Source organism: Gavia stellata, chromosome 1 (assembly GCF_030936135.1).
Source record: "Gavia stellata isolate bGavSte3 chromosome 1, bGavSte3.hap2, whole genome shotgun sequence".
NCBI classification, from domain to species: Eukaryota; Metazoa; Chordata; class Aves; order Gaviiformes; family Gaviidae; genus Gavia; species Gavia stellata.
The window spans coordinates 129,630,205-129,752,100 of NC_082594.1; the positions used below are offsets into that span (position 1 = coordinate 129,630,205).

At 46.7% G+C, this 121,896-nt stretch overlaps 4 protein-coding genes across 9 annotated transcripts; 1 reads left to right on the forward strand and 3 right to left on the reverse strand.

Moving 5' to 3' along the window:
• Positions 1-32,650: 32,650 nt before the first annotated feature.
• CD58 (CD58 molecule) lies at positions 32,651-67,094 on the reverse strand. Of its 3 annotated transcripts, XM_059819896.1 has the most exons (7): positions 66,976-67,094; positions 53,254-53,553; positions 52,340-52,594; positions 50,020-50,115; positions 41,611-41,682; positions 38,341-38,409; positions 32,651-33,036 (listed from the first exon to the last, which is right to left on the reverse strand). In XM_059819896.1, the coding sequence occupies exons 1-7, from the start codon at positions 67,067-67,069 to the stop codon at positions 33,023-33,025; spliced, it is 900 nt and encodes a 299-aa protein (XP_059675879.1). In that variant the 5' UTR covers positions 67,070-67,094; the 3' UTR covers positions 32,651-33,022. The 3 variants fall into 3 exon arrangements, with proteins under 3 accessions (XP_059675879.1, XP_059675885.1, XP_059675881.1); XM_059819902.1 differs by lacking the exon at positions 50,020-50,115; XM_059819898.1 differs by lacking the exon at positions 41,611-41,682.
• Positions 67,095-72,876: 5,782 nt separating this feature from the next.
• PLA1A (phospholipase A1 member A) lies at positions 72,877-90,227 on the forward strand. The gene is made up of 11 exons (XM_009812252.2): positions 72,877-72,949; positions 74,759-74,960; positions 76,239-76,416; positions 77,952-78,060; positions 81,337-81,438; positions 82,321-82,410; positions 83,299-83,466; positions 84,467-84,556; positions 85,018-85,126; positions 88,637-88,801; positions 90,143-90,227. Exons 1-11 carry the CDS (start codon positions 72,877-72,879, stop codon positions 90,225-90,227), a joined length of 1,371 nt encoding a protein of 456 aa, XP_009810554.2.
• A 2,590-nt stretch (positions 90,228-92,817) lies between these two features.
• POPDC2 (popeye domain containing 2) lies at positions 92,818-104,343 on the reverse strand. 4 transcript variants are annotated; one of them, XM_059820651.1, is made up of 4 exons: positions 103,447-104,343; positions 100,907-101,015; positions 97,239-97,599; positions 92,818-93,272 (listed from the first exon to the last, which is right to left on the reverse strand). In XM_059820651.1, the coding sequence occupies exons 1-4, from the start codon at positions 103,989-103,991 to the stop codon at positions 93,187-93,189; spliced, it is 1,101 nt and encodes a 366-aa protein (XP_059676634.1). In that variant the 5' UTR covers positions 103,992-104,343; the 3' UTR covers positions 92,818-93,186. The 4 variants fall into 4 exon arrangements, with proteins under 4 accessions (XP_059676634.1, XP_059676623.1, XP_059676630.1 ...); XM_059820640.1 differs by having other exon boundaries at positions 92,818-93,274; positions 97,166-97,599; XM_059820647.1 differs by having other exon boundaries at positions 93,232-93,272; positions 97,101-97,599.
• Positions 104,344-109,469: 5,126 nt separating this feature from the next.
• LOC104257480 (cytochrome c oxidase copper chaperone) lies at positions 109,470-112,038 on the reverse strand. Its single transcript, XM_059823075.1, has 3 exons — positions 111,870-112,038; positions 110,087-110,197; positions 109,470-109,678 (listed from the first exon to the last, which is right to left on the reverse strand). The coding sequence occupies exons 1-2, from the start codon at positions 111,986-111,988 to the stop codon at positions 110,113-110,115; spliced, it is 204 nt and encodes a 67-aa protein (XP_059679058.1). The 5' UTR covers positions 111,989-112,038; the 3' UTR covers positions 109,470-109,678; positions 110,087-110,112.
• Positions 112,039-121,896: the final 9,858 nt, after the last annotated feature.

Genomic DNA, 121,896 nt, shown 5'->3' on the forward strand with positions numbered 1-121,896 from the left:
ATGTAAAGTGCCTTGAGCAGTACCTGCAGTCATCCTTCTTCCATTTCAGTGGGAATCTGGCTTCCTCATTTGTCTCAACATGAAGGGAATCACTGGATTATTCTCTCTTCCCATCAGGCTCCTTTTCAGTTCCAGATCCCCTTTGTAACAGGGTCATGATTTGTCTTAAAGCATCCCCACTGACACACACCTGTCTTTCCTGGTGCTCCTGGGGGTCTTCCCTTCCCCTTGCCCTTTGCAGCTCCTCCTGCAGCCTCCCCTCCTTTGCAGGTTCCTGGACTCGTGCTTCCCTGGCCTGTGAGCTTGAGCTATCCCCATCTCCTCTTTTCATTCTCTGCTGGGTTTAGTTTTTCCTTTCTCCTTGTTGCTCTTCCTCCCCATTCCCAGTCCGCAAGCTTTTTCTTGAACTTCAAATGGTGCATTAGCAGGGAAGAACTTGCTAAGATGCCTGATAAGCTCTGCTCTGATGTTTGCTCAGAAGGTATGGTAGGGATGACCTGAGTGCATCCCTCTCTATACCGAAAACATGAACTCTCAAAAAAGGCTGTGAGATTTCATCAGCATAGAAGCTGTAATCCTAATTTAGCCTTACCCAGATCCCAGCTCTGAAGTGACATGCTGACTTAAAGCAGCAAGGACAGGCTGCAGCAGTACAAGGCCAGAACATGCAACTGCTTTTACCTAGAGACAGCAATTCCCGTCACAAGTTTGAGTTGGGAATCCCACTTCCCCAGGAGGTAGGCAGCTACTATTACATGCATCGTACATCACGGTGACAGAAAGCGCTGCCAGTGGGGTGGGGGACTCGGATTATATGTCTCTGTTGTAGGTGTCTCCACCTGACCAACATGTTGCCTAGATTCCCTGGTCCTAGACAATTAACTCAGGTGGAGGCAGAAACAATGGACACATCTTCAGCACCCTAGTCCAAGTGTCATACCTCCCGCTCCCCTCTGCTAACACCTGAACCACAGCCCTTCCCACAGCTCCCCTGCCTCTTTGGCCTGGGTACCGCACTGCTCAGCAGAGTGCCGCTGGGTAGCATCGCTCAGGTGGAGCAGTGTGCTTCCTCTGTTAACTTTCCATCCCAGACAGGGCTGCATTGTCCCCGGCGAGTGATGTGATACTCCCACTTGTTGGGCAGAGAAGCAAGCTGCCACAGCACAGCAAAGAACAGCAGACGCATCACGGGACCATCTCCCCTCGCTTCCCGCCGGCCTTGCTCAAGGTCACGCCACGTGGCAGCGACAGGAATAGAGCTCGTGAATGCCACCTCCTTATCCCACTTGTCCCAGGGCCAGGCTCTGCTGGGAAAAAGCAATACCCATCCAAGCGCGGGAGCAACGCCTGGGTGTTGTTGTGATGCTCAAGAACAGGTTAACACTCGTGCTGAAACCCCAGCCGCGCACACAATAGGCAGCGCAGGGTGCCAGCTCTGGAGGCTGGAGGCCCAGGGACACGTTGTGCTGGAAATGCTGGGGCCCCATCCAGCTGCGCCAGCACTCCCTCGCCCGTGGGACTTCGAGTTCCTCCCCAGGAAAGCAGTAACGCCTAGCTGACTGCGTTCCAGCCCCGGCAGGAAAACACCAATTTGCAGACAATGCCCAGACGGGGTGATTAAGCAGCCCATTCAGCAATGCACAGGCCAACACGTGAGACGTGTGTGCACCGCGGTGCACACCTGAGCTCCGCGCTGTATTTTGTGCTTCTTTTTTGCAAAGGTCTGCGCGTTAGGGATGCTTTCCCCCAGAGAGACAAGGGAGTAGCAGGGCATTTTCCCCTTCACCTGCTAGATAGCTTCAGCTCTGCCCCAGAGACATCCTGGGGGGTTATTTACCCTCACTGAGACAGCTATCATCAAAACTCTTAGCATGGGCCCTCGAGAGCTTGAGGGATTTGAGCACCCAACCGCTACAGAGTAAAATGTGCTTCTTTGACTTCAGCGGGAGAGGTCATGCATCACAGGCTACTGCCAGCTAATGAGAAATGAGTTTGTACAATTAATCAATACACAATCATCTCCTCCGCTAATCATATTGATGGAAGATGAGCTCCATCCCCCAGGAAGGGCAAAGGCCTTTGAGCTAAACCATTTAGTGGCATTTATTTATATCCTTGGTGGTTCAATACTTTGAGTCTTGCCTGATAGCATCAGGCCCCCGAGGGCTAGGCAATATTGTCTAGCTGGAAAAAAAACCCGCAACATGTATTACTTAAGAGAAAAATAGCCTTTTAATGGAAATGAACACTTTAAAAGGCAAATGCATACCTTTTCTCTAAATTTTCAACCACATGCATATGCGCACAAAGAATTTCTGAACTGTTACATGCAAATGGTCAAAAAAAAGTCATTTTCTACAGGGAATACTCAAAAAAATATTGGCAAGGTCTCGGGGCATATATTCCTCTCAGTTGCACCAGAACACCCTGCTCTAGATGTCTATAATGAAGCATTAAAAGAGAATTTGTCCCTCACTCATTCATCCTAAAATCATGCCTTTCCTCCAGCAGGCACAAACTGCTTTGTAAGAAACCTGGCCCTGTAGGTAAGGTGAGTTCACGCTTGTGTAATTAAAGCCTATGTTGAAACACATACGCACCAAGGGACAAAGATGATGTCACGGCACAGCTGTTTCTGCGACACAGCTGGTTTCCTGGCTCCCTGATACAAGTCCTGCTCTCGCTGAGCTGCAGCAAAGCAGGTGGTAAAACTGTCAGTTGGTAGTTGCAGGTTGTCCCTGCCTGCTGTGTCTGTGTGTGTGGCACTTAGGCTGTCCCTGCAAAAGCTAGCAGAGCCCTTCCGTTGCACCCTCCGCCACACTAAGTAAGTAACCTGCGGAGAAAGGCACTGGTGCTCGCAAAGAAGCTGTTTACTTACACAGCTGCCTGCTGGGACTTATTTACAGAGCACTACTGAGAGCCATCAAAATCTGCTTGTATAGCTCTGGAGATGGTTCAAATCCTCCGTTCCCAGACCAGTGATTAATGCTGTATGGAGAGAATTTAGGACTGAGGAAAAAACCGAGCTTTCAAAACAAGGGCCTCTGATCTCAAATGGAACAAACATTTCCCCTTGCCTGTGTCAGCTAGTTTGATTTCCAATAAAAGGGCAGATTGCTTTGGAAACCACAGCCACGCCGGTGAATTACCTTCCTACTAGCCAGAGAGAGCTGCCTCAAGCACCCTGTCCTGCTCTCTCAATCGGGTCACACGCAGAGCTCCTTCTGTGAGCAGCTAGCACAAAGTAGGCTCGGAGGTAAGTCTCCCAGCTCAGACCTTGGCAGGAACAAGGCTACACTCTTTAAAGCCCCACCTCCTCATTAACCCTTACTTATAAACAGCTATAGGGCCCACGCGTGCTCAGAAGATGCACCTGATCCTGCCGGCAGCAGATTCGAACACAAAGGCATCAACGCAACAGCTAAACCCGCCCTTTGAAAAGACTACAGTAGCCAGAACAGGATTTTCTCACAGTTTGAAAGCATCTCTGGACAGGAAAGACTTAATTGCCCTGGAAAAGATGTGCTCCATTAAAAACAGGGTCTGTAGCAGCAACACACAGAGCGCTGTGATAGCAACAGCCCGAGGCACGGTGTCCGGAGAGTATGGTCCTCCATAAGACAGACCCCACTGCCCTGTCCCCCGTACACAGAATATATGAAACATGGTGGATGATTACTAACAGCTCTTAAAGCCTGTGGCTTTTAGTCTATGCATGCAGAAAATGCATGCAAGTATAGACATATATATGTGCATGCACACACCACACTGTGGAAAGCCCATCCAACCCGCAGTTGTTGCCTCGGGTACTGCCAAGAACTGATGAGATCTTGCTGAAAAGTGCTCTAAGCCTGCCTGCGCTCAGGTTTAACTTTGTGCTAGCCTTTCCCAGCTGAGTCCACAGAGAACGCCGCTATTGTGAGGGCCAGAGCCTTTCTGCCATGCCAGCACACGCAAAGGCTGACGTTTCATAAGCTGCCTGCCATCAGGAGGACAAAGTCCCGTTGAGTGGGCATTGGCTCTGCCTTTCCTCGCAGATAGCGAAGGATCAGCTGAACGCAAGTTTGGCAGCCTCCCAGGGCATGGCACAAGGCTAGCCAAGCATGTGAGGCAGAGTCATTATCAGTGCCCTGTTCCTAACGAAGTGAAGACATTCACTTTCATCTCAAACTAATATTTGTCCCTGCTCTTTCCAAGCAGAGGAAGAAAGACGCACACTGTGCCAGATCCCCTGCTGTGATATATCTCCTACATATCCTAGTCTGTAGCTTGTACGGTTACAGGAGGCTGCAGGCATGGGAAAACACTTTAACATCCAAGTTCAGGAATAACATCCAGTCAAGGTGTAAAGTAGAAAAAATAATTAAAGGCTCTTTGGGAAGGAGGGAAGACAAAATGACTTAATTCTCTGTGTTCTCCCATCACAACGGCTAAGGAAGCTAACGTTTGCAAGGGGCAAGCAAAGAAGGTTTGTCCATTCCCCTTTAGGAGAAAGAAGGTGTTGGCTGCCCAGAGCCAGTATCCAGAGTCCTGGTATCTCCTCGGTCACCTTTAACACCAGAGGCGGGAAAGATGAAGCCCTAGGACCTCAGCATTTTAGTCTTGGTTTAGGGCACAGACCAGTCAACCTCATGAGTTAGCCAAGATCCTGGGCACCTGAAAGCACTTCTTTCTGCTAAGAGTAATCCTAATTCTGCATGACATTAGTGTATTTTCTTTGTAACTTGACTCTGTCTGTGAACCAGATTCACTTGCATTTCTAAGTAAACAAAATCCATCTGTAAACAGTGATTTATAGCTAAGCTAAGCCTAAGTAATCGACATGTACTGAGCACACCCTGCTCCTGCTGGGACACTGAATATTTTACGCAGAGCTGTCCTGGGAAACCGCCTGCATGCCTGTTGGCCATGAAGTAGTGGAGATGCTGAGAGTCCACAAAGCACTGAGCTGCAAGGTCCTGGTCCTAGGCAGGCAAGACAGGCTGTCCGGTTACAGAGGGGTGTCTGTTCCTCTGCAAGAGTTAGACTGAGATTCTGACAAGCAGGCAGGCAGGAGGAGAGGGGAGAGGCATAGCTCAGGGGGTCACAGAATCACAGAATCACTAAGGTTGGAAAAGACCTGTAAGATCATCAAGTCCAACCATCAACTAACACCACCATGCCCATTAAACCACGTCCCACAATGCCTCGTCCACACGTTCCTTGAACCAGTCCAGAATTACCTGAGAGAGACCACCCTGTCCCTCCATCCTCAGTCAGCCGAACTTTCAAGAGACCCCGGTGGGGAGGGCACCAGAGAGGACTTTGCCATGTGTACTTACAGCTTTCTGGGTCAGCCGATTTTGGAAATAGAGGACCAACATTCATTTAACACTTTTTGCAGTTAACTCCTGTCCAGAGCCTCTGTGATCACACACAGCCTCTGAGCTGCTCAGAGAGAGACAGAGAGAAAAAAGAGAGGAAAGCTCCCTTATGGCTCATGCCAGCAGTAAACATATGGAAGTGGAGAGCATGCAGACTACAGGTACCAAGAGGCAGGGTACATTAACTCAGCCACGGGTCTCGTGCATCTGTGTCTCCCCTGAACTGGAGCTATTTCGCATCCAGCCAGCTCAGAGCACCGGCAAGAAGATGGGCTTTGTCCCCTCCTCCCCATGGAGACGTGCCCTTGCTTGCTTCAGTGAGGAACAAAACAGTGCAGTGACCCTGAAGCAGGTCAGCTTTTCAGCCATGCCTTTTATTCACGTCCAGGCTTTCCCCAGTCTTTGTAGATATGGGCCCCTCTGTACCATCTCCCTGTGATGCTGTCTGGAGAAGGGAATAAGGGAGCAGAGTGAAGGAGAGTCAGTGATAAACTGGACAACACAGCCCTGGACTTCCAGGTGTCAAGCCCTTTTCTCACCAGCCTTCCTTTCCTTTAGCAGCCTGCTGAATATCCTCTGCAAGTTACTACAGACGTGCAGGTTACTACACAGCATCTGCGTCCCTGAAGCAGAGGCGCTGTATGGCTCGGTGGCTCTGGCAGCGTGAGCAGTCGGTGAAGCTGGTGCCTCATCAAAGGAGCTGCACTGGGCATGCAGCGATGCCCAGCACCGCACAGGGTGTGATGCCCGATGTCACAGCCAAGAGGCAGCCATGTGCAGCCCATGGGGTCACAGGCAAGGCAGGTGGCCACAGCACAGCGCTGCTAAGGTGCATAATAACGTGCAGGGAGTGGGACAGGACCTCACTGCGTGCCTCACCTTCAGCCATGGCTGGGCATTAGCAGGCCTGCAAGCACAGCTAGCCAGCCTGTAGCCAGTCCTGGACTGTGCACATTTCTTGACTCCTTGGTCTGCTTCAGACACTCCTTCTACATCCAGGGGACAACCAGGGTCACTGCAGTCCTTTCACAGGGTGCCGGGGAAGCAATAGGGAAATAGCCAAGGTAAGCTCTTGAAGAAAAGCAAAAGCCATCACAAACACACCTGACTGAGCCCAGCAGGAGCAAGCGTGTGCTCGGTGTTGTCCCTTATTCAGGGAAGCATTATAAGCCAGCGGCTGGCTCCCAGGAGCCAGGAGTCCTGGTTCCAATGGCCAGCCTTGCCAGGTACCTTGGGTTTTGGCTTTGCCTAGGCCACAGGACCTCTGTGTTTCTGTTTCCCTGCTATTACAGCATGTGGCAAAGGAAGAGGGCTCTATCCACAAGACGTCTGCCCTCTTGGAGAAGAGCAGCAAAGGACCAACTCGGCTTGGCACCGGCCAGTGAAGAAAGGGAGAGCAGAACACCTGTGTCACGTACAGAGGCTGCCTGCAGAAGTGCTTGGAGCACAGATCCTCAGGAATCCAATCCCCAGGGAAATAGCCAGTGTTGCCCATCCATTGCCTCCCAGCCACCCTGCAGTGCTCTGCCTCCAAAGGGCCGCTCTGCCAGGTGGTGAAAGGCAGAGGCTCAGGCATCTGTCTCCGCACAGTAGTTTAAACACCTGAAACGCCTCATTATGGATGCAAGCCAAACATCTAAACAACACCTGAGTCCCTTGACCTGACCCACCTCACTGCCAGCATCTCAGCTGCCTACCCCTGAGCCAGGGCCCTCCTGCAGCCTGGGGGCATGCCGGAGCTCTGCAGGGGTCTCAGCCCATGCACCCTTCCTGCCCCAGCACATGCCCTTCCCGGACCACCCACCCCTGCCAGGTTTAGCAGCCACAGAGGAGAGAACCTTCCCCCTCTGTGTGAGAGAAGGGACTTCAGAGAGGCTTCACAGCAGAGAAACCTCTGCTATCCCCTCCCAGAGCTAAGGTGACCAGCTATTTTGGCAAAGGGGACCCTTTCCTGGGTGGCTGGCATCTGTGGAGCTTGCCTGTAAGCCTTTGGTTTTTCCTGTGTGTCTGTCAGGTGAAACTAGTCACAGATGGATTTTAAAGTACTGGATGCTATCTCACCATCTCTGTCCCAGAGTCTGTCTCCTCATTTGTACTGCTGCTCAACAGCTGGCTGCGGCCTCTGCACCTCGTCCAGGAGTTAATATTTTATCTAGAGGTCCAGGGAAGCTGAGTGGAAATTGTGCTAGCCTTGAAATGCCAAAGGTAACTAAAATATTTCCTTCCAGACTCTGAAATGTTGCTAGTAGAAATGTATTCTCTGATAAGGAAATGGCTCTGGACCCAGGCTAACAGCTGGGGAGATTATTCATGGAAATCAGTGCTGCGAGTCTCTGTATCACTTTCATCTGTCTTTCCCAAACCCCTCCTTTATGGAGACCAAGTGCATCATTCTTCTAGCTCCAGGGAGGTGAAGTGGGACCCGCTCTCCAGCAGAGGAAAGTCTGCTCATCCTGAAACGGTTTCTTTGTTCTCATTGCACAGGATCGTTTTTCTACCATGCAACAGATTTATGTGAGGAACGGTGGTGGCACAGGGAATAGTGACTCCATTTTGTTTAATAATTAACTCACACGGTCGCCTGGTGCCACACGTTCCAGCAGACGCTGCAAGGCAGCAGGGCTGTGCCAGCTGGAGAGCTAAGTACAAGGTGGGCAGTAAGGAAAAGCTGATTTCTCCTTCTTCTTCTCACTCATGTTGTGCCCTGACCTGCCGGTGCTTGGGTCTTCCTACCTGCAGTGCACTGTCCCGACAGCTCTTTGAACTCCACGGGCTCTGCACACTCTGAGTATTTTACAAAAACAACCGACACTGCGGTGTATTATTTCGACGGGGGGCATATAACAACTATTTCAAAGAGCAAAGCCAAACTATGTCACAAGAATAAGAAAGGAAGCCAAGAGAAATTAATCTCATTGAGTTCACCAGCTGCCATCAAGAAGCTCTGTCTTGCAACTCGTCACTGCTTGGTTTGCAAATGGCCAGGAACAGCTTTACAGCTCAAAGATACAGGTTTCAGGAGAATTTGCTGGGAAGCTTTCACTAAACTTTTCTCAAATTTTAATGCTGGTTCCTCACAACGAAATAATTTCCAGGAAAGAGCTGCTTTCAAAGAACTTCTCAGCTTGAAATATTGTTGAAGGGATCCCTTTTCTAAGTGTCATAACATTTAGATTTTTTTAAAGAATAAAAAAGTTCACCACAGATTTACAACACTTGGTTGTTAAAAACCAGAAGAAAACATTTTAAGGTTACTGAAATAAAAAATCAAAAAGAGCTTTTTTTCCCCTAGCAAAATATAAATTCTTTGAAAAGTTAGAGTTTTTAACTTTTTTTCTCCCAATTCAAGATACATATTTTTCCTCAATACCCTGAACCTTTGGGAGAGGGGGAAATCTATTTCCCACTCAGCTTGGCTTTTAGAGAAGCAGAAAACAATAAAACAGAAAGGAATTTGGCTGGAAAAAAAAAATCTCAACCAGAATCCTTTACTTGAGTGAAGATGACCCTAGGGCTACCAGTGACACTTGCGGCCGAGGCTGAGGCAGCTGTAGTTTGAGCAGCACTACCCTTCCTGAACAAACGCCTGAGATGCCAGCAAGTCCACACTGCCTGGGACCTGAACTCTGTTCCTGTATCTCGGTCTATTTTAAGGCATATCCCATACACGGTCCTTTCAGCTCCTTGACGGTCAGGAATGTGGCCCCTCCTGGAAACCATCTGCTCAGGGAGACAGCTGGGCTTTTACTGAGGGCTGAAGCTGCACCCTGAAATGCAGCCCCTCCCGGGTGGGTTAGGATGCCCTGTCAGTCCGCACAGCAGGTTTCCAGGGTTTCACAAACTCAGCACTCAGGACAGACCAGTGAATGTTGGAGGGACTTTGGTTTACACAATTCCCACTAATTCCCAGTCCTCAGGCATCAAACTACGCTTTGGATACACCCTGACACTTGCATCCTCCCTACCTGCCCCACACGAGTTCCCTTTCCAGGCCTCCTCTACCCTCTGCACTCATCAGACCACGAGTCCTGCTGATAGCTTGTGCCAGGCGACTGCTGTTCCACGTCCCGTGGAGGCTGCCAGCCAAACTTTGCTGCCCTGCTAGTCCAACAGTCTGAAATGACCTTCAAGAGATTGGCTGCAAGGTGAAAGTACACAAGCAGATTGAAGCTGGTTATTCAGCATGCAGGGATTAGAGCAAACCAGAGAAAACAAAGCTGGTTTGATCGTCTTCTGCAAGACATCATTGTCTAAAAGTCAAGTCTGCAAGCCCCAAAGCAGAAGCTAAGAAGAGCCAAGGGCCAAGGTAACCCAAACGCAGGGGACTGGAGGACTTCTGGCTGGGCTCCCAGGGGAGATGATGAGAGCCAGTAAGAAGTGGGAGCATATTATTCCTGACCGCATCTAACTGGGTACCGAAGCGTGGATCCCAATCAGTGCCCTACCTTCTCTGCTTTGCCTATGGTCAGTCCCCGGGAAATTCTGTATGATGGCACCATCTTTGATTCAAAGTGGGAGAGGCAACAGTCCAAACCAGAAACAAACTGTGGTAATGGGCAACTTTCAGAAGAGATCCTTGAAAATCCTCCCCCAACCGAATGTCCTAGTAATGTCCTAGTGATTCCTGAGAGCCCTAACGCAGATTTTATCTGCACTGTGACCACTGAATCATATTATGTTCCTTTACTTACCCCCAGGCGCTTCCAGAGCAGACTGGCTGGGGGGACGCGCAACAGCACAACTGCATCCCAAAATCATCAGGTGGTTGCTTAAGTCCTTCAGAGGAGGGGTGAGTGATCTGGGAAGGGGAAGGTGGGGGCAATCTCAACATATCTCAACACCCAGCACCACCACAGGCCTTCTGCAATGCCTAATCTATAAAGGCGGTGCCCAAGCTCAGGGGGGTAATGAGGATTTATGGCTAAAATTTTCCCTCTTCAGTCCTTGAACAAGCAAAAGAGTGGCTCCAGATTTCCTCCCAGGCCCATCAAGCTCAATGATGTGTGACTAACTCTCTCATTGACCAAAGCCCAACCGCTTCCCTCACGTGACCTTACATAACTGTTCATCTATTTCATTAATGAATGGAGCTTGAGAAAATTTCCATTGCCCAAGGCCCTTGGGGGAAAAATGCGTGAGCGCGTCTCCAGTGAGCGCGTCTCCACATTTTGCGTCTCCACCTTTTGCGTAAAGATGTGGGATTTTCCTATGGATTAGCTGAGTACAGTGGAATGATTTTTTGGTTGCTGCTATTGGTGCCTGAAATGGTAAGCTAACAGCCGGGTGCCATGGAGGTGGGGAAAAAAAAAAAAGAAAATAAAAAAAGGATTCCCTGCCTGAGCCAGAGGAAACAGGAGACTCCCTCTGCCAGGAGGAGTGGCAGGGACATCACCGCTGTGGCTAGGAACTGCACCTATTCCCAGGCAAAAGCTGCTGTGTTTGCTCAGCCCTGCGCGGAGTCAAAACACCTCCCAGTCTCTCCTCTTTCCCCGTCACAGACCCAGTAGCTGCTGGTGTGCTGGGGGCCAGGCTGGCTTCCGAGCGGCTCTCTCTGCCCTGCCACAGTGAGGATGGAGCAGCCAGGAGTACGGTCCCCATGGAGAGGGCTGTTGGGGGTGCTCCATAAGCTCAGTTACTTCCTCCATGAGCTCTTCAGCTTTTTCTCTGCTCACAGGGAAGGAGTCAGTGCCCCAAAGCAGCTGTGGGAGCCCGGTCCGTTCTTCCTCTGAATGCAGTGTAAATCCCTGACTCCCAGTCTGATGCTGGGCAGCAGTGTTGGGGGGGTGATAGGTACCTGTCGGCTATACTGGCATGTCAAAGGCAGACACACCAGCATTTACAGCAGCTGGAGGGAAGATGGGGATACCCCACTATTTCTAAAGCCCCATACTGATGCTTCAGATTTTCCCATTTTTAACCACCTCACTGTAGTGCCACCTAAGTTAGAAATTACTTTTACCATAAAAGTCCTTCTGCTGGTGGAAGGCTGGGGAGGGGGGAGCTCTACCTCTCCCAAAGCAATGATGTCATGCAAAGGCGTTTGTAAGTGCTAGAGAGGCGTGATTTTTCAGAAACGTGCTTCATGGTGTTCTCTGAGAATGTACTTTGGAACTGAGGTATTTCTTGGGTGTGCAATGTAGGCTCCCCGTGGCTTGAGCTACAAATCTCATGGCCATAGGGTTTAGGGATGCTGCTGAAGTTAACAGGATAGCTAGGTTGAATTGGGCATGACTGGACTACTATGAAGGATGGAAGAGGCAGCACTGAAATACTGGAGGATGCTCCTTTCTCCTTCAATTCATGGGGAGAAAAAGCAAATGCAGCCCTAGCCTCTGTAACGCCTGGTCCATGTGCAATGACAAGTAAATATTTAACAGCAGGAAGAACATTCCCTTCCAGTGATCGAAGCAGCCGAGTTAATCAGTTCCAGGCTACATCCAAGTCATGAGTGTCAAGAGGACAATACAAGTTCAAAACCCTGAGGATGTTCAAAGTCTTCTACTACACCTGGGCAGTTGCCATGTCTCCCCTGGGATGCTAAAAAGGAGGATCTTTTCACCTGCTGAGAAAGCAGGATTATTAACTCACTCAAGGACATGTCTCACAGAGAGGGGGAAGGGCTGGAGATGTGGCAAACAGGGAGTTTGAAGATCCTCCTGTTGCATCTGGATGGTGCTTCAGAAGCTTGGGAGCAGAGGCTGCTCTAACAGTTGGGCTGGGAAAGTCCTCAGGCAGGTCTGGAGATGTTTCCTGGTCTAGCAGCACACTTGGATGTTCACCTGCAGGGCTGATGACAGAAGTTGTCACTGGTAGTAGTTCTCAGGCTTTGGAAGGTGCTCAGTTTCTTCCAGACCCTCCTCTTATGCAACAACGTATTTCCAATTATTCTTTTACCCGAGTATAGCTGATTTTCCCTTATCTGTCTCTCCCTTAAAAAGCCAGTCTGTTCCCTTCAGAGATTATGCAGTGGGGAGAAGGTTGCTGGTACTCATCTCTACAATAAAACAAGCTCCTCCAGACACGATGTAGTTCATATTTTCTTATAATGCCTGTAGGGCTTGCACTACTCTCCTGGAGCCTTGGAAAGGGTCGTAACTATCAGCATACTTTCTCCCACCCGCATCACTGGCTGACCAGCTGATGAGCTGGGGTCTTGGCGGCTCTTGGCTGCTTCTTCATCTCTGACTTTTGCTGGTGCTTCAGAATAGAGATGTCTCTCTGTGGAGAAAAAAACACTCCAAGAATATGTAAATCTTTAGGCTCATCTCTCCTCTGGTGTCTCCCCTACAAAACCCCGTGAGGTTCAAGGTAAATGTTTCCAGTCCCCTGCACCAAACACTACTCTCTTCTCTAGAGCCCATTTTGCTTGAAAGGACATCATCTAAAGTTGGGAGGAGAAAGGAGGGAAGTGATTCAGTGTCCAAGTCCATTTATATGACTGAGCAGCTCTTAAGTGCTTCAGCCAAAGCACTCAACATTTACTATTTGGGGCATTTTTTTGTTAACAGTCAAAAGAGTCAAATATTTTACCATGCAATTGAAACCTTTGTGTATTATTCAAAGCTCAGCTCCTCCGAGAGGAATGACAAATCAGAAGCTGTTAACGGTAAACTGAATTCTGGCTACAAAATAAAAAAGCGAAAGTCTGTGTTGCTATTTTTCACTTTGGGTTTAAGTCCTCTGGACTGAACAGCCCTCACCAGGCACTGCGTAAAGTTTTTTCCTAAAATAAGATGACAGGGGTCATGGGCCCAAGCTAAGCTGATTAGCACAGCTAAAGCCGTATCACATTGCCACAGTGGGGTCATATGATTGAACACTGGGGTAAATATTTAGGAATCTTCCCAGGGAAGGGGAGTAGATGGGACGGACCAGAGAAGCCAGGGAAAATGGGCATCTGGAGTATAGCTAAGGGAGGGTCTGACACCACTCGCCTGTCGTAATGCAAATCAAAGAAGCAGGGGTAGCTTTGCTTTGAGTTACATCTCCCACCAGCTTCCCCTCTGAACATGTGTTCTGCACCGCTGACCCAGGACTCCAGATCACCTTCACCGCAAGGCAGCATTTTCAGCAGGCGAGACCGGGAGGCGTCAAGGCAGTCCGTGTCACTCTGCAACTACATGACACCGTCCCGCCAGGCCTTGCTGGCACTGGTCAGCCCTGCTCCCCTCTCCCGGCAGCTCGGAAGAGCGCAGCGCCCGCTGCAGAAGGGCAATACTCTCATCAGAGGGTCAAATGGGCTCTCCATGGGCTGTGACTTTCCCGTAAGCAGCATGGGACCCTCCATGAAGGGCAGGCGGGCCAGGAAGTTTTGCAGGGGCTCCGAGCAGCCCCCAAACCCTGCCAGCATGGGGGTGGCGTCGGGGGGAGTGGTACCAGCCACGCTCCCTGACCCTTCCCTCTGCCGCCGCACCTTCTCCTCCTTCTGGGGAAGTAAAGGTGGAGAGCAAACAAGCTGTGCTAAAGTAAACGCTCATTTGCATCTACAGTGGGCACCTCCTGATGTAACCCCGGGGAGGGGGTGTTCTTCCTCTCCTACCTCCAGTGTAGGTGCTCGAGGAGCTAAACCCCACTGTCAGAGCGGTACCCAGCTCGCCTCAGCCCCCCGTCCGCCCCTAGGGCCAGGCTGTGCTCTGCTGGGGTCTGTTAGGGGGGTGCTGACTGGCCTCAGGGGCTTTGCCCCATCCACAGCCACAGCAGTGGTCCCCACAGGGCCTTCCCCAATGGTGGGGTCTGCAAGATGGCTGTCCTTCTTCACGGGCAGACCACAAAGCTCATGGAGACCCCCTTCCCCTCTGGTGATCCCACTGAGGCACCATCTCAGGACCAAGGGGAGCACCCCAAGATGGTGCCTGCCCTGAGATGGCACCCGTTGGCAGGCCTAGGAGGGGGAAGAAGCGACCAATCCTCCTCTGCTGCCCCACGGTTCAGCGGCGACCAGAGAGGCCTCTGAGCCCCCCTTTTTCCCACAAATGAGGGTCAACATCCCAGGCTTGAACCCGGCCCCTCGTAAGCACCCCCAGGGCCTGGCTCAGCCACCTACCCGCTTGCCGTGAGGCACACAGAGCCATGACGTGAAGAGTTTCCTGAGCTCCCTTCGTAATTAACGGCAGCCAAAACGGTAGCTTGGAGGGCTGAGGGGCAGGTGGGAGGGAGGCACTGCCCCACTGACCACCTCGGAGCCCCGCTGCAGCACCGGGGGGGCCTCATTCATTCCGGCGGGTCCTGGGCGCCCGAAAGGCAGGGGAGCGAAGGCACGGCCCGAGGATTTAAAAGGATAAACGTGAAGGCAAGGAGGCTGTGAGTGATGGAAAGCGAATGTGCGGCCATCCTGAAGAACCTGTATTACTAAACAAGTGCGAGTGCCAGCTGCCCTGGGAGGGGGCGGCTTTCCACACACGCAGTGCTTTTACAAACCTTTCCCCCTGTCAAACTCGGGGGTTAAAAAAGAAGCCATCAGAAGTTAACTTTCTCCTTTAAGCGCAGTTTTACCAGCTCTCGTTTCTTCGCTGTTTGTCTTTCCTGCCCTATTGCAGACCGAGGTCATTTGCCAGAAAATAAGACAAAGGCTCACTGCTGACAGAATCCGCCCTCCAACAACAAGGAATAGCAGTAAGTGGGCAAGTAGGAACACACAGAGCCGCACAGAGAGCGGAAGAGAATAGCTCCTATTATTTTGGTAAGTCGCTGTTGACTTTGAGGCAGGACTCTCAGGGAAAGGTAACAGCTGGTGTTAGACAAATGATACAGCTAGAAAAAACAGAGGACCTTTTAGACACGCAAATCCTCCTTCCAAGCTGAAGCAAAAGGCTGTAAACGTCAGTCTAAGCGCAGGCTGGAAAAGCTTCCTCTGAGCCTCTCTCTTCTTTCTTCGGGGAAAAACGAGGCTCCATGGGGAAAGAACCTGCCCTTCGGCACGCAACAAAACAGAGGCACAGCTGGATCCCTGATCCCAGCTCTTCTGTGACAAGATGGTGCTTCCCCACCTGTAGAAGCCATTGCTGTTGCTGGGTCCATCAGGCAAAACCTGTTACGGTACTGCAATAACACCCTTAGTACTTGTGAAGCACCGGCAGATGCTTTGCCACGCTGCATCGCTGCACACAAGCGGTTTGCAAGCGCAGCTCAGACCCAGCCTTGTAATGTTGAGCTGTGATTTACAGTGACTCCAGAGATTTCACCTCATGTAACGGCTCCAACGCAGTCTTCACTGCAAACATTCATGGCATTTTACAAAAAAAGGAGCAGTTTGCAGGCCTTGGGAGAGGTACCAGGGTTGAGCAGAGCTCAGGAACCGCATCAGCACTAGAAGAAGCAGGTGAGTTAGAGGAGGCACAGCACGAAGACACTGTTGAGCTGCGACTTGATGATGGCCAGTGAAGCAAATTATGCTCTGCCAGGTTACAGGGTCAAGCAGTGGTACATTGATTAATGATGTCGAAGTCGCCAGAGAACCTGTCTCAGATGCAGCAGGCAGTTCACATTGCGTTCTGGGATCCATATGTCTGCTTTAGGCCAGCACTCTCGATTTGAACTGCAGCAACATTTATCCTTAGGCAGACGCCTTGCCTTCGATATTGCACAACGGGATATGTACAGGAGACTGCGTTCGAGTATAACCGCATTGAGTGTCACAGGAGAAACCCAGCCTGTAGGCGGCAAACTCTGTCCCTGCGACTGGTGCTCAGCTATGCAATTTCCTATTGCACGGTGGTTTTCCGACTTGCTGTTTCAGGCCTGCCTCACCCTCTGCTTTCCCTCTGTTATGAAACTCTAGACATGCTTCCCCAGCAACAACGCTATTTTGTTCGGGAGAGAAAAACCTAGGACTGATCAACCCTGCTGTCAACAAGCAGGTGTCTCAGATAGCAACAAAAGAACCAGCATCAATAATGGAGAGGGTAGAGAGAGACAGAGATGCAATGAAGTGGAGAGAGGGAAGCCAATCAACTTAATGAAATAAGGCGCAAGGTTAGCGAAGGGCTATTTATAGACTCCAACTGGTTCAGCCCTGTGCACTTAGAGGCTGGTTCAAACTGGCTCCTTAACAGCAGTAATAATCATTACAGAAAAGAAAGAGAAAAAAAGTGAAAGCTTGGAAAATTCACTGCCGGAGGTAAAGCTTTAGAGCCGGGGCTGGCTGGAGTCAGAAGTAACTGCATTACTGAGAGATTGAAAGGTTAATAGGAAACCAGCTGACACTGAAAGGGAACAATTAGAGAGGTTAAGGGGCTTAATATTAGATTAATGGTTGCCTGGAGGAGCAAAAGCAAAGATTTCAGGAAAACGGGAGAATGGTGCGCAGAAGGCTGTTTTTTTCATGGACGGAGAGCCCCAGGTCTGCTCCTGCCGCTCCCTGGATAAACTGGAAGAAGGTGGCTCTGCCATTCCTTGCCAGTCTTGCTCAGTCTCCTGTTTCCATCTCTCTTCCTCCCCTCCCATCTGTTTGTCTCTTGAACTCCCTTTGGGCTTGCTCTCCCCTCTTAAGCACTGTCTGTGTGGTCTTGTCTTAGTGTCTTCCTTGTATGCCTCCTCCATCCTCCCACTGTCTCCTTAAAGGTCACAATCATAAAATGATGCGTAGCATTCCCATGGCCCTTTCATTCCTCTCCTGTGTGCTGCTCCCCAGAAGCAGGGGTGGTGGGGATGGACACTTTTATCCGCATTACCCATAACCAGGAGTCAAAGCTTCAAAGAGAAAAAAAAAGAGTTGACAAAGATCAGATGACAGGTCTGTTCCCCAGCAAATTCTCCCCAACTAGATGGACAATACTGACACCAGTGAGGTCCCTGACTACCAGCAGTCGTTTTAAAAAGGCTTTTTAGCAGGAAGATGTTGGACATACTGCAGAGAGTACTAATTTAGCAAGAGAGGAACTTATGTCATGGATCTATGGCATCTCCAAACCCAAAAGGGGGGGTTGAAGATACTGAGGAGGGGACATTCAGCACAAGGAACACAGTCCTACCAGATGAAGGGCCATACACATGCAGCTGCTGCTGCGTGGTGGGCTGAGCACTGAACAGACAGAAGGTTAAAACATGCATTTTACAGGAAGACAACAAAGAAAGGAGGATATTCTGTAGCTCAGAGATGACATGCTCCTGAAATCTTGTGCTGCAGGGGGAAGGAGATAAGCTGTTTTCCCTTCCCCCACAGTATGGGATGAGTAGCAAAGGACTTGGGATGGACTCAAAGCATCTGTACAGTGCAGACTCCCCAGCCATAACCTGACCTGGCCCGTTTCCCCATGGTCGCTGCAGTTGCTGATATACTCAGTCCCCTGAGAGTCCCTGTACCTCGGCGCCAGGAGAGCCTTGTCACAGAGCACCACCAGCTGCTGCTTAGGACGATGCTGGGAGCATCGGACTGCTCCCTGCACCACCCTGAGGGACTCCCGAGACCCAGGGAGAAATTCTCCCCTCCTGCACCACCCACAGCTGCTGCGCTCAAGGATCTTTCCAAACGCACGTGCTCCTCCCACGGGACAGGGAGAACTTTCCCCGAGTGCCCGGCCCTTGGCGGCTGCTTGTGGATTCAAACAAGCGCAAGCTGGCTGGATCCATCCGTATCTTACACTGCTTCCCACAGCACAGCCTCCCCTCTGAAAGTCTCCCCGGCAAGATTAGAAAGCAATTCACTCAGCACTTCCTTCTAGGGCCGTAAAAGCCAGGCTGGGGCTCCGACACTGTGCAGGCACCTGACAGAAGTTTCCTCACTTGTGATAATGACAGTGAATGTCCCAGCCTAGACGAGTTGTGGTCGTTTGCCGCGTACTAGCTCCAAACCACTTGAAATGCAGTGCTCTGGCTTAATGCACCCTATGGAGGTCACCCATGGGTTCCCGAGGGGAAAAGACCGAGGAGGCTCTGGCTGGCATCAGAAGGCAATTCAAGCTGTTTTCTTCTTATATCCATGGCAGCTGAGCACTGACTTCTTCTTACCGGCTCAGACAGTGCTGATTGATAGAAAGATGGATAGAGAAGCATTCACTGGATGTTTTATTCCTCAGGTCTCTCTTCCATGCAGCCACATCTGTTTAAAAGCGACGAGCCTGAAGGGACAGCCTCTCCCTCCCACCTTCCCATCCTACACAGAAGCATTTCCCAGGTCTAACATAAACCCCGCCTTGTGTCTGGCCATCCCTGGAGCTGCACCTCTGCTTCAAAAGATCTGATATCCTCCTGGTGCTGACCTCTGCCAGAGCCGTGGGGTACCCACCACCTCCAGTCCCCAGTGCCCCGGAGTTAAAAGTACATTTCAGCTAAGGATCTCCAAGTGCTGTACAAAAAGCCATTAATCCTCAAGCCACCCCTAGTCTGTAATTATTTGGCTTGCCATTTATCTCTGGAACGCTCTGTGCCATTCCCCCAGCCTGGGGATGAAGGAAGGTAAAAAAATACCTACCGTTTCGTAACAAATTGCAAATTAAATCGACTGCAGCTCAGCCATTAAGGGAAATGTTACTTTTTCCATAATCACCCCCTGCAGGCAAGAGCCTGAGAAAAATGTAGCAACAGCTATTCTTTAACAGTTAGGTAAACTTTGACACAAAATTTAAGTGACAAGCTCTGAGTGAGCCAGCCAACAAGTGGCAGAAGATTTCCGAGAGCGGAATCCTACCTCTTGGTTTCTTGTTTTATCAAATGAATTGTCTTTCCTCCACACCCCCCCCCACCCCTTAAAGATGCCCGTTAAAGGAAAAGAAATGCTGCTTATGCCCTTTATGTGCCTTTGTAATAGATTAAGGAGCCTGTAGGATTTCATTCCAAGGGAAAAAGATTGAGTGTTTTTCCACTTGTTTTCTTACATCAGAAATGCGGGTCTGTGGGAGCCTAAAAGTCTCCACTTTGTCTAGCCTACATCATGACAAAACCAGGAACAAATGAAAGACAAGAGAACAAGAACGGGGCAAAGGAGAGGAGAAGGGAGGGGAAATCGAGCCAAACTCACAAGGTGCTGTTTGCAAGCAAGAACTGCATAAACACAATAACACAGTGACGCACAAAATATCAGTAAGAAGTGATGGGCTGTTTAAGAGTTGACTCTCCTGCAGCTCCAGCCAGGGTGTGAGAACCCACAGAGGTCAAACTCTGACTACCCCAGGAGATCTGCACAGGAAGAAGAAAGGGAAAAAAGAAAAGGATCCTCATACCTTTCTGTTCTTCTCAAACAGAAGCTGTAAGTGGCATGAGATCTCAAATAAGACAGACCCAACCTACAGGAATGGGAAGGACTGGGCAACAAAAGCAGAGCAATGGCTGTCCCTTTTATGCCTCCTGTGTTGGCCAGGTTCATGCAGAGGAATCCCTGGAGAGGAGATGCTGAAAGGAAGGAGAATGGGGATGGGTGGGGTAAACCAACAATGCAAAAGGCAATTACAAAGTGAAGCGGAGGTGAAGAAAGCGGCAGAAGGACAGGGCTGGAGCAAATGTCAGCACAGAGAGGAAATCGTCCCACTTCAGTCCAGAGAGCAGAAAGGTCACTCAATCGGTTTCTAGCTGACAAAACTGTCCCTTTTACAGTCTTTCTCTGCCCTCTTCCTACAGCCCCTTCCCCTACCTGTTCCAGGGAGACAGCAGGACCCCCACGCTGGTCTAAGCCCAGAAGGCAGTAAAGAAAAATTTCAGTCAGTTCTGACTGTACCTGTTTAAACTACTTCTGCGGCTGGGAAATTTAATTACAGCTAGTCTGCAATATGCGGGCTTTTGCACTGCTTTGATAGTCTGGGATCGAAACCTGTATGACCAGAGGGTGGAGGGAAGGGCGGAGGGTTGCAGCTGTACTGAAAGAAGCGCACTAGAACAGGTCGTCTCCGGATGTGGCTGAGGGGTACACAAACCGTGTTTGCACAAGGGCGCCTGGTTGCAAGTCACTGGGCACGCCGAGGGCTAAAATCCGATTCAGTAAGCAAAAGCGTCTCCTTAGGAAGTCTATTTTCCCAGTTCTTTGAAAATCCACTCTAGTAGCTCCACTGGAAACCTCCAAGCAGAAAGCATTAAACAACAATCTGTTAAAATTACCTCCCTCCTCACCAACTACCTGCCAGTAACACTTCATCGCTATATCTAGGTGTACTGAAAGCCGGGAGAAGCCCAAGAACTGCCTGCAGTAACCAATCTTGCGGCAACCCCTTCCCTGCGTCAGAAAGCAGGTAAATACACTTCACTGCCCAGCTCACAGCCCCCTCGGGCCATGCCTGAGCTTTTCAGGGCAAACCGGTGCCTTGAGCCACCAGTTGCCACAGCATTCCCTTGTGAAAGAGAGCTGGAAGGGACTGGGAGGAGCGCTTCCCAAACCGATGTCACAGCAGCCAAGGGATCGCTGATGCCAGAGCGGTGCCTGCTGGTCGGTCATATCAGAAGCACTTGGCAATGTTTCCACAGAGGATGAACTTGCAGGCAAGTTGAGCAAAACATTTCCAGGGAAGAGCTGCGTGTCCAGCCCTGCCGTGTTCCTGCCGCAGAGCTGGCATCCAAGTTCCTACCCGCTGCAAACAAAATGTCCCAGTTTTGTGAATCAGTCTGGTATTTATTTCTATCGGACCTCCAGCCCCACGCTGTTTCTCGTCTTTCTTTACTCTTTAAGATTTTATGATTTTTAAGCCAAGCCCAAGGTAATAGATGACTTTAGTACTTTGGTATAACTGATGCAGTTTAGATAATGCAACTCCCTGTGAAAGTTCAGATTCTGGACAGTGTCATCCCAGCAAGCTCCTTAACCTGTCTAATGTTGGATGCTAAGAACATAAGGCACCTCAAATCACTGAGAGCTTTCGAAAAGTCTGATAATTTTCATACCTTTTACATATAGAAACATGTTCAAAATGCCAATAATGCCACTGTTACACAAACTTGGTGGAATGGGTGCCAAAACCGCTGTCCTTTTACTGTCCTTATGATTGTGCTGGGAGAGAGAAATGATGCTACAGGTGAAACAGCTCTCATCACAGAGGCAGTGTCTTGGATGCTCATAAAACAATGAATACAAAAAAGATGAAATCCCAAAGAAATAATCTTCAGAGATACAATGTAGCACTCTTATGCCACCTCCACAGATGTATAACAACGTATTATACCAGACTTTATCCTCAGCCCGAAAATCTGGAGACAATTTAGATATGGACAAAAGAAAATAGGTAGTGTATCATGTAATTTCTGAATTTACAGTATGAAAGAAAATAGAGCTCTATCAGAAGATTGGGATTATATTGCCCTGAGCCTACAGCTCTTCTAGGTAACAACACACACCTATCCATACACAAACACACAGACACTCCTAAGGCAGGAGTTTAAAATGGGTAAGACTGGTAATGGCACAGGGATACAATCATCTTCACGGGTCTTCCAGGGGCTGAAACAGTACAGCAAACTCTCTCTTGGACCCATGTTTTCTCACTGATGGCAGGTGATGCCATGTTAGGCAGCCTCAGCTAGAGACTTCCCATTATTCACATTTGTTTGCTATTTTGCCACACTTAACTGTCAGGCTGACGTTTTATATCCTCAGCATAAACAGGGCAGATGTAGGTGGGAGGTGGGCAGGCAGACAGGCTGTTAAATGCCTTTCTGAAGAACTGAATGTTATCTGTACTGCTGTTTGAGCTCCCCCATGCTGTACATAAACCAAAACATTCAGGTGAATACATATTTAATGTAGACACGGCCAAATATCTGTGTTGGACCAGTAGCCGCACAGATTTTAACCATCCTACTGTTTCAGCAGATGAAAGCACCTCTTTCCCCACATCGGCTCCAGCACAAGTCAGTGGAGACTACTACATTGAGGGAAAACGGACCCCAAACAGCTCACAGCCCAGCACAAGCACTGATCTACTGGCAAACACCATAGTAACTTAAATCTTTTCTACTCTAAAAGCTCCAGCGCACTAAGAGGCTAGTAATCTACCTCTTCAGCGTACTTCCCTCCCCTGTACAGGCAGTACACAATACACAGATGCAGGTATATAGAACATACATAAACATTTGCACACACATGAAGCACAAGATTTCCAGACATCATTGGTCAAGTCAAAGCACCAGCTTGTACAGCTCATTTATAAACCACTTTTCTCCTGAATGCACTGTTTCTCTTTCTATCAGAAAGGAGAGGACCAGAGCACAGGGAACCCCATCTTCTCTGCTGCCTAAACATACGGAGTTTCACCCAAACAGAATTCATATATGGATAACCATGCTGCAGCTGTTTGTGCATTCCTTGTTTCCCCTGTGCGTGCCACAGAAGATCTTGCTAGTAGCTTGTAGCTGCAACTGAAGGCGAATGGAGCTCTACCTTAACCATATGAAGGCCCCAAGACTATGCAAGCATGCAGGGAAGCCAAGACTTAGTCGTGTCTGCTCCCTGATCAGTGAACACATCTGACAGGCTTGGTCACCATTTCACTGTGTGTCAGTTTGCCCATCTGAAAAAAGGGGACCATACCACCATCTGTCTTAGAGGGTAGCAAATTTCTTTGTGAAATGGTCAGATGCTATAGTGTGAACATTAGAACGCAAAAAAACATATGCAAGAAAGTTAATTACTCCAAAGTGTATCTTGGATTATGCCTAAAAGAGAAAGCCAGGGGGCTACACAAAGTTAACGCAGAAAAATCAAACAAAATGTTGAAGCAGGATCCATTTACTACCAGCCACAAGAATCTGCTGAAAATACCAGTCTATTTTCAGAATGCTTTAAGTACAGGGGAAATAAGGGAAGATTGTGCAGAAAATCTTGAATTCAGCATTTTCTAATCTTTCAGTGTTTGATTTTGCCACTACAATGAATTTCTGTCATAATTTATTTGGCTCCAGAAATAGAGAATTGAAAAACAACCAGATAATAAATAATTATTAATATGCAGCACATTACTTATGATTACAATGTTTCAGTTCACCATACACTTGTTACCATTGTGATACCATAGTGATTAGAAAAAGCATATTAAATGAGTTCTGGTTGATACAGTGCAGAGTTGAACCAGAGGACTTCCATATTTAACCAGTGCTGCTGAGAAAAACTCATGATACAGAGCCATGACAGAGCCAAAGAACAGTAAATAGTCTGGCTGCATTCCATGCACTGACATATTTGGGGATCATATAATAGCGGTCCCAAATTAGGTGTTATTTCCAGTGACCTTTTTCGCTGCTAGATTGGCCACAGGAACCAACCAGATCCTGGAAGCCAGCGAAACTTTTCTCAGGACGCTGGCATGCTTCAGAGCGGATGGCATTTAGCAACTGTACAAAGACATTGAGCAATAAACTCTGCATGGAACCTGCTCCACTCCTCAGTGGTGAAATTCTGCTGCCCTGGTAAAATTTTTCTCCTCCTGTTGTTGAGGGGTGAAAGAAAAGCAGTGGAGATGGGAAATAGAAGGGTCCCCAGAGCTCAGCACACAAGCACAGGACACCAGCAGTCTACGTGCAATGAGCAATGTGATCCGCAGCATCCCCTTTGAAAACATCTGCAACAAACCATGCCACAGGGTAAGCCACCCCCACCCTCAGCAAATGCCCTTTGCCTGAGTAAGTGGGCAGCAACCTGCCTCCTACAGCTCTTAATACAAAACAGAATCACAGAATCGCTAAAGTTGGAAAAGACCTGTAAGATCTTCAAGTCCAACCATCAACCCAACACCACCATGCCCACTAAACCATGTCCCGCAGTGCCACATCCACACGTTCCTTGAACACCTCCGGCGATGGTGACTCCACCACCTCCCTGGGCAGCCTCCTGCACCTCTCTGCAACCCCCTTTCTGGTAGATGTAGAGAGTGTTAGGGTCTCCCCTCAGCCTCCTCTTCTCCAGACTGAACAACCCCAGTTCCCTCAGCCACTCCTCATCAGACTTGTGCTCCAGACCCCTCACCAGCTTCGTCACCCTTCTCTGGACACGCTCCAGCACCTCAATGTCCTTCTTGGAGTGAGGGGCCCAAAACTGAACACAGGATTCGAGGTGCGGCCTCACCAGCGCCGAGTACAGGGGCATGATCACTTCCCTGCTCCTGCTGGCCACACCATTTCTGATACAAGCCAGGATGCCATTGGCCTCCTTGGCCACCTGGGCACACTGCTGGCTCATATTCAGCCGGCTGTTGACCAACACCCCCAGGTCCTTTTCTGCGGGGGAGCTTTCCAGCCACTCATCCCCAAGCCTGTAGCGTTGCACGGGGTTGCTGTGACCCAAGTGCAGGACCCGGCATTTGGCCTTGTTGAACGTCATACAATTGGCCTCAGCCCATCGATCCAGCCTGTCCAGATCCCTCTGCAGAGCCTTCCGACCCTTGAGCAGATCCACACTCCCACCCAATTTGGTGTTGCCTGCAAACTTGCTGAGGGAGCACTCAATCCCCTCATCCAGATCATCGATAAATATATTAAACAAGACCAGCCCCAAAACTGAGCCCTGGGGGACTCCGCCTGTGACCGGCCACCAACTGGATTTCACTCCATTCACCACAACTCTCTGGGCTCGGCCATCCAGCCAGTTTTTTACCCAGCGAAGAGTGCACCTGTCTAAGCCACGAGTCGCCAGCTTCTCCACGAGAATACTGTGAGAGACAGTGTTGAAGGCTTTACTAAAGTCCAGGTAGACAACATCGACAGCCTTTCCCTCATCCATAGGTGATTCAGGAGCCCTTTTCTCTCTCCCCAGATCAATGGCCTTCCCTAGAAACCCTCCCTCTCCACACAGCACAGGGAACCTGGGAAACCACCCCACACAATGCCAGGTCCTGCCCCAGGGCAAGTCCTGCCTCAGCAAAGCAACACCTCCGGGACATACAGAGCTTCAGGCTGCCACTCCGGCACCTAAAGCTTCTCGCCTCTTTTTCAAATGTTGTCTCCCTGGGACGGTCCTCTGGCTTGAGTGACAGATGCTATTGCCACCAAGGACTTTCCTTGATTAGTTTAGTTAAATTAGTAATTTAGGTTAGCTTAACATTCACGTAAAACTGAGAACTTGCAACTGGAAGTGAAACCTCTGAATATGTAATTCTCAACCAGAACTAGCAGGGAAATGCTGATACCAATGGAAAGGCATGGCTCTTCTGTTGCCAGGACTGCAAGACACAGCCTATTGCAGCATAAGACAAGCATTTAAAGAGATGATTCTGGGATGAATTTACCCTTGGAACCCCAAAAAACCCACTCTGTTTTGCAGTACGTTACACAGAATTTCTGGACCTTATTTGCACTTACCTCCACCTACCAGTCATCACTCAGTTCCTTTCTGTTCCATCTTCCTGGTCCAACTCTCCACTCTCTTTTCCCCCCTCTCCCCCAGGAACCAAACAAGGATCAAAAATGCATACTCGAAGAGCACTGAATCCCCCAATGAAGAGGAATGGCGAACAAGCACAACCGGATATGATAGAAGAGGAAAACACAGTCTAAATGGGAAAGAAACTTGAGATTTGTAAGGCTAGGAATGAATTTTTCTAAGTACAGAGACAGTTTGTCTCTCCAACTGCCTCTCCAACTGCTAGAAAAAATTGACAAGGTTTGGGACTCACAGGCCCATCCTCAGATATCCAACAGGGATGAAGCAGAAGATGCATTATACCCAAGTTTTATATTTGATCATATGAAACTTGATAAAGATACGTCCTTGGGCATAGGATACACTGATTTCTCCTATGACTGCACTAGTTAAGCCACAGTGGCCCACATGGTGCCCCATGGTCAACTCTACTCACCATCTTTTAAGGAGGAAAGTCCCCTTGAAGTCAACCCTAAGGCAAAGCTCCTCCGAATTTTGTTCGCATGCTCATTAGCGTCCATAGAAATAGTTCATGTTCTTGTACCTACGCCACAGTTCAAACTGCACCCAGAGACAGCAGGAGAACACACGCTCACCTGTCCCTTGCCGCTTTGGGTGTTAGTAAATTAACCTGCAACTGCTTGAAGAGCATTGCAAACTTATACTCCAGCAGCAGCGTGCCACACAGGGTGTGCACCTCCTCCTTGCAGTCTGCCAGGTGTTATCAGCCCCTGGTTTTAAGGCATAGATACAAGTCTGCTCAAAAGACAACCGTGCCGCCTGTTGGTGTTCCTGCTGTCCCTAGCTTTTGCTGCAGTCCTGCTCCTGGAAGCCAGTCCTCACATCTCTGCCTGTGGAGCTCCATATGAAGCTGGCTCTTGGGCACTGAGGAAGGCTCTTTCAACTCACAGGACTGCTTTCACACTGTAATCCATTACAGAGTGTTCCCAAGTTGCACAGCCAATGATAAAGTGAGGACGGTGTAACTTTTCAACCAGCACGGCTAGATCCAGGACAGGGTGTTTGCAAACAACTGAAGCTAGCCTGTGCACATCAGCACAACACAAAGCTGCCTTGACAACTGTGGTTTGAGTTTGATGCCCAAAATCCATAAAATCAGTTCTACACCAGCACTCGAGCTCTGATCGCATTTATTCCGGGATAAATGAGGAGCAACATCTCCTGCAGGCACTGCTTCCATAGGTTAAAGCTAGTATAAAGAAAAGGAGAGTCAGGACCAAGGAATCAATTGGGATGTGTCTTGTGAGCGCAAGTACTTAGCAACAACTTCTACTCACTGTGAGTTTCTGTTATTAGCCACAATCAGGTCTCAATATCAGCTTGAGCTGGGACTCCGGGGTGGCAGAGGGCAGGCTTGCTTCCTGGAATACAGTCAGCGTTTCCCGGAGTCAAGTCACACGTGAGCCAGAAGTAACTGCGTCTCGAGTGAGCTTCTGCTCTTTGCTATTGAGAACTGCCTAGTTTCGTATTCACTGCAAGATAAGATTGGACACGAGTTCTTCACAGAAAAAAAAAGTTTATTCTTCTTTAGTTATTGCGCAGGAGACATTTGGAGAGAGGGACATGGGAACTGCAAATGCTGTCACCGAAACTGGAAGGAAGTCGGGTCAATTTATTCTCCCCAATGTCTGGCTTCACATCCCTATGGAAAAAAAATACCTACCCGTCATAAAAACCAAAGAAACAACAATACCAATAAAAAAAGCCCTGACCTTCACTCTTGCTCTAAAAACTGCAAAGTCTATACTTCTACCAGTGGGTAGAAGTTTCTCATGCACAGCAGACACTGTGCAGAGTGGGGAAGGCAGGCAGTGAGACACTGTAGGGCCTGGAGTTCTTGGTCTTACGTCAACCTGCCATATTTGTGGGGTTTTCTACTTCTGATAAAGCGCCAAAATTCCATGAATTATGCTGAAGTCTTCTGGCAACTGTGGTTAATCAGCGACAACTGCTTACTATTTTTGAAGGCTGTTGCTTTTTGCTTTGGAAACAAAGTCAATGACACCAGGTGTCAAGGAATTTTCAAAGCCACACCCTATGTGAGACTTTGGCATGCTGTTCAGTATTAAATTGCACAGGATGAATGCAGGGGATTAGATGAACTGGTATAGTTCTTGGGAGAAATTTCAGCCAGCTCCTCCAAACAACCATTTTTTGGCCCATTATTTCTCGTATTAATAACAGAAAGCAAGCCTTTGTCCAAGCAGAGAAACAAGCTACAGGTTTACCCTTACCACAATAAAAACCAAAAGGACATCTTTTTGTGGAAACTTGTTAAAAAGTTACTAAGAAGTAGACAGCATCATCCTGATAAACCTGTTGAAGGTGCGATGGAGACGGACACTTGGCTCAGGAGCTGTGACTTAAATACATCACTTTGGGTTACAGATTATTTTGGGGATCAGTTATTGACTTTTAAGGTTAAATAAAAAGTGTAGGTATATATTACAAAAAGATATAGCAAAGTTTTTTACATCTTAACAAGTTTTCTTTAATAAATTATGAGCAAGTATTTACAGACAGCAGTAGAGGTAAGATGGTCTAGCTCTAACAAAAGATCCTGTTGAACACTCCTGCAGCGCAGCTGCAAAGAGCAGAAGGAATTGTGCGAGTGGAAGTAAACATATAAATGGTATGTGTAGCAATAAGGAAAGATCTCAAATTTTCTGTAGGGTCTGTACTTGCTACAACAGGACAGGGCATGGGCGTAAGTTACCTGTGATCCTTCTCATAGTGTTAGCAACTGTTAGTTAGGTTTCGCTCCCAGAAAAAGCACACAGGAGTAGCTTAAATGTCCTACGGAGCTACCTAATGTAAAATCTTCGTCAACAGGCTGGCCAACCTCATGAGGAAAGCTCTCAAGTAGCAATGATGGGAAGGGAGATCACCACACACAGTTAAGTAGTAGTGGATAGGGATCCAAAGTAAAAGGTACAGGGTGACAAGAACAAAACAGACCTCAAAAGCAGAAAAAAAAATGGCAGAAGGAGGCATGAAGGTACATGCATAAATGCACACAGCATGAAAAGCAAGCAGGAAGAATTATAATTCTCCATGAGTTCACAGAAGTACAACATTATTGGAATAACCAAGACGTGGTGAGCCAGCTTGCATGACTGGAGTACTGCAGTGGATGCATAGAGCTCTACAGGAAAGTCACGGAGGGAGGAGAAGAGAGGCTGCCCTCTCTGTGAAAGAGTGGCTTGAATGTGTGGAGCTCTCATACAGAACACGTGACAGGCTGGCTGAGAGCCTGTGGATCAGGATCCCAGGAAAGGCCAGTAGGGATGACAAGATGGTTGGAGCATGCTACAGACCACCAGATCAGGGTAAGGAAGGAGGTAAAGGCTTCTCTAAACAGCTCCAGGAAGTTTCTGACTCACAGGCTCCAGCACATATGGGTGAACTTCTGACATCTGCTGGGAAGGCAACACAGCAATTCAAGCAGTCAGGAAGATGCCTGGGCAGCGTCAGGGACAACTTCTTCACACAGGCTACCTGATACACCAGCAAGGACTGATGTGCAGCTGTATCTGCTGCTCCCTAACAGGGAAGGACTGGATGGGGATGTGGTCACAAACGGCTGCCTTGGCTGTAGTGACCAAGAAACAGCTCCAGATCCTGACAGGAGTGAGGAGGGTAAGCATCAGGCCCGGTGCTTTCAGAGAGCAAATTGCCGCTTCTTCAGGAAGGTGGTAGGCAGGATCTCACAGGAGACAGTCCCGAAGAGCAAAGGAGCCCAAGAGAGCCATCAGGCCTTTAAGGAGGACTTTCTCCAAGCACGAGCACAGGCCATGCCCATAGTCAGGAAAACAGGCAGGCAAATTGGAAGATCAGCTTGACTAAGCAAGGAGCTCCTGACAGGGCTCCAGTGCAAGAATTACTTATACTGGATGTGGAGGCAGGGATACGCTCCAAAGGAGGAATTTAGGAACACTGCCCGGGCAGGTAAGGATGGTGTCAGGAAAGCCAAGGCTTAGCTATATTTAGACTTGCAAAGGATATCAAGGGCAACAAGAGCTGCATCTGCTGCTACATTAACTATAAAGGAATAAAGGATGAAAATACAGGCCCATTCCTGAATTGGGAGCATGATTTAAGGATATCAGACAGAGAAGGCTTAGTGACTTGATGTGTTCCTTACTTCAGTCTTCATTAACAAGGTCTCATGTGCTCTGTGCTTAGTCAAAGGGCTCAAGAAAAACTACCAGAAGTCAGGGATTACTTGAGAAAACTTGATCCACACCAGTCCATGGGACTTGATCAGATGTATTCGAAGGTGCTTAAGACAGTTGGCTGATGTCACCGTGAGGGATATCACCTTTAAAAGATCATGGAGATTGGGGAAGTCCTTGACAACTAGAAAAACAAAAACGGTGCACTCATTTTTAAAAAGCGCCAAGAGGTCAACCTGGGGATCTACAGGCTGGTCAGTCTCACGTTCATCCCTGGGAGAATCATGGAGCTGGTCCTCTTAGGACACATTTCTGGGCTTATGAAGGAGAAAGTGGTTGGGAACAGTCAGCATACATTTAATTAAGGGTAAATCATGCCTAACCAACTGCTTTAGAGTGGTTTCGAGGATTCCCAAGAAAGGTAAACATATATACGCAGACTACAAGGAAAAATTAAAAAAACCCAAGCGTTTTATTAACTACAAACATGCATTACACTAAGGGTATCTTGCAAAGCAATTATCTTACCGACCTGAGGACCATGAGGAAGATGGACTGTCCGTACATTCTTGTGTCGTCTTGCGCAGTGTGCTCAGCCCAGCAGTCGGTAGGTGCCAGCTTTACATGGGCGTCCCCAGGGGGGCAACAGTGACCTCGCTGTACACCGGCCCACTGCTCTTCGGGAAATCCCACTATTTATACATTTGCAGAGGAATGGGTTTCGACACACGTGACCAGCGGGTGCTGAAACACACCTCGGTTGCCGACTCTCAACATAGGGAGCCTATGGCACATGTGCCCGCTGGTCAGGCGCGCTGCACGTGCCATAGCCATCCCGTCTATGGGTTTGTAGGCTTTGTACACGCAGCATATTACCATAATCCAGCAATCATGTATCAACCATGCTCAAGCCGATAGTAGGATGTTATACGGCAAGCAAAATTACGAACGATGCTTTGTATTCCTCCACCACTGCACGTCCTCCCTGTTCTCCCCCTGTATTGCTCAGCCTCTTTATCTCTATGGTCAGCATTTCAAACACTAGACAATAAACCATGTGTTTTCTTGTGCTGACTGCGATTTTCTCAGCTATCTACTTCTCACCCAATGTTGCGGTTTTCTCTACTATCTACTTCTCACCCAGTGTCCATGCACGGACCAAAATTCCATCTTTTAACCCTTCTGTACACACCAACCCAACTGCCTTCTATAATGATGAAATAACTACATTTATGGATGAGGGGAAAGTAGTATTTTTATACCTTGTCTTTAGCAAGGCTTTTCACACCATCTCCCACAATATTTCTTTATCCAAGTTAGAAGATTATGGCTTGAATGGGTGAACTAGATGGACTGTTGGCTGGATAAGGCATTGGCTGGATGGCCATGTCCAAAGAATTACAGTCAATGGCTCAATGTCCAAGGGGAAACCAGTAATCAGCGCTGTCCCTCAAGGGTCTGCACTGGGACCAAATAGTATTTAATATCTTCATCAATGACATAGATAGTGGGATCGAGTACACCCGCATCAAGTTTGCCAAGACACCAAACTGGGGAGAATCAATGTGCTAAAGGGCTGGGCTGTCAGAGAGACCTAGACAGGTTAAAATTAAAAAAGGACAAATGTAAAGCTGTGGGAAGGAGGAACCACTTGTAACGATACAAGCTAGGGTCTGGCTGGTAGGGAAGCAGTTATGCTGAAAGGAAGCAGGGGGATCTGCGTAAGCAGCAAGCCAAACATGAGCCAGGAGTGTCCCCTGGCTGCAAATGCAGCCAACAGCATCCTGGGCTGTACTAGCAGGAGCTTAGCCAGTAGATGGAGGGTAGCGATTATCCCCCTCTATCAGCATGCATTCGACTGCATTCAGAATACTGCATCTAGTTTTGGACCCCTTCAAGAAGACAGACATGAATAAAATTGGAGCAAGTTCAGTGGAGGGCTACCAAGATGGTCAGAGCACCTGTGCTGTGAGGAGAAGCTGAAGGCACTGTGCTTGCTCAAGCCTGGAGAAGAGGAGGCTTTGGAAGGGTACGTAACAGCAGCCTTCCCATACCTACAAGGTGATCATCGAGAAGGTGGAGACATATTCTTCATAGTAGTGCATGGTGGGAGAACACGAGATAATGGGCATAAGTTGAAACAAGAGGGAAGATGAAGGGGGAGTTTCTGATCTCTGGTTATCCTTGTCAAACTTTCATGATTCTTTACACATACAAAGTTCAAAATCAACTGAAATGGCTTTCAGCTTTCATTAACAACCAGCATGCAAAAGTCATGAAACCCGCTCCATTGCTTGATGTTTTGAAAACATTAATACATGGTATTCTTTTCTCATGGATTCTTCTTGAGCTTCAGTGTATATATGGCCTCAGTTTTCAAGTTTTCTCTCTAGTCACAAGCAACCTAAAAACATACAATTATTCTTTAGAAATAGTAGGTTGACATTCTCAGAATAATGTGAAGCAGAAGCTAAGACATAAAAAAGAACCCTAAAAGTGCAAAAAAATATCAGAAGTTCAAGGAAAAAAAACCCAAATCACTGCTAACAGCAGCAGCTTTGTTCCAATGCAACAACAAACTGAATTGTAGCTTTATCACAAAGTCAACCACCATCAGGAGATGATCAGTTTGCCAGTCTTCTGCCAACTCCAGGAGATAGCGGTCTTGGAGAATATTTGTCTGGAGCACTGAGTTCCTGTTGGAGAACTGAGACTAGCAAATGCAAACTTTCATCCATCATCTGGAACTGCTGAAGGATGAACCGTCTTTCTTCTGACTGTAAAAAGGTACTGATCCAAGATTGCATAGAAAGCTGATTAGTTTTTGATTTATCCACATTCATGCAAATGGATATGACTTTGTTAATCTCTAAATACCAATTATAAAAAAGGCCTTAGCTCTTACATTTTGTGTTAGTAGAGCACTGTTTATTAAAACCAGATACAAAACAATACAAAATATTTTGTTCATGATCCGGCCTATTTCTCTTCATGCAGTGACACTAGAAAAGGAGGCTGTCCCTTCTGAGAAAAGCAAAATAGGCACTGGCAACAGCTCAGCTAGTCTTCAAAGCCTTCTTTATTGATGGCTTCAAGTGCTGATGGAAAACCTCCAAGAGAAAAGATAGCAGCTCCTTCACCGTTGAATTCTACTGCTTCTCTTCCATTCTTCTTTGGTTGGCAAAGCAATTATTTGCTTATGATTTAAGATCTGAAGCAATAGAAAAAGAAAAGCACACAGGTAAATTATTGTGTCTTCTCTTCTAGAAATTGAACTAGTTCTACTTTAAACACTAATGAACTAGTTAGGCTTTAAACACTAATGAAGTGTGAAGATGAATTACGACATTGTCACATGATCCAAAACAATCCAATTACAGCAGCTAGACGACACGTGGTATCTGATAGCCACTAGCAGTTTTACCCAAATTATCTGTTTATGGTTAGACACGTTCTTCTGCAACTGGAGCAGGTTAAGAACATTTATCACTTACTGTCAGCTACCTGCTAAGCAGCTGGTAACCTGTGAGGCTGTTCTGACTCCATGACTTTGGATCACATAACTAGGCACTTAAGACACCAATTTTATGCAAAGGTTCAGGTCTATAATCTTAGCATCAGCTGTGCACCACACATGCATGTGATGCTGCTGCTATTTCTTCCACACAGTAAGGCCAGGCGCTTTTGGAGCTTTCTTTTTTGAGGATTGCAAATAGAGCTCTGATTTGACAGGCAAGGAAACTGAAGGCAAAGGGAAGTTACAGTGCAGGAAGTTAGAATCCAGTAAATTCAAGACTACACGCCCAACCTAACTCACTGCATGCAACATGCATCAACCTCTAACCAGGCTGATTTCCAATAAAGCATACACAAGGCCCACTTACATCGGTGTTTCCATCTTGGTGCACACAAAGCAACAGTATAAGGGGAACCAACTGTACGTGCCAAGGCACTGTCATTCAGTCTTTGCTCCTATTTTGATAGCACTACCCTTCCCTTCCGCTAGTCTCTAGCTCACCATCACTCCAAGTCTCTAGCTCAGCATCACTCCAAGTCTCTAGCTCAGCATCACTCCAACCTGGGATAAGATGCCAAGAGACAGTCTAGGAGAGCAGCATATGGTGACACATGGCACTCACCTCTGTAGACAATGACAAAAAGAAAGATGTCCCTAGTCTGGTTCTCACAAGGTTCCTGAAGAGGCCTGAAGTATTTTTATTATTTGTATCCTTATAATCCAAGCAGGTTTACTGCTTTACCTACAGCTGACTTATGCCAGCTTGGTGACAAGACTAAAAGGACATGATCGAGAAGCCAGCCTGGGGTGGGGGGGGGGGGGGGGTGGGGGGCAGGGGCTGCTATTTGCCTGTGTCTATGCAGTGAGAGGGCCTGAACATGAAATCAGTGTTCTCCCCTCATTTTATAGCTGTGGTGATAAGCATCAGGTTTCACACTCCCCACAGAACATGAAAAATGTTCGGTCCCCACACAGCTCGCAAACAGCACCAAAGAAAATAACAGCTATATCTGATCTCTTGACATGATGTAAAAACGTAACTATTTCAGATGCTAAACCTTTAAGCATGACATAGGAGCACAGTTTAACCAAGTAAGTAGCCCTTGCAAAGCAGCACATCACATAGGCCATGCATAATACGCTGACTTACTTCATTTGGTCTTCAGTATTACTGCTTGGCAACTAACAGGATCTGACTCAGTTATTACAAGATACCACAGCTTCCTCTCCAGCTATACAGCCCTGTTTCAAGTCTGTTTCCTTGTTTCATGACCATTTCATCAGCAGTTTCTCCTGCATCACAGAGTCAGGTTTCTTATACTCAGTCCTCTCTCCCACCCTTTCACTCATCCATGTTTTCTCACATTCAAAGATTTTTTTCCTCTTTCCAACATTGTCTTCAGCAAATATCTGAACGTGATTGCTTGGCTGGTAATTCAACAGAAGAATCAAACCCAGCAGAACAGAAAACTCTGCAGCAGTAAGGTGCCACTAGCTTCCACATTCCTGTGCATTTCGAGAATTTTTAAATGGATTATCTGCATCAGTGGTCTCCAAAGCGGGGTGTGCGCAAAGCAATTCATTGCGGTGCAGGAAGAAATTATTTTCGCATCATTAATAAAATTTGAAAATTAAAATACTATTTACTTCATCCTTATCTAATCCTTTTTTAATTTGTATTTTTGTGCATGTTTTATAATGTACATAATACTTGAGTATGGTAGCACATGTATATAATTTATAAATAAATATACATAAATTGGGTGTGTATGTTCAAAAAATTTTACTGATGGGGTGCCCAATCAAAAAAGTTTGGAGACCACTGATCTACAACACAAAAAGCAGAAACCAGTATGAAATGCCCATAGTTACACCACTTAACTAAGGGCTATATGACAGACAAAACAACATTTTTCCTTTTCTTTTGAGGAAAGGAAAATTGTTTTCAGTCAATCTGCAAAATTCATTCCTTACCAAACAAAAATACTTTGATACACACTGGCTTATAGTACACATTTTCTAAAAGCCTTCTTGAAGTCAGATAAAAAAATTTCAAAACAACAAGTTTCTGGTGACTCAGTTAATGAATTTGGAAACAAAACCTTTCATAGACTCATAGAATATCTCAAGTTGGAAGGAACCCATAAGGATCACCAAGCCCTACTCCCTGCTCCTTGCAGGACTACCTAACACTAAACCATACAACTAAGAGCGTCATCCAGATGCTCCAGAGGCACCAGCCTCTGACAGGCTTGGTGCCAGGACCACTTCCCTGGGGACCGTGTTCCAGTGACTGACCACCCTCTCAGTGAAGAACCTTTTCCTCATGTCCTATCTGATCTTCCCCTGACACAGCTTCATTCCATTTCCACGTGTTCTGTCGCTGGTCACCAGAAAGAGATCAGTGCCTCCCCGTCCGCTGCCCTCCTTGAGGCAGTTGTAGACTGCGATGAGGTCACCCCTTTCATTTCACAAATAGCAAAACAATTTTTTTCCATCCATTCCTTTCTTCCTGCACTCAGTTTGTTTGCTATAGCTGACTTAATTTCACATCCCTCCAAAACTTTATTTCTTCACAGATGCTTTACTTGTCAAATACTCTTTAACTATCTATGTTCTATGTAGAACAGCCAGCACTGTCAAAGGCTTCTGCTCTGGGAATCCACCTCATGCCCTCTACCACCAGGCTCATTTTCAGTTGAACTACGGCTGTTCTATAGCATGCTCAAAGTGCAGCAAAGCTTTATGGTGTGAGAAAGTAACAGCTTCACGCAACACTTATTTCACACGTGCATCTCAGCCTGTCCTGATATCACTGCAACAGCATCCCCCCCTGCCCTTCCCCTGTCTCCCGCCCTTCCTTCTCCCTTTTAATCCACTGCTGACCAGCATCCCATCCCCTCCAGTATGCCAGCCCAGTGCTTTTCAAGGCCCTTTATGATCAGATTTAACCTATTAGTCCATCAGAAGACCACCCAGATTTTTCTGCTGAGTCAGTTTCCTGCTACATGAGGTAGCGAAACTGGCTCACAGACGGGCGTGATGGACATCAGAGGTGGTCCAAAAGAGCAGGACCTCCACTTTTAGTGACAGTAAGTGGCCAGATTGGCTCAAGTCATCCTACAAATTATAGTCTACATGGAACAATTTTCACCCATCCCATAGGGAAGAGCTCCCTAGAGTCAGAGTGAAGGATGCTTGAACCACAGTAAGTTACAGCAAGTCTCACAAACCCAGATAAGTTGATTGCCCTCATTAGATGGAGGCAAAGTTCAGCAACAGTCCTCAGTATCACCTTAATCTGCGTAAGCTTTGCAGACACACCAGCAATGAGAAAGTTTTATTACATATTTACCTACAGTTTTACTTCTGAAAATCTTACACAACTCCAGTGAAATTCTTTCTAAGCAGGTCACACACTTCAACCCTTGGGAATTGAGAAATTCAGTTATTGATGGCAGCTGATTTCACTTCTCCATGCTGCCATTGAATCTGCTAGGTTGGCGAAATTACTTCTACCTCCACCACCTGGCTGTCACAAAGACCAAAGGCTTTGAGATATAGCACTATGCTACAGCTTCAACTATTCTGCCTGGAACCTTCCTGTTTCACAGATAGGAACTTTGGATTTTCTACACATAAGTGTTCAGCCGGGTTTTCTGCAATACTACCAGGTGCTTTGGAAGCCAAACTTAGAGTGTAGTAATTGCTCTCTTGGCAAGGGCTTAAACTTTTTGTGTTCTTTACCAGATTTAGATGTCTCAGTAAGACTTTTCACTATAAACTAAAGGTCAATGATCTCAGCTCCAAACCTATGATCTTTAATATTCTTGGGAATCACAGTGTGAAACTAATTAGTAACAAGAGTGAAACCAGTTAGCATTCCATAGGCTTTCTCTACTCTAGAAAAATTCTACAGAAACAGTATTCTGGTCTGGATGATGGCAGACCAATGTAAGCCCTTGCCTGTGCACTTTATTAAAGGATAGCCCGTATATCCTTCTGTTATCAGATTTGGGACAGGACTAATCTGAGTTTTGATATTCTCCATGTTGATGTACTCCAAGAAGCAGCTGCACCACCTCACAGATGCTCTGGTCTGCACACATACCATAGAAAACAGACTGAGAGGGCAAAACATCTTTGGAGATACCTAAGTGGAGGCCTGTTATGCCCCCATAGTAAATACAGCATACAGAACTGATGACTAAGTAAAGGTTCTAACTAATTCATGGAATATGAAACAATTGTTGAGAAACATTGTGTCTTTGCAGCCTCAATTTCACTAATATCCATAAGATGCAGTGTTGATCAACTATTCTCCCATACAGAGTAATAATCAGTTTTCTCATTCCATGTGTCAGTCCTCAGGCCCACTGGACTGTTCGTTTAGAAGAGCTTTCCCACCGTGTCCATGTAGGTTTATAAAACAACAACAAACCACAAGAAAAACACAAATTTAGTAAACTCTTCATTCTTTGTAACCAAAGAAAACACAGCTGCACATCTAAGCCATAAAAAAAAACCCTTCAGTGTTACACAATATATCTCTACTTTGACATGATGTTCAACAGCATTCATAATTAACAAGGTAGAATTGCAGTTCAGAAATCTACTGACAGAAAAACATGCTGCCTTACTCATACCTCAGCCACTATAAGCCTTTATCACTTGTTAAGGCATGGAATAAAGTAAAAGTGCAAGCATGAGGAAGAGGTGTGTTACTAATGAATGTTAGTAACATTTAATCCTACAGTTTTAAACTGGCTAAATTGGCCGGTCTTCTAAATACTTCCATCACAAACATATGATTCCATAGCATACATCACACACGCATGTGCCCACCATAGACGCATCCCCTCCCTCCTAATAATCCTCACTCTGTTTTATACTTGAGCAAAAAGGGGTCACACACAGCCTGGCTCAGCACTGCCACTGCCAGCCTCTGTGACAGTCTGCACACTCTCCTAAGACACGGGGAGCTTCACCCTCACATACCTTCTTTACTGCAGCTGGGAGAGTTGCTCAGGCGCTCCCCGTTTCCACCTTCTGCATCCTCGGTCGCTTCTGCAAGGACAAAAGGCAATACTCAGACAATCCTGGAGCTCAGAACACTGCCCCTCCCCAGTCCAGATGGATCAAGAGTAATCTGACTGAGAGCTGGGCCATTTGTTCGGCATCAATAACAGCCCTGACCAACATCCCCTGCCCCCATGGAGCCATCATACAACACCTCCCCTCTCTCCTCTTGCTCCCTTCCAGACCCTGCAAAGGCCAAGAATAGAAGGCATTCGGCCACCCATAACTTCACATCAAGAAGCATTAGGCAAAAGCCACAATGAACAAAGACCGTGCCTGCTTCATTTACGCCATGGTCATCTGCATGCTTGGCCAGCAAGCTGCTGCTCCACTTCTTAAAGATGTCTGAAGAGAGAGCAGAAGACAACTGCAGTCCCCTACCTTGTTCAGCTTCAAGGTACTGGCCATTGCATAAGAGTGAGTTACTAGCTACAACTCAACATGTTGCCATCAGCTAACACCAGAAAGCTAACACCTTTCCCACAAGACAGCTCCCCACCACAGAATAGGCACTCACATCCCTCAGTTACACCATGGTCAGCTGCACACTTGGATGTAAGGGTGCTGTTCTGCTTGGTAGAGAGCTCTGAAAAGAGATCACAGGACAGCTACATCCCACCCCCTAACTTCACATTGGTATTGGTCATTACTTAGAGATGAGTTACCAGCTATAATTCGTAAGAATTGTAATAATCATTCAGGTTTGCTCCAGGGTAGGGAATCCAGCGGGTCTCTAACCCAAACCCCTTCTCAATGAAAGGTCAACATTCATTTCCAGAGACGTTGCTCAGGAATTTCTCCAGTCAGATCTTAAAAATCTCCAAGGGCAGAGACTCCATAATGACTTTGTGTAACCTGTCATAGTGATTAGTCATGCTTAGAAGGCAGAAATCTTTTTCTTATATCCCTGCTTCAGTTTAGAGCCATCACCTTGATATCCTGCTATACACCTCAGTAAACAGCCTGGCTTGGTCTTCTTATCTATGAATATAGATAGGTATTGGCAGCTCCTGTTGTGTACCCCAAAAGCCTGCTCTTCTCTGGGCTTGAACAAGCCCAGTTTCTTCAGCGTCTCCACAGATGAATTGTGCTCCAGCCCTTGACCGTGTTGGTGGCTCTCTGCTGAACTTGCTCAAATTTATCAGCACTTTTCTGGCACTGGGTGGGCCACAAACTAGATGTAATACTCTACAAGTCATCTAACAAGTGCCAAGGAATGGAAAATAACCATTTCCTTCAATGTACTGGTTTAAGCAGTCCTTAAAGCAGCCTAGGATGCTATCAGCTGCCTTTGCTGTCAGGGAGCACTGTTGACTCATAGTGTACTGTCCATAAGGACTCCCAGGTACCTTTCAGCAGAGCTGCAGCCCTGCCAGTAAGTCCCCATTCTACATCAGTGCAAGCTGTTGGTCCACCCAGATGCAGGACCCTGCATTGCCCCTGCAGAATTTCATGGGGTTGATGCAGGCCTCTTCCCTTCCAGCTCCCTCTGAACAACAATCCTGCCCTCATACTGATTGACTGCACTCCACATTTTGCTGTCATCTATAAACTCAATGACACTGTTTTCCCTCCCTTGTCCAAGTCACCAAATAGACCTCTGCAGTACTCCACTTGCCACCAGCATCCATGTGGAGTACAACCCATTAACCACTACCTGCAGGAATGACAATCTAGCAAGTTTTCTACCCATGTAGATAGACATTCATCCAGACTAGGACATCCCAACTTAGGACTCCAACGATGCTGTGAGCTGTTGCATAAAAAACCTTGCTAAAGTGAAGGTATATGACACCCATTGTCCTCCCCTCATCCACCGATCTAGCCATTTAATCCAAAAAAGGTTGTCAAGTTGGTCAACTGTGATTTACGCTTGGTAAAACCATCCTGCTTACTCCCAGTCACCATCTTTCTCCTGTGACCAGAAATATGTTCAGTTTTCAGTCCACCTCACTGTCTGCTCATCTAGCCTATACTTCATCAGCATCATATATCACTAAATCAACCCCTGTTCAGCAATAGAGCCACATTTTCCTCATTTATTCTTTTACAGATAACCTAGCAGCAGAAGCTTCTCTCATTGTCCTGGTCATCCCATAGCAGTTTCAAGCCTCCCTGAGCCTTGGCTTTCCTGACACCATCCTTACCTGCCGGGGCAGTGTTCCTAAATTCCTCCTTTGGAGCGTATTCCTGCCTCCACATCTAGTATAAGCAATTCTTGCACTGGAGCCCTGTCAGGAGCTCCTTGCTTAGCCAAGCTGATCTTCCGATTTGCCTGCCTGTTTTCCTGACTGTGGGCATGGCCTGTGCTCGTGCTTGGAGAAAGTCCTCCTTAAAGGCCTGATGGCTCTCTTGGGCTCCTTTGCTCTTCGGGACTGTCTCCTGTGAGATCCTGCCTACCACCTTCCTGAAGAAGCGGCAATTTGCTCTCTGAAAGCACCGGGCCTGATGCTTACCCTCCTCACTCCTGTCAGGATCTGGAGCTGTTTCTTGGTCACTACAGCCAAGGCAGCCGTTTGTGACCACATCCCCATCCAGTCCTTCCCTGTTAGGGAGCAGCAGATACAGCTGCACATCAGTCCTTGCTGGTGTATCAGGTAGCCTGTGTGAAGAAGTTGTCCCTGACGCTGCCCAGGCATCTTCCTGACTGCTTGAATTGCTGTGTTGCCTTCCCAGCAGATGTCAGGGAGGTTAAAGACAGACACACACAGAGTACTGTCTTCCACCAGAGACAATGACGGACAGCCTGACTCCATTTCACAGAGTAGTAATCTCTCCAAACCCAGTGAGAAGGTAGCAAAGCTTCCTCTTGGTCACATCAACTCTTGCTCCTCACTTAAGTACTTCACATGCACACACTGGGGGACTGGAGGCCCCCTTGCAGAGATCTCCCAATAGGCAGCATTAACCAGAAGCCAGCACTTCAGCAGACTGCCACTTGACCAGTATTCTCATCTCAGTCTAACTGTTTGGTTGGTTTCTTTTTCATTAAACCCCACTGATCTACAGAGCACACCTCCTTCAGGCCCATATGCTCTGCTGGGGTTATTTCCACTGGTGGTAAAAATGCAAGACTTGCTCTGCTCTAGCAGAACATAAAACAGCTGCTCTTGACTACAGCCTGAAAGCTGGTTAACTCTGCTCCTGAAACTCCTGCACAGAGGACTGCTCCATAAAACAGGCACTTACCTTCCTGATTTACACCATTGTTAACTGTCTGCTTGTCTTTCAGGGCACTGTCCTCCTTGTTCAATTCTTTGTCTGAAAAGAGATCAGAGAAGAGCTACAGTCCCTGAGGAGCACACTCCATTGCTTCTCCCCGACACCAGCATAGGTCATTGCTCTGTGCTGTCCAGAGCTCAGCAGCACACCTTCTCCTCTGCAACTGTTAAGTACTGCTGTGCTACCAGCAGAAGCCCTATTTAGAATTGCTTTGTACACACATTTCAGAGAACATTGTAGCCTTGCCTGCTGTTTATCATCTGTACAGCAGCGATTGCATGCTACCTAGGTGCTGCAGGGTGTACTGCACAAAGGTGCACTGACTACCCTTCCTGATGTTCCCACTCTATACTGCAACAAAATATATTATTTTGTTCCTCTAGCATCCAGACAGACAACCTTTATATATGAATGTGAATCTCTTTTGCCTGAACTGTACGTTTCCCTCCTTTCTTCCATAAGACAGGCATAAACTAAGCCTCCTTATCCTATATCCATGTCTATGTATGTGGAAATAGTTACAAAAGTGGTAAGACAATCCCACAGTGCACCACACTTCTGCCATCAGCTACAAACCCCCTGTTTCTTCAGATGAGGAAAGCTGTTCTATGCCCATTACAATTCATGCAGAAAGAATAAGCGGCAAAACCCAGGGGCTTCTGGGTTTCCTTTTCCTTATTGTCATCATTAGTGATTTTTCCCTTAATCAGGAAAAACTTCTGCCTTCTCCAACCCCCTTATTATCAGCTACTTGTGGAAAACGGTGAAAGAGTTAGTGAGTAAATGAATCATCAGTGCAACAACCTGTAGAAAAAAAACAATTTTTTTGCTGACTTAAACTGTAATGTTCATATTTCACTATCCCTCTGGAGTAAAAAGAACTTCTAGAAAAAAAAATACAGGTCCCAGAAAATTTCCCTGAAATTTACACTGGCTGTAGTAAGAAAACAAAACTGGGGCTTTGCTTAGCTGCCTGATGAATGCAGTCAAAAGACTTCCTAGAGCATAAAACAAGTGGAAGATACCACATCCAGAAATGGTGCTTCTCTAAAGAAAGAAGCCTGCTGTATCTCCCAAATTAGCATTTTGCTAGCTTGTAAGCATCCTATCTCTAAATCGGTGTGTTGAGGCTCAGATCTATTTGCCATCAATACAAAGAAAGATTTGAAGTCCCAGCGTTTTATTGTCTTAGGTCCTGCTTGAGGGTTTCTTCCCAACAGAAAGCAAAGATCACCTACCCATGACAACATACTATAAAAATATCCTTGCACTCTTTTGCATGCAAATAAAAGGTAACATTAAACAAAAGGGTAATTTGCTTATTTACTATAAAAAGAGGTGCCCTCATACATGCTTAGTTCTTCTTTCCACAGATGGTGAAGTGATTTGCAAACACAGTATGCAGCAACATTCTCATCATATCAAGAGGGAAGCTGAAGCCCAAGAAGGTATTTGCCCAGTGCTGTTTAACAGACACAAAGATCCAGGTCTTTTTGACTTCTCATCTAGTGATCTACCCATCAACGTTTACTGTTCCTAAGGCAACAGGTCTTTCTAGGCCAACAGGGGAATGGTAATCTCTACACTGAGAACATGCTAAAAACACTTTCAGCAGATACTCCAGAGAACTAGTATGTTATGCCACTTTATTAAAGGACTCGCAATTAATTTCAACTTCAACTTCCCTCCAGCAACCACTTAAGGTCCCATACCATAACAAACATTATCTATATTTACGCCTACAGCTTTACAAAATCTTTCTGAAGTGGGTTTACTTAAGGTGATAATGCTCCACAGATTTGCCATAAAAAGCTAGAGACAGCTGAGAAGAGAATCCACATCTTCTTTTTTCTCTTCATCTATGTGCTGCACTAACACTGTGACTTTAAACCCTTTCACTTTGCAGACCTTAAGGAATCTCTAATAGAAGCATAAGCCATTCTAAAGTAAAATTAAGTGCAGTACCAAAATGAGGTTTTTTTGGTTGGCTTTTTTTTCCTTCCCATTCTTCTCCTTTTTTCACCTTCAAATCCATCTGTAGTCTCTAGACTTCAGTGATCTCTGAACCATGGGCTAGAATGACAGCTTTAACAAATGTATGAAAATATCAGAAGAAAAATGAAGTTCTTTATCCAAAATCCTGACAGAAAGCTCATAAGACTTTGATATGCTGGGGCAGGGCGGGTAGAAAGGGAGGAAAAAACCCCAAACGAACCCAACAACAAAAACACTCAAACCCCTGCTTTCATAGCACTGCCTCACTACCTGTGACATCTTTTCCAGGCCCATCACCAAGGACCTTATCATGTTTTTTTTAACCTCCAAACCCATAAAAACATTAAGAAACTTCTGAAATTAAACAACTTAAGAAATTAAATTAAACACAACGGAAAATCTCTGCAAAGGTGACAGAGTAGTTTGCAATCCAAGAAACATCCTGCTCCAGCCTTGTGCTAACTCCAGCAGCTCGTGTAAGATACCAGACCAAGTATCCCACATGAAGCCACTGTTAGTTCAACACCAGAACACTCCTGTCGTAATAAATGAAATAAAATAAAATAATGTTGGGGTCAGCTGTCCCAGCTGTGTCCCCTCCTAACTTCTTGTGCACGCCCAGCCTACTCATTGGTGGGGTGGGGTGAGAAGCAGAAAAGGCCTTGACTCTGCATAAGCACTGCTCAGCAGTAACTAAAACATCCCTGTATTATCAACACGGTTTCCAGCACAAATCCAAAACACAGCCCCATACTTGCTACTATGAGGAAAATTAACTCTATCCCAGCCAAAACCAGCACAACTCCAACAGGGCACTGAGCTCATATCTGATGGCAAGAGCTTTGGCCATTCCCCATTGAAACAGGATTTGGTCTGGTGACCTCCACAACAAAGTATTTTGTAAGAGTCTTTCCCTGCTCTCCCTAATCTGCTTGACTGCCTGATTTAGTTGGGTTCATAACAACAGACCACAGTGGTCCCGGCAACAAGACGCATGCACGTTAAAGCTGGAACACGTTAGCCTCATTCACCCTTGTGAAAGGAGTACAGATTAAAGGAGCTGTCCCTTCCCTAGCTGCTCACCATATAGAGTGATTCCCACACCCCAACACACAGACCCACAAGCCAGAGAGCTGAGCAATCTTGCTGCAAATTGAAGAAGTAAAAAAAAAAAGCAGGATTAGAATGGACAAGAGAAGCACAAGTGGAGATCTGGACAGGAACGCAGACAACAGGAGACTGGTAACTAATGGAAAGAGGTGAGAAGTTACTCCACTGTCTCCTTCCCTCATCTTGACTGTTACAAGGAGAAGACAGGCCTGCAAAATGGAGTAAGAGTGAATCAAAAGGTGCTGCTAACAGATTTTTTCCTGAAACAACTGAAAGGGGTTATAGAAAGAAAAGGAGACAGTTGCAACTTGACCCACAGGATGTACGCAAGCACCAGAGTCACGCACCAAAAGCAAGGACCAGAGTTCTGCACACCAAACTAGCAACGTGCCTGTCTTCACCAGTCTTGGATGGATTTTCAAGATACGACCAAGGTAAACTAAGAGCAGACTGCTGCCAGTCTGATGTGATAATACCTTCAACAGTCGTCATTAAATCTACTGCTACACGCACAGCATCAACCCCCACCCACTGGAACCACCAGCTCTCCATGTCAAATGCAATGCACAGAGAAAAAGCCTAGCTGCCCGATTTCCAAGATAGGCGAGTATGAAATTGCCTTGGGGGACATTGGGAATGAGCGATGTGTTACATCCATGCCCAGCCCTAAGCTCTTGATATGAATACTGCGTTTAGAAAAATAATCAACCAAATTTCTGAAAGAAGTTTATATAAATGGGACAGGCAGGTAAGATTAAAAGAGATGGAAGAAATATTAACTTCATTTCAGCATGTAAACCAGCCAAACAGGTAAAGAGTAAGTTCTCCAACAGACCTATAGTGTGCGCTTTTCCATCCCTCATCCTGAGGCCAGCCCCCATTCTCCATTGTCAGAAGTGGAATTCACCTCCAAAGAGAGCTGCTGACCAGCCAAATCTCAGGCCATTCACTGTCAGTAATTCTGCCAGCCCCACTAACACATCCACTAAGTGCAGGTCCCTATGATTATCCAATATTGGACCTCAAGTGAAACTTTGAGGATGTGTGTGCACACACTGAAAATCAACTCAAAAGCTTACACACTGCAAAAAAGTAAAGAACAGCTCCAACCAACAGCAGATGTTTAAAAACATCTATACCCCAATACAGGTTTCTTAACTCTGTCTGACTTAGGCTGTTCTTGGCTGTCCACAGAGCAAAGTAGCTGACGTTCTCCTATAACAAAATCTATTTATTTTAGAAAGTATGTATTAGTGACCTGGAAAAAATAACTAAGCTCTATAGAACAACTAAGGCCTGAAAGAAAACTTACTCCTTTACCCCTCCAATGAAAGACTATACTGCCACAGAGAAAAAAAGTTACAAGCCTAGACCAAATCAAAGCAATAGTCTGATTTCCACACATTTGTGACACTCTAGCTCTCCTACCTGAACCATGCACTGGACTGTTTTTCTAAGCAGCTCTTCCTTTTTGTGGTGGGTTGACCCTAGCTGAATGTCAGGTGCCCACCAAAGCTGCTCTATCACTCCCCTTCCTCAGGTGGACAGGGGAGAGAAAATATAACAAAGGGCTCATGGGTCAAGATAAGGACAGGGAGATCACTCACCCTTTACCATCATGGGCAAAACAGACTCAGCTTGGGGAAAACTCATTTAAGTTATTACCAATCAAAATCAGAGTAGGATAATGAGAAATAAAACCAAATCTTAAAAAAAAAAAAAAAAAATCACCTTCCCCCCACCCCTCCCTTCTTCCCGGGCTCAACTTCACTCCTGATTTTCCTCTACCTCCTCCCCCCGAGTGGTGCAGTGAGACAGGGAATGGGGGTTGCGGTCAGTCCTTCCGCCTCACACTCTTCCCCTGTTCTAGTATGGGGTCTCACCCACGGGCTGCAGTTCTTCACAAACTGCTCCAGCATAGGTCCTTTCCACGGGGTGCAGTCCTTCAGGAACAGACTACTCCAGCGTGGGTCCCCTACAGGGTCACAAGTCCTGCCAGCAAACTTGCTTCAGCATGGACTCCTCTCTCCATGGGTCCACAGGTCCTGCCAGGAGCTTGCTCCAGCGCAGGCCTCCCACAGGGTCACAGCCTCCTTTGGGCATCCACCTGCTCCGGTGTGGGGTCCTCCACAGGCTGCAGGTGGATATCTGCTCCACCGTGGACCTCCATGGGCTGCAGGGGCACAGCCTGCCTCACCGTGGTCTTCATCACGGGCTGCTGGGGAACCTCTGCTCCGGCGCCTGGAGCACCTCCTTCCCCTCCTTCTTCACTGACCTGGGTGTCTGCAGAGTTGTTTCACATATTCTCAGTCCTCTCTCCCCTGGCTGCCCTTGCACAGTTGTTTTTCCCCTTCTTAACTACGTTATCACAGAGGCACTACCACCATCACCAATTGGCTTGGCCTTGGCCAGCGGCAGGTCCATCTTGGAGCCAGCTGGCATTGGCTCTATCAGACACAGGGGCAGCTTCTGGCATCTTCTCACAGAAGCCACCCCTGTAGCCCCGCCCGCCACCAAAACCTTGCCACGTAAACCCAATACACTGTTCCAAGTTGAGTTCTAACTGCACCAAAACAAATAGAATACCTGGAGAAATCACTCAGAAATAAAGTTTTGTGCCTTTGGAAACCAGCTGATAGCCTCAATCCATTCCCCACCCCTCCAACCCAAATACAAAAAAAAAAAAATATCACTGAGGATATGCAAAAGAATACCTGACTTGGGGAAAGAAGAAACAGTGAAATATTGTTTTGGGGCAAAGACAATCAGTGAGAGATCAACAAAATGGGCCTCTGGCAACAACAACAAGTAAGAACACATCTAACCAAATCTAAAGGAAAGTTTCACAGTTCACAACTCTGAGTCTTGTTCTTAAATCAGCAAGTCACATTATCTATTTGATTATACCAATGCAGTGCTTATCCTACTGAGGCATAACAAGTTTATTTTCTAGCATGGTCAAACCTTCACTGTTTCAAGGGAAGTAGTTGAATTGTTTCAAGTCTAACTGATGGCCAGTTATGAGCGACATTCTTCACGTGTTGATACCAAGCATAGTGTTGTTCAACATCACCAACATGGACAAAGGCACAGAAGGCGCCCTCAGAAAGTTTGCAGATGACATCAAACTGGGGAGAGCAGGGGATATGCTGGAGGGCAGGGCTGCCACTCAGAGGGACTTCAACAACCTGAAAGAATGAGCTGGCAGGAAAGACATGATGTTCAAAGGCAAACATAAAATCATGCACCTCTTGAAATCACCCCATGGAGCAGCACAGGCTAAGCTCTGCCTGGCTAGAAAACAGCTCTGCAGAAAAGGACCTGGAAGACCTGGTGGACTGCAAGTTGAACGTTAGTCAAAAATATACCCTTGCAGCAGAAGCCTACGAGATACTGGGCTGTGTTAGCAGAAGTCTAGTCAGCCCATCAACAGAAATAATTCTTCCCCTCTATTCATTGTTTGTGATGCCACATGTGAAGTACCGTGTCTAGTTTTAGACTCACGATTCATGAAAAAACACTGACATGCTGAAGCTAGTCCAGCAAATGTCCACCAAGATGTTTAGGGGGCAGGAGCTGTGCAAGGAGGTGCCAAGAGAATTGGGTTTCTTCAGCCTAAAGAAAAAGAAGGCTAGGGGCATGGCTAATTGCAGTCTACAACTAACTTATATAGAAAACAAAGGAAACTCTCAGAAGTACAGAACAAAAAGACAGGAGACAATGGCTGTTGCAAAAGGGAAATCCCTAACAGAGATAAGGAAAATGTCCTTCCCCACAAGGGTGATTCAGTGCTTGAACACATGCTGAAAAGAGGCTGAGGAATTTCCATGCTTGGAATTATTCAAAATTTGACTGGACAAGGCCCTGAGCAATCTGATCTAGCTTTGAAGTTGGTCCTGGTTTGAGCAGCAAGTTGGATGAAACCTCCAGTGATTCCTTCCCACCTAGTTTATTTTATGATTTCATGCCAACAGAAACTAAACAGAGAATGATCAGGAAAGCATAAGGCCCACATGCAATATACATCTATGTATGCTCTGATCAAAGCCTCCCCCCAGAATATCATCAATTAGTCCTTCCCAGATCGGAGATGCATCCCATGCTCTTCACCCTGCAGCCACCCCCAAGTGCTGACCCAACCTGGAAGCCAACAGGAATTTTCCATGCAGAGCACTCTTAGAATGAAGTAACATATTCTTGTTTGGGACTCTCTCAAACACAAAGAGAAGAGACGGTGTACACCTCTTTTTCAAAACAGAGTTACAATATGACATACTAACCTAAAAAGGTGGCAGCAAGAGATACACAGCGATAGCCTACAATTACCGTTTCTGAATAAGTTGTCAGATTTACAAAAAAGATCATAGAACCATAGAATTGTTTAGGTTGGAAAAGACCTTTAAAGATCATCAAGTCCAACTATTAACCTAACACTGCTAAGTCCACCACTAAACCATGTCCCGAAGCGCCTCATCCACACATCTTTTACACATCTCCAAACGACTTAACCTGGGCAGACCATTCCAAAGCCTGACAACCCTTTCAGTGAAGAAATTTTTCAGAATATCCAACCCAAACCTCCCCTGGTGCAACTTGAAGCCATTTCCTCTTGTCCTGTCACTTGTCACCTGGGAGAAGAGACCAACACCCACCTCTCTACAACCCCCTTTCAGGTCGTTGTAGAGAGTGATAAGGTCTGCCCTGAGCCTTTTCCTCTCCAGGCTACTCCAGGACAGATACTTGAATTCAGCGTAGGGATGGATCACGAAACAAATCTAGAACTCCAAGATGATGGCTATACAGTCTGACAGGAGGCACAGAAGTCCCTATGTATCACTTGAGCACACCAAGTTGTCAGATTAGACTCAGCATAAGGTATTCAACAGGCCCTGGTATGAGCCTGTCCCAACAATAAATCTCATCTTGAGGGCAGCTTTATGATGCTCTCAAAAAAGGCAGTGAAAACACACTCAGGTAGGAATGGGATACTTGGTAAGTAGAAACACCCAGTAAATGAAACACCCAGTCTGAAGGAGAAATATGCAAATACAAACTACAGTGTTGCCCAGTACACAAAGCCCTGCATCTAAGTGCAAGAAAGTTCTCTGTATTATTTCCTTCAAATCTATTAGCCTTTGCCTAAGTTGTACTTGTTTCTACTACTGTATTTACAATACATCCCATGGTCAGAAACTTTCATACATTCTACAGAACCTTAGATCAGCATAATCTTGAAGCATATTAAGTTCGATTAGGAAATGCTATACATACCTCTTCTGTATAGGAATCCTAGTATTCCTACAACTGGAATTAAGAGAACAAAAGCCACAATAAGACCACCTCTGCTTCTTTTGTGATAGCTATCTCCTTTAAAAAAATAAAATAAATAATGTTTGGTTAGTTAAAAAGCAACTATGTGACACACTACTTCAGTAGAAATATAAACCTGAGTATGTTTTATAGCTATTTGGTTTTTAAAAAAAGTAACCCCAAAAACTTAATGCACCAGAGTCAGTTATTAGCAAAACCCTAAGCCTGCTCCAGGAAAGTTACATGGTTAAGTACCTTAGTTCAGTGATGGCACATCACCTCTTGAAAGGCGATAGTTATTCCATTTTTCGGCCTATGAAAGGGCCAAATGAAATTTCAGCAAATATCCTGTATTGGGTTTGCATGGCAAGATTTTGGTAGCGGGAAGGCTGCAGGGGTGGCTTCTGTGAGAAGATGCCAGAAGCTGCCCCCGTGTCAGGGGAGCCAGTTCCAGCCAGCTCCAAGATGGACCCACCGCTGGCCAAAGCTGAGCCCATCGCCAACGGCTGGTAGCACCTCTGTGATAACATATTTAAGAAAGGGTAAAAACTGCACCCCATGGAACCGACCCATGCTGGAGCAGTTTGTGAAGAACTGTAGCCCATGGGAAGGACCCACGTTGGAGAAGTTTGCAGAGGACTGTCTCCTGTGGGTGGGAGCCCACGCTGGTTCAGGGGAACAGTGTGAGGAGGAAGGAGTGGCAGAGACAACGCATAATGAGCTGACCACAACCCCCATTCCCTGTTCCCCTGCGCTGCTCGCAGGGAGGAGATAGAGAAATCAGGAGTGAAGTTGAGCCTGAGAAGAAGGGAGAGGTGGGGGGAAGGTGTTTTAGATTTGGTTTTATTTCTCATTATCCCACCCTGATTTTGATTGGCAATAAATTAAATTAATTTTCCCCAAGTCAAGTCCGTTCTGCCTGTGACAGTAATTGGCGAGTGATCTCCCTGTCCTTATTTCAATCCATGAGGCTTTTGTCATATTTTCTCCCACCTGTCCCATGAGGAGGGGGAGTAAGAGAGCAGCTTGACGGGCATCTGGCAGCCAGCCAAGGTCAACCCACCACATGCCTCATCTCTAACAAGTCTGTAACACATAATTCCAGTGAAGGAGGAAGAATTCTATACTGGTAAACCATGAAAATTACTTTTGCACAGAAGTGGGAAATTTTGTCAGTTAGGGACTGCCTTACACACCCTACAAACCAAATGGTTCCAAACATGTTCTCATCCTATGTTTTTAAAAATAAAGAAAAAAAAAAAAAAGAAAAAAAGCAAGCCTCAGGCTGACCTGAAGCTCAGCTGAAGCTGTCCCAAAGCAATAAGCAACAGCAGGAAAACTCTCTTTTCTCCTTTTTATATCTCTCTGAAGGAGGAAAAGAAGTACGCTCACCAACTCATACACATGCTAGATTACAAATTATTTATCTAACTGCTGCTAGATGACTCACTTGAAATGACTGAATAGTTTCATTCCAGTTCATGGAAAGCAGTACAAAGAGCACAATAGTCATTAGCGTTAATTACACAAGGCCAGAAGGTTTAGAAGAGATCTAAGTGTGTCTCCCTTTTTATTATTACTCATTTCAAGTCACAGCTGAAGGTTTTATTCTGTTGAGATCCCTGCAAAAAGTATCTTTCTGGGGGGATCAAACTGTCAGCCTCATACCTTTCATGAACCTTAAACACACTTTTAGCAGACAAATCACTTCTGATGCTTTTTACTCTTTAAATTCAACTTCCTCAGAAGTCAGTAGAAATTATACAGTTAAAGTCCATGCTGCTTTCGAACATAGCCTCTCAGACTTGCGTATACAACCTGACCCATTCACAGAGTCACAGAATGATAGGGGTTGGAAGGGACCTCTGGAGATCATCTAGTCCAACCCCCTGCCAGAGTAGGGTCACCTGGAGCAGGTTGCACAGAAGTGTGTCCAGGTGAGTTTTGAATATCTCCAGAGAAGGAGATTCCACAATCTCTCTGGGCAGCTTGTTCCAGTGCTCTGCCACCCTCGAAGTAAAGAAGTTCCTCCTGATGTTTAGATGGAACTTCCTATGACCAAGTTTGTGCCCGTTGCCTCTTGTCCTGTCACTGGGCACCACTGAAAAAAGACTGGCCCCATCCTCCTGGCACCCACCCCTGAAGTATTTATAAGCATTAATAAGATCCCCCCTCAGTCTTCTCTTCTCCAGACTAAAAAGACCCAAGTTCCCCAGCCTTTCCTCATAAGAAAGATGTTCTAGTCCCCTAATCATCTTCGAAGCCCTTTGCTTTTCATTACCTTGTTTATCTGGAAAGCACTGAGTCAAAGAGATTTCAGAGCTCTTTTCTGTTTGAGAGAATTTAATGAAACATGCAGCTTTCTCGGAAGCATCAACATTCTCCTTAGGGATGAAAACTTCCTGGGTCTGACGAGCGATTTGTATGCTACTGAACTTCCAAGTGTAATTCAGAGGCTGCTGGAAATCCGCTGTACATTTTAACACAAGGTCATCACCACTGATGTTGCAACTTATTTCAGGTTCTGAAGGGGGAGCTAAAAGGAGAGAAAACATTCTGCATTACTTTGGTTATAAACTGCCTTGAATTTTAGCATGGGACAAGGGCTGGAGCAACAAAAGCAGTGGGAAAGTGCATAGATAGTGTACGTGTAAGGGGTGCGTGTGTGCGCACACACGTGTGTGAGAGAAACGTATTTCTAGAAGTGGCCCTGTTTGTGGTTCTTTAGTGTCTAGTTTAAAACTCCTCATGCTTCATTGTCAATAGGACTAATATACACACTGGTCAAATATATTTCCCGAAGACTACTACTGCAGCTGCGTAGATCTGCACAGGACGATGCCACAGACATTCAAGCACATATAATATGCCTGCAGGAGCATCTTTAATAGATACATAATGCCTGGGATAATTTGGTCAGCTTGCTCAAAGAGTTTGATTATCTACCTGAAAGTACACGGTGTGCCATCTACACACATTCTAGAAGTTGTTCCAAGGTGAGTAATGATGGACAGACAAATTAGATGCCACCTTTGAAAATTTGTTTAAAGTGCCTAAGCAACTTAACAACAGAGTAAAAGAACAGCCCCCCCTCTGTTTCTGTTTGCTTCCCTGACAAATAACCAATCCCCTTTCTAGCCTTCCTAAAGTGAATAAAGTGGTGCAAATTCTTTATGCAGTTCTTCCACTACTTACCTAACACACTAAGTACGAACGTTAAGATATAGTTTATTTTCAGAGAATCAAAGTAGTCTAATACGTATGTGCCAGCATCGTTGTTCTCCAAGTTAAATATAGTCAAGCACCCATTCTCCTTGTTAAGCAAGCCTCTGTTACGGAGAGAAGTAAAATATATCAGATTGTTTTGCTCTTCCCATTCGGCCACTTTATCCTTGTCTTTTGTCCAAATAATTTCCGCTATTTTTTGGTCTATTTTCACTGGAAAAGTGAAGTTTTCTCCCACGATGCCAAACACGTCTTCACAGTGGATGTGTGCTACAGGGGGAAAAAAGAAAAAAAGTTACTTTAACAATTGTTTTATAAACTATTGCTTGACTGATGCTGTATGCACTATCAGATATATTCAAATTTGGGTTAGAAGCACATCACAATATTGCAGAGTAAGGCATCTGTCAGTTAAGAATTACCCAAACCCAGCCTGTCTGTACAATCAGGTGACAGGCACCAGAAGGGGATCCAGTTTCCATATTCTGGTCCCAGGTAGAATCATTGTCCTGATCTTTTTCTTTATCCTAAGCTCCTCTCTCCTCAGTACTTTCCCTCTGTTCACTTGAATTAGGCCTCCTGCCCATGGTCTGGTGAAAAAGATGAAATGAAGATTTTGCTGGTGACAACAATTCTATCTTAGCACCTTGTTGCAGAATGCTCAGACTGAAGCTCCTGCTGAGCAAATAAACTGCAATTTTTCCAGCATAAAAATTCACAGACTTAGTAAAAAGCACACTTCTGACACAAAATTGCTATTCAGTTCAAAGCACCTGCTCTGAAATCATGGGGAAACTAGGGATTTCCTTTGGGAATCTCACTTAAGCAAGTTTATTTCACAGCCAATATATGTGAAATAGCATCCCAACCTCTGAGACCTAGCAGAGCTGCAAGCAAGAAATGGGAGCTGTCCAGAAACCTTAACTGCCATTGGTTTTGAATCAATCATATTCTACTAAAAAAGGCCCAGACATTCAATATAAATAAACAAACAACAACAAAAAAGAAGAGGAATAAGAGATTTTCTCTAGTTTTTATTAAAAACAACTACATGTGTGGAAAAAAAATAATAATCTACTGATCTAACAGATGACACCAAACTCTGCTGTGGGGAAGGGATACTGTAAACCATTAGCATCTGTGCCCCTGCTTCAGTCTTCAGCAATCACCTCCTACTTCTGAATAGCTCTGAATGGCTCTAAAAAAAAAAAATAAAAAAAAAAAAAATCACAAGACTGCTGCCATGGCAGACATGTATGTAGACATAGACAAAAACATGTCAATACTGAGTTCAAGTTACACTTGCATTAAGGACTCAATTCTGCTCCATGGTAGCTGGTAACTTTTTATTACTAAGTTGAAAGAAGGGCATGATTAAGATTTAAATGAGGTCTAATATCAAGGCAAGATTCCCAATATGAGCCATGGAAAACCTCCCTTTAAACAGTAACAGTGCATGATGAAAGAGAAATATTTCAGAAACATACTCCTCAAGCCAGCTGCTCCCAAATGACAGCTACTATTTTGAGTTTGTTTTGGTTTTGATTTTTATTGATTCCTAAATGGCATCAAGTCATGAATCCACCACAATCCCTATATCATTCTGTGCCTCCTTGCTTCTCATGTCATCAATGTATGAAAACTTACTACTGTTCATAAATCAATGTGGATATTACAGCTTCATCACATCAAAACAAGTAATTTCCTGCACTGTATTTGAGTCCAGAAAACAAACTATAGGCTGTGGAGCAAGATGGGCTATCTCTTTTCCATAGCAAAGCACCCAGGAGGTCAGCCAGGCCAGTCATTAAGATTAGGTTCCCCACTGGCAAAGAACAATGATCATCAGCATATTGAGTGTCCTGCTCTTCTGCCTGGTGCCACATCATCAAAACAAAGACTTTCTCAGACAGGAGACTGAAGGCAAGCAATGGGAAACACACTTCTGTGTGCTTGAGTACAGAACTGTACACACACACACAGAAGGTCTTCTCCGTGCCTTACTTCTCATGGACTATCCAATTTGTTTGCAATTTACCCATGAAAGTACTCTTCTCATGCCATTACAGTTTCTACTTCTTGTTGTCTGCACTTATGCTGTGGCCTCTTCCAGGCACAGGAGCTGGAAAAGTAAACAGTGTAGAGAGGGCTCAGCTATCACTCCCACATCTTTTCAACACAACCCACCCGCCTTTGTCTTCTATCCTATTTAGACAGCTTTAAACATCTCACTTGCTCCTGCTGCTCCAGTATGAGCGTCTCTTGCCACCCATCTCAATTAACAAATTCCAGAAAAGATAAGAACCCAGGAGCTCCAACATTTGTGTTTGAAGACCACAAGAAGGCAGGATGCTGGGCAAGATGAAACACCGTTTTGATTTGATGAAGCTTGGAGTCATGTTAGAGACTTTTGTTTCATAAGGACAATTTCTAGGAGTGCATTTTGCTCAAGAAGTCATCTCTCACTGCCTAGGGACCTATAGTATTTCTAGCATGGAGAAAAACTCCCTGCTCTACCCAATGTGAAATTCTACCTCTCAGTAACTTAGGCTCACAGACACAATCAAGCTGTGGTGGCTTAACGTCACCATGCGTAAGGCAAGCCACAGTGGCCATTGACAAGAGCAAGGTAATGCAACTCCCTTCTGGGAGGAAAAAGCAGCCAGTTGCTGGGGTCTGAGAACATGAGCAAGGACAGCCACCACTGCTCAGCCAACCACTCATAACTTCCTAAGCCTGGATGTTCATGCATGTAAACTCTCCATGTCTTTGCTCTCTTTCAGTTAGTCATAAGAGCTAGGTTGGAGTTATGAGGCCAAGCTTGTTTCTTCTTCAAGCCCAGAAATGAGACTGGAGGAAAGCAGAGATGAAAAGAAAATGCATTTTCCCTCCACAGCTTCAGCTAGGCATGGGGAAGCGCCGCCCTCTTCAACGCACTCTCTTCTTGCTGGCTGGTAAAAGAAAGGCTCGGCAGCAAGGAGCTGAAGAGTTCCTGCCCAGGGACACTCAGGGCTGCCATGAGCAAGACAGGGAAAAGGTTATCCTTTCAGGATAACCATCATCTCCTCCTGTCTAAAACCAGGGATCAGACATTTTCACTTCCCTGCTTCACTGCTCTAGTGAAAATGTGAAGAAACCTCCCACTCAATGCTGTCAGCTTCCTTTTTTCAAGGAAATGGTACATCATACAGAAATGTTGCATGAGGTCTCCACCACATATGTTTGAGCTTCTAAAGAAAGCATGTGTCATCACATGTTTTCCAAATTTCCAAGGAACACCTTCCCCCTCTTTTCTACTTCATTTTATACAGAGACAGATTTCTCATTCCACAGCAGTTAACTTCTCTGCTGTGAGTAAAGAGGGAGAAGTAACAGCCAAACACTTTCTCATACACTCTTTTTGGAAGGCTAGAAAGAAGAATGATGTTTCTCCGCTTCCTCCCTCTCTCCTTATTGTAGCCTATTATTCCAAGATAAAGTTCACACAAAGTAGTGCTGTGCTAAGGTCTCCGGTAGCCTCTACAGAAACTGTCAGACTACCTGCTCCTGTATCTCCTTCAACACGCTCCAAATTCCTTCTTGTGCCATGTCTTTTGTGTTCTGTCCTTCCAAACTAATCACATAATGAAAGTGTTACTGATAAAGAGAAGCTAACATTGTGCAAGCAAAGCCTCTTCTGCAAACCCACCACCTCATCTCGTCTCCATGGTCTTCTGTTCCCACTTCTTCAGCAGCCAGATACCTTTGCCTGCGCAGCCTTCTCATCCTACCCAGGACACAGAGCCACAGTCAAGTGTTCTGCCTACCACGCATGAGCTGAACCATGACAACAGCATGGGTACACAGATTTGGCCTGCAGCAAACAGCAAGACATGAATCTTAGCCTGGTTGGCAATACATGAAAACATTTCAGATTTTCCTGTGTTTGACAACAACTCAGCTAATGCACGTAACCTGGAACTCCATGTTAACCGATTCATTTCTCTGAATGCAGAGCTTGGATTGCACCTACGCAAGACAAGGCACAGTCCTTCACTCACAGAATAAACAGGTCACCCATACAACCTAGTGTGCTATACTCAAGTTTTAATATTCACCTGAATAATTCTGACTCTTTAAGCATTTAAGCAGGCTAAAGGTATCCACATGTTCCGTTCAGACTGAGTAAGTGGAATTTAATATTTCATTTATCAGCAGTAAATGCTTCATGACTGTATTTGTCCACCTGATTTGATTTTCTTCACTACTTTTCTTGGAGCTAATGTAAGGCTTAGTTATTCCAGAACTTCTGTAAGCTAATTCCCTTTTTGTTTTTAATGCTATCATTATCATCTTTTTTGGTCTCAAGTACCTATTTGAAATGCATGTATGTATATATTAGGTGTAGATAAGCAGCACTTAGGCTCCCATATTACCATTAAGACATTAATGTTCCACCTGCTGAAGCTGGGTGGAAAAGTCACAGAATCACTAAGGTTGGAAAAGACCTGTAAGATCATCAAGTCCAACCTTTACAAAAAAAAAAAAAAAACACCACACAAAAAAACCCCAAAACCACCCACACCACACAACACCATGCCCATCAAGCCATGTCCCACAATGCCACGTCCACATGCTCCTTGAATACCTCCAGGGAGGGTGACTCCACTACCTCCCTGGGCAGTCTATTCCATTGTGTTACCACTCTCTCAGTAAAGAAATTTTTCCTAATATCCGGTCTGTATCTCCCCTGGCACAACTTGAGGCCATTTCCTCTTGTCCTGTCACTCATCACTTGGGAGAAGAGACCAACACCCACCTCTCTGCAACCCCCTTTCAGATAGTTGTAGAGAGCCATGAGGTCTCCCCTCAGCCTCCTCTTCTCCAGGCTAAACAACCCCAGTTCTCTCAGCATCCTTACTGATTAGGTTAAACCAAGGAACTGTCTGCCTCAGGAGCTGGGCTTTTTAAATAGTGGATTTTCATTTTATCTTTTATAACTTCCCAACTACCCCTTTTTTAGGCTTTTTTTTTTTTTTTAAGTTGTGGCTTCCCCCAGCAGCTGTAAGCAGCAGAGAGCTATGTTCCCTCCTAACTCTCAGAACCACCAGTTGCAGAGAACCCTGAAATAAATGTTCAGTCCAGAAGGACTATCAGAATATTCACCCATAGTCCTCCTAATTCTCCCACAGGCCACAAACATGACCCACTTCCCAAACTCCAGTGAGAAAGCACTTAGACCCGCGATATAAAAGCACGGGCAAAAGCTACAGCCAGGAAAGAGACAATGCAGATGACAGTAAGCTGTAGCAGCGTCCCAGGCTGTTGCAAGAGAAAATCAGATTCATGCAGGGATGACTGCAAATCTTACATGTAACATCAAAAGCAGTGTTTTTCACTTGCATGCTGCAGCAAGTTCAGAGAGGTATGTGTTGCTACTCCTGGGCAATACGGGGCTGCCTGCATCTACAGAACTCTACACATCAGCAAAGGCAGGACCTAAGAGTGGCACCCACAAACAAGCCTGGGTCCCTCCCCACCACAAAATCCATACCTTTGGTTATATCCCTCAGCACGGGCCTAACAACAGGCAACATCTCTGTGCAAAGGTTAGCCAGTCATTTTAAAACTATGCTGCTGACCAGAAGTGTGGGGATGACTTACCCATTCCTCCCTCTCCTTTATTTTTGTCTGCCTGTTCCTGCAATGAAATACAGAGAGTACAATCCGCTGAAAGTTAACTTGACACACACCCCCACTCAAAAAAAAACCCCCAAACAACAACAAAAAAACCCAAACAAAACCAATAAACCCCACAGAAGGATTGTAATTCCCAGATGTGACTCACTGTGAGAACACTGGTGCTTGCACATGGGATGGAGCGGAAACAAGTGGACCGGGGAAGAACATGAGTAAGATCGTTCCTTCGGCCAGCAGCACAGGCCTGGCTCAGAGAGCAGTGACCACACTCACGCCCTGGAGCGGACTTCTTAAAATAGCTACCAGGAAATGATGAGGATTGAGCTGCATCTTAAATCCAACCCCTCGTGTTTACCAACTTCACTGAGGGCACTTGCCTCTCTCCACTTTGGGTTCACAGCCCTAAACGTTCCTAGGACTGAGGTACAGCCTTCCAAAATGCCGTCCGAGACAGAAACGCTGCCTCCTTTATCTCCAGGAACTCACTAGTCAAATCACATATTCAAGATATTTTCCTGTGTTAGAGATAAAATGCAGTCAACTGAAGAATAGCCCAAAAACTTCTCACTAGTGTCCTGACCAGACCAGACCCTCTTGGGCCCAGCTGCATTATAATTCCCTTGTGCACACTGGCACAGCCTGAAGAGGAGGAAGAAAGAGCACGCCCCACTGCACAGCTCAGGGAAGCCTAAGGTAGGGTTATCAAAGCCTTGGTATATGACTTTCAGAAAGACTCGGTGGATCCCAGCAGAGCTTAGGTACAAGCAAGATGAAGAAAAGCTTGGCTATGACAAGGACTTGGCAATCCTGGATACTTCCAGGGAAAGAAGTAGAGGAATGAGGAAAACAGAGGACCAAAACATCAGCTCTGCAGGAATAAAGGTGCGACCAGGGTCAGACACCAGCTGACTTTGACACCAGCTGACTTTGACACCAGAATCGAGAGGAAGGTGCAAATCTCCAACAACTTTTCTAAGTTTAGTTCCAAAGACTTTCTTTTTTACAGTAGCCAGAATTTTCAGTTCCTCTGACCTGTTCCCACTTACGTTTCTCTTCCATTTGCTGAACCTCGCAGACCTCTCTGGCTCCCTCCACCCTGCTTCCTGCTCAAGCCTCTTCCACTCCTCTTGTCCTCTGATTACTTGCCCAGTCTTACTCTTCCTACTACTTGCCATGGTCACGGCTACCATGCACTTGTATACTAGGTTTGCTTGGGACAGAGTTAATTTTCTTCATAGCAGCCCGTATGGTGCTGTGGTTTAGGTCTGTGACCAAAACAGTGTTGATAACACACCAGTGTTTTAGCTGTTACTGCACAGCATCAAGACCTCTCTTTCTCACTCTGCCCAATCCTAGGAGTAGGCTGGGGATGGGCAAGATGTTGAGAGGGGATACAGCCGTGACAGTTGACCCCAACTGATCAAAGAGATATACCCTACCATACATCATGCTCAGCAATAAAAATGAGGAGGAGGAGTGTTTTTCCAAAGTAGCCATTGCTCAAAGAAGTCCACTGATGGGAAGGGGTGAGAGATTGCTTTTGCATCACTTGGTTCCCCCCCCCCCCCCAAGAACCTTGTTTTCCCCCCCTTCACTTATTAAATTGTCTTTATCTTGACCCATGAGTTTTTTGTGCTTTTGCCCTCCTGATTCTCTACCCCACCCTGCTGAGGGGGAGAGAGCGAGTGACTGGGTTGGGCTTCACAACTTGTTTCCAGATCTCTACTCACCTCTGACTCTCCTGTGAGCCAGGAGGATCTGGTTCACAACAGCACACCTGAAATCCCGGTGTCTTTGCCTTTGAATTAAGGACAGAATCTGTCCAATCTAAAATTTTGCAGCTCAAGCACGTTTCGTCAAAGATCCAAAATGGAAGCTCTGAGCCCAGTGCGGTGCACGTCTCAATAGGGATACTGATTGTGCAGCTCTGGCAAATTTTCATAAGCTTTAAAACTTTTGATATAAAAAGCAATTCTGAGGAGATGCCTCTAAATAAACTTCATATTAGAAGTATCCACTGGGCTGTATTTCCAAGTTGGAAAGGATACTCCTCTCTCTGAATGTAAAAGTGTGGGCTGTTATTTTTGTGGCACCTTCTTGATTTGCGTGTTTTCTTTTTGCCAAAGCCATTGCTTTAGGTTAGTTCTAGGTAAGTCTATTCATTTCACACTAAACAAACATCAACAAAAATATTCCATCTCTAGCAAGTCTGCCTGTTCATACACCAGGATAAAGGTATGTGTACAGCATCACCAGGGCCACACTAAAGGTAACAGCAAGACAAAAAGCTTCACAAAGTTACTGGTATTTTAGCTAGCATAGCATCTCTACCTTTCATGTACTGTGGTACAGCGGCCAACACATCAGTCAACCTGCGCTCGCACCTCTCTCATACTTGGTTATGTTGCGCTCCATTAATTGCAACGGGAAATTTCTGATGTAACGGTCTACATACACACAACATTATTAGCAAACTTCACCTACTCGCGGCTCTCATCATCACCCTGGCTTAAGCAGGGAGCTTTCACTTCTGCTAAGCAAACCACATACAGTTTGTCATGCTACTTCTAGTAGTAACCCATCTAGCACAAACCTGAATTCACCTCCATCATCCTATCGCTCAGATAGTAATGCAGCCTTACAACCCAAGGATTTTAGCCTGGTATAGTCCTGAGCCTCAGTCCCCAGAAATCACCTCTGAGCAGCATTATGACTTTATTAATAATTATTCAGTCACAGTTATTCTGATCATTGATTTAACCTGTCTTACTATAAAAGACTATGGAAGTGCAAGACATTCTCTAGGAGGCAAAGACAGACTGACCCCTGCCTTTCAAGAGTCTTTCTTACGTGCTGTTCTAGAGCAGGGAAACTTCATCTATTCTGCAGAAGTCAAAGTCCACTAACAGAGCAGTACTCCAGGGAATTCACCATACAGAGGAGGGGTTACTGCAGGACCATGGTTTCCAAATCTTCTTTTGCTGTGAGAGGTACTATATGGGGCAATGGTGGAAAGAGAGCACATAGAATCATACCTGTATGTTCTGTAGTTACAGCATGACACGCTCCACATATACAAACTTAGGATAACTTAATCACTTAACTCCAGCTTCAGAAGGGTTTATATAGTAGACTATTACTGCCTATACTTTGAGGCAATCTAGAATTCAGCTGGTTCTCCTGTCAAGAGCATAACCAACGAGGCCCTTCTTCAGGTCACACATAGGAGCAGGCTGCAATGTGAGAACTCCTGTTCTAAAAATATCGTGCCCCCTGCCCCAGACAATTGATTAGCTCAGGGCAATTAAGCAAACACCTGAGCCTACTCATGGGCGGTAGGTGTGTGTGGCCATCCCACTCTCCCTCCCCTCCACCTGCTTTTGCCCTCCTTTTTGCAGTCTCAGGGTCCTGCTCCATTGGCATGCTCCCTGGACTGAGCCAATACCATTCATTAACTTTATAGTCTTTTTTGACAAATTAGATTGCCATTAATGCAACGAGCTAAATCCAGTGAATGCCCAGGCCAACATATGGCAGCGTGAGGCAAGGGAGGGAGGGGAAGAACTGGGAATCCCCATTTTGGCAACGGTGAACTATTAGAGAGGATCACTGTGTCCTGTAGGATACTGATCATGTTTGATCTCTGGGCTTTGCTTAGGGACAGAGCTGACTTGCATTTAAGCCTACCCTGAACTGCCAGGAAAAAACTAGTTCAGATCCTCTGGCCACTTACTCCCAACATCCGGATAGCACTTCTATGCTGTACTAGCACAGTCTTTATGTAGCTATATGATCAATAGGACTGAGAAAATAATCTGTCTCAATACCTTTTTTCCTTCAGCCAGATCATCTTCGCAGTTCTGTTTGTAAAGAACAGCACAAACAGATGGCATAGAGAGGAACTGTTCTTGTCCTGTGGCAACACCAGCTGAAATGTACTCCAAACTACAACCTACGTCTCTTCTAAACCCTATATCACTCAGATAGCCTACAGCCATACCATGCTGATCACAGCCAATATGGTCTCATGAAACTAAACTCACAGGAGGACCATTTAAAAAAAAAAAAAAAAGGGATGACAAATCCATATACACGATCAAATCCTTTTTTTTTTTTTGCCAAACAACTTTAACCACACTGTCAGCTCTCAAGATCAAAGGAGTCTCTGCATGTAATCCAGAGATGATCCTGGCTTTCTAAAGACTAAGACCATTAATCACATTAAGCCAAGAAACTATCAGTAACATTTTTCACTCTGTGTTCATCCTGTAGTGTTAAATATCAATGGCAAAAAATTATTTGTTTCTTTTTGTTTTTAATATGATATAACAGCCACAGCTCTGGAGGCAAAGATTTATCAAGAGTTTTTAAGCAGAGGACAGAGGATTTTTTCTTTTTTTTTTTTTTTCTTTTTTTTTTTTCCTTTGTGAGAAATTCAGAACTTTCTCTGTTTATTCAGAAGATTCAAGAGTAAGGTAACAGGACAAGACTCAGGAAGATTCAAGAGTAAAATAACAGGACAACACAATTGGGTGTCAGCTTCATACAGCTGATGACTAGAAAAGATTTTCCCATTCATACCATTTAAAACTGTGTTTAACATTTCTATTAGCACCCTACCAAACTAAACACATTCTACAAGCAACCTGAATTTGTTAGGAGTCCAGATTTTTCCCCATTCATCCCAATGCCTTGTGATGCGGTTCCCATGACATCTCTCATGGAGTAGAAAGACACAGGAAAAAACATTGAGCAATCCTGGTATTTTTATGATCAATGAAAACGTAGAAAGGAGCATGTATTTCTGTGTGTAGAGAAAGAAAGGGAGGAAATTTTAAAACAAAAACCAGCCCAAACTATCAAACTGCCTAACGGGAAAGAAACAAAAAGCCACACTAAGGTAAGTTTGGTTTCTATGTTGGTCACTTTTAGAAGTCAGAAAGAAAACATGAGAGTTGCTAAGAAATACCTTTCTGTCAGTCCATGCTCAGTATTTTATATGGTAACTTCTGCTCTTAGGTGAGCCAGGTCATCTCCCCTTAACTCAATTTTTATGAAAGAAGTTGAACTGGGAAATGAAACATTAAGGAACCCAGCAAAATATGTGAAAACTAGAAAGCAGCAATACTGCTTAAAAATGAGTTGATGCTCAGACCACTGAAAGAGTTCTCTGGCTTTCAGATGAGCCTCACTACAGAAGCAGAATGCTTCTAGGTGCTCTAGTTCACTCATCTGGCTTCCCTCCCTTATCCCCTCTGCTTTTGGGGGGAAGTCCTGACTCTGTTAAGGTCTCTAGAAGTTTGGCTGCTGCCTGCAGCACAGCAGAACATCCCCACCAGCGTGGCTGGCACTGCCATCCTCCTGCTGGTGTGGTAGCCAGCAATTTATTTGCCTCATACAGGGGAGAGTGCAAAGATCTCTCTGTGGGCTCCTTCAACAAACTGGGCCACAGATACTACACAGACTTTTTTTCCACCCACAGACAATCTCCAGGATCCCAAAACTGAACACAGTTTTGGCTTGGATTTCCAATGACTGAAGAAGCATGCTCTTTGCAGGTCTAAAATCAAAAAGTCCTTCATAGCCTCAATGTGACCGTTACACTTTAAACATTGTATTTGCAAGTCTGAGGTTTTATGAGTCAAAAACCTGACCTGGCAGGGTCTTGTGGAAAGCAGTAATCCCTACATGGTAAGTGAAGATCCTGAAGATGCCACAGCCACACTGCAGCTTCTGTGTGTCACAGGTTCCCACAGGAGAATGAAGAAGCATGTCTTCAGGATGAATTATGCTACGTGCTTTACTCCCCCCTCCCCCCCCCCATTTCCAGGTGTTCAACAACATGAGACTGGGATAGGTGCAGGGCTTGGAATTCGGGGGGAGAAGCGGCGAGGCTGGGAAGGCAGGGATCCAGGAGGGGAAGGCTGATAGAGGATGAGGATCTACCAACAGCATCCTGGTGCTTACAAGGCTAGAAATTTGCATATCAAGTCAAACTGCTACTGATTTACTTTATGCACTTGGGCAGATCAGTCTTTCAGAGTCTTGATTTTCTCATACGGAGATGACAGATTATTTTACCTTGATAAAATCAACCTAAGAACATTTACACATAGGCGACACCACACATTATAGCAATAATGCAAACACACAAACAAACAGAGGGTGTGAAATCTTGCTGATTTAGTTTAGTGAACAACACTAAAGAGTTTGTATTTGTATTCCTGATCTCCTACCCTAATCAACCACTGCAGAATCAAGGTTTTATAGAGAGGAAAAGACAACAGAGCTAGTTAATTTTTTCATTAAAGGAGGGTATCGTGATACTTGCAGCCACAATTACCCTCTCCAGTTGCCCAATTACCATCATCTCTCCCTTTCAACTGTGTTCTCTGGAACCTGGAATCTCATTTCCTAGATAAATCTACAGCACCTGGACTCTGATGCTCAGAGTAGCAGCAGCATGGCAACTTACGTAATGTAAGATAACAAAGTGCCTTCACACACACAGAAAGTTACAAGAGGATACTCAATTAGTCATGCATTACTAGCACTCATTTACAACTATCTGCAAAAGCACTGCAGGTGGGATGAAGAAATTGCATCTAAGGCTGAACACGGGCTGACTGACTCAGGCAGGTATGCAGAGTCCTAGCTTCCCCACTGGTCCTCCACACACACCTGGTCCCAAAGCTCTTGTACAGTCTTGGCTGCAGAAAAGAATCTCACAATCTTAATTAAATAAAACAAGCTGAAGACTTCTGGCATAGCATGGGAGGAAATCTCAGGGAGTTGTTCTGAACACTGAGTAGCAGAACCTTCAGGAAAAGTAAAAGGAGACCGTTCCTTTTGTAAAAAAGGGATGCTGTAGGTCCTGTTTTAGGCATATCCAGGAAACACGCAAAGCAACAGAAAAGCCACTGAGAAATCCCTTAAACTAGAGGCCATGCTGTGTGGCTCACCCAGCAACAGCAGCTACTTCTGATGACAATGAGAAAGTTTGTACACCTGTCTTCCATTTCAAAAATGAGTGATTTTGTTTGTACTTTTCATGTTCATAGCCCTATGCAAAGGCTATGGACCTGATGGCTACACTCCTCAGGCACACAGGTGGTATTTGGATTAAGAAGGCCTTTGTTTACTATTTCACCAGAAATGAATATTAATAATTTACTTCTAGAAAAAAGCCCCACCCATATTAAAATAAAAACACAAAACAAAACCATTGAGAACTTTCATGATTTTCCCTTGGGCAAGAAGTAAATCAGAACACAAAATAAACAGCATTTTCACATACGGGGATGACAAGAATATTTTTACAATAACAGCTAGTTTCCTAAACTCCTATACACCTCAGGCACCGGGGGCAGACGCGCTTTGGGAGTACCTCGTCCGGAGGCGCCTTCTCTGTAGCGCAGAATAACTTCACTTGGACAGGAAATTAACTGTGCCATAAAATCACACCCATTCCCCGCCCTGTGACCTTCCCGTTTACATGAGCTTGAGACAAACAGGCCACAAGTATTACCCGTGCCAAGGACGGGGGAGGGGGACCCTAAAGGTGCTGACTGGTGATGCTAAAAAATTCTAGTGCTAACCGCGGGGGGAAGGCAGCTCTTTGGTTCTGCCCTTCAGAAGGATAGAAAATAAGCGGCCGGGGACAGCCGCCTTCAGCCCCGCGCAGAGAGCCACGGGCGCGGCGGCCACGCCAGGCTCCCCGCGGCCGGACGGCACGGCCGGGGAGGCGGGTGGGGACAGCTCCCCGGGCCGGAACCCCCCCCCCCGCAGCTGCCAAACCCGAACGGCGACTGCGGAGCCGCCGCCCGCGCCGCTTCCCAGCTCCGCACCCCGCGGCGGCAACAAGCCCGGCCGGCCGCCTGGGGAGGGACGGTGAGCGGCGGCCCGGCTCCCCGCTGCCCGCCCGCCGCGACCCCCCTGAGGGGAGCCGGGCGGCAAGGAGGAGAAAAAGCGGAGGGCTCGGGAAGGGTCCCCGCCGCCCCCCTCCCGACTTACCCATGAGGGACACGAAGAACAGGAGCCACCCCAGCGAAGCCAGCAGCCCCTCCGCTGCTCCCCCGGGCAGCTGCCGCCACCCGTGCCGAAACATAGAAACCGAAATGTGAGGCGCCCGCTGGCCGCCTCCCGGCCTGCCGCGCCCTCAGGCGCTCCTCGGCGTCCTCTTCCCGCCCTCAGCAGCGCCCGGCGGTGGGAGGTCCCTCGGGGGTGCTGAGGAACCGGGGTTCTTCTGGAAACTCCGGGCCTCCATTAGGAAAGGGGATTTCGGGCCTCGCAGCCGCCTCCGGTGTCTCTTGGTGGGTTGCGGCTGCCCGAGAGGAGCTGGGGTGCGAGGTGATGCGGCGAGGGGGTTTTCTGGTTCACGGGGGTGCAGCTCCAGCAAGCGCTGGCGGCAGAAATTACGTTGCGCTTACAGCAGGCAAGTTTCAGCTCTGCTAATTGAAAAGCTGACATTAAATCAATTTAATGTGGAGTGGGAGCCCCACAGGTTAGGGGGAGAACAAATTTCAGCAGGTAACAGGCAGCTCGCCGCCTCAGAAAATGATGGTCGTCTAAACCTAGTACTCCCTGGAGCCTGGTGTTTGACACCGACGCTCCCCAAAATGCCCACTGTTCTCTTTGGGGCCCACCCGGCAATATCCCCGTTTGAGGGGTGGGCTCGAGGCTAAGCCCGGCCGTGCTCACCCATTTCGCCCAAGGCTGGGTGGGCCTCCGTGGGGGTGACCCTTCTGCCTGACTGAAGGAAAATAAATAAAACAGAACCCAGCTCTGACTTCTAGGGGTTTCCTTCAACACCAGCTGCTCAGAAGCCCATTCACAAAACTAAAACAAAGTTACATTCCTTTTGCGGATGACTGGTGTCTTGACACAGCGGAGTGTTTTTGAGGAAGAAAGGGAAAACACCACAAGGGTTTGGGAAACGTAAACACTCAGCAACTGTTGCAAAATTGCTGCTTTGCCAAACACTCCAGCTGCAGCCGTGAGCTAGCTTTCCTCCTACGACAGTGAGTTGCTGTGAGTGGATACTTCATCCTCCTCTGCCTCCATCCCGCTCGCAGTGCGTTATCCCAGCTGAGAAGAATCCAACTGCCGGCAGGTCCAGCTGCAGACCTTACAACCTCAAAGCACGCTGAGTTCCCAGCAGTCCGACTGCCTGTCCCAGGGGAGACCGGCACGGCACTAGTCCCAGATGGGAAGGCTCTCACCGCAGGTTCAGCCCTCAGCTGGCTCTCTCCCGGTGCACTCAGCCTGCACGCTCACTGTGTTGGGCCATTCACCAACACTTGGAGTGACCTCAGCCCTGCTCTTCACACAACAGTGCCTGCAGCAGTTCAGAAAAAAAAAAAAAATTAAATTGGCAACCGTGGAGACTTCTAACAAGAGGGCCTTCCAAAATCAAGACTGAAGATGTTCCAACACTGAGTGTTTTTTTTTCCTTCCTTCTAGGAGTTGCTGTAAGCTCCCTTACCTCATCACTGCAGGCTGCAGTGTGAGCTAGAATAACACTGCACCTTGGGCTGAGCAATGCTGTCTCATTCAGTTCTTTCTTACACAATCAGAATAATACTGATCCATTCTCCATAGCTATGTTGGAACGACATGGCATGTGACTGGCTTCCAAATGGAGTCAGACCCATCCCATAAATTCCTTTTGCTCAGTGACAGAAACCCACAACAAGCCTTTCTGTCCCTCTGTTCCCTTTTCCCCTCCATTCTCAATCTCTGTCAAGTGTCAAAGGGAGCTCCCTACCCTGTAAAGGCTCCAAGTCACAGTGTTTAGTCCAGAAATGTAATGTGGCCATCTTCCTGCCATATCCTGGTGGCAGGAGCACCTGTTCTCTGCTACTGACTCTTCCTCTTGTCAGGTAAAATGTCCTCCCAAGATGTCAGAGACTTTGGATTGAACCTTGTTTCTGGGAGGATGCCACCTCCCACCTTGTACACTACAGCTTTCCTGTAAGTTATGAGATCTTTGGGGTTAGCAGAGAGAAATCTGAAGCAGGGACTGACACTTTCACTTAGAAACAGATTATTTTAGTGTGGAAGGAACCACAGGAGGTCACCCACACGCACTCAGAGCAGGGCTAAGTTCTTCCTACTGAGCTGCTCCACGTTGTAGAGGATTATTAGGGCTTCATGGGGCAGAGAAAGTGAGAGAGAAACTTGAGCCTGGTGCCCTCACCCAGGCTCCTCTATTTTTGGGAGACTACAGGGATACGTGGCAAGGATGCGTTCTCCCTTCTTGCCCCTCACTACAAGAAGGACATTTTGGTGCTGGAGCGTGTCCAGAGAAGGGCGACGAAGCTGGTGAGCGGTCTGGAGCACAAGTCTGATGAGGAGCGGCTGAGGGAACTGGGGTTGTTCAGTCTGGAGAAGAGGAGGCTGAGGGGAGACCTCATCGCTCTCTACAACTACCTGAAAGGGGGTTGCAGAGAGGTGGGTGTTGGTCTCTTCTCCCAAGTGACTAGTGATAGAACGAGAGGAAATGGCCTCAAGTTGCACCAGGGGAGGTTTAGGCTGGATATTAGGAAAAATTTCTTTGCTGAGAGAGTGGTGAGACACTGGAATAAGCTGCCCAGGGAGGTGGTGGAGTCACCATCACTGGAGGTGTTCAAGGAACGTGTGGACAAGGCATTGCAGGACATGGTTTAATGGGCATGGTGGTGTTAGTTGATGGTTGGACTTGATGATCTTACAGGTCTTTTCCAACCTTAGTGATTCTGTGATTCTGTGATTCCTGTGCACATTTATACAGTCATACTTGGTAGAAGGACCATAAAGTACTCAGGAAAGACTCAAGAAAGTGACTGGCTTTCCTCCTTTCCTGACTGAGTACCCAGTCTGACTTGCCCATGTTTTCCCTTCCTCAGTTGTCAAGTCAATCTTTAATGTTTTCTTCCTACTATCTCATAGTTAGGACATTCCTCTGAAAGTCAGGAGTTTGAATCGCTTTTTATTGAGGTGAGAACTAAACCTGGTTCCTCTGTCAATCCTGGGACCAATACGTAGGAGCCTAGGTGCTTAACATAAAGCCATGGTTTCTACTCCACAGGCGAAGGACAGAAAATACAGGAGCTGTGATATTAAGTATTCCAGCAGTAGGGTGGATCCAGGCCTTAATGTGCAGTGAGCTAAGCCCTGCATGTGTTTCATGCCCTCCCTCAAATGCAAAGACCACAGGGAGTGGTTTTAAATAGTTGTCATTTGCTTAACTCACACTTGGTTTCCCCCAAGGTCTCACACTGCTACCCCGACGGCATTGTTTCCGGTATCAATGAACACTTTTCCAGTCTAAGTGAATTTTCCTGTGATCAGATTTCCACTTGACTCCTGGGCACTTGCAGTGCTTATATGCCTCTGCCAGCTGTTGCGTTGTGGGTGGGGGGGACGACATTTTCAGCTGGGTTGTGCACTTTCAGCATTTGCTTGAATGTGCAGTCAGCGAGAATTTTTTTTTTTTTTTTTTAATGGAAAGAATTTGTGCATAAAATCAAGTTTGTTTGCTTTCGTTATCTCTGACTCATTCTCAAGTGAATCACACTGTGCTTCATGATCAAACACTGTAAGGAACTCTTAAAAGAAATTTAATGTGGTTTGAAAGTCTTTGCAACAGTGTTCCCATTGCCATTACAATCACTCCCATTGGGAAGTAAAATAAATGGCACCAATGTTAAGTTTCTGAACTAATATAACTGTAGTTACTGAGTAATTAATTTCACAAACAAACAAAAAAAGAAAACCCTTCATACCAAAATAGTTTTCCTGGTAAAAGCATTTTAAGCACAGAGGAACTGAGTGGCTTTCACTGTTTGCATGAGGGACCACCACAATGTGTGTGATGTAATAAAAAATTTCCTGGAATTACTATATCTGAGATTACAGGAAAAAAACTTGCTCAGGAAACAGAATTTTCAATTTCATGAAGATGTATTTTTTTTTTAGCATACCAGGATGTTGTTTAACAACTCTGCAAATACACATAGCAGTGCAAAACTAAATCAGATCTGCACATCTCGGCCACAGGTTTGTTTTACTTTAAGGCTGTAATAGTGGTGCCTGCCTTATACTGTTACATGGCATTTCAAAATTTCCATAGAACTTGGCAAAGAGTAATGGTTGCATCCTGCTGCAAAGAGTAGAGCTTATTACCACAATTTTAAATAAAAAATTGAAAGAAGTGTTTGCTGGTTTTCTTTAGGTGCTCCAATTTGTTTTAGTCTAAGAAATTTGTCATTTTCACAATTACGCTGTTGTTCTGGAGTCTTGTATGGAAATGTCACTGCCAATTTGTATGATTTCACAAGTTTATTTCCTTCTTTCTTGATTGAGAGATTATCCAGATCATTGGAATTTGTGGGTTTAATGAAGGAGTGGGCCCGCTGCAGTCTACGGGCTTTTTTCTTACCATCTGTCAATCAACGTGAGTCGAGTGCTGGTGTTGGAAAGATGAAGAGTGGGCTGGAAGCGAGGAGTTGGCTATTTGTATTGCAGCTTTCAATCTTGGAAAACCGACTGGGTTGACATGGCATATTTGAAGAGATACTAAGCACCTACTTCTCTGACAATAAGCCAGCTTGATTGCGGAGCCAAGTACTTCAGGATCAGAATGTATCTGTGTATGTGCCTATGGGAGGATGCAGATGGGGCAGGGCTTCAGTAGCCCTCCAGGCCAGGCAGCTGATGCTGCCTAACTTCCCTGTGAGAAATGGAGAAATTTCTCTCAGGAATGACTTGGAAATAAAAAAGATCTTCTGCCTAAAACAGCCCCAAAGCCTTTGGCTGGAGCAAACTCGGGTAAGGAAATGACTGCTTTTGCCAATAACTGTAAAGGAAAACAATGTCTGATGCTTTCAGAAAGGTGTTTAGTCACCTTTCTGATCAGACTGAAGCAATTTCTTCATTTTGTTGTTCAAATAAAGGAGCTGTAGAATAGTGCCTGGACAGGGAACGCTCCTTCGCTCCTTACACTTCTTACCATTTAACACAGTCAAGGGCAAAGCCGCCTTGCTCTTCTGCAAGAAGGACCAACATGCACCAATGGGACTTAGGAAACAGGTGTGCCCTTACCTGAAAGTCTAATGCAGCCAGGGAGATGGTACCACCATCTCATGCATGTCGTGTGACAGACTCCTAGATACACATTTGGTTGTGCACTTATGCTTCTCCGTCTGTTTACACCAAAGCAGTAAAGCTTTTTATTCAAAGATCTGTTTGAACTATTTGCATGCTTATGATACTGGTGCATTACTGAGATCATCCTTTTATTTCCTGTAGTATCTGAAACGCAGTCTCCAAAGAAAGAGTGCCCCTGCCTTAAGAAATGTACAGTCTGAATATATCACAGCAATATGGTCGTTGTATGGCCACTACATTTTAGCCTGTCTTTCCCCTCAATTTCAGAAGCAATCTGTTGCTTCGCTGTCTTTGGCAAAAGTAGAAATAGAGGAAAGAGACAGCAATGCAATAGGAAAATACACAGATGCAAGGCTGGTATGGATCTTCCTGGCAGGGACTTACTGTGAAGCCTTGTGACAAATCAGTATCCTCAGTCAGAATTTGGCAGACAGGTCTAGGTGGCAAGGATAAAGCACCGTAATTCTATCGCTTGCTGGGACTGGTTTCACTTGTTGATTTCTGAAGTGGGAAGTGTGCCTTGAGGAAAGGGAGGTAGGGAGGAAAGGGGTGTCAGCATCTGGTTTTAACCAAAAAGTCAGTGAAGCCCTCTGCTGACACAGATTTTGGCTAATGGTCAAACAAGAGTAGAGGTGATTGCTCCTACCCTTTTTCCCCAGAGGAGCACAGGCTGGTTTATCATTAACAGAGGCAAGCTGATCGAGCAACCCACCACGGCTGTTTTTCCCTGGACAATCCTTGTACTTGTAGCAGACTAACAGGAAGATGATTGAGGATCCGAAGAGAAAGCCGCTCGTTGTTCTTGCTGTCCTCTTGCTGCTCAGTTCAGCACAAGCAGGTAAGAAAGACAAGAGTTCCTGGTATGGGACTGAAGGTTTTACATATAAGGATCTGAATTCAATTCTCCCTAAACAACCTGTGTGTCAAGAGGTCCTTGCTAAAATCTAGTTAGATGCCAGAAGAAAGGGTAGTGCAAGAATGGTCCTTTCTTCTCCCATGCTTTGATTCAATCAGTCTCAGTGATTTAATTCCACTAACCTGATTTAAAAGAATGATCCAGGTTTGCCCTGAAGTGTAAGGAAGCGGAAGAGGGACCACTTGACCTCTGGCACTGGCCTCTCCTGCTTTGAAAGCTTAGCAAGTGTAATCTGCAGTAGCTGAGAGAAAATCAAGAGATGCCACACTTCCATTTCTTTCTTTAATTGTACTGTCAATGAAAACTGCTTTTGTGACCATCGCTACAGCCCCACATCACCTGCGCTTCACAGCAGTCCGCCTCCTGCTTTACCTTTACTCACAATCTCCCTCGTCTTACGCCATTTCTGACACACACTGTGCTTGCACTGAACCTGCCCTTGCTAGCTAAGCTGGCTCATGAGCTGCCGTTTTTCCGAACTGATCTCAGAGAACATTTCTCTCTGTTGCCTTCAGTACACAGGAAGACCAAAATAAACAACAGTAAGGGATAGTCACATCCCACAAGGGGAAACCTGAATGTTGAATCTCACTTTGTGCTGACCCTTAGGCTGTGTTCTGCCCAGCTAGTGTAAAGTATCTTCTATGGGAACAGCCAGCAGTTAGGAAGCTGGTTGTTTGATTTTTTTTTTATTTATTTTTTATTGTTATTTTATTGTACATGCAGATTCAAGGCTGTTTTGCTTCCTACAGTCCAGAAAAGGGAAGGTGCATGCATTGTCATTGCAGCAGGATGCAACTATGTCAGTTCATAAAGCAACACTTTTTAGGTCAGAAGGGATTGTTTAATCAATTATTTGGTTTCCTGCTCATTGCAGGTCAATAAAATTCACCTCATTAGTCCTTCAGTAAATCCAACAAGTCTTCCAAAACAGCAGCCAGTCCTCTGAAATGACAAAAGATGGAGAATCCAGCTCTTCTGTGGGTAACCTAGCTATACATACTGCTAGCCATACATATTGCTAAACTTCTATGTTGGCTTTCTAGCCTAAATTTGCTCAGTTTTTTACTAGCCACAGGTTTGGGATTTTTTTTTTTTTTTTTTTTCTGTCCAGCTCAAAGTGCCTTCCAGTAGCTGCCTTTTCCTTCCCATAAAGTATTTTCATCCAGTAAATGAATCAATCAGGAAATTATCATTGACACATTTTGTCATCAGCATTCTCATCTTTTGTCATCAGCATTCTCATATTTATTTCTGGATTTTTGATACAATTGTCGGTTAGACTCGTACCTTCTACTAAGCTTACCAGAGTTTGAATAGAAGTATCGCCATTCAGTGGTGACTACCTGTTGGCAACCATTTTTTTAAAGATCTAATAGCCAGCTCATGAATGTACTTAGTAGCTGGCATGTGTGGCCAGTTTGGGAAAAAACCCACAAAACAATAGAACGTCATTCACGTCTCAGTAAAACAACCCTCAGAAGTCAAAGCTACCGTGACCTCCATGGTTATCTTCCCCAGCCAGTACTGGAATTCCATCAAAGGACAGAAACAACTTTATCAGACAGTTAGTTTCCAGAATAGGCTGATTTTAATTTATGTTCTATCCTTTTAATCTTTATCAATAGAAGTGAGATTGCTGCTTTCATTTTCCTAATGAATTAGAATGAGCTTTTTTTTCCCATTGTACAGACGCAGACTACATATGCTATTCGCTCCCTCTCTTTGCAGGGCATACAGACAGACTCTCAGGTGACCACTGCACTGACTTCCAGACAGCAAATTTCCTACAGGGCAGTAAACTTAAGGTCCAATTTCTTCTATTCACCTCCTCAAGCCCCAGCTGTGGGGAGCTGATTTTAGCTGATGATGGCATCAAGAGCTCCAGCTTCAACAGCAGCCTGGAAACCAAGATCATAATCCATGGCTTCAGGTGAGAGAAAGAAGAGCACTGTGACTAAGTTTTTACTGGTAAATTAAACACTGCTGGGGCATTCCAAGCACTGGGTGGGGCTGGCATGGAAACCCCCTGCTCCTGTGACCTTCTTAGTTGCTGGATGCAAAACTCCTGCTAAGAACAGAATCTGGAGTGCTCATCCCCAAACCGGACCTCGGAATTGTCTGGGAGACTGTTGGTGGGTCAGGGCCAGAGACATGGAAAATGCTGCTGACATCCCCCATTACAATGCAACTTGAAGTCCTTTAGTTTGTGACCAGCTGCCAATTTGTATCTGTTTCACATTTTTTGGAGCCTAGAAAAAGGTTAGGAAATGATCATCTTTATTTCTCTCGCTCTCTTGCTTGTTCTCTCGCTCTCTCCTCCTTTATCTCTTTCCTTTTCTTTCCTTCTTTCAACCATTTTATTTAAGAAGTCTTTTCTTCAAGATTCTTGTCACTTTAAATTGTCTCCTTGGAGCTCATGTCCTGATTTATCAACAGCCTGGATTAGTCAGCCATTTAGGAGCCCTGCCAGACACATTATACTTCTATTCTTGAAATTGTAGGGATTTGAGCCAGTTTTTTTTAAGTTGTCACCATTCTGCAAGCTTATTTTACAGTGCCATTTTTCAGCCAGGTGTGACCATGTAACATTATTTGTTTCGATGTGCAAAAGCCTGAATGGAAAGTGCATAGAAGACCAGGATGAAACCACAGAAGATGTTGCAGGGTCTTTCCAGAAAACCAGCTGTTGCCCTCATGTGACATAGCACACTCCCTATCAGATGTTATTAGGGCAAGTGGGTAGGACACAGCCTCCTCAGTTTTCCTTGAATTCTTGGGTATAGAATGTCTTTTTTAATTGTCTACAGATGAGGAAATGTAGGAGTGAAAGACTAGGTGATTTGACCAAGGACTTCCTGCCAGTTGGGAGCAGAGCAGGATCCAGGTGTTCCTGGTCAGCTCACTTACTCCAGATGGGCTCTGTGGTGGCTAACTTAAGCACCACAGCAAAAATGAGATCTTAGGCTGAGCCCTGCAAATGTTATCTCATTTATTAAAATATCTGGTTCCCTTCTGAATCAGCCCATTCTGGAAAGTGTTACTACACCGCTGCAAAGAAATGCCAGGTGGCTGGCACCAGAAAAAACTTTCAGCCACTGTCTGCCAGCCTCCTCTGAGGCATGTGAAGCTCCAGCACCAGTGAACAACATATTAGCACATGCCCTACTTTGGAAGACACCTAACAAGCTTGTTTCTGATGACTCCACAGGGCTTTGGGTACCAAACCTTCCTGGATTGAAGGGCTTGTCCATGCCATACTGCACACAAGCCAAGTGAACGTGATCGCAGTAGACTGGGTTTATGGGTCTACAGGAGCCTATCCCTCCGCGGTGGAAAATGTCACACAGCTGGCCCTCTCTATCTCACAATTCATCAGCAAGCTCCTGGTAAGCTACTGTGCATTTCCGGGGCGGGGGCGGAGCATGGCCAGAGACTATCATTCATGCAAACAATCCAGAGAACTGCCTACAACCTGCTGGCTCCAGGAGCTGGACAAGCAAGCCCTTTATTCCAGAGTGAGTGCTGTGTAGCACTAAAGAGATTTCTTTTTTCCCTCTCTCTCGGACCAGGCTTGAGCATGCCACTGTTTCTCTTCTTTCTCTTGAGTTTTGACATTTTCTGGAAAAACATCCCAGTTGTCAGCTGCCTCCCCAGCCTGGAACAAACCTGAAGGATGCCTTGGGTTTTCTCAGGTCCATGCTTCACTGGACAGTTGTCTTCTTCTGCCAGGAAATTTTGTCCAGGGAGCTGGAGGGGGTGGGATTTGAGGCTATTTTATATTTGCTTTGGGCTTCAGAGATACTTCACAGTAGCTGGAAATCCCCAGATGTGTCCCAGTTTGTTCGTGTGCAGCACAGCTGAACACCACTTATGCAATAAGGGTGATACGTCTTTGTGTTAACCAGCTATGCATAAACTCTCCATGTAACGTTTGCACTGCAGACCCAGGCTGGACAGCATGGGAGTCCCTGGGTATGCACCACGTTGTGCACAGTCACACATCTCCATCCAGAAATATGGCAACCCTTGGAGCCGCTGTGTCATTACAAGGATGAGGATGGGAGCTGGCGTGGAGGGGGAGAGGACTGTCACCCCTCATTACTGATTAGGTCACACAGTGAACAAATGACTGAGCTGGACAGTGTCCCCACCACTCATTCTGGGTCTGTGCTGACCTCTAGTCCAGCTACTTAAGGACTTTTTCTGTCCAGCCTCTCCTGCATCATTACACCACTTAAGACTGTATTCTCTTCTCGTAAGCCTCAGTACTGCTCCAGGATATGGCCTCATACATTTCAAAGTCAGGATTTTTTCATCTTGCCGCCACGCTCTCATGCACCATATGCTCTCCCATTGTATGGTACTGCATCATGCAGACCAGCCTGCAGGCAGCTGAATTCCTGTGGATGAGGTCATCTCACATCAGCTCTAAGTGGCTGTGCTTCACCTGGCAGTTCAGCCCATGGATAAATCCTTAATCTCTGAAAATATAATCTTAAAATACTAATCAGGATATTGGTACAATGGTGGTATAAGAGTAAAAAAAAAAAAAAAACACCAAACAATTTCCTCTGCTTTACTGAGGAAAAGATCATTCACATGGTGAACATGGGTCACTCAGCTGAGAGAGGGAAATTCAGTCTGAAGCAAGCTGTGGAAAGAGAAGCTACAGGCTATGTAGTTAGGAACAAGAGCATCGGACTGACCTGATTAGAGTTGGATTTGCATCTGTGGACCTGAAGAAAGACTCTGAAAAACAGAAAGGGCAATACCCATCATTCCCACATCTATTTGGTTCTCTACCATACACCTCAAAAGCAATCCTATATTAGAAGTGTTACACAGTTGCTGTGTGGGCTGGGACAGGGTATTTCACCTTTCTGCTACAGAAACATTAATTTGTATTATCATCAATCTGCAGGCCCTGGGAGTCTCAGGGACATCCATCCACATCATTGGGGTAAGCCTCGGTGCGCATGTCGGGGGCCTGGTGGGGCACTTCCATGGCGGTCAGCTGGGACGGATAACAGGTATCATAAAACTGAGCCTTGGGTCCTCACCTGCTCTTCAAGGGAGAGAATGAAAGAGCAAGGAAGGGGAGTCATCCATAGTCGTCTTTTAATTGCATAAGGACTCATTAGATCCAAGCTTATGGGCTTCTTCCTAGATTCAGAAGAGCCTGACAATGCCTTTCCAGCCATCAGTTCCCTCCATGCCACCAAAAGAGTGTATATATTTGCAAAAGGGTCCTTCCACCTCTGCTCCACTCTTCAAATTGGTGCCAGCTTGAACGAATACAAGGCCTCGTGACTTAATGAAAACCCACAACACCCACATGTTTTGCTTCCACTTTGTACACCTCTGTGGTTCTTAAAATTAAAGCCCACAATGCATGTCATTGTGGGGGAGCAGCAAGAGTGAGGTGCTCTGCAGGAAAATGTGAGCTGAGACCCAAGGGGACAGCAAGGTAGGCAGGGAGAGTGGCCTCACTGACAAGTCCTACCATATCAGGGCAAGGAGAGCAGAGCAGGTCCAGTGACAGGAGCCAGGGTTACCCACAGTCCAGTGATCGCCAGACAAGTCTGTAGCGATGAGGCAAGCCCAAGGTCGACCCAGAAAGTCAGCAAGATAAAAGCAGGACCAGCAGGACACAGGGCTGGGCATGGCATCCATCCCTACAACACAGCTCAGGCAAGGACCAAAGGCAAGAGCCTCAGCCAATGTTGGGAGACCCCAGATGAGGCTTCTTGCTGTTCTCTCCCACAAGTCAGCTGTTTTCACAGTGGGCTGGTCTAAGGACACCCAGTTGTACCAAATCAGAGCTGACCTTAAACACAGAAAGCCAGACTCCTGGGTGTGAGGAAGAGGTTGCAGTGGGGGAATTATGCAGAAAGATGGTTAGAGGCTGATCACGGCATACAGAGCTTTTTTGTTCACTCAGGGCCTGGTCAGCCTTTAGGTATGGAGCATGAATAGAGGTCACAGAATCATTTAGGTAAGAAGGGACCTTGGAAGGTCTGTAGTCCACCCACCACACACCCCCCCCCTCAAAGCAGGGCTGCCTTCTAAGTCAGATCAGGTTGTCGAGGGTCTTGCAAAGTTCTGGGAATCCCCAGGGATGGAGATTCATTTTGATAGGAGAGAAAATGCCACCCAGAAGGAAAAGACATAAAGGCACCAGTGGAGTGACCACAGCTCCCAGTCTGCCTCAGCCCATGCTGGTCTGTCTCACAGAGGTATCCTCAAGGAGGGTCTCACTGCACACTCAGCAGGACAGTCCAGAGAAATGTTGGTTCAGCCTTCACATGTCAACAGCTACCCACACTGGCTGAAATGCAGGCATTTCTTAACAGGAGCTGAGTTTCATGCCAGGCCCTTTTTTAAGCTGTGAATCAAAGTTTGTATTAGGAGGGACTTGGAGTAACCGCTCTCCTGCGCCAGGATTTTATGATCAGCAACATATTCAGACACTTTCCCAGGAAACCATGGTAATTAACTTCAGACTCAGAGAGTCTTCCCTTTATGTTGTCTACATGTAATAAAAGCTCTGTAGGTTTATTTATTCATTAATTTTTAACTCTGCTAGAAGACAACCCTTTTTCTACATTCCTGATTGTCCTATGATTTCATAGGCACACTGGGCATCACAGGTTCCAGTTCAGAATTAGGAGCCTGAAGACAGGTGGAATTAGACCCAAGATATGTCTGATCTCATCTCCTGCCTCCTCACACGCACGCATACATGCACAGAGGCATGTGATCCCAGAGCCATAATTTGCTGAAGTGTTTTCAGTCACCTAAAAAGAGCTGTAGAGCAAAACCAGAGTGAGTCTCAGAGATCAGAGCACAGACTTTATTTTTGTGAAGCGAGTTTCTTTAACCCATGCCTGTCCCTGCAGATACCTCCCTGTGCAGGAAAGCAAATGGTAAAGGAACTGGAATGAACAGCCCATATCCAAAACTGCTGAAGAGCAATTTGTTTCAATACTTGCAGAGGAAATGAAAAAGCCTGAACGAATTCCATTGCATACAGTATAGCCTCAGTGAATAGTTTTCTTAGCTACTGAGGATGTACATCTCAATGGAGTTTATGCAGCTTGTGCTTGGAGGAGGTAGGCATGGAGAATAGAGCATAGAAACGTGCTTGCCTCAGAGCTGTGCTAGAATTGACTGCTGGTCATCTTAGGTGTTTCTCCCTCTTCAGGAAGAACATCAAGCTATACCAAATAACACTTTTCAGTATCTCTTAAAACCTTTAACTAAAACTTGGTCTGTAGAAGTAGGTGGGGAACCTCTCAGCTTTTTGTATGTGTCAAGATCAAAGAACACAGAAGAAAAATTAAAGCAGTAAATTCTTCTGACTACTTGTCCCATTATTAGCTTTTGTTTATAGAAAGAACACGGAAGAATTTTTTTTCCTTCTTTCCCTTTTCCTCCTTCTCTCCCCCCCTCACAAATGCGGACACATCAGTTTGTATATTGCTGATGTCGCCTTCTCCATAGAGAATTAATGGGACTGAGTCCAAGGCAGTGAAACTGGCCAGCTCTGAGTCTAAGTGGCATGTGGAGCAGAGCTGCTTCTTAAATAATTGTTGCCTGGGGATTGAAAAAAAATCTTGTGAAAATCCATGAAAAGTGAACAGGATATACCTCAGACAGAGCAACAAAAAAAAAATCTTTAACCTGTTCCTTGGTATTGCAAGGATTATTTTCTGTATTCCTCTGACTCCCCAGAAGTTGCTCTAGGAGCAAGTTTTAGGCAAAAATGTAGATGTTTGCTTAAGGACTCAGTTTTATTTGTGGGGAGAGGGCTTAGAAGCCTCTTTGTTTTAAGGATTTTTGACAGTATCAAACCTTTGTAACGCTTGGATTGGTTAATTCCTGGGATGCTGACTTCATCACCTAACTGATGCCGTTCAATGACATTTCTCAGACTGTAGTGCTAATACAGATGACAGTAAAATTAGGGAAGGTGTTACAAGTTTGATTCTCTTTCTCCAAAAATCCAAAAGACACTCTGCACCCACTCTCTCAGAGCTGTTTGAAGCTCAGTCATGACTTTACAGCCTAGAAACTTGAGGTACAAAAATGCTAAAGGGTAGTGGAACCGCAGAGGACAAGGTAAGGAAGTTGTAGTGGAAGTTAGCAGGGGCAGAAACCATTCTGCACCATAATCAGTGCAACCTGGGAATAATTTATCACTTCTGCCTAGCAATGTTTTTAAAGTTTTGGATAAAATAACTGGTCCAGAAATAAGAAAGAGAGGGGCTGAAGAGCACTTGTTGAGACGTTTGATTTTGTTACAGGCCTGGATCCTGCAGGCCCTAAGTACACCAGAGCCAGCCCTGAGGAACGTCTGGATCCTGGGGATGCCCTCTTTGTGGAAGCTATTCATACGGATACTGACAGTAAGCTGGCTTCCATCTTCTTTGGCCTGTGCTTCTGTTCCTCCTGCCATCATTATTGCTGGTCATTGTCCCTTTTTTGCCAGATTACCATGAGTTCAGATTCACTCTGAGGAAGTTTCTTGATTAGATAGGCTTTAATGATGAATTCATTTCATGATGAATTCAATTCCCTCATTCATGAATTCATCCATACCCCAGAGCACTTCAAGCAACAGACAGGTGGAGGTTAGACAGAGGCCAATCTTCCAGCAAATATTTCTTCCTTAACCTTGCTACAGCAGAGTGAATTTATGCAGAACCAGCTGAGCATGGCTTTTACTGCCTGGAAGGCATTTAAATGTCTAGTCTCACTTTGCTTTTTCCCACCTGACCTAAGAAAGGTGCCACTGCGAGTGCTGGTGGAAAATCACAGAGTCAAACCAACAACTGGTGCAACAGCAGAGTAACTTTTCTAAAGCACTTGGGGTCTATGCAGGCAGAACACGTGCTGAAGAATAACGTGGTGCCTTTGAGTCGCACCTCTTGCCTGGAGATCACAAAAATCTCTACCAACATAACTCTCAATCATGCCTCATAATCCCACATTAAGGTTGCGGTCAGTTTTGTTCTCCTTGACACAGACTCAAGAACATGAATCACGAGGTGGTGATTAAGCCGCAGTTCCCAGTAATTTTGATGGCAGGGCCTGGAGCACTCTGCTCAAGGTCCTGCACAATGCAGGCATGTAGGAACAAGAAATCTGTCCTTGCTGTCTCCAGCACTGGAGCTGGGTGCAGCACTACTAATGTTCAATCAGTTATTGGGGTCTGTCATACCCCATGTAGGGTAAAGCCTACAGAAGAGCCAAGTGTGAGTATGAAGTGGCATTTCACCTCCTTTCAGATTTTGGGATCCGGATTCCTGTAGGCCACATCGATTATTTTGTCAATGGAGGCAAAGATCAGCCAGGATGCCCCCGATTCATCTCTGCAGGTGAGAACACTCTGTGACCAAAGGGCTTTCATGGCCATTTAGCAGCCTGTGAAACTGCTGTTTGGCAACCAGCTCCTGATACAGTCAGGGCAGACTTCAAAGCAAGACAACATGTATTTGTAAAAGACATATGGCAGCAGAGCTTCATGGCCCACATCTTCTCTCAGCAGTTCAACAAGCAGCTGAAATTAAAATCACATACAGCTCAAGAGTCTTGGCAGCACCGCTGTCAAGAGATGTGATTTTGGTGACACTTCTGTATGAGCCAAAACTCTAGCATCAGCAGAGTTTGTATCAACAAAGAAAACATTTTTGCTAGAAAGGCTCTTAGGTACTGCTAGTAAAAGCTTCTTTTTGTTTTCATGCTGCAAGCTGTGTCTATGCTTAGAGAGACAGCTTGTATGACTGCTGCCCTTTCCTTCTAGAGAATAGGACTTTAAACAGTAAATAGTGTGGATAAATACTCAAATATGTTCTGGATGAGCCAGCTGCATTGAGGGTCAGGTTACAGGGGACACCTATGGTACCTTACTTCCCATAGCTGGGGTCCCAGTACAGGTGGGAGTCAAAGCTGTTGTATCCCCTTGCAGAGAGCCTGGGGCACCATCGATGGTACACTGATGAAGCCATTGCAGCCCTGTGGTCCCCCTCTTTTGAGGGACTTGGTTAGTCTGGGAGATACACCTCTAACTTCCTGTGTAACTTCTCTTGCAGTGGGATCTGGGCTTGTAGTCACAGAGATGCTCTGCAAAATGTTATTAATGGGAAAGGGATCACTGCAGAATCAGAGTGCTTTTTGACTCTCAGTTCCTTGGGAACATGCAAAAAGATTGAGGCCAACAGAAAGGCTCATGGCTGCTTTTCTCTGGGTGCATTTTTTTCTTGCAGGCTATAAGTATCTGATCTGTGATCACATGAGGGCAGTACATCTCTATGTCAGTGCCTTGAAACATTCCTGTCCGATTGTGGCATTCCCCTGTGCAAGTCATCAAGATTTTTTAACCGGCCGTTGCCTGGACTGTGTTGACCCCTTCCTGTTCTCCTGCCCCAGAATAGGTACAGTACCAGCATGAGACCTGAGCAGATGACAATACATTCCTGATGGGTGTCAATGCAGAGGACAGTACGCAGTTCAGATTTCTCTGAGCAGGATTTGCTTTGGATCTCTTTGGGGATAGTGAGAAGCTGTTTAATTTTCAGGCTTCTATAGAGAAGCTCTAAAAGCTCATATATTGCCCAAGGTAGAACACCAAAATCTTGAACATTTCTGATCTTTAAACATTTCATAGGGCCCACAAATGAGTTGAAAGAGAGACTCCAGAATCACCTAATAAGTGGGCAATTAGCTCAAAAAGTGTCTTGTTTAGAGAAGCAGCTGGAAATTTTAGCCCAAGCCTGAAGTCCCATTCTTCTACAAACCACTCACTGTTCCTGTGTTGTCTCCTTCTCATAAATTCCTGCCATGGCCACCCCAAAGATGAACTCCCTGGAATGGGAGAAGTTAATAGTTGCCTCTTTTAGGCTTCTGAAACTGGGCTGTACCACGAGGAGAGAAAGTGTCCTCTGGTGCTGTTTGCAGTCTGGTACCAGAGGAATATAAGGAGAGGCCTCCTTTGATATAGGTGCTGTCAGATCAGCCACCCTTTCCCCATCTCACCAAGCCACATTGTCAGCTAGTCAGTGGTGCAGGCCTTAGGTTATGGTGGTCTTCTCACTTGACCAAGAAATTCAATTTCCCAGCATCTTGTGTTTGCATTGTTGTTTACATCAGCACTAAGTTCCTGACTTGGTAGTCTTTAGTCCTGCTCATTTTGCACAGTTGCAACTGATGACATAGTTTGTTAGCAGAGGAATGACCCCACCAAGAGGGAACGTTAACTTGTTGAACAGATGCCACAAACCTGTACTTGTTCTGATTTGCACTGGTATAGAAAAGGGTCTTGTCCTCCAAGACAGTGCAGTGGGGTGGGGTGAGTGGAGGTGAATTGGGACCAATTATATTTCTGCTCTGGCTCATTCATGGCTTTCCCTGCACTGGCTTTATTTCCTCCTGCAGGCCTGCTGGAGCAGGCAGGTGTCAACATGAAAAAGCTGCCCAAGGAAGTGAAAGTTTATTTAATGACCAGTCCCTCAGCCCCATTCTGTGGTAAGTAGCATGAGAAAAAAACGAGTCAGAAGGGTGTTGACCAAATGTGACAGGTCCTTTGGGGAGGCCAGGTAGTTAGAACCCGCCATCACCATCAGAATCAGCTGCTGTGGCCCAGAGGGTCTGAGATGCACAGCTGAAGAGCAATAACCCTACACATCTCCCCTATAAAGCCCTTTCCAACGGATTTATTAGTGTGGGCAGAGCCCTGGATTAACACAGCCACGTGGCTTCAGGACTGAAGTAAAGGGTAGTGAAAGTGCCTGTCTGTTTACACTGGCCTATGCAGACCTGACCCCTGTGCCTCTCGAAGTACAGAGACTAGTTTCTTTCTTATGTCTGTTTGATCTTCTTTCTGCTGCTGGGGCCAGGGAATGAGTGCTAGAGGCCGGCTTTTTGGCAGGGGTAGGTCCAACCGATAGTACCTGCCCTCACTCCCACATACTTTGCCTCTTGCTCAGTCCATCACAGCCTGGTTGAGTTCCACTTGCAGAAGAAAAGAAACATAGTCACCAGCGTTGAGATCACTTTCTACAGCAACAGCACCAAGGACACAGTGAAGATCACCATGTGAGTGACAGTGCATTCTTCTGGCCTGTTTTTTCCCAGATCCATGTGTAAGGATTTTTATCCAGGTCCAGGAAAGGCACAATAATAGCTCATGTCCCTGAGTGCAGTCACTGTGTGATGAACCACAACCTTTCTTCTTGAGTCCCGCCACATTTACCTTAAATGCTCTCGAGAATCAGGCATGTGCTACCATTACTCCGTAACCCTGGCTAGGTCCACCTCTTCCCTGAGAGCACAAAGCAATAGGTATACTCCGGGATCCCCAAATTTGCATACTTTGGTGTTGCTACACTGGTTCCTTTTCTACACCATACCCTTGCCTGGTGCCAATTCAAGCCGCAGTCACGGTCAGATAGTTATTAACCCTACTCTGCCAGTCAGAGATGGCTAGAGCAAGATCCCATCCACCAGAGGTTCCAAACTGATGGACTTGGTGGCTTAGACGTTTCTCTTGATGCCCAATAGGACAGCAGTTGCAAAGAGGAGACAAGTGCATCTCTGCACAGTCAGAAACGTGTTCAGTAGCTTGTTGCCTCTGTAGTAAAGCAGCAAAGTTCTCAGGCTCCCATTGTAGGGAAAAGTCCAGGGGACAAGACCACACGTGTAGACAGACAGAACTCTCTTGAAAGCACCACCCTCCTCCAAACTGTATCTGAGTTAAAGGATCAGACTCAGGCTCCTGTTCCACAGCCCTTGCCACAAGGGGATCTCCCCACCACAGAGAAGTTCCCCAGAAGAAGTCTTCCTCACTTCTTCCTACTGCCCACTGCTGTGGCCTGGGAACTGCAAAGTAGACAAGCAGCTAGCACGTGCTGCTGGCTGCCTCAGGAAGCAGGAAAACAGTCTGCTAAAAAGCCCCAGCCAGCTCTGCTGGGATCAGAGGGGTTCCAGCGCTGGGTCCCACAGTCCTTACTGCTAAGCCAAAACATTGTGACCTGAAGCTAATTGTGTTGCTGCTTCAGTCACATCCAGGAGGTAGGGGTGGGAACCAGGGAAGGGGAAGCCACACTCTAGGGTGCTCTCCAGTGTGACATAGCTGCTTGGTCACAGATTTCCAGCCAAGCACTGCAATGTGGAGTTTGTACGCCAGCCTGATGGAGCTCAGTCTGTTCAACACCTGCCCGGCTTGGAAGCCAAAACTGCCTTTTCCAAAGATGCAGGAGGGAGGAAATAGTAACACCTAGGTCAAGTCAGGACCCGTACAGCACTTCTTTTTGCAGTTGTCGGACACAGCGTTTGATAGGTGTCCAGCAGGACGCATGTGAGGGAAAGGCTGCCTGGGGAAGAGAGACAGGCAGGCAACCCCGAGGCTTTGCTGTACCCTTGAGTTTTAATGAGACAGTAGAGTTATAGCAGGGTAACCTATCCAGAGACACCCTACCCTGGCAGCACAGCAGCTGTGTTTCGTTTAAACGCCTTCCTAGGAAGCAAAAGGCTAAACCGAAAAACTTGCTTACAGCAATAAAACTACAGATTTGAGAGTGTATGTGAAGATACCCCTTTTAATTCACACTGTAGCAAAGAGCAAAGAAACTTCCCTGCTCTAGGCAAAGCTCAGCCCTCCACTGCAGTCAAGCTCAGAGTGGTGAACAGGCATCTAAACATAGATTCTCACATCGCAGTTCAGACACTGATTGATCATTGACTTATTTCAGGTGATCGCCTTGCATATGCGGCATCCTGCGATTCCCTGGAAATGCACAGGGACTTGGGACTATTCAGCCAGTCACATACCTTCAGCAAGTGACTCACACAGTTATGTCTTGCCTCACACTGCCCTTCTCCTCTCCCAAATATCAATTCTGATCTCGCTCCTTGGGATGCTGTTACCCCCTCCCACATTGCTCAGAGTGCCTCAAGAGACATGTCCCCGAGCCCTACAGCTGCCATGGGGCTGACAGAGTAAGGAAGTTGTTACACGGCACACTTCCCAGCTGCATTGCCATTGCTTACACATCACACAGCATATCCCCCATATCCAAGAAAACATACTTCTGAAGCCAGCCAAGAGTCCTACATCCATCCAAAGGTTGTGTGGGGTTGGACCAAATGTCAGTCCCAGGAGTGACTTTCTTCAACCTGCTTAACCTTGCTGTGTTCCTCTGTCCACGGGCAGGGCTGGATCCTGCCCGTGGACAATATGCAGTAGAGAGATGGCCTCCCCTCTCTTTGTTTTCCATTTTCTATCTATTATTCACCTTTATAACCACAACTTCATGATGTTTCCTGTTTTTGGCAGCTTCAAGCCAGACACAGTCAGACGCACTAAATCTCCAGCATCTACCACTGCAGTCTAAGGGAGAGACTGGATGTACTGGTTTAGGTTGGCCACTCTAGCCTAGGAGGACGCGGGGTGCAGCTGTCAGCCCACTCCCAGGAGCAACTTTGGTTAGCAGAATTGTAGGCTCTTCCTGACCCTTTTGTCACCTCCACCCTTTCCCTACCATCAAGTTTCTGATCAGACAGTCACCCAGGTGCTTCTGGGTTTGCCCTGAGTCAGCTACACGCATATTCTTCATGAGCACAAGGAAATCGATGCTCTCCAGGCTCTTAGAGGTGCCAAGTAGATCAAGCATAAAGAACACCCATTGGACGGACTCCACAGAAGGGAGGTGGCCCACCTACCTAAAATGGCTGGGCAGCACCCCTTCGTACCACACGGCCAACTGGGCTCTGGTCATTGGCTGTTTACCCAACCTCTGGCACTTCTCAGTTCGTGTTACCTGGGTAAGAGCATAGGAACAGACAAACGTCCCTGTATCCAAGCATCCCACCTTCAACACGGTCAAAAGCAAATACCTGGAGAAGAGTATAAAAAAAGGCAGTGTAAGCATGTAGCAACACTTCCCCAAATAGTTTCCCAGTGTCTGACTAATTACACCTCGGGGACTTTCAGAGCCAAAGGTGAGATCTTTGTCCTTATTATCTCCCAATTCTTTTGTCTTCCATGAACTTATCCAGTCCCCCTCCCATGATTTGTACAGTCATGTAAACTTTGTAGCAACCACAACATCCCACAGCAAGGACTTTAACAGCTTAAAAGGAATGGTACCCTGTGCAGCGTGCAATATTTTGAGCCTGCCACCTGTTAGCTTTCTTTGATGACCCCTGGTTCCTGTACTGGAAGAAATGGTGAACAACCGATCCCTATCCGTGCCATTCATGATTTCATAGATGTTGACCTTATCTACCACCTCCCTCTCTGTAGCAATCCGGGCAGCATTTCAATCTATAGGCAATAGCAGGAAGAGTTGTAACTGTGTGATGAAATGAAGGAAGGATATTCATGCAGAAATATTCCTGACTACAGAGATAAAACATGGAGAGACAGCCATTAAGACTCTTATGCAATGGCCTGATTTGACAGATGAGTCTTCTCACTCCATTTTGTTATGTGAGGGCTTCACAATAATACCCCAAGTTCCTCCAGTGTTTCAACACATTTGCATGCGGCCTGCATCTGCAGGTTGATTGAATGTTCTCCCTCACATCTCTCACCCTGCCTTGCAGACCTAAGCACCAGGAGATGGGCAAACGGCTGCTGGCCCACAGAATTCCCCTCTGCCAGATAAACAGCGTGACCCTGAAGTATATTCCCAAAAATCGGTTTTGGAGGAGGGATGAGTCATCCATTGTCGGCAGGTTCTGTGCAGCCCCGCTGCCTCTTGATAGCAAGTAAGTCACAGGAATATCTTACAGGGATTCACTGAGCCTATGGGTGCTGTGTGTGGTTTGAAACAATATATTCTTTCTCCCATTTATCTGAACATGTAAAGAGGTCTCTCCCATCCCCTCTGTGTCCCTATGTAAATCATATTTTACCTGTGTGAGAGAAAAACTTTCAAGGTAGTTTTCTAGGAGTTTTCTATGATTCTTTCCCCCAGGATAAAAGTGTTGTGCCATAGAAGAAAAATGTCTGCGACTCACATCATCTTAAAGATGCTTAAGTCACAAATGATGGCAGAAGCTTGCACTAACTAGAATGCATTCCTTTTGTCCTTGCTTGCTCTCTCCATCTTCCCCCTGTCTACAGTGGGCCCCCATCTGAAACATGACAGACGCACATTTTTCAGGCTAAGACAACAGAAGACCTGTAACACATTTCTGCTTCTTATACTGCACAGGTTTATAACACACTAAGGCTAAAGACAACCATTTTGCATTTTCTGGGACAGGCATTGTAGAGTATATGCCTTCAGCCATAATTACCTTTTCCAGAGTAGAAGCAGCCAAATCCTTCTCATCCCAAGAGAGATAATGGTCTTCTCCATAATACAGTATTCTTGCCAGGAGTTTTGCAGATCCATAGTTCTTGCAGTCAGGGAAAAATAGCTGTGTCTATACGGACACATTAAACTCTGTCCGCATTGCTTCTGAGTTGACTTTTATGCTGGCTCCAGGTTGAAGCAAGCTAGCGGGCACTCCAAAGTGCGGAAACCCAGAAGCAGAAGGGAGACTGTGCTCCCATTCAAATTCTGTTCTTATGGGCAGTAAGGAGACTCGAGGACAAGGCAGTAAAAATATATCCAGTAGGTCCAGATAGGAATAGGTATTGCTATGCAAATATCAGGCACTCCTTTGAGCATAAGGACTATTCCTTACTAGCATGCTTTGCAGAGAAAAGCACTCCAAAGTTGAGATGGGGCTTTTGGTCGCTTATGAATGGCATGGAACATTGCCTTAAAGGTGTGCTAGCCTGCACCCCCGGAAGCACTGGACCTGGCTGTGATGCAGGTGGAAATCTGTAGAGTTGCACAGGTTCACAACCACACTCTTACCGTAAAACTGGGAGCACGCAGAGCAGCAAAGGTGCTGCTAGGAGGGGGCAGTGGAAAGCTGAAGGACACAACCCCATACACACCCCTCCAGCCAATTCGTCCCAGCCAGGGCACAGCACCCTGTCCATCATACCCTTGCAAAGCAGCACAAGGTCCACCAGCAGCTTGCTTGCCTCTGTTAGGATAGCAACCTCTGCCTGCTAAAGCACAGCCTGACTTCCCTGTGCTCTTCCCGCAGCAGGACAATGTCATGCCTGCCCTGGAACCTCACCCTCCCCGGCAACACAGACATCTCCTATGAACTGCCTGCTGCTTGTGCCTAGCACTGCCTTCAGAGCATGCAGGCATACCCAAAACCGAAAAGGAGCCTTAAACCTATTGCTGCTCGCTGCTTGCTGCTCAAAGATAATACTTTCACCATAAAACAGGATGGGTTTTTTACTTCCTGCATTAGGGCCAGATGTCAAGGAAAAGAAGCGTGCAGCAGATCGGTGAGTACAAGGTTGCTTGGTTACAGCAAGACCTCTCAGTTAAAAGACTGGATTGGGACTTTTATCTTACGGATTCTGTACCCGGCTCTGAAAGTGAGACGGGCAAGTCATTTAATCTCAAGGTTCAGATCTGTATGAAAGAATGTCAATCTTCCTACAACAGGAGTATTGGGATGATTCATTTGTGTTTTATATTAAAGTGTCCTGAGAACTTCATATCAAAGGTGAGAAGTATTATTTTTCCTCATCAAGGGGAAACTATGTCATTCAGGTTTGGCACGGGAAGGAGTCATTCTTAGCCAACGCTCCAGTGGGAAACTCACTAGTCCCATCTACAAGACACTTTCAGAGTGAGATCCTATAGATTTCATGTTAGTGCTCCTGCTAAATAATCAGAGTGAATCTCCTTCCCGTGACAGGCCTGGAGCAGCTCTTCTGGCTGTTGGCTTGTTCTCTTTGAAGCTCCTATGAAGTGAAACAGACACAAGGAGCACGGCAGTGCTCTTGCGTCCAGTTTTGCACTGCTTTGAACCACTGCCCAGAATAGAAGGTAACAGGAGGAGAATGGAGCATCATAGCTACAGGGCCACCTAACACAAATTAGTCCCAGGAGCTCAGCACAACCTTTCAGACCTGGAAAAGCAGCCAAGGTCTGGAAAGAATTAGTGAAAGTTTACAACATGAGACACGTACATAGAAACAGCCCTCACCCATCCTCACCTTTTCCACCACCTTGGTGCATACACAAATAAAAGAGGAGAAAGTCTTACATCACTTCTGCCCACAAATGACATCTTCTGTAGACCATTTTCTGTTTCCCTGGACTGGCTTCACTGGGTGATAGAGAAGTGCACCAGGAACGCCATGGTCAGGAGAGAGGGACATGTTAAAGGCATTTCTGCCATGAGGAAGCCTCAGTCATTTGGCATGAGCTGTCACTACTGCTCCACTAGACAGTGTCACTGCAGTGTTAGCTCATGCTTTCAACTCACTTCCAAGCTTTTGGGCCCTGCCATGTGGTTGTTTGGAAGGCCAGCTAACAAACACCATCTCCAGCATACACTCAGGAGGGGGTTAGAGCTAGGCTCTGACAACCTGACAGAGATCCAAGTTAGTTCGTGCCATGACTGAAGAGTTTCCAGGGAGCATCTTGTTGAAGACTGGAGTATAACCTCAGCAGGCACCTGTGAAGGGCAGTGTATAATTCAGCCCACCCCGGTCCACTACTTCAGGGAGGTATATAAAGCAGCACAACGGACGCAGTTTCATTCTGCATTTCGGTGCCTTTGCAGAAGGGACCCCAGCAGCTCTCGTGTTATTTTTCTGGAGACATTTCCTAGCTGTGAAGGCAATGAGGTCAGGCTGAAGCAAGAATGCAGCAACAGACCGTGGTGACAACCATTAGCAGGATTATCCCCAGGCCTGGGGCAGCCCCGTTCTCCTGCCCTGGGGTGACAGCAAAGGGGAACAGCGCAAGGAGCAGTGTGTGCCATGGATCCCACATACCCACCACTTCAGAGGCCTCTCCAGACCTCAGCAAGAGTGCCAGATCCGGAGGGCTCGCCCAGCTGAGACTTGCGAGACACGCCAAACAGGTCTCTGGGCCACAGCCCCTGTGTGAGCAGCGCAAGGCAGGTAGGGCTGCCTCCACCAGCCTGGGGCTGACACAAAGCCAGCCCCACACGCAGAATGGCCATGCCCCTGCATGTCTGTGCCAAGAGGCACTGAAGAACGCCCTGAGACTGATACTCCTCACTCCTTCCCTGGATATCTGCCCTGGAAAGGCTCCTACCCTCACCGCCCAGCTTGGTTGCACCAGGCTCTGTGGGACAGAGGGTTCATCTGCCAGTACTGCCATCTCCAATTCCCTGACAGAGGAAATGGCTGGGGAAGCTCATCAGCCAAAGCCTGTTGCAGCTCCACTTGGAAGAGGCCTTCCATCTCCACACTATTTTCATCTAAGATATTGCACTTCTTCCTGCCAGTGGCTGCTCTCCCCAGAGATGTTTTGTACTCACTCATTTCTTCATGCAGTGTGTGCACATTGAGCACAAAAAGAAAGAAGGGTTCAGGCTCTGCTTCTTGCCTACACCTGCCCCCAGTCCCAGTTCCTCCCCTTTCTTATTCCAAATGAATCAACTCAAACAACTGACCTTTCACCAGAAGTCGGTAACTTCTTTGAGAAGTGGTGCTTGTCATAAATGAGAAATCCTAACCCCTGGAAAAGTAATTTCTGGTCTTACTAGAGTAGATGCCCAGTGAGATGCAGGATATCAAATCTCCATATCATGCTCTCCATTGCAAGCCCACTACCAAAGCCATCAGGCAGCCCATTTTCCCCTGTCCTTTCCCCTCCTTGCCTTGAGATCACCTCAAGCCTTTCAAATGGTATTATCTCCCTCTCCAAATCCTCAAACACCAATAGTTTCATCTCTGACTTTAATGGGAATCATTAAATCAAAGGGAACACAGATTCTGCGAGTAGGCTGGTAACACTTGCAGCGATATCGGTGTACCTTGGTATCAGAGCTGCCGACAAACCTCAGAGAGGCAGGGCTAGAAAACAAACCGGGGAAGCACACTGGGGCAGGCAGCTCTGGTGAACAACCGTGCGGTGGGAGGTGCTGGAGTGTCACACTGCAGTCTCACGCGTGTGCTTCACGTGCTCCTGAGTGTACATGTCTGCAGGCAGACGTCTCAGTGCTTGCTAAAGAGTGTCTCTCTGGTCAGAAACTTGTGTGAGCATACGCTCCCTTGGAGGGGCTTCTGGATCAAAACAGCCTGTTGTTCCCTAGAGTTCGGGGGTCTGAGTGGGAGCCAGAGGGGCTCGTCCTTTGCAGAGAGGGTGCGGAGAACTCCGGTGAAGGTTTCCAGAGGCTGCAGGAGGAAAACGAGAGCAGTGGGAGAGAGAGGAGAGAGAAAGAAAGAGAGCACCATTATTATTACAGGAATAATTTTTACTTCTAAACTTTTCTAAGACACAAACCTCATGGAGCTCACCATTACCTGTCCTTCTCCCCTCCCCTCCTAAATTAGCATGCACAACTATGCAATTGTTTAACATGTGATAATTCAGAAAATGGAGTTACCCACCCACCCACCCTGAGGCAGCAAGAACAAACCCCTCCAAAGCACCTTCTGTAGTATCAGTTAAAAGCCCACAGCTCCTTTGATGTTGCTCTCAAAGCGGGTATAAACCAATTCCTACTTAACTTAGCTACCAAGCCACAGGCCATCAAGCATGCATCCATCCAGCTCACCCACCAGACAGAAAGCCAGCTCCCAGATGTAACTGTAAAAAACTAAGTAGCAGCAGCTCCACATCTTGCAAGCACTTGACAGCAATGAACTAGAGCAAATGTGACATGAAAGGGGGGAAAAAGCAGGTGGCTTTTGGTTGTTTGAATTTTCATGCAAGGAATAAAGCTTAGTTTGCTATGGAGCATTGAACTATACAGCAGTACTGTTAAAGCAAGTTTTGAACCTGCCTCTTTTAAACAGGCAGCCTGCAAGTTACTGCAATCTCTCTCCTCCTCAGAGAAAGAATGCGCTCATCAGTAGGATAGGGTAGTCTGTCTTGCTTGTAAGCAGATTAGAAACTCTTTCAAGGAACTAGATGATAAGAATAGTAGGCCAATATATGTCCCAGGAATATTTTGTTCAGCATGATCTTCGCAGCACTTTGGCCATTCAAGAATTGCCTCCTGCGCTGTGGCGTAGCAAGGTGGACGTTGCAGTGACGCAAACTGAAAAGGAACGTGATCCACAGAAGCACTTCAGCATGGGGAATTTAGAGAGCTGGAAGGTGATTACCCAGGTTGGAAGTTGTAGGGGAAGGATATGAGAGCACAGACCTGGGGAAAGCCCTAAGGGAGCTCTGACCTTTGGCACCACAGCTATCACTTACTTCGAACAATGACACTGCAGGGAATAACCCTGTTTACTATGGATGTTTTCACCACTTCTAAAGGAAAAGTTATGAAAGTGCTTTCCCTGGGCCTTGGCAGACCTGCTCAGATCATCTGCTGAGCTGTGACAAGTGCCTGGCCAGAAGGGAAAACTGCAGCCCCTCTGCATCACTAGTTTTTGCGGTTAGGCACTCAAGTCGCTGTGGAATACTGTCCAGATGTGACAGTTGCTCTTGTGCACTGGAATATGATGTGATTAGCATACCCAAGTGGTGAGCAGAGTAACAGGGAAGCGGTCGTTCCACTGTTATGGACACACTAAACAGAGTTTGTGTTTCCTTGTCTAAGTACCTTAGAAATTAAAATACCACACTGGCTATTGTCTCCAGACTGACAGACAAGGATGATCATCCTCCTCTCCCACCCCAAATACCGGCCTCTGAACCACGTGGGCTTTTATCGCAGGTCTCTGCTGCAAGTATCAGCACACTTTGATCCTGCCTCATTCACAACATCTAGAAAGACAAAAGCTTCCAGCTTCCAACACGTTTTAAAAGGATTGTGTGAAAGAAAGAACAGCTTTGTGCTGTGTAGCACAAGCTTTCCCCAACACACGCATACACGCACACCTCTTGTGTGTATGTTCACAGTATTGACTCATTACAAAAAACAGGTGGAAACAGTTCAAAAAAAGCCTTGCCTCCTTCCCTGCATAATTGCGTTTGAAATTCTGATTTTATTGAGCTTGAACAATCAGGAGAATTCTGCCAATGACCTGAGAATGGGTATCCTTCTGCTGAGAAGACAAAATACAAGCAAAGCATAGACCAAGTGACTTCACCGTGTTTACAACACTAACTGCATTCATTTTTGATTGCATTTATTCAACAGACATGCCTCACAGTTAGGAGGATGGCTGTCTCATAAATGATTCAGTGTTCCTGCCTCTCCAAGTAAGGACTGAAAAAGCTGCAAATTCTTATCTCCAGCAGTCTACCAGCAAAACCAGGGACTTCACATTCCTAGGATTTTAAGCTAGAAAACAAATACAGATTTTTTTCTTCTTTCTTCTCTCTCACTCTTTTTTTTTAAAAAAAAAAAAAAACCTAAGCAAAACTCTTGCTGACTTTTTATCTGATTCAAGCAAATCCAAATACACTTGTTCCTTCCTTGGCAAGTTTCTTCATATCCCAGATTTTAAGTTTGGAGGCGTGGAAGCAGTACAGGAACAGGCACGTGACTCAACTCAGAGCAGAACTGTACAAAACAGGAAGATCTTCCAGTTCTACTGTTTTCAAAAAACTAAGAACAGCAACTGGATCAGACAGCAAAAAAGGTCTTTTCCACCAGAGGCCTACTGCAAATAGCAAGTGCTGTCTGACCCAGACAGTCTTTTCATTTAGAGCACCTAGGAGGGATGGTCCCCTTGCTGTCACAGCGGTGAGGCTTGTGCACCAGCACCACAGGGCAGGGAAGATTACTGCAGACTTGTCAGGGCTCGTGCCAGGAGTCACTGTGTCCTGCTTCATGCTCCCTGCCAGTGAGTCCACAGCCCAAGCATTTGCAGCCCAGAAGTAGGGCACAGGGAAGACCAGGGTGCAATAGTGCAGCATGTTCAAGGATGCCTCCTGGAAGATGGTCTCCCCAGCCGCAGCCCAGCCCTGCAACTTCCTCCCTGTCACGCAGACCCGACTGGGACACACACAGTGGTCGCTTCTAGGACAGAAACCCCAGTCCCAGGCTTGGTGTCTGGCAGCCGGATGCCAGAAAGCAGCTATTATGTGGCAGTGGCAGGAATGCACATTTTGGGGTCTGCAGCTGGCGTGCAGCAGCTGGCATGCGGCAGCTGGCTAAAAGTAGCTCAGTGCGGAATTTCTCTCTTGGCCACTTGGATCTGAATTTCAAGCACGAGTCACCCTCCCGTCTATTTCTGTTGGCCTGCATTACTCCTCTGCCCCAATATCCACCAGGCCCGGGAATTTTTCCCTTGCAGAGTAAAGAGTTGGCATTTTGGAAGAAAGCATCTCATTCCCACTCACTGGAAAGCAGCGTTTAGGGTGTGTTAAAACAATGTTTAGCTTGTCAATCCACCCAGGGCTCGTGGAGGCAAGAGCTATACCACACAGGGCAGTCTTTTCAATACCTTGCTGATCTGGCTGAGCTGAAGCTCAGCAGCAAAAAGGAGGACAGAGCAAATGCTGGGATGAGCTGTGGTGGGCACGGGGAGGAAGGACTCTGAGCTTTCTTCCCCTGCCCAGATTGAGCACTTGCAAAGTCTACAGCAACTCCGCACTATCAATCTGCTGTAAACCCTGGAGCTGTTTCTAACCCTGTCAGCATCTCCTGGGTTGTCTGCTCTCTCACATGCAGGTGCCTTCCTCAGCCCAATACTGGCTTATCTCCAGGCACAGCTCCACCTCATGGTGAGCCAGGTCAAGCCCTGTGGGGTCTCTGCAGGCACCACTGTACCACCCACCAGCCTGGACACTGTTCCAGTTTCTCTGCCTCCCCTGAGGGATGGAGAGAGGACAGGGCAGGGAAGAGCTTCCTACGGCTGAGCTACTGTCCCTTCATCCCACAGTGCGGCTGGTGCCCAGAGTAGAGCCTTCACCCTGCTGCTTTTCCTTAAGAAAATCACACAGCTGGAGCCCACCTCCCGGGATTCCTTGGCGCAGCAGGCAAAAAAACGCTGCGGAGGAGCAAACCCGTGGCAAATGAGGGTGAGAGGCTGGGGGCCGCCGCTCTGCCTGGGCAGTTGCATCGCGGGAAGGACTTGCTTCCACAAGCGGGTACTTACGCGGGGGTCCCACACAGGGTGAGGCGTGCCCGTGCCAGGAGTGCCCTCACTTCATATACTCCCCTTCGCTCACATAGTCCATAAAAGACCCCGGCAACTCAGCAAAATCTTCCAAGACAAGACTGGTGGAGTCCTCACCCAGCAGGTCACTGTCAGGCCGGGATGCCCGGGAGCGCGGAGCTGGTGGCAGTGGTGGCTGCGGAGGTGCCTCGGAGGCACCAGCCTGGCCAGAAGCAGGTGGTGGCTCCTCGCAGTCCTCTGGCTCCCCCTCAGAGGAGGCTGGCCCGAGGACGTGGTAGAGGCTGGGCAAGCGGATGTCGAAGCGAAGCCCAAACTTGGCGAAGAGCTTCTCGTTGAGGGAGTAGAGCTTCTCTGAGATGTCGTAGCCCAGGTGGGAGGAGAAGAGCCGGGCAACATAGCGGTCCTTCCTCAGGAGGAGATACAGCTTCTTCCTCGGCCAGGTGATGAAGCTGCAGTCAGTCTCGGCTGTCAGCGTGACCTGTGGGGCAGGGAGGGAGCAGAGTAAGCCCTACCACACAAGTAGGGGTCACTTGCCTTGGGGCTGCGTGATTCTCTCCAGTGAAGGACCCCAGCCCCTTTGATGCCTGCTCTCCTTGGAGACAGCGGGGCTGGAGAGCCAGATCGCCCAAACCATATAATCGGATAAATCCTTACCCGCCTCTGCTTTCTCTCCCCAAGGAACCAGAGACCAGGTTCCTATGCAATTATCAGCGCGCCCTTGCTTAATGTAGCCACATGACTAGCTACGTTTCACCCTCTCACTTTCAGACCATGCTCCTGTTGACACCCGAGCGATGTAGCTCAAATGAGCGAGGTCGCACAGATGGCCTTATCCCTCTATAGAAACGTTATGAAGGGAAGTGTTTCTGTGTGCCCAGCTGGCCCAAGTCACCAGTGGGTAGCCCTGCAGCAGGCTGCCACCCTGTCCTGCCGCTGGGTCGCACACCCCCTGCTCCAAGAAGACCCTGGGTATGGGAAGGGCCACCTGGAAGGCTTGCCTGGTCACCCTGCGCCAGAGGGACATCCTGTCTCGTCAGGTCTGCCAGGCGCTGTAGGGCTGAACGGCCTTGAAGGATGCACGGCACAGCTCAGCAAGAGAAGAAATAAAAGGGATTTACTGTGTTTGTGTGTAGGTAGGGCACTCACTCGAGGTTTTACTGGGTTGGTTTTAGAGAAATTTTGTTTTGCTTTGGGTTTTGCCAATGCGAACAGAGCCATTTTTCCCCCTAGCTGCAAGACCAGACTATTAATAATAAAAAACATTATACAATACATGAGTGTATATTGTAATATGTAAATTTAATAATAATAAAAGGTAAGAAACACAGGAAGGGTGAAGCTGCCTTGGGCCAAAGAAGAACATCCGAGTGTAATGAAGACACTGGCATGTGAACAAGTGCTGGAGCCAAAATATCCCGGGGGCTCCCTTTCACTCTATCCAGGGGTCTCCTTGGCCAGCCACCATGGCAGAGGGCCACTGGGAAGCTGAACATGGCTTGGCTGCATGTGTGTGTCCTTGGGTTTGATATTTAATGCCATTACCGTGCAAGCAGCTGCCTTATGAAAGAAATATAGGAGATAAAACCTGAGAACTTTCCCAGGCCGAAGTGAGCGGGAGGAAGGGTCACACGGAAACTGAAATGACCAGAATCTCATTTTCCTAACCAATTCCTGGCACAGCGATCAAAAGCCTCCGCTGCTTGTGAGGGATTGAGATGTAATAAGAAAATTGCCTCCTAACCAGAGCAGCAGGACAGATTTCAATCATGAAACCTCCCAAGTGCTCCAGCGTCAGCAGAGCCCATAATTCAGCCTCTGGAGGAAAGTGCCAGCCCTGAAACCCAACTCCTTCAGGCACTGGGAGGCAGCAGTTCTGTGGGAAGAAGACACAGCCAAAGCAGAACGCTCAAGGAAAATGGCTCTCCTTATAGACTGGATCACGCTTCTGCCATTTTTCAGTGGGCTCAGTATTGAAACTGCTCAATCCAGAGAGCCGTGGGGAAAACTTGGGCAAGGAAGACCTTCCATGCCCTCCTCCAGCAAAGTCCCAGAGTCAAATGTGCGTTTTTTTAACCAAATGATTGTGATGCTGGGAATGAAGTTGAGAGATGCCACAGAGTTTTGTTAACTACTCAAGTAAGAGTGACCGGTGAGTTAAACAGTTGCCAAAAGCAGCACATCACCATGGCTAAGCACGGCCATCAAGTGTAATGTCCTGCCAGGAAGATGGACCTGTCAAGTCTCACCTGCTGGATGCCAGTCTCGCACAATCTGCTACTTCTTCATGCTCCTCAGGAAGCAGATGTGGGTTTTAAGCATTTCCAGCACATGACTGCAGCCTTTCCCCACCTAGGACTCCACCTCCCCATCCCGGTGCCAGGCACAGCCGAGCTCCCTGACCAGCCATCTCTCACAGAGCAGGAGAGGGGCCAAGAGCGTGGGGCTGGCAGGGCTGGTGCAGCCTGGCACCAGCTTGCTCCCGAGCTGTCTCACGCACCACAGATAAAGACACTCAGGCGGTTTGGACACAGATAAAGACACTCAGGTGTTTTGGAAACATTCAGGTCCACAGTAATTTGCTCAGAAAATGCTGCAGACGCCTTTGCAGGTTGCATGCCATCAGGACGGCCGTTTCCTGCCTTAGAGGGAATATTTCCCCACCAGGAGCACTGGGCAGCTGTCGTTCTCTCTGCTCGACTCTTAGGCAAATACAATCCAGGAGCTAGCAGCAATCTGCTGCCAGGTTGAAGCCCTGTGCAAAACATGAGATACCCCTACCCCTAGCACAGCCACGCTGTTGTTACCCTCACAGTCTTGGCCCGACATCCCTATTTCTGCTCAGGAGCTGTAGCCCTGTGCCACAGACACACGGTCAGGCATTCCCTGCAACTGTTCTTGCAAGACCGTAATCAGTGGCGATGGCATAGCTTTCAGGAGCAACCGCCACAACCCTTTCACCGCAGTACGTGGGTCAAATTCAGACCCAAGGAAAGCAGATTCAGAGACCTGCCCTGGTTAAACCAAGTCTGAATGTGGCTGCCCTCATGGGAAAGCATCATCATTCCCTCATGACTGTCCCACACTCCCAAGGGATTAACAAAATCCCTCCTCATATGCCCTAACTGACATATTCTAGATTGACATCCTGACAGGGATCAGCCTGTCCTGGGATGTGAGTTAAAGGCAGAGCGACGCAGGCTTGAGTAATCTCCTCCAGAAGAAAAGCCAAACAATACTGTGGTGTTGACAGCAACAGCAAAATCCTTTCAGTTATTGCAAGTAAGAACTGGTCTGGCCTCCCAGCAAAGGATTCTTCTGCTCAGAAAGAACCATATTCGGGTGTGAATCATCCTTTCTGCTTCTCCACCCCAAACACATCACCCTCAGAAACTTCTGTGAGGAACAGGATATTTATGGATTTACATCACTGCCACATATTGCCGTGGCTGCCATCCTGATGCTGGAACGATGCACCCTGCTAGCAGCGTGCAGGGACAATGCATCAATGCCGGTACAAGGGAGGACTGTAATGGAAGTGAGCCAGCAATCCGATACCTTGCCTCTGCTAAATTGGAAGGGGCACCATGCTCCACCCTCAGAGGAGGCAGAAAAAAAGATAACACGGCTGATAGCACCATCCTGTGCTGGCTAAACCATGCGGACAGGGAGGAAGGTATTCCTGGTTAGCTTTGAATAGCATAAAGAGCCCTCTCTGTCCCCTGCTCAGGCACGCAACAAAGCGGCAAGGAGCGAAGCCGGGCTGCTGCGGGGCCGTGTGGGGTTACCTGGAAAGTTCCTTCCTCGGAGGGTCGCAGCGACTCCCATTCTGGAGAGTCCAGGAACTGGTACGGAAAGACGTAGTGAAGGAATTGTCCGTCCTGGCTCACTCGGACCCTGCAGAGAGGACAGGTGAGGCGCACAGGCTTAGGCCGCAAAATAGATGTCACACAAACCTGATCAGCTCACACAACGTGCAGGCCACCGGTCCCACCAGGGAGGAAAGAACTTCTCCCCATCTCACCCGTGTCTCATACCCTCTCCGGGACAGCTGCAAATGCTCCGGTCTATGGGGCTGTCCCCCCTTTCTCTGTGGGATACAATATTTGCTGCCACTTCTCCATGTTCCATCTGCTTTCTGTTTCCTTCTACAAAGCCAGCCCTCACAGGTGCAATGCTTGGTCCTAAACCAGGACTTCTCAGCCCGCAAGACTGCTGCTGCTTTTCAGGTACTTCTAAGCCAGCCTGTGGCTCTTTGTACTTGTACCTTTTCCTGTCCTCAGAGTTGCATGAGGGCATTCCCAACCTCGATGCTGGGAAGCTGCTACACCCAGAACCCCCCAAAATCACATTGGCCATCGTTCCTGACACAACACGCTGTGAGCTCATAGTTTGCTGCACATTACCATTCAATCTCTCTTGGCTTCTTTGCCTTCCAAGTATTCCTTTCCCCTACTTTTGCTACAATTGCCTATCAATGTCTGGGTCGAACTTGCACCCAGCTCGGCTGTGGGTGCACAGAAGGAGAGCTGCACAGGCCTGGTGCAATGGCAGGGCACCCTGAAGCTCTGTTTGTAGCTCTGCACCACCAGATTTGGGGCCTCTTGCCTCCCTGCCACCACATTCCCCCGTTGTACGATGCACAAAGGCAATTCTAGCTTTCAGGAGTTACAAGGCTCAGTTCACTGTTGACTTCCAGTCAGCTGGGAGTGCTGCCTGAAAGGGTCAGGGATCACAAGGCAGGTTTCCTGATCCAGGCACATTCCATTCCACATTTCCAAGCCCCCCTTGTCTTGCTATTGTTCAGTTTAAGGGGGGGCCACCATAACAGTAGCAATGCTCTGCTGGGTCAGCAAGGTCCTCACAAGGCAATAGAGTGGGTACCAGGAAATGCAAACCCAACTCCACCTCCATAGATCATCCTACACCAGCCAAGACACATACTTCCCACTGCAAAAGAGAGCAGAACAACTATCCCACCAGCACTGGCTTACTGTCCATTGCAGCACTTTCATGCCCACAGAGCAGCATCAGATTATCTAGTGCAGGGCAAGAAAGCACAGACTCTTCCCTGCTAACATTATTTGCAGATATGGTAAACTTCAGAGCAAGCTGCTCAGCACAGACTTTTGGTAAGGGGAAAGACACCTAATGGAAATGCATGTACCCAATTTCCTCCCCGTGCTTTGCCATTCAGCACTGGTCAGTTGTCTCAGGATGCTCTTAATACATCCTAGAAAAGGGACAAACACCAAAAAAAAAAAGGAAGGACGACCCTTCTTCTTTACACACCCCCTCACCCTCACCAGAGAGGATGGACCACCACAGTAAAACATGAGCTCCAGGTGATGCTGGGTTTGTCTTCCCAAAATAAAATCCTTGTGAGACACACCTCTTACAGCTGAGCGTTGCTCCCATTAACAGATCTCCTTCCTCTCCCACTCTGACTTGACATTAGTGCCAAGCACCTGGCAGCAGCTGGGAAGCCAGTGTCGTTACTGTTTGCCTTGCATTTGGATTTTGCAAGTCATTAAGAGATATGTTCATAAAGGCATGACACAGGATCTCAGGTGAACAAATGCCAGTGCTTCATCAGCACAGTTCACTCGATAATCAAATCCCCAGTGCGACTATCTAGAAGACCCTGAGGTCCTCCTCGGTGGTCCAGAGGAAGGAACATCATGAATGCATGAGAGCACAAGGGAAAGACATAGGCCTGATGAGGTGGGATCCACCACAGGAGACCTCTCTTTCTTTTGGCAAAACGACCCTCAAAGTGAAAAATTTTGGAGCTGTGAGGGCTGGGGTTTTGGGAACAGGGGTGGAACCTCTGCCTGAACTCTGCTGGCTAAGGGGAGCAGGTGAAATGAGGACTCCTAACTCAGCATACTCAGTGCATGGCAATTCACATCACAGAGGTATGTCTGGTACCCCCAGAGGCCACAGGTCCAGACACACCACCTTCCTGCCTTGAGAAACACTCTCTCGCAGCTGGACTGCTCCCATCAGAAATAAGATCACTTTAAAATGACAGAGAAAGAGGTAAGCGTCCCCCAACAGTATCACAAGCAAGGCTGAGCTGGCTGCTTCATTGCACATAGCTTGATTCTGCAAACTGTTCCCTGAAATATTCTCATTTAGAAAAACAAAAGGAAACAAAAACAACATCAAAAGTAAATTACCCCCCTCCCCAACAAACAGATGCATATCTCAGAGCCCTTTCAGAGGAAGGAAACAATCACCACCCCAGCTTCTACAGAGGGTGAAATACAACATAAGCCACAAAGCTTTGCTGTCAGACTTTGTTCAGAAACAGGAGAGCCTTTACCTGCCAGACAGCAGCAACGAGAGGCGGTCGATGGGCGTCTTACCCTCCACCGCGTAATTCTGGTCTCTTACTAGCGACTGGACTTGCTCTTCACAGCACTTCACAATTTCTTTGTAGACTTCCAGGGGCACCTGCAAGGGCAGGTACATGGTCTTGTAGAGAAGGTCAAACTCTTCTGGGATGGTGTTTCTGCGGAGCCGGTAAGCCAGGTGAGCCAGCTGAAGCAAGCAGATGAGGACGAGCAGGATGTTCCAGACGAAGACATCCAGCCCGCAGGCGCTCAGCCAGCCCCACAGAGCGTAGCAGAAGTAGCCTGGGGCCAGGAGGCCAAAGATATAGAGGGACCCAAAGATGCCACTTCCCCCCATGTAACCCAGGAGGACAATGCAGCTGGCCAGCTGGTAGGCTGCTCCCTCCATAATTTCCTTCCAGGCATCGCACACCGGAGGCCGGAGAACAGCCTGGTCCCAAGAGAGGCTGCTTGAGCTCATCCTTCCCCACTCCCCACCCTCCCCGGCTGTCCTGCGCTCAAAACGAGTTGTCATACACAAAGGGTGCTGCAGAGGTCTGAAACCAGAGCTGCTGGGTAGCTGCTGTTCCTCCTCCTCTTGAGCGCCAGCTGGTCCCACAGCAGTGTGCTTCAGAGCGACATGTTAAAGTGCCGCCAAACGGTTTTGCTCATTTCTCCTCTTCGTGGCTCACAAACCAGCTGCTGGCCCTCTCCTTAGCCACACCAGTGAGAAAAGAAGCTGGTCAATACGAGGCCAAAAGAGCTCAGTCAGAGAAAGAGTAGAGGCCATTAGCTGGAAAACTCGCAGACGGGACAGAGATCTCCTTGCACTGCCTCTCTCCCCAGCCCTCTGGCACTGGAAATAGCGACTGTGAGAGAGCAGCGGAGGGAGCTGGTGTTGAATGTGGAATGTGTATCACTTGGCAGCGGAAAGGAGAGAGACCCCAAATGGATAACCATGTTTGGAATTGAAATCCAAGGAGCAAAAGCAGCGAGGAGAACAGAGAGCAGGCACGCACCCGCTACTTAACATAACTCAGGCGCCCAGATAAGCCCGGTGCAGCACCAGGAGAGGAAAGGAGAGGGGAAAACAACCAGCTTATCATGGTGAGCTCCAGCCACACACGGGGCTCCGCACCACGCTGCGCTCCTGCAAAAGAATGACTTTCACCCAGCACAAAAAAGGAGAAAGGTCATCCCCTTCTCCCACTGTGGCTCGTAGCGGTGGCAGGGACTTAGCAAAAGAAGAGAGGTTGGTTCTCGGGAAAAGCTTTCCAGGCACTGCAGCACAGCCTCCCCCTGCGCCAGGCAGCTCCATCTCATGGGGTGTTTTAGACCAAGGGGCACGAGGTAAAGCTCTGCGTGGGCAGGCAGTTGTGATTACAAGGTATAAAGCTAGAGTAAATGAGCCGTTGGGACCCAGCTTTATCTAGTGCAGAAGGGATTATCCTGCATAAAAGTTTGGGAGTGTAACACATGGACGTGGGTTTTGTGGGGAAATCCTAGTTGAGGGAGGATTCTCCCACCCCACAGATAACAGGCTCTGTTGGAAAAAGTCCTTGGGAAACATCATCTCACATTTTCTTTTTTTTATAGCTATTCGGACCGCCCCCCCAGGCCCTCATTTAGCACAATGAGGAAAGCGAACACTTTCCACTCAGGTAACCCGGGACACAGGCACAAGAGGGACTCGCCAAGTTCAGTCCTCCGTGGTCAGCCACAGAAAAGATGCATAAATGCAATTTCTCCCCTGCTTCAAGTAACACGTTAATCAGTCGTACAGGCAGGATCTGCCCCAAACTGCCAGGAAGCAGTTCCATTTCAGGCACAACCCGTACGGTCAGTCAACAGTATGAAGTCAGCCTGCATGGGTCAGTGGAGTAGAGATAGAGTTTCAAGGGTGGTCGTGTTTCAGGCCGAGCTTGCAGCTGCCCTGCCTAACATGCCATTCCCATTGGCACCATTCACTTAAAGACACACTAATCGCCTCTTCTACTAGCAGTGCTCTGGAATAACACTGTCTACTGGGCAAGGCTGAAGCAATGCTTTATGGCAACCTTAAAGAATTCGTCGTGGTCTTGGACAGTACAATTTATCTCTACAATGATTAGTCCACGTGCAACACGGAGAGGTACGACTCCTAAGAGCAGCAAAGGCTGTGCCATCTTGACAGGTTGCCATGTGGGAAGGAAACAAGACAAACTGAGCTTTGCGCAGGGGGTGAGTACGATCCACTTGGCAAGATGCTTTCTGTTAAGGGTGAAGTAAAACAGGGAACCTTGTCTCCAGCAGTCCCTTATTTAAGTGAAGAAGTAAATCCTACTGACTGAAGCAGAACGAGGCTCAGCTGCAAGAGCTATGGGGAAATGAAGAACTTAATTTCTCTTGACCTTCTCTGCAAAGAGGAAAGAACGATCTCATAGCCAAAGCACTACAGTAAAAATCTTGGGAGCCAAGTTCTGTTTTTCATACCGTTGCCACGTACTTGCTAGATGATCCCGACAACAACTTGTCTACCTTTAGGCCTCTGCAAAAAAATCCTTATTGTAAGGGGCCCTCTTTCCCAGATAGGCTGACATTTGATATAATGGGGAGTTGGGATATCAAGATTGGGAATGCTTACGGGAAGGATACTTCACGTAAGATCTGTGAGACAAAAATGAACTGCTATGAATAGCAACGTAGAACTACATTAGAGGAAGCATTCTGAGAAGCAACACTGCAATTTCTCCCACCTTTCCGTACTACCAAAACACGTTTGTGGCAACATCAAAGAAAATGACCAAAAAAAAGGTTATTAATTTCCCTCCTCAGTTAGGTAAATTCCCGAGATAGAAAATACTCTGGGACACAATGTTAAGGACTCGTTAGCCCAAAGAAGGTGCTTTCTCTGACATCTTCCAGAACACGGACAGTGGCGTTGCAGTAACCCCAGAGGCATGTGCCGGCGTGGCAGTGCTGCTGGGGCCAGCGCGGCGGGTGAGGATGGTCTGTTGTGCCTTCCCTGCAGAAGGGAGACAGGAAGCTTTCAACCCACAGCAGTCACAGCACAAAGCTCTCGTTAGAAACTATACAACTTTTCTGCCGGGGCTGAACGTGACGTTGTAGAGAGAATGATATGGCCTTTTAAAAGGTAGATCTCTGAGCACAGGCTAGAGATTAATTTAGGTGTTTTCAGGCCATTTTTTAAAAGGAAGATTTGTAAAGTGGTTGAACCACCAAGGCTCAAATCTTCCTCTCTCCCTTGAGAGTACCGTGGCCATACAGACTGTCTTCACAGCACTTCCAGTTTTCCACCCAGCAAGAATTCAAAAAGCTCTTAATTTTCCAAAGAGAAATTTTATTTTCATGCCTTGCCTTGAATGAGAATACATGCCTTCCACCCAGGGATGCCGGGGTTCATCTGAGATGAGTGTTCAAATGCCAATACTGATTCAAGGGGAAAGCCACACAAGCGTTAAAAGGGAGATACCAAGGCCCAAACCAATTTGGAATCAGGAGAGCAAGTGCATAGAAAACACCTGAGCAGCATTAAGACTCTTCCCTGGAAGAAGGCATATAGGTATTACAACAAAATGAGTCTGTGAAGAAGAAAAATAGATGTCAAGCTTTTCAGCACCGAAACTGGTAGTGTGTAAACAGGTACTCCACTGACTTCCCCACTTACAATGAATTCAACCTGTAGCATTAATATTTAGACCCATGCGATGGTGCAATCCAGGTGCAGCCTGCGCTATGTTAGGGAAATAAATCCTCTGTCCTTGAGAGCAGCACCGCACTGAGGGATTATCAGTCCCAAATCTCACAGCAGCTAAACGACTGGCTATTTTGCCCATCCTCAGGAAGTCTACAGGTTCACTACTGATCCCATAAGCCGCAAACTAGTCCAATCACCTGCGTTGAGGACACTAAGACCTTGGTGGCTTAAAGTCAGAGAGGGCATAATCAGACATCTCCTTTTTGATTTATGATAGAGCGCATTGCTGGCATTAGTCTGCAAAACTGTTACTTACACTCTAATAAAGCCTGTAGCTCCAAAATATCCACCTGGTGTTTCACATCACATTCAATTTACAACTCTTGGGAAAGGTCTACAGCCTGCTCCAGGCAAGCTCATGGTGAATCACAAAGGGACAAAGTTTTTAGTTGTACTGCTCTATAGTTCAGTCACGTTTCATGCCCTCGCAGGTGCACCAAACACCCTGTGCAGGGCAGTGCCTGTCACCAGCTCCATCGCTAAGTAGCAACACAGTGCCAATAACCCCCAAATCAAGCCTTGAATCCGCTCCACAGGAATCCTGCGGTAACAAATAAAGCTGCTCAGCAAGAAATGTGATTTCTCCGCTGTTGCTTAGAGTTCTCCAGTATCCTTTCTGTACCTGTTGCACACAGGTATGGCAGCATCCCACTCATCATCTTCCAAAAGCTTTCTAAAATATCTACCAAGCTTTTATCTTCATGCAGGCCTAGATGTCCCATTTCTTAAGCTTCTGGAATTTGTGTAAAATTGTATGAGGACCCATTTTTTTCTTTTCTTGACCTGCTTTAAATAGCACTCCATTCTTACTTGACCACTGCCCTCCTCTTAACTGTGTGGCACCATTTCCAGTTTCACCCAGACCGGACATGCTACCACAAAGCTGGTGCTCATCCACCCTTTAACGTTCTCTTCAGTTCAAGCCCATTCATTCAACAATAAATGACCTTATTCAAGTTTCTTACCTCAAGGCAATAATAAATGTCAAAAGGAGCACCAGGTCCCGCTCCCCAGCCAGCTACAGTGCTGCTTTGAACGCTTTTTGCCAGAGCTACACCCGCGTCTCTTCTCTTAGGCTGGAAGCCAACATGAGCACAACTCTTACCTCAGGCCAGGAGAGTAGACAAGCAGCGTAAAGCTAAGTCTAACAGCCTGGCTTGTCCCCGCAAGCATTTTTAGAGTCCATTTCCTCAGACTCCAGGACCTTCATGAAACATTCACGAAAGCAGAGTCTAAACTCTCCTCACACAACTCGTGAGTCTCGGCAGAGACAATCCCAAGTGTCACATACAAAACATTCACAGCCTGTTCATTGCTGGCTCAGAACATGCAGGCCCCAGTAGGCAGAGAAATGATGACTGCACCCCTCCCTCCAACAGGATCAAAGCCAAGAGAAGAACCAAGACAAAGCACAGATTTCCTATCTTCAATTTCTGAAAAGAAAACTCAGCAGGAGGAGAGGAAGTAATCAGCGATGCCATCTCACACAAAGTCAACTCACCAAAGGAAGAACAACAACGTCAGGGTTGCACAGAGACACAGCGTGAAGCCAAAAAAGTCCACACATGTAACAAACCAGAAACTGCACTTTTTTTGCTCTAGATTAGAAGGAATCAAAGGCCACAATCACCTTCCCACTGTCATGTCACACAGGTGAGAAAAAAGCCAGAAAACAAAAGCCCATGCACGCCCAGCACAAGACCAACTCAACAAAAACTGGCCATAAAAAAAAAGCTTTTCTTTCAGGCAAATGACCTGTACATACACCTGTAGTCCTCTGCTCCCCTTCCCTTGAAGAACTACTGGCTCAAGAATTCAAGTTTGATACGGAAAGTACTTTATTCTTCATTATAAAGAATGAAGCTTGAATCCTAGGGTAAAGCTATTCAAAAAAAGTTGGAAGAATTCCAACAGGGGAAAGCAAATCCAGTTTTGACTCTAAGGAAAGTTTATTTAGGGCTGTCATTGTCTTTGTACAAATACAGTTACACCTACCATCGCAAACGGCACTACAAGCGTCAGCACGACTTTGCTGAAAGCAGTAACAGGGCACTGTTACTAGCACGGTTTCTCCATTTGCATCAGCGGGAAAACCCACCGAGGGCCCATCTGTTCAACTGCAACACCAGAGTAATTAATGTTCTCATGGCGGTGAGTAAGCAGGCCTTTCTCATTCTCTCCATTCCTACAGCACACCGTTTTCAAGGAGGAGGGCACTGGCATTTCTTAAAAAGAGACAGAAGTCAGGACCGCTGGTCATTTTCAGACTTTTATTAAGAGGAAAAAATACATTTTCTATAGCAGCGGTCAAGAGCTAACAGGGGAAAAGCCATAGATGTGACGCACAGGCTATCATTAGACTCTTTATATAAATAGATTCTTTGTTTATATTTGTTCTTTGAAGTAACTTGCAGAAATCATTTATTTTGCAGCTTTCCAGAACACAGTCACACCACAGACATCATCTAGAAGAGAGAGGAAAAACAGCTTCACAAAACATGGATTTCCACTGGATACTGAGGAACAGGCCAACAATCAACAAAAAAGTCCCAGCAACATCCCACAAAAACCAACCCCCACGCTGCCCCAGCATTAGAAACCTAAGTTGAAGTTCAGATCTATTAGAAGGCAACAGAGGCAGAACCGTACTCTACTGCCAAAGAGCTACTCACAAAGGCTGTACGCTGCCAGAAGGCTTCACCACCCTCTCAAGGACAGCAGTACTTCCTCTAGCATCAATGAGGATTATTTTGCCTCCCCTCCTGTACGAAGACACCTTTGCCATGATGAACACTACCCTGGGCCTTCCGGAGACACCAGCTAAGATACCAGGGCACTTCAGAGGTAGAGGTCCTGAAGGCTATTATACTCACCATATCCACAGTCCTGCTCATCTCACTCATATCTTGAAGCCCAGAGCTCTCATACACTCTTTGTGAGCTTCAATTAGGTGCCCACAATTTTCTTCCCCCTTCTCAATGATGCTGCAAAACAAAAATATTTCCAAGGTTCAGCAACAAAATGTTAGCTTACTGTTAGTCAGGGCCACAGGACTGACAAGCTGTTGGGGACAATCAAAAAACCCTATTAGGCTCCAGAGATCTTTTAACGCTGTTTTGGAAAGTATAATACTATCTCAAAAAGGTGCCCAAGCCTGAAGTGGTGCACTTAAAACTTTGATGAGATGCGTAACAGAATGTCCTATTAACAGGCCAGTGTCTATTCTGGGCAAGTCTAGACCGGGATTTGTTATGCAACACAAGGCTGTCGCATCACTTCAAGTATGCTGATCTTGTCAGCAACCAGTTTCAAATCATTCGGTAACGGAAGCAACATCATTTCTCCACTAAGAGACCAATACAGAATAGGTTGACCAGTAAATGACACTTCAGTCCAGCTTCAGTAGGTATTTAGGGAACCTGAAGCAAAAAAAATGTCCAGCTCCTCTTAAAAAGATGATTTACCACATATGGTGACTTTTGAAGTTACTCATCCATCCAAGTGTCTAATACATATTCAAACACTGGTAAGAGCCTGCCATCGTTGGTATAGCACATATACCACAAAAGCAGTTCAGACTTGCTCTCTGATTGACTTGCGGAACGCTTCCTGTCCCCAGAGGTGGGGACTCCACCACGCTGCAGAGCGCAGGTCACAGGTCTGATCAGCCCTCCTCCGCCACATTACACTATTCTTACTGCCAAAGGAAGAAACTACTGAATTGTGAATAACTAAAATATCTTATTTTCCTCATCATTTAAGTTTTATTACATTAAGTATGGACAGGTGTGCTAGCTGCCCACGGCAGCTCTATCTGACCTGGGACTTGCATCCTATCACCCTTTTCTTAGAGGGCCCTGGACTCACCTTCACTCTACCACGTAACTAGGCACACAACCCCTAACTTTGGCAAAAATACAGTGTCCAGTATCATGTCACCTACCGAACGACCTGTACCACCTGTCAGGTAAAAAAAGACAGCTCGGTTGCGAGACAAAAGTAGTTTACTGTCATAGACGAAGCCACTCAATTTTGGGGGTGCGTTTCATGCTATTTGATAGATCCTATAATCGTGACTAGGGCTACAGTTCCAAATGCAGCTATATACATCCTTGTCAAATTTTGCACCTGTGTGAGAAATGTCATCCTCTGAGACCTAAAAACCAAGGTATTTTATTTAAGAGAATAGCATTTACAATCAATTAAACAATAAAAGTGTTACTACCTGCTGGTACTTGTTGTTTCAGTCAGTCAACGGTAGCAAAGATTTGTAAGCAGCATTAAAAGCTAATCTCTGAAACCTGTTTTAAACTAGGGCTATTAGATATTAATCTCTTCATTTCTGATTCATCCTTTTAAGACATTTCCCCCTCCTCCACACCCTCCCTCCTCCCTCTCCCAGCCCTCTCGGATGCTCCAGCACCCTCGCTCCGGGGTGGGCTCACAAAATCACCCCAGCACGTTGCCAAGGGGCAAAAACTCCCAGAAGGCCGCAACGGGCGGGGCAGGGAGGGAAGTCCCCCGGGGCCGGGCCGGGCCGCGCACACAGGCCGGAAGCGGGCGGGCGGGCGGTTAAAACGCCGCAGCCGCCCAACGACAGGCCCAGCCTGCGAAGGGGAATACCCCGGGGCCGCCCGAGGCGGTGGGGGCCCTCACCAGGCGTCCCGCGCTTTCTTGGTCTCGGGGCAGGCGCAGCAGGGCTTCAGCGGCTTCTTCTCTTCTCGCGCCTCCCCCGCGCCCTTGGCGTCGCAGCTGGCGGCAGCAACCGTCGACATGGCGGGCGGCTCCCCGGCGGCCACAGCCTGCGGGGGAGAACGGGGCGAGACAGCCGCGCTCCTCCACCCCAGCGCTCGCGGCCCTGAGGGCTCGGTCGGTTCCGGGTGCCCGGCCCCGCGGCATGCTGGGAGATGTAGTTCGGCAACGCTCCTTCCGCCCGCGCCCCCCCCCGCCTCCGCCCGCGTCCGAATCGCCTCCCCGCGGCGCGTGCGCATGCGCCGCCGAGGGCCGCGCTCTCCCGTTCTCTCGCGTGACAGTGCCGACCGTTGTCCCAGCGCGAGGGTGAGCGGTTATGACGTAAACGGATCCCGATTCCGTAGCAATTAATCGGCGTGTCGAAAGAGGCGTTCCCCAGGAACACCCGATACGTCACAAGCCAGAAAGAAAAGGGAAGAAGGGGCGGCCGGGAGGGTGAAAAATGGCGTCGGCAGCTGAGGGGAGCTGCTGAGGGGAGCTGCCGAGGGCCGCAGCTTAGCAAGAATCACACAGAATCACTACGGTTGGAAAAGACCTGTAAGATCATCAAGTCCAACCTTAAAAAAAAAAAAACAAAAAACCAAAAAAACCACACAACAACAAACCACAACACACCAAAAACCAGCCCACCCAACACCACACAGCACCATGTCCATCAAGCTACATCCCACAATGCCACATCCACACGCTCCTGGAATACCTCCAGGGATGGTGACTCCACCACCTCCCTGGGCAGTCTGTTCCAATGTTTCACCACTCTCTCAGTAAAGAACTTTTTCCTAATATCCAGCCTAAACCTCCCCTGGCACAACTTGAGGCCATTTCCTCTCGTTCTATCACTAGTCACTTGGGAGAAGAGACCAACACCCACCTCTCTGCAACCTCCTTTCAGGTAATTGTAGAGAGCGATGAGGTCTCCCCTCAGCCTCCTCTTCTCCAGACTGAACAACCCCAGCTCCCTCAGCCACTCCTCATCAGACTTGTGCTCCAGACCCCTCACCAGCTTCGTCGCCCTTCTCTGGACATGATCCAGCACCTCCATGTCCTTCTTGTAGTGAGGGGCCCAAAACTGAACACAGTATTCGAGGTGCGGCCTCACCAGCGCCGAGTACAGAGGCACGATCACCTCCCTGCTCCTGCTGCCCACACCATTTCTGATACAAGCCAGGATGCCGCAATGGGCAGGATTTCAGCTCTGCCGGAGCCAGGCTCCGTGATCAGAAAGCTGTAGCCAGCTAAAGATCTTTTTTCCTACTTAAGCAGTGGGGAAAATGGGGGCTCAGTTCTTTTATCGTCATTGTGCACCAAAAACTGGAGATCTGTGGGAGCGAAGAACATAGGGCTGTTCAGGTACTGCACATGCAACCGTAGCCATCATCGTCAGCAACAAGAATTGTTGGTGTTTGAAGGCTGGGGGCCAGCCTGCCTGGGCCCTGCCGTCGGCAATAAGATGCAGAAAAAGATAATTGCCATTAAAGCACAGTTAAGACATTTCCATACTGATGGCACCAATTTGGAGTACAGTGCAGAGGGGACCACAGCCTCGCCTCTTCTGACATTACACTGTGTGTAACGATTGACTGTTAACTTGGTGCTTTTTGTTTTCCATTTGTCCTCTGCCTGCTGACAGTGGCAAAAGAATTATATTAGAGTACTGTCAGAACGAACAGATTCGTCTACCGGTCAAAGAGGAATGGCTGAGGGCAGGCTGCTGAGCTCAGACTGCTGGAAAACTGTCAGATCTAGTACCCGGGAAAGGAGATTCGGTGAAAATCTCAGAGCTTCTGAAAGAATGAAAAAAGACCCTCCCTCAATCTATAATGTCACTTCGCAGTTTGGTGCCACACGTCAGAGTACAAGGACTACAGATGACACTGGACATTTACAGCTCTGGGTTTAGAGGGCTGCCCAGTTGCCATGGGGTTCCAAATTATTCTCCCTCTACAGCCCCTTATCAGAATTAAAGAACATACAGCAGGGACTCATGAAGCCGCTGGCTTCTTGCATCTTCAGTTTCAGCCCACTAAAAGAATGGTTGTCCAAAAAAAAATACTTGCCTGTTAGAAAGACTGAAATGGATAGACTTTTCAAGCAACCTCAAAAATATATTTACATTAATTGTTACTGTTAGGTAGGGTAAGCCCCTATCAATGTCAGCTGAAAGTAACAGTCTGGGGTAGTCTGGGGTTTTCCAGATTTCTCACACTTCTAATATACATGATAGTAAATTTAGCTGTGGAAAATCTGCGGTTAAACAGAGCCGAAGGTGTTTTGATATTTTCCACGTAGTGCCTATTCTAGGAACCACTAACCCTTTACCATCTTGAAAAAAGAAACCTGTTTGATATTGGTCTAGAGAAATATTTTTGTCTTTGACTTAGTAGACAGCCACTGCTCCAGCAGCCCAGTCAACCATACACTGTGTTTGATTGTCAGAGAAGTTGTCTGCGGTTTTGGTCAACGCTTAGATACCCAGGGGGAAAGAAAGGACTTCAAACCTCTGATCAAGACGACTTGTCAGGGCCCTGTTGCCTATTATATTAACTGCCCGAGTACAGGATAGAGTTTTTCTTTCTGATCAGTGTTGCAGACCTGCAACTACCAAATACTATCAGTTCAGCAGTGTGACCTGACCGAGGATGAATGCTGGATAGAAGGACCTTTGCTCTGGGCCAATACAACGGAACAGACTCTAAGGTGATTAACTACATCCCCTCTAAGCTTCAAACTCCATTTTTAGGTGAAGGCAAGTGGTTCACTGGGCTAAAATAACCTCAAGTTATGGGCAAGTCCCTTTCCCAGGCTGAAGAGGCAAATCCCCATGTTTCAGGACTATGGCATGAATACTGTGTGCAGGGATGCTATACCACAGGACTGAACCATCCCCTCCTGGGAGATCACCACAGAAGGCTGTATGGAGAGAGTCTCCTTCCATACTGGCAAGCAAGCCCTTAAAGAAACAAGAGTAGAATCACGATTACTTTTAAGGCCTTTCTGTCTCTCTGAATGCCCTACGAGCTAATACTGCAACAGAACATCTCTTGCCAGAAATTCGGCCAAATCTTCAGAGCGTCAGAGGCTGGAGGTGGAAGGTAGCTTGCAAGACTGCAGCCACTTTCCACGTTAGAACTGCCATCTCTGACATTGCAGGACTCTGCCCACAGCATCCCAGAAATTCTGGGGTCTCATGCTGGGACCAGGACTCTATGGCCCAGCCCTCCACAGTAAAGCAGACAGCGACCCTCCTACAACAACAGGCGGAGCAGAAACTCTTGTCCCAATCAAAATTTGCAGCAAAACTAATTTCAAGAATTGCCACCACTGCTTGCTTGTGCTAAGAAACCAATGTTTTTATGGGACAGGCGAGACACCGTTTCCAGTGATGAATGACTTTTCCAGTGAAGTCTGGGTGTTCGTGCAGGAGAAAAAAAAAAATACATCAGTGCTTGTTTTTGCTATAAGCTTAAAGGATATTTATGTCTTTCTCACAATTTTTTTTCCTGCACATCCCTCCCCAGTTTGTGCTAAGATTATGACTATCATCACTTTCATGTCATGTCTCTTCTTTTCACTGCCCACTGAAAGCATATCCAAACATATTAGTAAAGATTATGAATTTGCCATGCAACACTGCAAAAGCAAATTCAGCAAATTCAGTATGCAGTCTCCCTGGTAACATGGCGAAAGAAGGAAACTGGCATTTCGTACCATGCCACAAAGTAACCTGCCTGTTCCGCATGCGTTGGAGGCAAGAACAACTGAGCCTTTGGACACGTGGTAGCTTTCCACATTGCAGGTGTGCAGCAGCTGATGTTGGATATACATTTCAAGCCTGGTCAGGCTTACTTCAGTGTTTGCTGGGATGCCTTGATCAGCTGCTCCCCTTTGCGGAGGGAACACCCATGAAAATTCAAGCATTCTGGAATAGATCCCATTGCGCAGGCTGGTGGGAAGGAAAAGCCAGGTTTGCACTGAAATGGCTGCATGTGCTACTGACACAACAGAAGAGCACAGCTGAAAAGGACAAGTGTGTATTGTCTGACAGTCTATACGCTTCATAACTCAGAAAATCCCAACCTGCATTTGGAAAATAACATCACTAATCCTCCAAAAGACATGACTCTGCAAAGGTCTTTCCCTCCACTGCAGTCAGACCTCTCTGTTTTCAGTCAAAAATCAGAAAAAAATAGCCCAGGTTTAAAAGTGATTAGGCACGAAGAAGATAAACACTAGTCACCCAGGGGGAAGTTTTGCTATCCTCAGATATTTTTTTTCCTCCACTGCAGAGTTAACAGAGACAGCTGCCTATATAGTTCTTTCCAAATAGGAAACCTCTTTCATTCTCAGTTCTCCTGACTTGAAAGAGTAAGACTTTCAAACTTCTGCATAACCCCTATATGAATTGTCAGAACTGATCAGAATGTGACCCCAAGCAATCTGACAGCTGAGCCACTGTTAATATATAGCGTCACATGCATGCATGGATGATCTCCGTTTAGTCACCCCACAAAAATCAAATGCTGCCTAAGGTCTGTACTTATGCATTACAGGAAATCTTGCTCAGAACCCAAGTCCACTTGCCTGTGTATTGAAGAAAAATGCCTCACTGTAGTTCCATAAAATACTCCATAATACAAACTTATAACCTTGATCAGTTCTGCTGCAAAACAGGCAGTGTTTCTGAACAACTCTGATGAATGGTGTTAATATGTCAATCAGATGAGAAGCAGCAACACACTAAGTCCACTTCTTTTCCACTGCGCACATTCCAGTCGTCCTTTTTTTCCCCCTAAGCATTGCTGCTATTAAGAATTTTATTCTGCGTGGTGGCAAGCCGTTTTGATGTCTCTGTCGGTAGCAAATCTGGCTTGTTTGAATCTATCCAAGCCTCTCTTGATCATGTTTTATGAAACGTGAAGCTCCACTATAGCAAATAGTTTAACATTCACAACAAACTGCGGGAGCTAATCGGAAGCCTAGAAGGAATCATTAGTATTTACAAATACATGAGTCATTCCATTTTTGAGATGTCACTGATTGCAGCTGCACACTTCTATGTACTCACATCCCAGCAGCTCACTCCTTTTAAATACTGCATCAAGACATATGCTGTACAGTGCTGCAAGGTGCTTGTAAAAGAGTCTGCAACATTACATATCTTCTGAATCCATTTAGAATCCCCACAGCTGTTACTCGCAAAGTTACAAAATAACGTAGAAAATTCAGTCACCCTTAAGCCATTTATTTCACATCAGTGGTCAAGCTAGACTTTGACTTTCATCACTTAATTCTCTTGCACTTATTTTCTTCTGCTTTTCTTATCGTTGATCCAGAAGAAGAATTTCTAAGTGAGTCCAATGGGCATTATTGGCACTTTTTGAAAGATCTTTTAAGCGTTAGGGCCTCTCCATATGGAGGTGGAAGGATTCTCAAGAGAGCCTATTTACACTGACATCTTCCTAAACACATTATGTATCTGGAGTACAATTATTTTTGACAAAGTGACACAGGAACACAAGTCATCTACATGGCAGAAAATTTCATCTAAACCTTCAGCTCAAGCCCATATCCTGACTATTTTGCCCTGGTTTTCAATATGCTGTACAGTATGCTGTGCAGTATTTTCTCCAAGTACTGAGTGTCTTGTGTTGGTACTTACTCAGTGTAACAAACACTAAATTTTACTCAATGTCTCCTGTCTGGACTGGCACATCATTAACTTCAACTACTCCAGCCCCTTATTCAAAACCCAGAATGGATTCTCGCAGGTCTGATTCTCCTAGGGGTCCATCCAAAGACTAACTCAGGATCAAAGCGGGGATGTTTCCAGATCAACGTGCTAGATGCTGAGTTCCTATCGTGCTTTCACAGTTGATATGTCAAGACACCAGCAACATGCTCTAGATCCTGTACTGTGTTCTGTTCAGTCTCCACCATTTGAGATTGGGAAGTGATGTGGGAAGGGCTCTGTGGGTTCAGGCAAAGACAGACAGGAAAGATAGGGGAACTTTCAAGACTGAAGAGAGCACAGGCTTTGTTTTCTTACATGAAGGAAGCGATACTTACGCATCCTTCCCCAATCCTTGAAAGGGCTCTGTTCAACCCCCATCCGATTCTAGCTTTTTTTCTTCCCATGGCCTGAGTGTCCTGTCACTGCTGTCTCACTCTTATTTCTGGTAGGCCTCCCCGGGGCCCTTGGATGTGTGCCAGCCCTCAGCTGACCTCCGTCCAGCGACTGCAATTAAAGGATGATAGGTAAATATTTTTTTGGAAAGGTTTAATAGACAGGATTAAGATCATGCTGCACTAATTGTTTAAGAAGAATTAAGAGTGTAGCGTATGGAAGAGCTATACTGTATTACAATAAGAAGCTGAAATGAGACTCCATAGTCCTTCTGTCCAGCTGTTTATTTTCCATGAAGAGAGTGGCTAAAATGGTCACGGAAAATCAAGAGTCCCTGATGCTCCCCCTTCAGGTCAGGCAAGCACAGACATTCACTCCCTGGAAAAGTTTTCCAACTAGTTGGAAGCCAGACTTGACCAGGCACCTTGACAAACAATAGGAGAAAGACCAAGGAGAGCAGAAATGCTGCAGAGGTCAGCAAGGTACTCCATTTCATATTTTTTTGACGTATCAGATAAATACATACTACATGGCTCTCTGTCTGCTGAACTGTTAAGCTACCCTGTGCTACTATGGGCTTTAGTAAAACCATCCATCAAGCAGCCAGTAAAAATCTAGGTACTGAACTCCCAAGCTTCTGGGTAGAGAGATCTCCTTGGCTCAAGGAGACAACCTTCTCTCTACAGCCCCGGACATTCTTAGGGAGTCACCACCCCTCTTAGTCATGCCAGCCCCCTGCCAAGTCTGGGGGAGAGCAGAGTCAGGAAGCATGATCGACTGGCCAGGCCAGGATGGTCGTGGCTGGTGACAGCATCCTCCCTGCATCCCTGCAGGCTGAACAGGCACCACCAGCCAATTGTTAGGGAGAGCAGGACTTCAGCAGGGCCTCTCCTCAGGTTTGACTGGGTAAAATGGGGCAATTCACATCTATCCCATCCAGACTATTAACAGGTTCAAATGGTTTTTAGGATGGCCCTTTTAAAGAAAGAACTGTCCTCTCGCAGCTTAGCATGGAGCTGACAGAAATGGGTATCACCAGAACTCAGTGGTGGCTGGAACCCCTTCCACTCCCTGAAACATCTCCCATCCCTTCTCAAGCTCATTCTAGTTACAGCTGCCTCTTGCCTGCCTTCCCTCCCTCCCTGCGCTTGGACTCCCTTTTCCCAGTCAGTGGGTTTTCTCTCTTCCCCTCAGCTCAACAGGCAGCTACCAGCAAATACAGTTGTTAATTTATTTGCTTTTTAAATAGACAAACCGATGATAAGGCAGGAGCCAAACCCTCATGAAAAGCAGATATGGAATCTGATCACAACCCAGCTATAAGCACATTTCTCATCAGGTTTCCAGAAGCAAGAAGTAACTGGATTGTTTTGAAGATACAAGCTCATCCCAACTTCTAAGCCAGAAATATGGGACGAAATCCTGTCTGTTAAGTCAATGTAATATTCCCCTTCCATCACATTGTTCCTCTGGCTGTTCTCTTACCTCTTGTGCTCTGACTGGGATGTAGCACCTCCTCTACAGATTTAACCACTGATTGGGGCAGCAAGGAACAGAGGGAATCTAAGGTTTAATTTTGAAAAAAAAAGTCTTAATGCACTGGAGCTTGAAAGCTGCAAGCTAACATGTTGGCATTGCCATTCATTCATCTGAGTATGGCATGGAAGGAGTGAGAAGACTAGGAATTCACTAGTTCCCTAAGGAGTTAAATCCAAGATCCTTTTCCTACTGAGGTGAGACAACGACATTACTGACTTCAGCCCAGCAAATCATCCAAATGTTGTCCCTGTTCATTAAGAATCTCATCCAAAGCTCATCCAAGTGAAATTAAGTGTATGAATGTCCTTCAGAGGATGCCTGAAGTATTGGTAAACTTGGGGGTTTATCACAAATTGGACTTCTTTGAATCATGGGCAGAAAATGTCCTTAATTCCACCTTCCTTTTTTTTTTTTTTTTAAGTGCTAATCAAAACCATTACGGTTTCAGCAGGCTTTGATATGAATCCTTTAAACTGCGATCACAAAGTACTACAACTTCATTTTCTTTCAACTTTGACTTTTTAGGCTATCCTCATCTGCAGATTACTTTTAGCACAGGAAACGTGCCAACAGTCATACTGAAAAAAGATAAGCAAGAGAGAACAGGTCTCCTACAAAGACTTTCATCTGTTTTTTTCCGTTTCAGTAGCTGTATCTCAAGATGCCTCTCTTAGTAGACCTCTTAGTAAAAACGGCACGAAGAAACCAAAGACTTCACCTTGGCAAAGCTCTGTTTACCACAATGAGTACTCCAAGGCCATTTTTACAAAAGATGTCACAAGTGAGTTATTCCACAATGCGTATAATGCCTTACTACAGCCAAAAGCCAGCAGAGAGACAAGGCCTAGATCCACGAAACATCAGATTTCACCGCATCTGTCTTCTCACATCTTTTCGAGACTTACCTCTGCTTCCTCCCAGGAATAGCGACCACATCTTCCTCCTCTTTTCCTCACTCTCCTTTCACCATCTCTTCTGATGGGCTGGGAGGAAGGCCTTTTCTCCTGGATTAAAAACCTAGCAACTGCATTGAATGCAGCCTTATGCTGCTGCTTTCCTGCTCCTTCTGAATTACACATCTGGAAAGAGGTGTTCATTATACACAGTTAGTAAACCATGTGGAGATCGGACAGCGAATGGAAATTAGGGCTTACCTTGGATGGGTCCAAGGGCCAAACTCATTTTATATCATGTCACATTTAATAGAAGTGGTGAAATGGCACCATCAAGGTTAGACTGTGATGGACCATACATAGAGAAATTGTGACATCCTGTGGCAAGAATGGGAAATGGCATGCTAACAGTTACTAATTTTAAATAGATTACTTAAAATTTGGCATTTCCTGCCATCAAAGTCTCAACAGTGCTTTTAATGCTATAACTTTGTTGCCTGTAACTTAAGATTTTTTTTTAATAACTAGAAAAAAGCTGCCATGAAGCATCACATGCACCCAGCACCCCAACAGTGCTGTCATTTGACAACTGCTAACAAACAGAGAGCAGAAGAGGACCATCCACATAATTAAGCTTAGAGCCAGATGGACGACATCTTGCCAGGGGTTTCATAGATCCTCGTGAATTGCAGGGGAAAAGTCACATTCAAGAAACCCAGTTCCCTCCCAAGCTTTGGAGGACAGAAGGAAAACAGAGCAGAGAGACTCATCATCTGTTTAGCTCAACTTTGTTGGTTCTCCTCACCAGTCCTGCCTTTCCACACCCTACCCCACTTTTTCAGCTCCTCATGTAGGTCTCCCATTTTCTAGTCATTTTCTGTCTCTCCCTCCTCCCGCTCTATCACCGTGCTCTCCTACTAGTTTTTCTTTGCTCGGCCAGCCAAGTTTCTCCTCTAAAACCACACTTTCATGTCCAATCTCTTTGTCCAGCTACTACTCTGCTCTCAACTAATGCCTAATCCTACCCATCTTGTCTAAGTTTTCCACTACTTTTTGTCTGATTTTACAGTTCAAACACATCAGCAAGTCATCACAGCATAACAAGTCCATCAACAGAGTAGCAGTAATTCATCCTGCAGCAAATTACACTGTCTTACCTCAAGGTTAATGTGAGGTGAAATGCATTTGGCTCAGCCTCTTTCACAGACAGCTAAACTACTGCACTTTACCACAATTTTGCAACATGGTAAGCACCGGCACAGAGTTAGTCCACTCAGTCACTGCACAGTAACTCTCAAAGGTGTGGACAGTTTACTCATCCATCTGAGCACCTGATGTCCCCTCAGAGCCAAGTGGCTATAAAAAAAATCATCAG

Coding starts and splice junctions, on each gene's coding strand:
- CD58 (XM_059819896.1), bottom strand. CDS start 67,069: ATGTTTCGGCACGGGTGGCGGCAGCTGCCCGGGGGAGCAGCGGAGGGG. Junction 53,554..66,975: donor GTTCTTCGTGTCCCTCATGG/GTAAGTCGGGAG, acceptor TTCCCCCTGTAG/CACACATCCACTGTGAAGAC. Junction 52,595..53,253: donor GTTCGTACTTAGTGTGTTAG/GTAAGTAGTGGA, acceptor CTCTCCTTTTAG/CTCCCCCTTCAGAACCTGAA.
- LOC104257480 (XM_059823075.1), bottom strand. CDS start 111,988: ATGTCGACGGTTGCTGCCGCCAGCTGCGACGCCAAGGGCGCGGGGGAG. Junction 110,198..111,869: donor AAGAAAGCGCGGGACGCCTG/GTGAGGGCCCCC, acceptor TTTGTTTTGCAG/CATCATTGAGAAGGGGGAAG.
- POPDC2 (XM_059820640.1), bottom strand. CDS start 103,991: ATGACAACTCGTTTTGAGCGCAGGACAGCCGGGGAGGGTGGGGAGTGG. Junction 101,016..103,446: donor TCGTTGCTGCTGTCTGGCAG/GTAAAGGCTCTC, acceptor TCCTCTCTGCAG/GGTCCGAGTGAGCCAGGACG. Junction 93,275..97,165: donor TTTATGGACTATGTGAGCGA/AGGGGAGTATAT, acceptor TTTTCCTCCTGC/AGCCTCTGGAAACCTTCACC.
- PLA1A (XM_009812252.2), top strand. CDS start 72,877: ATGATTGAGGATCCGAAGAGAAAGCCGCTCGTTGTTCTTGCTGTCCTC. Junction 78,061..81,336: donor TCAGCTGGGACGGATAACAG/GTATCATAAAAC, acceptor ATTTTGTTACAG/GCCTGGATCCTGCAGGCCCT. Junction 83,467..84,466: donor GTTCTCCTGCCCCAGAATAG/GTACAGTACCAG, acceptor TTCCTCCTGCAG/GCCTGCTGGAGCAGGCAGGT.